General features: G+C 54.9%; 2 protein-coding genes and 1 long non-coding RNA gene across 7 annotated transcripts; all 3 read right to left on the minus strand.

Moving 5' to 3' along the window:
* Positions 1–10,528: 10,528 nt before the first annotated feature.
* LOC136298655 (uncharacterized) lies at positions 10,529–11,196 on the minus strand. The gene is made up of 3 exons (XR_010723344.1): positions 11,133–11,196; positions 10,873–10,964; positions 10,529–10,614 (listed from the first exon to the last, which is right to left on the minus strand). It is a non-coding gene; the product is annotated as an uncharacterized lncRNA (long non-coding RNA).
* Positions 11,197–13,966: 2,770 nt separating this feature from the next.
* Positions 13,967–104,921, minus strand: OSBP2 (oxysterol binding protein 2). Of its 5 annotated transcripts, none has more exons than XM_066200156.1 (15): positions 104,607–104,921; positions 97,042–97,119; positions 81,126–81,334; positions 42,474–42,724; positions 28,439–28,637; positions 26,780–26,897; positions 25,814–25,880; positions 25,307–25,474; positions 22,349–22,594; positions 20,146–20,266; positions 19,324–19,427; positions 18,950–19,045; positions 18,422–18,606; positions 17,312–17,532; positions 13,967–16,893 (listed from the first exon to the last, which is right to left on the minus strand). In XM_066200156.1, exons 1-15 carry the CDS (start codon positions 104,870–104,872, stop codon positions 16,751–16,753), a joined length of 2,472 nt encoding a protein of 823 aa, XP_066056253.1. In that variant the 5' UTR covers positions 104,873–104,921; the 3' UTR covers positions 13,967–16,750. The 5 variants fall into 5 exon arrangements, with proteins under 5 accessions (XP_066056253.1, XP_066056252.1, XP_066056256.1 ...); XM_066200155.1 differs by having other exon boundaries at positions 26,780–26,900; XM_066200159.1 differs by lacking the exon at positions 97,042–97,119.
* Positions 104,922–106,419: 1,498 nt separating this feature from the next.
* IQCD (IQ motif containing D) lies at positions 106,420–112,092 on the minus strand. Its single transcript, XM_066199692.1, has 4 exons — positions 111,439–112,092; positions 110,028–110,261; positions 108,208–108,279; positions 106,420–107,297 (listed from the first exon to the last, which is right to left on the minus strand). Exons 1-4 carry the CDS (start codon positions 112,090–112,092, stop codon positions 107,019–107,021), a joined length of 1,239 nt encoding a protein of 412 aa, XP_066055789.1. The 3' UTR covers positions 106,420–107,018.
* Between the last annotated feature and the right edge of the window lie 6,999 nt (positions 112,093–119,091).

A 119,091-nucleotide genomic window follows, 5' to 3' on the forward strand; every position in this document is an offset into this window, starting at 1 on the left:
TAGCTCAGCTATTTCATCCTTGAATTCCTTGGGAGCTCTGGAATGAGAACCAGCCGGCACCACCCAAGTGTTACCGTTTATTTTGTCAGGTTGTTTTATGATTTCCTCCACCGAGACATCGCTTTGAGACACATTTTCTGACTCGTCCCCCATCAAGGTTTCCAGACTGAGGGAGCTCCTTTTTCCTGGAAGCCTGCAGTTGGTTCTCTGCTTCAGTTTGATCCTCTTCATTCCTTGCTTTGGATTATTCCAGCTTCCTGCTCAGGTGTGTTTGGGAAAGGAATACCCCTGGAAGGCAATGCCTGAACTTCCAGTGGGCACCGGAGGGATGCAGGGTCCTATGGATAAAGTGGAGGATCCAGGACTTGGAATCGTGTTGATCCAGTCTTCCTTCCTCTGCTGCCTCCTTTTTCCCAGGATAAACACCAGGGTAACCCAGATTCTGCGGGTCCAGCAGCCAAATCTTCATGAAGGAGTAATTTTTACGTGGGCAGAGAATGGTAGATAAGTTTTAAACTGAAAGAGGAGAGAGTTAGATGGGATATTGGGAAGGAATTGTTCCCTGGCACAGGGTGCCCAGAGCAGCTGTGGCTGCCCCTGGATCCCTGGCAGTGTCCAAGGCCAGGCTGGACACTGGGGCTTGGAGCAGCCTGGGACAGTGGGAGGTGTCCCTGCCCATGGCAGGGGTGGCACTGGGTGGGTTTTAGGGTCCCTTCCCACCCAAACCATTCCATGTTTCTATGATTCCATGTGCTGCTCGCCAGGCAAGGCTGGAGGCAGGAGGCAAATGGCCAAATGACCCCTGGCCTTGGCCACTTCCAGGGATGAGGCAAACCCAGGCTCCACTTCCCCCCCATCCCCTTGCCCTCCCCCAGACAGATCCATATTCTCCTCCATCCTCTTCTCCTCCTTCCAGAGCCTCAGTTGTGCTCCCAAAATCTCCCTGCCCCTGTCCCAAGCTCACACTCCCCCCAGCCCCTCCCAGCTCAGAGCTGCTCCCTGTCTCCCACAGCTCCAATTCGGTTCCAGCCTTGTTGAGCATTTCACCGAGGCTTTGACTGCTTGGTGGAATTTGTACCCAGCAAAGATTGGATTTGCCGTGCTGTTAGCAGCCCTTCCTGGCTGGGAGAGGGAGCTGTGCCAGCATTAACATTCTGGTCACTGTGTCACCGTCACTGCAGGTGCCACTGCTCCTTCAGTGCTTCCCTCCCCCTGCTCTGGAGGACGGAGCAGCCTCGAGTTTCTCCTTGGGCTCCATGTGAGTGAGGATCAGGATTCATACCTGGAGCGTTTGACTCTTTTCCAGCCCCGTTTTTCCCTTTTTTCAGGTGCACAGGAGCCGGCAATGTCCTGTGCCTCTGGAAGAGGAAACACCCAGAAAAACACCTTCCATGTGTTGCAGGAATGAGGATCAAGGAGGGTCGGGTACAATTCCCTCTTCCTGCTGCTGCCCTTGACCTCAGGCAGGATTGAGCTGGGTCAAAGCAGCCTCTGTCCAGCAGGAGTGGTCCAAGAGGTGCCAACAGGGATGGGCACGAAGGACAGGAATGTGTCCTGCTCTAAAACTCCCGCTGAGGCTGGACATGGAAACCTCCTGGATTATGGAGGAGATTTTTCCTCACGTTGCTTCGGCTGTGTGAGGAAAATCCATGTGGAGTTTCCCTGGGATGGAGGATGAGTTCTGGGATAGATCTGCTCTGCTCAAACCCACCTGAGAGTGGGGCAAAGCTGCTCTGTTGGAAGTGGTGAATGGGGAGAGACCTGGAAAAACATCTGGAAAAAGGGAAAACTGTTCCTTATCCCTCCTTTGTGGGTCACGGATGTCCTGTGCTGGGCACTGCCCAGGCTCCCCAGGGAATGGGCACGGCCCCGAGGCTGCCAGAGCTCCAGGAGCCTTTGGACAGCGCTGCCAGGGATGGCCTGGGTGGGATTGTTGGGGGGCCTGGGCAGGGCCAGGGGCTGGGCTGGATGATCCCTGGGGGTCTTTTCCAACTCGGGATATTCCATCATTCTATGACAAGCCCAGGCCTAGGATTTGTCTTTAGGGTGTTTCATCCAAGGCCTGGATCTCAGACATGGAATGTGGGAAGGATCCTGTGGATCTGAGCCCTGGCCGGGGCCATTTCTTCCCTCCACTCTCTCGCAGAGCTCCCCTGGCTCAGGCTGGCACGGATCCCCGAGGCGGCGTTTGGGAAGAGCAGCTTCCACAGGGACAGCGGCGCTTTGGCAGGGAACGCTCCGTCCCTCCCTGCAGACCCAGCTGCGGCCCAAAGCCGTCCCGCGGCATCCAGCGGTGCCCCTGGGCCCTGCACATCTGGATGGCGCTGCTTTCGGAGGAGGAGCCCCCTCCAAGTCTCCGGGGAAGCGGGAGCTGCCGGGTTTGCCGTCCCGAGCGGAGCGCGATGCGCGGGGCGAAGTTGCCATCTAGTGGGACCGAGCATCCCTGCAGAGCTGCCCGGGCTGCTCCTGCTGCTCCCCGCGCCGGGATTCACCCCCAGCGGGGATTACCCGACAGGAAAAGCTTCCACTTAACCCTTGGGATGAACACGGAGCCTCCCACAGGGTGTCACCACCCTCCATCTGCAAACCGTGGGGAGATTAAATACCCAGCTTTAACCCCGACCTCGCTTTTAGCCCCAGACTTGCTTTTTATCCCACGAATTTTAGGCAGGATGAATCCTCTGTGTGTGGCCATGGGGAGGAAAAAGCCACAGGGTGCTGTTCTGGGAATTTTCGGCCTATTTGGGACTTGGTTTGGACTCTGAGGCTGCAGCTCCAGCGCGGCATTCAGTGACTGCAGGGCTGTTCTGACTCCTTCCCTAATTGCCACATTTTCCAGGGTTCTAATTAAAACAGGAGCTCTGCATAATTCCAACACCCATTGGATGCAGCTCCTGCAGGGAGCTGGATTTGGGGGGAGAAAAAAGAGAGAAAAAAAAAGTAATAAGCCATTTTCTCCTACAAACGGCAGCTCCTATCAATCCGCAGCACACAAAGGGCGCTGCCCTGGGCCTCAGGGTGGGACCCCTCCCCAAACACCCCCAAATTCTCCCAAATATCCCCAAATTCTCCCAAACATCCCCCAAGGTGCTCAGGCTACAATTCCTGATGGCAATTCCACAGCTCTGCCTTCTGTGAGCATCCCACGTTTTGAAAAGCTTTGGCAGATGCTACAATTTGCTGACCTTTGTCCAGTAAGCACCAGGAGTTCTCCAGGATTCCATGGAATCGTGGAATAGTTTTGGTGGGAAGGGACCATAAAGCTCATCCAGTTCCCCCCCTGCCATGGGCAGGGAAAATTTCCACTGTCCCAGGCTGCTCCAAGCCCCAGTGTCCAACCTGGCCTTGGGCACTGCCAGGGATCCAGGGGCAGCCACAGCTGCTCTGGGCACCCTGTGCCAGGGCCTGCCCACCCTCCCAGGGAACAATTCCTGCCCAATATCCCATCCAGCCCTGCCCTCTGGCAGTGGGAAGCCATTCCCTGTCTCCTGTCCCTCCATCCCTTGTCCCCAGTCCCTCTCCAGCTCTCCTGGAGCCCCTTTAGGCCCTGGAAGGGGCTCTGAGCTCTCCCTGGAGCCTTCTGTTCTCCACGTGAGCAAGAGGAGAAAGAAAATAAGGAAGAAATAGAAATAAATAAATCAGAAAATTAAAAATCACTCCTTGAGTAGAATTAATCCCTTTCCCCTCAGATCATTCCTTGTGTTTGGGACCAGCTCCATGTGCCAACATTCCCAGCTCAGGGGCTTGGGATGGGGAAACTGAGGCACAGGTAGAAGTTCCATTACCACAAAACAACTCAGGATCCTAGAGAATCCTGAATCCCTTTCCATGGAAGGGAGATAAACATGGATCAGCTCATTGTAAACCATGTAAGGCCCTGGTTTGGGAAGGGAAAGGCACCAGGATCTTCCAAAGTGCTCCATTCATTGGCTCCAAGCTCCTTCCATTCTCCCAGGCCCCCTCTGCCTGGCTTTTCCATTGCTAATTCCCAGATTTCTCCCAGTCCTGCTCAAACGCAGCCGTGTTTCCTGGTTCTGTGTCAATGTTGCTGTAAGGGAGATCTTGCTCTCCAAGTTCCATGAAATTATTTTTTTCTTATTTCCACAGTTTTTCTAATTGATTCTCCCCTTTTTTCCCCTCATCTTCTTCAGACTTTCTCCCTTTTTTCAGTCAAGTGTGGAAAAGTTTTTTTTCACCAGATTTTACCCTTTTTTTGCTTTACTTTTTCCTGTGGGAAAAGTGAAGGGAGTTTTCCCTTATTCCTTCCCTCTGGGATTGGGAAGTGGGGCAATTTCCCTGCTCTGCTGCTCCCTGGCTGTCAAAATCCTTAATCCCAGCAGGGCAGCAAAACTTTCATCTCCCTTCTTATCACTTCTCCCCTGACAAAATGGTGGCAGATATTGCTTTTCATTTTTCTCTTTTCTTTCCCATCATTTTCCATCTTTTTTTTTTTTCCGTGTGATTTCAGTGGTTTCATTTTGGTTTTATTCCCTTTTTCCATTCCATTTTCCATCCAGTTTCTCACATCACCCAAGTGGAAAAAGATTTTCTTTGCTCCCTCTTGGGTGGGTGGGTTTGGTTTGGGGTTTTTTTCTCTTATTCTCTTCCCACAAGGGACGAAAGAACAATCCTGAGGAGAGGCCCTAAATCCCATCCCACTGCACCCCCTGGGACACCTTCCACTGTCCCAGGTTGCTCCAAGCCAAATCCTTGAGCCCTTCCAGGGATTGGCAAATTTCCTCCTTTTCCACCCTCATTGCTCCAAGTTCCCCAGGAAAAGTGGGAATGCCTCACCATAATTAGCTGGGAGCATCCACAGGGGATGGGAATGAGAGGAAAACCCCAACAATTGGCTGCCAGAGCCATCAGTGATGACGGGGGTTGTTTGGCGTGAGTGCAAAATGCATCCAGTGAATTTAATTACAGCGAAATTACGGGGATTAATTGGCCCTGCTCAATGGGCAATAACGGACGAGGAGTGAACAGCGATCCCAGGCATTCCATGGAAAGGATGGGATTTCAACAAAGCACACCCCTGCTGGAGCAGTGCTCCCCGGGGACGGGCAGCCTGAGGAGGGGAATTCTCCTGGCTGCGTGGGAATTCTTGCTCTGGGACCACCAAAATCCCCTCCCAAGCAGAGCTGCCCTCGGGAGTAAAACGCTCATTGCCACTTGTGGCTTTTAGTTACAAAATGTCTTAAAATGGGAATAAATGCTCTGCTGGAGCAGCGTCCTACAGGAATTCCTGGAATTAGGAAAACAGCAAATGCACCTTCAGTTCAGCACTGCTGCACCCTCATTACTGCGGGTAATAATTAACCAGGAGAATAAAAACCTCTTTTCCGGGCTGATAGTGCCTCGGAATAGCAGGAATTAACCAGCAGGTGGTGAATGTCCCTCCCTCAACCCACCCTGTTCCCTGTGGCATGGCTGGAGCTCATCAGCACCATGCAAGGAACCGAGGTGATGAACCAGGACTGCCCAGGAATCCAGGGGATTGCCCAGGGAATTAGGGAGGTTCCTTGTCATTTGAGGCTGATGAGGCTGCTCCAAGCCCTGTCCAGCCTGGCCTTGGACACTACCAGGGATCCAGGGGCAGCCACAGCTGCTCTGGGCACCCTGTGCCAGGGCCTGCCCGCCCTCCCAGGGAACAATTCCTTCCCAATATCCCATCCAGCCCTGCCCTCTGGCAGTGGGAAGCCATTCCCTGTGTCCTGTCCCTCCAGCCCTTGTCCCCAGTCCCTCTCCAGCTCTCCTGGAGCCCCTTTAGGCCCTGGCAGGGGCTCTGAGCTCTCCCTGGAGCCTTCTGTTCTCCAGGTGAGCACCCCCAGCCTTCCCAGGCTGGCTCCAGAGCCGAGCATGAGGAATTCCCAGCTGTTTTGCACTTCAGATCCTTTTAACACCACCAGCAACATTTCCTTGGGCCAGGGAGCAAAGCAATCCCTGGGATCCTCTGGATGGCTCCAGAGCAGGGCAGTGGCTGCAGGTGTTTGTGCTGAGCACATTCCAGCTGCACCCCAGGATGCAAATAAAGGTCAAAAATGGGGGGAAAGGTGAATTCATGGATATTTTTAAAAGTCTGACTCCATCCGCTGCCTCACAGCTCCTTCAGAGGTTCCTCCCAGGAAAGTGTTCAATTGATTCTAAAATCCCAAGAGCACCACAGGGCTGTAAAACTCCATCCCAAGACCATTCCCAGCTCACTTCCCATTGGAAAGAACAAATCCCGTTCCAGAATCAAACCAAAGACCTCCATTAAATCACATTCTTTTATTCTTTTGGTTTTGTTTTGGTTTTGTTGTTTTGTTTTGTTTTTTTTTTTTTTCCTGGGGAATAATTTCAGCTTCTTGTGACAGGGGGAAGATTCCAAAGGATCCAGGACCCTGCACACTAAAATTGGGCACCCAACCCTATCTGGGACCCTGCACCCCAGCCCTGGAACCCTGTGTCCCTACACTGGGACCCAAACTGGATCCCTGCACCCCAACAGTGGGACCCTGCACCCCAGCCCTGGGTCACTGCCCCACCACCCCAGACTGAGCCCCCAGAGGTGCCCCCGGCATTCCCTGGATCTGTGACATCACAAGGGGAAACCTGGGACTCGGACAAGGCGGAAAATCCCCCGGGATGAAATCCTGGCTGTGACCATTTAGGGATTTGGGAGACATTTCTCCAGCAAACTTCTGCTGAAAGGTCAGTTTGGTGTCCCTTGGTGTCACCCACATGTCCAGGAACCCTGAGACTTCCACAGAGCCTTGCAAACGTTTGGAGTTTCATTAAAAACTCTGTATAAAATTGTGTTTGTGGCACAAAACTCTGGTCGTGAAACTTAAAAGGAAAATCATAAATCCTGAACTTCAGCCAGGGACTGGCCGAGCCTCCTGAGGGATTCCAGATTTTCCCTGATCCCACATTGCACAGAAACATAATAAAACCCACTTTTATTTTCATTGGAAAGAAAGCACAGAGATATTTCAATCCTCATCCCTTCCCTCCCCCTGGAACAAGGCACAGCAATAAAATCCTGCAAGAAGCTCCCATTTTCCCCTTTTTCACATGGAGAAACTTTCCTTGGATGTTCTCCTGCAAATTAAAACTGGCATTTCCCAAGGAGATGCGCCCAGAGTGAGGAATGGGTTTCTCCTTTTCCAAATTAAATTAAAGCATCCAAACAGAACCATTCCCTGGGGTTTTTCCATTAAACCTCTCTGTCCCGGGGTCAGGGATCCCAGCCCGGCTCCATGGGCAGATCCCACTTGTCCAAGGGCACTTGGCAGCTCCAAAATCTGTCACAACCTCGTGGCGCTTTTCAAGGAATTTGCAGGAGCTTTGTTCTGCCTGTCGTAATCCCATAACTGGGACCTCAGTGTCCAGGGAGAAAGCTCAGAATCGTGGAGTCATTAAGGTTGGAAAAGATCTCCAAGATCATCAAGTCCAACCTTTGACCAAATCCCACTAAACCCCGTCCCGAAATGCCACACGGACCCATTTTATGGACACTTCCAGGGATGGTGATTCCAGCACTGCCCCAGGCAGCCTGTGCCAGTGTTCAATCACCTTCTCAGCTTGGAATTTTTCCCAAAAATCCAACCGCTGTCCTCATGGTGGAGCAGAAAAGGAAATGTCACCTCCAACCTGCGCCCAGCTCCACCCCAGAGTGGGAGGTGGGAGACTGAACAGAGGAGGAGCTGCAGGGTGGGAAGAGGGTGTGGGAACCCTGTGCCTGATCCAGGCAGGCTCCGGGGAAGGCTCCTGCGATTCCGCGTCCGTCCCACCTGATTCCCTCAGGATCAAACAACGACCCGGGGTCACTGGAGCCGTGGATTGGTGGGACCTGCCTGGGGTCACAACCCCCACTGCAGGGCTGTTCCCAGCAGGAATTGTGCTCCGTGGTGGAGCTCTGTCCCCCTTCCTTGCCTTGGATCAGCGCCGGGGCTGTGGCAGAGGGGGAGTCCCCAGCCCGGGCTGTCCCCGGCGCCGCCCGCTGCCCCTGGTGCCCGGTTGTCCCCCCGGGGCACTGGGGCTCCCGGCGTTCGGCGTCCGCTCCAGCCGCAGCTCCTGGAGGTGGTGCCGGAGGTGCTGCAGCGGCGCCGCATTGGAGCTCAGGGACAGGGAGGAGGCGGGATGGGGATGTTCCCTCTGACTCCGCACGAGGGAGGGAAAGGTCAGGTCAGCCCCGCTTTGGAAGCCCCAGGAGGATCCTGCCCACGCATTCCTGGCTCCTCTTGGCTTGGAGATGGGCCGTGGACACGACACACGTCCTGCGTGTCACCTGGTGGCCATTTCACCTCACAGCGCTGGACGCGGAGCCTCCGGAGGTGACCTGGGGGTCCCCGAGGCTCTCTGAGAGCCCCCAACCCACCTGAACCCGGCCCAGCCCCGGAGCGGGACCTGGGGCACTCACCTGGCTCCGGGGCTCCCCGGGGGCTCCTGCGGCCGGCGGCTGCTCTGGCTGTGCTCACCCTCCTGCAGGGGACAAAACACGGCCGGTCCCACTCCCTGTCACCCACACGGGGCCGGAGAGGGGCTGACACCGCCCACCCCCAAGTGAAGGCTCCAAGGGTGAGGAGTGCGGGCTCCTCCAAGGGCTGACGCCGTCTGGGGCTCCTTGTCCTTCCTCCCGACCCCAAATCACCTCCGGGCTGTGTCCGGCGGCTCCCAGGGCTCCCTGCAGCCGCTGCCACTGCCCGAGGCGCCGCTGGATCTGCTGCCGGAGCCCCCGCAGGACGAGGAGAGCGCGGCTGGGGGAGGGCAGGGTTGAGCTGGAGGGGACACGGAGGGAGGGCCGGTCGCACAAGTGGGACACCCCTGTCCCCCCGGGCAGGTCCTGCCACCCACCCGAGCGCTGCCGGCGAGGGGCCCGGTCCCACGGCGCTGCCGGGGCGGGGGCCGTGTCCCCACGGGGCCGGCGGGGGGGTCCCCAGGCCCAGGGAGCCCCCAGCCCGCCCCGGCACCGCCGGGCCCCGCGGGCGGCTCGGGTGATGCTCCCGGCGGGCGCTCCTGCCGGCCCGGTCCTGGGGGAGCGGGGAGAGGGGGATCAGAGCTCTGCCCTCCGAGCCCACCCGGCCTCTCCTGGGAAAGCTTTGGAGCCAGGTCAGAGCCTCCAGGGAGCTTCCGGAGCCCCCGGGGCCGAGCAGGGGTTTGGCAGGAGCAGAACAAACACAGAAACACCCGGGGGCCCCTCCTCTGTCCCCCGAGCCACCTCCGGCGCCGTCCATGTCCCCACACCACTGTCCCCACCAGCCCCCTCCCGGCGGGGACAAAACCTCTGGGTGGCCTCAGAGGAGCAGCACATCTGGGCCGCTGTGCCCTGTGACTGATCCCCCTCCCCGCTCCTGCCGCACATCCCCGCCGCTCCCTCCGCCCTTCCCTGACCTGCTCCAGGGCCTCCTGGAGCTGCCGCAGGGTCTCCGCCTTGTCCCTCTGGAGCAGCCCGTGCAGCCGGTGCAGCACTTCCAGCCGCTGCTGCAGGAGGGAGCGGCTGCCCCGCTCCAGCTCCCGCAGCCTCTGCAGGAGAACCGGAGTCACCCTTCGGCTGCCCAGGGCCAGCCCCGACTTCGGGAGGGCTCTTCCCAAGGGCAGTGAGTGTCCCGGCGGGATGCCCGGCTCCCTCCCGGCCAGGGTGGCACCGCCTTGATGCCCATTGGAAAAGAGCTGAGGTTTGGTGGGTCAGTGCCCAGGAATTCTCACCCCGGCCTCAAACCCAGCCCTTCCCAAAATTCCAGCTCTCCCCGCCTCTGCCGGGGCTCTCCAGGGCTCTGCTGACCTGCAGAGAGTCACCCCAGTCTGTTTACAGCCACAGGGGTGGTTTTCCCAACAAATTCTTCTCCTAAAAGCCCCAAAGCCTCAATAAAACCTCCCTGCGGGTAAATCCAGTTTGGCTCTTTAGGGATTTGGGCGGCACAGAATGTTTCCCACGGGATGTGTGCGGCTGGGAAAGGGGCTGGGCTGCCGGCAGGGGTGTGATGTGTGTGCTCCTCCCCACGGCCCCTCTGGAACACTGGGAGTGCTCTGACCTCCAGCAGCTCCTGTTTCTCTTCTTGTGGAGTTGCTGTTTGCCTTTTGTCCTTGTCCAGCTGCTCCTGGCCCACGCAGGCTCCCTGGCCCTGCCAGGACTGGAAAAACGCCTCTTGTCCCATTCCCACACCTTTGCCTTTTCGGGGAGTGGGCTCTGGCCCTCCCTCACAGCCAGGAGCAGCACAGCAGAGCCGTGGCCGTGGCCAGCACGGTCCCCCCGGCCTGTCCCTGCCACCTGCAGCAGTGCCAGGCCAACCCCTGCTTGGCCATCTCGAGGTGACCTCACCATCCTTTGCAGGTCCGTGTGGCACCGGTGATGGTTGTCCCAGGTGTGTCCCAGCAGTGCCAGGCCAGTCCTGTGCCAGGGACACGTCACCCACGTCCCCAGTCACTGCACAGCCCGGCTCTGCCCTCAGGGAGCCCATCCCCTCCTGGGCTCCCAGTGGCACCTTCTGCTCCAGCCCCGGAGCAGGACCCGTCCCTGGAGCCCCCGTACCTGGCTCTGTCCCCTTGGCTCCAAGGCCTGGCACCAGATCCCAGCTCTCGTGTCCCCTCCTGGCTCCTCCGCAGGGACCAGCGCAGCTGCCCCACTGTCCCCTGGCACACAGGATTGGGGTCACAAACCCATTTGCCCCTTTTCCATTGCTCTTCCTCCTGCATTTCCGTGGCCACCATGTGGGACACAAGGACCAGGACCAAGCTTGATGTCCTGGCCACATCCCGCTGCTCCCCAGATCCCGGCAAGAAGCAGAGCCAGGGGAATCCCTGCATCCATCCCTGCCCCCACCAATGCATCCTGTCCCAGCCGGGGCAGTGCCCATGGCAGAGCCCAAACCCCAGAGCCCGGGGCTGTACCTTGCGGGGCAGGTTCCCTTTCTGGTCCCCACGCAGCCCTGGGGACACAGGTGACCCCCCGCGCCCGGGGACAGCCACGGCTGTGCCAGCACCTACGGGGAAAACGGCATTTGGGGAGGGGGCCCCACAGAAACCCCACAGGCAACCGGGACTGGTCCCTGCCACCGTGTCCCTGGCCCTGCCACGTCCCTTCCCCTGCTTGTCCCAGCCCTGCACACTCCTCCAGCTCCTCCCAGTGCCCCAGGCCAGCCCGGACTCACTCCTGCTGCTGTCTGCTCCTTCCCTGTCCATGTCATCCACAGCCAAGGGGACGTTCCCTCCACGTCCCCGGAGAGCTGGTGGCTCCTGTCGCCTCATGGCCAGGGCAGGATGTCTCCTGGTTCTGGCACTGCTGGCCCTGGGAAAACTGCTCCCAGGAGAGCCTGTCCTTGCCCCAGCCCTGCTGCCGCCAGCAGAGATCCCTGGAGTTCTCCAGGAATGCCCGGGCAAGGCCGTGGCCAACAGGTCCCCACGGGGAGGGTCCCTGAGGCCCAGGGCTGGCTGGGCAGAGGGGGATGCCCAGGGGACCCCCCAGGACACCCCCACACGGCTCTGGCTCAGGCGGGAGATCCTCGTTCCCAGAGACTCCAGGCTCTCCCTCCTGTTCCGGGATGGAGATCTGTCCTGCCCGGGGGCCCTGCCCAGCTCCATGGGCAGCTGTGGCCGCAGGTCCAGACTTCTCCCTGTGGGGAACAAGGACTCATCCTGCCCAGGACGGGCTCCTTCCCTCTGGACATCCCCAGCAGGCTCCTGCTGGCACAGCAGGGGCTCCACCATTCCCTCCCAAAAGCTGGCAGCAAAGTCCTCGGTGCAGATGGAGCTGGAGCTGCTGCAGTGGCCCGGGCTGGGCCGGGAGCCCAGGAGCTGAGCCCAGGAATGCTCCTCTTCCTGTGGGACAGGGCTGTCACCCCGGGCACACCCGGCACCACGTCCTGCCAGTGCTGTGGGGGACAGCAGAGTCATGAGCCCACCCCAGTGGGAAGGAGCCATCCCATCCTGCTGGATTTGAACCACCTTGGAGGGGCTGGGAATTCCTGTTCTTACCAGGGAGCACTTGGGGTGCACCAAAGCACCGACACTGAACACAGCCCACCCTCTCCTGCAAGACCCTCAACTTCTTCCAGTAGGAAAAGCCACAATATCATCCTTCTTTTCATTTTAAACCGGGGTCATTTCTGACCTTGATGCTCCCAGATCACAGCTTGGCAGGGGGCAGTGCCAGGGAGGGCTGGCAGCGCCCAGGACGGGGCAGGGATGCTGTCAGCTCTTCCCAGGAAGAAATTTTAATATCCAATCGAAACCTCCCCAGCACAACTTGAGGTCGTTTCCCCTCGTCCTGTCCCTGTTCCCTGGGAGCAGAGCCCGACCCCCCGGCTGTCCCCTCCTGTCAGGGAGTTGTGCAGAGCCACCAGGTCCCCCCTGAGGCTCCTTTTCTCCAGGCTCAGCCCCTTTCCCAGCTCCCTCAGCCTCTCCTGGGGCTCCATTCCCTTCCCCAGCTCCCTGAACCTCTGCTCCATCGTCATTCCCAGGCAGGCATTGCTCTGCAGAACTGGCAGAGGGGGCTGGGGGGGCAAGCAGAGCTGAGAAAGCCGCGAAGTGCCCCGTCCCCACTCACCGGCCATGCCAGGACACTGCTGGGGAGGATGTCACCGTCCCTGCTGCCACCAGTGCTCGGCACAGCCACACCTGAGTGCTGCAGGGAGCGGGACAGGGAATGGGGCACTGCCAGATGTGTTCACCGGGGGGGACAAGGCGGGAGCATCCCAGCGCTGGTGCTGCTCTGCACCCCACGAAGGAGCCCGCAAAGGAACCCCGCTTCCCACACCCACACCTGGATGTGCCGGGCATCAGCAGGGTCCAGACCCAGAAGCCTGAAAACCCAGCGCTGCAGAGAGGGGGAAAGAAGCGCTGAGGGTCTCAACGCACTTGGGGTCGGGCCAGAAATGCCCAGGGGGGTTCTCCGGTGGGGCCAGGCAGGGCAGGATCACCCTGGGAGGGGATGGGGCAAGTCGGTGCCGGAGCAAACGTGCGCTGGTCCAGATGCGCTGGTCCAGGTGGGCTGGTCCAGGTGTGCTGGTCCAGGTGTGCTGGTCCAGGTGCGCTGGTCCAGGTGCGCTGACCCGGCAGTGACGGAGCTGAGACCGACACGGCCCGGCCCGGCCCGGCCCAGCCGCCTCCGGAGCTGCCGGGCCAGCGGGTGATGGGGGCCGGGGGTTGTTTTTCCTTAAAACCAGGACATCGGCACGGGAGCTGCACTCGGGAGCCGCAGGTCCCCAGGGCCACGGCCGTGCCCAGCGCCCCGGAGCCCCCCGGGCTCGCAGGGAGGGTCACAGTGCCGGGGTCCCCCCACCGCAGCCCCGACTCACCTGGGGCCGGCAGAGGAGGCAGGAGCGGGACGGGCAGGGCTGTGTGTCCCTGTCTCCTGGCAACATCCCGCAGGGACCGGTCTCAGCCTGCCCGGAGCCTCCTCCAGCTCCCCCGGGCCAGCTCCTGCCCCGCACAGCGTCCCCTGGGGCAGCTCGTCCCCGCCATGCACAGGGATTCTCCGTGCCTGGGCTCCCCCGAGACCCGTTTGCTGTTCCTCGTTCCCAGTTCCTCCTCCTCCGGGCCACCGTCTTCCCCCTTGGCCGGACTCCCCTGGGATATCTCCACTCCCATCATCTCCTCTCCTTGCCCATCTCCCTCCCAGGGCAAACCCTGCCCTGGTTTTCCTTCTCCTTCAAGCTGTTGCTCCCAGATAATCTCCTTCCATGCTCCTGCTTCCCTGGACCTCCTGCCTTGGACAACTTCCCCTGGATCACCTCTCCTCCTGCCCCTCAAGCCACCCTCGCCGGACCACCCTGGCAATTTCCCCCCATATCCTTCTCCTTCCCCACACCTCCCTGTCCTCTGGGCAACCTCCTTTGAGCAACATTCCCTGGATCTTCTCCTTCCTGTGCCACCTTCCAGGATCCCTCCCCCATCCTCCACCCTGTGTCCATGTCCCCTCTCACAGCCAGAGCTCCTCCAGGCCCTGCAGCCCTGGGGGAGCCAGTGACATCTCAGCACCACGACGTTTAAAACTCCCGAATCCAAGTTTTATTTCCGTGTAGGAGAAGAGGGATCACTCACAATATATTATTGTTCAAAAAGAAAATACATTCAACAGCATTTACAGTGGAATGACATTAAAATCCTCGAGGAGGAACAGAAGGACCAGGAGATGGTGCTCTGGTTAAGTGCTGCTGATAAGATGATCTCTGGAAGATGGAGCAATTTTTTCCGTTAGCCTAAAATCCGGGGGATTTCTGGGTTGGGGTTCTCCTCGGGCTCCCCCACACTCCACGGAGCTGTGCAGGGTCTGTGATGGGGGTTCCCAGGCAGATGAGGCAATCGGGGCACAGCACAGGGGACCCCCTGGGGCCCCAGAGCCCAGCAGGACCCCCGGTGCCAGCACTTAGGGAGCAGCACCCCGCTCCCTGCTCTGCTCCGCCCGGGAACACCCCAATCCAGCTTGGGAACAGCCTGGGCTGGAGCTTCTCCCTGCTCCAAGCTCCCGGGTGACACTTGCATTGACACAGCGGAAAGGAAAATAAGGCATTCTGAAGAGCTCCACTGCAGCCCGTTTTACAGACCCGACTCAGCCCACCGCGGGACACTTTGGTGCTGCCACGACCCAAGGCAGCGGCACCGGGGATCAGCGGGGAGCATCCTCCCTCTCCCAGGCAGGACACCTGGGCCTGGGACACAGGCAGCGCTCCACAGGCTGAATCCCAGGCTGGATCATTTAAGATCAGCTTTCCCGAGCCAGGGCAAAGCTCCAGGAAGGAGTGAACATTCCGGAGCAGCTGCTGCCACTCTCGGGACACTGGGAAGCAGCTTGGAGCATCGCACTCCCAGGGATCCCTAGTGCCGCTCCTCCAACCCCAAACACATCATTTCCAGATGGGAATGTCTCTGGAACACCTTTGCCATGCTACAGGATCCAGCTTTGGAGCAAACCGTTGCTTCCCTGCAATGGGAATCATTCCATCACTATCACCCGAGCTCGGGGACGAGCCGAGGGGAATCGTACTCGTGCTGTAAAAACTCAGACAGACACTTCTGTCTTCATCATTTTTCACATCTATTGTGTACCATAGAAATTTAAGCAAAATAATTTTATATATATTTATATATATATATGTATAAATTAGAAGCAAATAAATAAGATTAAAGGGTGCTCTGAGAGCAGTGGGGGCTGCCCTGCACCACTGTGACGCCGTCCAGGGCCGTGGGGACTGTACACTGTGGGGATCACAGGGATGGAAGTGCTGGAAGCTGATCAGGAGGAGACTGGTGGATGAGGAACCTGATTGCATAAGTGTCCCGTGTGCAGCCTGGATATTCCAGTTACCATTGCCTCAAGGTTTGTTATTGCTAATTAACTTCCTAACTGTGGGTGTGACAGGCCCGGCTCGGGGCGGCCCCAGAGGCAGGGTCAGTGTGTGATATGATGGAGAGCCAGAGGAGGAGACGGCAAAAATGGATCCAGCAGGGCCAGCGCAGGTCTCCAGGTGTTCCTGCTATTCCCTGGCCCAGCAGATCCCATCTGTGGGATGCCGGCACGCCCTGCTTCCCCTCAGTACCCCTGCTGCTCACCTGTCACCAGCAGCGCTCGCTCCGCTTCTCCCGCTGCATCCAGGGCCAGGCAGGGTGATGACACCCAGGAGGGGTGACGGGGACAAGGGGGTCCCTGCCCTGACAAACTGGAGCTGCTGCAGGGAGAGCCCAGGATGAGGGAGGAGAGGGACGGGAGCTGGGAGCAGGTGCTGGGATGTAGGGACCCACCACCCTCAGCCTGTGGCCAGGCCTGTCTGACTGAACAGGGTGGGAGATGCAGGACCAAGGCTCCATCCCAGCAGCACCACTCCCCTCCTCTCCCCATGGCACCTCTTCCCTCCTCTCCCAGCCAGCACCAGGCACAGCTCAGCAGGGAGACACCGATGGAACAGCTGGCATCGAGACCCAGCCCCTCTGTGCAGGGATTTGGAGCAGGGACACGGAGCCAGGAGCATCACTGGGATAAAACTCTTCACTGCATGGGCCTGGCATTCCCAGCCTCGCTGAGGCCATCCCGGCCTTCGGATGTGGTTGCAGGAAAACCAAAGCAAACCTCACTCAAACCACTCCCACAAGATAAAGGCAGGCCCGAGCTTTGCCTGAACACATCAGACTGTGAGGAAGCACCTCCAACGCTCTTGAAAAAACCAAAATCCAGGTCAAATACCCCAAAGTCACCAGCTGAAATATCCTACTTGGTGTTACTGGGATGACTGGGCACTGTGGAACCACCAAGAGCCTCCGGGATCAAGCGCCACGGCTCCTGGGGACAGCTTTCCAGGCAGAGTTGTTCGTGTCCATCTTTGAAGGAAACCTGAACCAGGAGCAGGATTTGTTTTTTTAAAAAAATAATTCCACAAAGTCCACACAGAAATGGGGTCCCAAAAAAAACCAAAACAATGGCAAAGAGAAGAGCTCACACAAGCACGGCATTCCCACACCCCAGGCATCTTTGGAAGTCGACGTCTCGGCCGCCGGAGCCGAGGCGCCGGAGGATATAGGCAGCAACTCCTGACAGCCATGAACATCCTAAACCCAACCCAGCTCCACGTGTCCTCACTCCTAAGCAGTCGCTGGAAAAGCCATCTTTAAAAAAAAAAAAAAAAAAAGGATGCTATTTATTAGTGCATAAAAAAATAGGTTTGGAATCCCTGTTCGGATCTCTGCATGTATTGACTCTGTCGGCCCGGCGGGACGCTGCCGGCGTGTCCTGGCTGTCCCTCGGGCTGTGCCCGTGTCCCAGGGCTCACTGGGGGGCTCAGAAGATGTCGGGGCACACGCTCCAGTCCTGCTTGTCCTTGGCCTCCCAGTAGCCGCCCTTGTAGACGCAGATGAGCTCCCCGGTGACGGCGTCCACCTTGCGCTCGAACCACAGCGGGATGTACCCCTCGTATTCCTTCCCTGGCCGGGCAGAACGGGGGTCAGGGGGGCTTCTCCACCCGGAACCCCACAACCCCACAGCTCCCGCAGCTGCCCCAAGAGCCAGCACTGTCTGTCTGCTGGTGCTCCCAGAACGCAGACTGATTTGAGCCCAGCCCTGCTGTGGTCACGAGGGCCAAGGGAGGAGTGGTCTCTAGAGTGACAAAGTGACTGGTGGGACGATGGCCAGGGACACGATAACCAGCAAGGCAAAGCAACCGACAACCCTCCCTGCCAGAGCCCACAGCTCCAAAAACTCCACCAGCCCCCACAGGTGTCCCAAACCCACCCACAAGGGTCCCCCAGAGCTGCTCTCCCCTTGCAGGGTCAGTCCTCCACAACCAGCCCACAGCAGGGGCAGCGCAGTCCCTGCACCCTGAAGCATCCCCAAGCGTCTCACCTTCCTCCAGGGCCTCCACGGCCTCGGCCTCCCTGCGGCGGCGCACGGCTCGCTGCTTCTCCTCCAGCCTCTGCTTCTCCACGTTGGCCTCGTCCCAGCGGCCGCTCTCCATGAGCCGCTGGTCGGGGCGCAGCCGGCTGTCCGTGGGCGCCACGCGCTCCTCGGGCTCGTTCAGCGTCAGCGCCAGCTCCGAGAAGAAATACATGTTCTCTGCGTTCTCCCTGAATCCAGAGAGCCTGGTCAGGATGGGGGCTGGGGATACGTCAGGAACAGCTCCCCAGCCCCACTGATCCACTCCTGCTGTGCTGGCACTGCTGGGACACCTCCAGGGCTGGGGCAGCTCTGGGACCCTCCTGGCAACAGAGACCTGCAGGGGCTGGAGCGTGTCCAGGGCAGGGAACGAAGCTGGGGAAGGGAATGGAGCCCCAGGAGAGGCTGAGGGAGCTGGGAAAGGGGCTGAGCCTGGAGAAAAGGAGCCTCAGGGGGGACCTGGTGGCTCTGCACAACTCCCTGACAGGAGGGGACAGCCGGGGGGGGTCGGGCTCTGCTCCCAGGGAACAAGGGACGGGATAAGTGGAAATGGCCTCGTGTTGCACCACAGCAGTTTTGGATTGGATATCAGGGAAAATTCCTTCCTGGAAAGGGTGGTCAGGCATCAGAACAGGCTGCCCAGGGCAGTGGGGCAGTCCCCACGCCAAGAGAATATCCCCAAAGCAGGGACTGTCTGTTGGTGCTCCCAGAGCTCAGACTGGGCTCTCAGGAGCCCAGCCCTGCTGTGGTCGTGAGGGCCAAGGGAGGACTGGTGTCCAGAGGGACAAAGGGGGACACGGTGGCCAGGGACACGATAACCAGCAAGGCAAAGCGGCCAACAGCCCTCCCTACCAGAGCCCACAGCCCCAAAAACCCAACTAGCCCCATAAGTGCCCCAAACACACCCACGAGTCCCCAAAGCCACCCTCCCCTTGCAGGGACCTATTCTCCCACCTCAGAAAAAGCCACTCAGCCCCACAAGTCCCACACATCCTCAGGCCTGGGCATATGAGCCTCCCATTCCACAAGGCTCTGGGAAATGCCATCCCCATCCCAATCCTGCTGCACCAGGGGACTCACGGGAGCGGGTACTTCCTCCACAGGACCTTTGGGGACAGTGTCTGGTAGACAGTTTTCTGCTTGCCCTCGGTGCTGGTGCTGCCGTGGCTGCTGTGGACGATCTTGGAGCACTCCATCTTCTCATCCCACGTGCCCGACATGACGTAGTGGGCTTTGCCATCGGCGTCGCTCACCACTCCCGTCACCTGGCAGGGGGACACGGCTCTGGTGGCCTTTGGGAACGCCCAGAAGGACCCCACAGCCTCCAGGTGCCCAGCTCGATGTGGAGCTGCGTCTCCTGGGACATCCCTGACCTTGTAGGTGGGCATCCAAGCCACCAAACCCCTCCAAGGCCTCAGTGCCACAGCTCCAGCACATCAATGCCAAACCACAGGACACGGAGGTGCCACCCAGCCCTCCCTGGTGAGCCACGTTAGAGGTGCCTGACCAGCCCCTCAGCCCCGTGCTGGGGCTCATCCCAGTGGTACTGCAAGCCTGGAGGAGCCAGGTCTGACCCCAGAAGGAGCACAGTCCCTGCTGGACACTCACCTTGCGGGGGACATCCCTGGAGAAGTAGCTGTAGGGGGTAAATTTCAGCTGGCATTTATCTTTGGACTTATGGTTAACAATCTCTATTTCACCAGACTGGATAAAAGACACAGAACCACAGCAGGGAGAGACAGAGCAGGGTTAGTTGTAGCACAGGTACCAATCACCACTGGGCACAGCAGCACCAGTGGCTGCCCCCCAGCACCAGCCACCCCCACCACCTGCCGGCCTCGGGGAGAGCCAGGGAAGGCTCCAGGAAGCCTTTCCCACCCCTGCCGGAAAGCACAGCTTCCATCGTGGCAGGAGCATGTGCCCTAGGAGGGCAATGCTCCTCCAGACCCCCAGAGCCAGGCAGGACCTGGCCCTTCACCCACCTGGTCGATCCAGAGCTTGCCCACGATGATGTTGTGCACAGTGGAGGTGACTTTCCTCCAGACATAGTGATTCCCACTGGAATGGAACTCCAGGTGGATGGCGCCTGTGGAGAGAGGACTGATCTGAGCTCAGCAGGGACAGATGCTCCCCAGAGCCCACCACCAGCCCAGCACCATGCTCATCCTCAGGGCCATCCCTCTCCCTGTATCCCCCAACCAGGTCTGGCTCTGCATTCATCCCTCCCTTAGTCTGCTCCAGGAAGGGAGGCTACAGCTCCTGCCAGGCCCTCTGCCCAAAACAGTCATGTTTAAAGCAGGTCAGACATGTGCTGCCTGGTTGATTCAGGCACTGACACCACTCTGGGAATGCTGCCCAGCCCACGGACAGGCAAAAAGGAAAATAAAATGCTGGAAGGAGGCAGCTTATTGCACTTGACTGGCAGGGAGAGGGTTAAAACAGGCAGCAATTATCTTTAAATCTCATGGAAGGAGAAATCAATTCCTGGGCAAGCAGGATATTTCCAAAGCAAGGGAGCCTTTGCAGCTGGCATCATTTCCACTTCCAGAGCAGACATGTTACTGTTGGATCATTGGATCAGGAGCACAAATCTGTGCTCCTTAATTACTTGGGGTGGAATTCACTGAGCCCCAGGTGAGCCCAAGGAAATCCCAGAATTTCAGGTGAGCCCAGGGGATTCTCTGAGCCCCAGGTGTGCTCAAGGAATTCCTACAGGCTAAGGAAGCAGTTTCTTTAACTGCTGGGTTTTGCATGAGCAGTGCAAGGCCCATCAATCCCAGGTAATTCCAGGATCCAGCACCTACCCAGTGGCATGATGGAGAGGTATTTGCCCCTGAACTTGCTGGCGATGGTGATCTCCTGCCACAGCGTCCACCCTCGCCTGGAGTACACGTGGTGGGCGGCTGCCGGGGGGTGGTGGCTCACCTGGGGACAGGAGACACAGCCCGTGAGGACACGGCCACCAGGAGCCCAGCTGAGTGCAAGGAGAGGTGACAGCTCCGCACCAGCTTGGCACTAAGGACACTCCAGGCTCTGGACACCTGCGGTCTCCTCCTGGGCTTTGGGGGAACCCCCGTGCGGTGCCCTGGCAGCAAAGGGAGACACACCAGGATCCTGCCAAGATTAGCTAAGGCCCACTTCAAAGCATGATCCACAAAATCTTCGCTTCAACAACCATCACTGGGAGATCCTGTTGTTTTGTGATCCCAGGACATGGCCCTGCTTTTCTGGGATCCTGGCTGAGAACCACGGATGTGCTGGCACCCCAGTGAACCCTGTGGAACAGCACCTGGGAAATCCCAGAGGACACAGGCCCCCAAATTGTCCAAAACACACAGCAAGACTCTGGCTCTTCCCTCACTTACACACCAGGGTGGAAAAGCGGACACAGCACCCTGAGACTTGTTAGAGGATGGTGCTCACATCACCCAGCCCGGGAAAAAAAGCTGCCCAAAACAAAGGCAGGAGCAGGAATATCCCAGGCAGAGGGACCTGTCCTCAGGCAGGCTCTGGGCTGGTGGCACAGCCTGGCACAGGCACTCAGCACCAGCACCCATCGATCCCCGGAGCTCCAGGATGATTTCCCTGCTGTAATTACAGGCTGAGCGCCCTGAGCTCTGGATTACACACACAGGCAGGGCCAAGGCCTCACCATTAAATCCCAGTCACCAGCAGCAGGAAATCCTATTTGGATAACTGGATTTCAGGCACTGGATTATCACTGCTTGGCTGGGCGTGTTGGCAGGCTGAGCAGCACAGGCAGCATCCAAGGAAAATTCAGAGCAGTGGGAAAGGCATCTGGAATTGGTCAGGAATATCAAATCTGGGTACAAAGAGAGGAAAACTGGGACCAACCGGAGAAAGTCATTCCAGGCAGGTTATTTATTTGGGAGACAGCAGGGAAGGAAGAAGAGTGTGGAAAAAAGGGAGGTGAAAGAATGTGAACAGGGATGACAATGTTTGGGAATGATGCACTCAGGGGTGTCCAGCAGTACTGGACAGGCGGGACTGGGACAGGTTGTGGTCAGAAGCATCCAGGGGGGACAGGCAGCCCTGGGCTTGGCACCACAGCTGGGATGAGGCTGATAAACCCACCCAGGAGTTCCAACTGTACCCCAGGAAGGTGAAAGTGGCAGCTGGCTAAGGGACGGATCGCGGCCAGGAATCATCCACTTCCAGGCTAAACCAGGTGACAGACCAGGAATTGCCGCCAGGCAAGGGGAGGTGAAGGTGTGACACTGCTGAGGGGGGTTAACCTGAGCTCTGTGACAGCCACAGTGCTGGGTGGCTGAGGGATGAGGCCACCTCTGACCCTGGCAGGCAGGGCAGGCAGGAGGGCTGCACCAGGGCTCAGGCTCACTGTCCCACCTCGTTGCAGCCACGAGCACTGGGATGGCTCCCAGGCTGGGATGGACCATCTGGGGACACGCAGAGCTGGGTGACATCAGGCACACAGCATTGGGGGAGTGTGGAGGGACAGCAGAGCCAGGAATTTTGGGGATTATCTACTGCAGGACCTTCCTTGGGTCACACTTCCAGGAGACCCCACACAGCCTGTTCCCTGTCACTGCCCAGAGCAGCACGGCCTAGAGAGGTGGGATGGGGTGGGATGGGATTTGACAGGAGGTGCCGTCATGCCCCAAGCCAGCGCTCCACAGGTGTCTGACAGGTTTGGGCACCCACCGCCACGAAGGGCTTTGCCTACCCCTGGGTTCCTGCAAGGAGCTGGTGGCAGAGCCTGGCACCGCTGCAGCAACTGCTCCAAACCTGGGGACAAAGGGCCAAGCCAACCCAGTCGAACCTGCGACCCATCCCCACCTTGTGACCCAGCCCAGAGCACTGAGTGCCACGTCCAGTCCTTCCCTGGACACCTCCAGGGGTGGGGACTCCACCACCTCGTCCTCACACCATTTCTGGGAGAAGAATCCACATGAGGCTCAGGGAGGTGCTGGGCTGCCCCCCAGCAGGACAGGACAGGAGCCCCAGGATGAGCCCAGGGAGCCTCACCTGCTCGCAGAGGGATCGGAATCCCAGCTCCTCCAGGCGGTCCAGCTCGTAGGTCTCCCCCAGGAGGGGGTTGAATGGCTTTGCTGTGCGGTGGACGGTGGTGGAGTAGGAGGACACGGAGAAGGCGGCCACAAAGCACATCTGCTCCGTGGAGCTCTCGCACTTCACCGCCTTGTCCAGCAGCTCGTGGTACTCCAGGTCCTCCGTGAGCCGCTGCAGCATGGACAGGGGCTCGTTGAAGTTTACCTGCAGGGGGACAAGGCAGGGTTAAGAAAGCAGGAGAGATCCCCAAGAGGCACCACCAAGCCCAAAGGAAAAGGGAGTATGTGCTTTGCTCCCTGATCCGTGCCAGGCAGCACCAAGGTTTGGAATGTGGGGGAGCCAACGGCCTGTGGGATCATCAGGGATCACCCCAGGTCATCACCCTGACCCCAAAATGAGCCTCAACAACGAGATCAGCCCCCTGCTGCCTCCCAGCCAGCATCCCACCGGCCGCAGGACAGGGATGTGCTGCTCCCCCACCTGCCTTCATCACATCCTGGGAAAGCCATCCCTGTGCCAGGTGAGCCAGCTGCCCAGAACACCTGGAAAAGCCCCATGTTGGGGTCTCTCTGTCCCAGGACAACACCCCTATTTTTCGCTCTGAAAATACTGAAATTAAAAACTAACTGAAAGCGAGACAGAGCCACGAAAGGTCTTCTGCCTTTTTAGCTTCAGTTCAAAACAAAGAAATATATTTTAAGAGGAGCAGATGGCTGAAGAACCACTTCTGTAAGCCAAGTTAAATATTTCATAGTAGAAAAAACAAACTCCAGATTCCAGGATTTAGCTTTTTTTAGATTCTCCACTCAGGGATTTAGCCTGTAAAGTGGCAGGGATCTTACAGCATCAGAGAAAGAGAGAGCTGGGGAGGAAGAGCAGCATCAAATCCACATAAAGAGCAAATCACTTGGGATAATTCTCAGGAGAGATGCAGAGAACAAAGCCAGCAGCTGCATCCTCAGCACTGCTCAGGCAAGAGGGAGCAAAATGCTTTCATGGGGGAAGAAGATGAATCCACCCAAATTCCAGATTCCTACAACTCTTTTCCTCCTTTTTAGTGCTGCAGGTTGGTTCATTCAGAGGGAAAATCAAGCAGCTGTTTGCACGAGAGGCTGCTCAGCCCATCACATCCCCGGCAAGGGGATGGATCTCAGGAGACCTCAGAGAATCTCAGGAATGCTCTTATTTCATCAGGAATCTCCCAGAAAATGTCCCCATGCAGCTGAGCTTCTGGGGTGGATCCTGGGGCATCTCTGGCAGGATCTTCCTTCTCATTTCCTAGTGACTGTGGGATCCTTCAGGACTTCACAAAATCCCAGAATGATTTGGGCTGGAAGGGACATTAAAGCTCATCCAGTGCCACCCCTGCCATGGGCAGGGACACCTCCCACTGTCCCAGGCTGCTCCAAGCCCCAGTGTCCAGCCTGGCCTTGGACACTGCCAGGGATCCAGGGGCAGCCACAGCTGCTCTGGGCACCCTGTGCCAGGGCCTCAGACCTTCACGGGGAACAATTTCTTCTTACATTTAACCTAAATCTCCGCTCTTCCACACTGCCCTCAGGTCTGGACTTGAGCAGCTCCCAGGATGATTTGATTGATATGAGAAGTAGGAATTTCTCTCTCCAGGCACCAGCAGCTGCTGGGATTTCACATCCTGAGCTTATTCCTACGTCCATCACGCCCTGATCTGCTGCTGCTGCAGAACTGGATGGTGCTGGGCTGTCCATCCCAGCTGGAAATAGCACAAAGAAGCGACAGCTCATCACTATCAGCCAGAGCTCTGAGCTCTCGCTCAGGCTCTGTTTGCAGAGACAAAACACAGCCAATTCAGCATCCCAGCCTCTGGAATGTGCTCCTTGCTCTTTACCCATCAGAGGATGGACCATGAATAGAGCTCTGTGCAGCCCATGTGAGGGGCTGTTCCACACGGCCCCCCCAGCAAACCCTTCCTGGCCATCACAGGGAGCCTTTGCCCCCAGGGCTGAACCAGCAGCACCCCAAATCTGCCCCCAGCACCTCCTTCACCAAAAAACTGCTCTCCGTAAGGAAAATGAGGCTCTCTGAGCCCCTGGGGTGGAACCCAGCCCTGCCGTGGTTGGTACAGGTGGGGCTGAGCCCTGAGTGTCCTGTCCTGGATCACACTGGGGAAAACATCACCAGCAACAAGGTCCCTTCTTCATGAATCCTCAGGGATTCACCGTGTCCTGCTTCCCTCCATGCCTCTGCAACAGCTGGATTTGCAGAGGGCACTCAGGCAATGTCCCCTCTGCTCCAGCCTCCCCTGGAGCAAGGATGTGCTAGAGCAAGTCCAGAGGAGACCACAGAGATGCTCCCAGGGCTGCAGCCAGGCTGGGAGAGCTGGGGGTGCTCACGTGGAGAACAGAAGGCTCCAGGGAGAGCTCAGAGCCCCTGCCAGGGCCTAAAGGGGCTCCAGGAGAGCTGGAGAGGGACTGGGGACAAGGGATGGAGGGACAGGACACAGGGAATGGCTTCCCACTGCCGGAGGGCAGGGATGGATGGGATATTGGACAGGAATTGTTCCCTGGGAGGGCGGGCAGGCCCTGGCACAGGGTGCCCAGAGCAGCTGTGGCTGCCCCTGGATCCCTGGCAGTGTCCAAGGCCAGGCTGGACACTGGGGCTTGGAGCAGCCTGGGACAGTGGGAGGTGTCCCTGCCCACGGCAGGGGGTGGGACTGGATGGGATTTAAGGTCCCTTCAAACCCAAACCATTCCATGATAGGCACGCAGCAGTTGCAGAGGGCTCTGCCAGCACAAATTCCAGTCCCTGGAGACAATCTCCTGCCCCTGCTTGGGGCTGCTGTGCCACCACAACACCGGCAGGACCATCCAGAGCTGTGCCCCAAGCCCTCTGCAGAGCCCAGAGCCAGCCCTGGCTGCCGGGGACACTGGCACTCACGGGCATGGGGATCTTGGAGAGCTCTTTGCCAATGCAGTTCTTCATGATGCTCCAGAGGTTAAGGCTGTAGTTGGGCTTGTCAGGAATGCGAGACCGTCTCCTTTTCCTCGGCAGGAGATCTTTGCCCATGGACTCATTGTAGCTGCTTTGATTTGAGCTCTCAAAGACCTGTGGAAGCAACAGAAGGAACTCAGGTTTAAGCTGGACGCAACCAGACCCAGCAGCTCCCAGGAACAGCAACCACAACTCCGGAGACACCTGAGAAGCACTGCTGGAAGCCTGTTCTCCAGGGAAATACAGGTACAACTGTCTCCCAACACCTTCCTGCTTCCCTCAGGAGAATGTTCAGGATGCTGATGAGTGCTGACATCTGTCCCCCACCCGTCACTCACCGAGGAACCAGCACAGAGCATCTGGACCCAGATGGAGGCTCCCCCCCCAACCACCCCCTCTCCCCTGGTCTCACCCCACCAGGACCATCCCTCCCACTCTGACCAGCCAACTCACACTGTCCTCCAGGTTCCAGTCCTCAGGGTGGCCCTCGCTGGCCCCGCTCAGGTTGCTGCCCGAACGCCTGCAGGAAGGAAACAGCGGTTCAAGAGCTGACCTGTGTGAGCACAGCAGGGGAGAGAACACCCAGGGCTGGTGCAGCATCACCCGGAGCACCTCCCCGCACCACGCCAGGGGACTGCCAGGAAGGATGAGGGGTGACAGAGGCTGTGCACAGCTGTTAGGAGGGGATTCTAAGGACCGGATGCTCAAGAAGGGATTCTCAGCCCCAGCCCTGGGGGCACAGAGATTCTGCTTTTGTCACCAAGCCCAGTGATGTCACCATGGGTCAGACCACAGGCTCCTCCAGCCCAGATGTGCATGGAAGAGTAAGAGCAGGTGACAGCAGACAGAGGGCAGGGTTTGATGGGATATTGGGCAGGAATTGTTCCCTGGGAGGGTGGGCAGGCCCTGGCACAAGGTGCCCAGAGCAGCTGTGGCTGCCCCTGGATCCATGACAGTGCTCAAGACCAGGCTGGACAGGGCTGGGAGCAGCCTGGGATAGTGGAAGGTGTCCCTGCCCATGGCAGGGGGTGGAATGAGAGGAGCTTTAAGGCCCCTCCCAGCCCTACACATCCCCTGATTCCATGATTCCATGATTCTGTCAAGGCACGGTGCTCCCTACCTCTGCCCAACATTCCAAGGGATTTCCCTCCGAGTCCCTGCTCCCATCAGTGTGGGGCAGAGGACTCAGCCCTCCCGCAGCACCAGCTGACACCTGCCCTTCCTCACCTGCTTCACTACAACCGGGGGCCATCCTCAGCCTTGCTCCAGGAATGCAGGAGCAGCCGGATGGACCCCTGGACAGAGGCTGGGGAAGTTCTGGAGGACATGCCCACGGAGTGACACCGTGGGAGGGGCTGCTGCAGGAAAACCGGCCCTTCCCAGCCCTTCCCGAATTCCCAGGCAGGCCGGGGGTGGTACCTGTGGTGCTTGGGGTCTGCAGTTACAGTGATAAAAGCTGGTGCGTCCTCCATGGCATCGAAGTACTCCGTCTCCTCATCTTCATCACTGGCCTCTCCTTTGGCAGACTGCACACTCCCTGCTGGAACAGAGGCTGTGAGACATCCCGGGCTGCTGGTCCCCTCCAGAGCCCACCGCGCAGGATCTGCCCCCCACGGCGCCCACTGTGTGCCCTCCCCGCCGGCTCCCCGCACAGCCTGCCCCCTGCTCTGCATCCCGCTCCACACCCCGTGGATGCTCTACCGATTTCCACCTCCTAAAGGCAAGAATGTGCCCTGCTCCCCAACCCAGGCACACAAGGCGACCCAGCCATGCTCGGGAGCAGCCCCGACAATGCCCCCAGGCTGCCCGAGGGTGACACGGGCGTGCCCAGCCCGCGTCTGATGTGCCTCCGCTCCAGCGCCGCCCCGTCCGCCGGGAAATCCGGTTTGGATTAAAGCAGGAAAAAAAAAGTCACGTGTTTCAGGTGATGCTCGGAGAGGTTTCCCAGCCCCGCATTTCCAAACATTCCTCCGCTTCGGCGGAAGGGATCGATGGCTGTGACGCCTGGAGCAGGGGCTGCCTGCGGAGTCCCGGTGCGGCCTCCCTGCTCCTGCCCCATCCCGGACAATCCCATTCCCTGCCTCACTGCCACTCTCCGGAGGAGCAGGGTCACCACCTCAGGCGGATTTGTGCCTGTCCCTGCAGCGATTTCCACCCTGCCCTCCCCAGCTGCACCTCAGAATTGTTTAGGCTGGAAAAGCCCTCTGAGGACATCAAGCCCAGCCACTCCTCCAGCATTGCCCAGACCCCGAGTCCCCAGGTACCACCTCCACAGAGCCGTTAAATCCCTCCAGGGATGGGGACACGGCTGGACAACCCTTTCCATGAAGAAATATTCCCCAATATCCAAACTCAACTTCCCTCGAGGCCATAGAGGAACGAGGGCAGGGCCTGGCACCAACATCAGCCCCCCCACTGCTCTCTCCCTTGGGTCTGTTTTTCCTGTAAAAGTAAGACCCGGCACTATCAGCAGTTTTTGTGGCTGTAACTAATGCTTCCCTGGGGGAAGGACATTTGGCAGGAATCTGCAAAGCTGTTGGATCTTATTGCAAACGCGGCCTGGCTGCTCCACTGCCACCCCAAGCAGCGAACTCAGCAGTGCCAGGGGACCCTGAGCCTTTTCCCAGTGCCATGGCTGCCCTCCAGCACACAGAGATATGCCCACCAGTAAGGGTTAAAGCTCCCAAAATAGCCTGGAATAGCGTCAGCGAGCTAGGAACACTGCCCTCACTCGCGTCTGAATCTTGGGGACATCCACGTCCCTGAGCAAGACCAATTAGGAATAATTATGGCGTAATGGGATCCATTTAAAAAATACCGTGGGGATGCAGGGCATTGCCTTGGGCATCCTTCCCATTGCTGGCAGCTCACTGGGAGCAGCCAGGCAGAATGCCCTGATCCATCCCAGAGGTGCCAGAACAGCCCTGTGCCATCCCCCAAACAGCTGTGTCCCATCCTGGGGGTCCCTGAGTGAAATACCCCAGTTCATGCCGGGAGTCCCCGAGCAGCCCCATCCCATCCCATCCCATCCCATCCCATCCCATCGCAGGGATCCCGAGCAGCCCCAGGCTGGCTCACCCTTGGCGGTGCTGGAGATGCTGGCAGTGCCCGAGGCCAGGCCGGGCGCCCCGCGGCAGGCGCGCTCCAAGCTGTTGTGCTGCTTGGCTAACTGCTCGATGGTCTCCTCCAGCCGGATCCGCTGCTCCCGCTCATGCTGCAGCAGCCGCTGCCATTTCCGGCTGTGGCTCTCGGCTAAGTCCAGGAAATCGCGGCAGGCCTGTGGCAGGAAGGGACAGCTCAGCTGGGGGGTGTCACGGCACACGGTGACCCCGGGGCTGGTCCCCCATTGTCCCCTCCTGCTCCTCTCCCAGGAGCGTGGTTTTTCCAACTCCCAGAGCTTTGCTCATTCCCCACAACCAGAGCTCAGCTCCGGCCATCCAAAGCTGAAGTGGCAATCCAAGGAGGTGGCTACAACACGGACATCTGTCCACGATCCTGCCCACAGCCTGTCCCTGTCCCCACCCCTGACCCCGCTGCGGTCCTCAGGAGTCCAGGCTGGGCTCTCACAGCCCTCAGCCAAGCACAGAGGTCCTGAGTGGCACCTTCATTCCCAAATTCAGCAAATAAGGAGAAGCTGGATGGGACAGTGGCTCCTGGGGTGACAGCCATAGACAGGAGAGGATCATGGGATCGTAGAATCATGGAATGGTTTGGGCTGGAAGGGATCTAAAGATCATCCAGTTCCATGGGCAGGAACACCTTCCATTATCCCAGGTTGCTCCAAGCCCCACCCAACCTGGCTTTGGACACTTCCAGGGATCCAGGGGCAGCCACAGCTTCTCTGGGCTACTCAAGCCAGGAGCCAGCAATCCCTGTGCTCCAGGGAGGCAGAGAGGCAGGATGCCCAGCTCCTCCCTGGAGCTGCACAGCCCAGGACACAGCCCAGGGCCTGGCCTGGCCCCTGCCACACACCCACCATGGCCAGAACCCCCCATTCCCCTCCCCAGTGAGCCCAGGGACCCCCCAGCCATGGCGATCCCGCGGACGTGCTGGGCTCAGGGAAGGAAGGCTCAAGGAGTGCTCCAAGTGAAGCCTTGCAGTACACACAGCATCCCCAGCCTGCGCCACCAGGCAGGGGACAGCTGGGACAACACAATCCAGGCTGGCAGGAGAACCCCTTGGCACCAACCCCCCTCCCAAAGCCCCCCAGGACTGGCATCACCCAGCCCCAGCTGCGCCGGAGTCCCAGCGGGAGATTTCCGGGAGCAGGACATCCGCCCAGGGCCAGGACACCGGGACGCTGCCGGCTGTCCCACACTGCCTCATCCCAGACAATGGTCTCACAGGACAGCCCAGCCCTCACAGCTCTATTTTTAGGTTATTTTCCATCTTGGATGAAACCCTGAGTTCCGTGGCCTCGCCGCTTCCTTTGCCATCAGCCCCACGTGCAGCTGAGCACGGAGGCAGGGCTGCTCCTCCCACCCCAAATCTCTGCCAGATGGGACACACTGAACAACTTCTTATGTTTCAAAGTAGGAAAACGCGATTTTTATGGAAATTCTCCAGGAGCTGGCAGCGTGAAGGGAAATTAACTGTGCTTGTGCAATTCCTTGTCATACCAAGGAAGCCCAATGGACAAATGCTGGCTGAAAAACTCAAACCTATTTAAAAGTACTAAAACCAGAGTTTTGGATGCCTGACAGACTTCCAACATTCCCAGGACTTGGTTATTTTCTGTTTCCAGCTATTTGGAGTCCACAGATGATTCATCCAGCTCTTGGCTTGGTTAGTCAGCATTTGGGCTGCAGGTGGCACCTGAGGAACGAGGTAACTCTTGGTCAAGGAGAAGATTCAGGGTTTCAGCTTCCATGACTTGCTCTGATTTTACCAGGATTTGTCCAAGAAAAGCTCCAGTTCATCTGTTCTTCATCAAACCATTCCTTTGGACAGGAGCAGGAGTTGAGACTCATCCAGGGAAAGAAGTTTTCCCTTTAAGGTTTTGCTTCACATATACCTGGAGCATGGAGGGACCAGACCCTACATGTGGCCCCTCCATCACCCCTTCGATGCTTTTCCCACCAAAAGCAAGGAGGGCTCAGGGTCCTGTCCCCCCAGATTCCTGGCTGTGCTTCCATCTTACATGTGTTCAAAACCAGGATCAGCTCTGGGACCCTCCTGACAAGAGAGACCTGGAGGGGCTGGAGTGTGTCCAGGGCAGGGAACGGAGCTGGGGAAGGGAATGGAGCCCCAGGAGAGGCTGAGGGAGCTGGGAAAGGGGCTGAGCCTGGAGAAAAGGAGCCTCAGGGGGGACCTGGTGGCTCTGCACAACTCCCTGACAGGAGGGGACAGCCAGGGGGTCGGGCTCTGCTCCAGGGAACAGGGACAGGAGGAGAGGGAACGGCCTCAGGCTGGCCCAGGGGAGGATCAGGCTGGATACTGGGAAAGTTTCTTCATGGAAAGGGTGATCAGGGTGGCACAGCTGCCCATGGCAGAGGGGGAGTCCCCATCCCTGGAGAGATTTAACAGCCCTGTGGATGTGGCACCTGGGGACATGGGGCACTGGTGGCCTTGGCAGTGCTGGGGACCGAGTGGACTTGATGGTCTCAGAGGGCCAGACCAGACTCCACATTCTCAGGGCCGTGTTTACACCTCCTCCTCTGGAAACAATTCAGCTCCTCGCCATCCCAAAATCCTTCTGGGAGCCACCAGTGGCCCAAAGCCCACAGGGACCCTGCCTTGGCCCATCCCAGTGACACCATCCCAGGCCAAGCCGCTGGCTCCGTGTGTCCCACAGATGCACTGGGCTAAGAGGATGAAACCAGGGCAAGTAATGGGATATGGCCATGACCTTCCCGCCCCAGCAAAGCTCATTATCTGCTCCAAAGGTCCAGCTCCACAGGCAGCAAACAGAGAAATGCCCAGTTTGGCACCGAGGGTAGGAATTGCCGGCTGCTTCCAGCTCAGGGGCTGAGCACTTTAAAACGAGATCACCTGTAATTATCCTACTACAATTAACCATGGGCTGGAAGGTGTAACAGGGAATTAGGGGGAAAGGAGGTAATTACTGAGGAGCCACCGGGAGGCAGGGCTGGGAGCTGGGAGAACTTGCTCCAGCAGCTGATGGGAATCAAGAGCCTAATGAAAAACAGCAGGTAACACCTCGGAATCTCCCATCCCAAAGCTTCAAGAGGATTCCATGCTGTATCCCAAAAGGAAATCTGCACCACTGGGCTTCGTTTACAGCCACAGAAAAAAATCCAAGTGATGCAGAATGGTTCTCAGCATTGCAGAGCGTGGGGAGGTTTTGGAAAGATGAGCAGGACGGTCCCCACGAGGCCACAAATCCCACCACGAGCTGTGGAACTTCCATGGAGCAGGTCAGGACAATGCACAGTCCACACTGCATCCCACAATGGTGTCCATGCAGATGTAGGAGCTGGGATACAGAAAGGGATTACTCCCTAGTTTTGAAAGGCTGCAGGGATCCCTCTCTGCAGCCTCTTCCTCTGCAATTCAGACAATGATCCAAACCTGGATCAAAGGATCATGTTTGCTCCTGGGGAGAGAAGTGATGCCAGGAGTGGAGAGGGGAGAATATCCTGCAAGAGGGATCTGCCAAACTCAGCCCCCACTGCTGCCAGCAGCAGCCAAGTAAACTGAAGTGATTAATTTGGGTTTACACCCCCTACAGCCAGACAGTGCCAAGCTCCAGAGGGATGCTCACTGGACGTGGGAGCAGCACTAAACAGGGATCAGGGGATATTTTTTCACAGTCTCTGTCAATTGAGCTCAGTCCTGAGCAAGAACTCATCCCTGTATGGAACAAGGGCTGCAGGGCACTGGGGTGAGGAGCTCAGACACAAATATCCCAGCTCACCACTCATTCCCAGCATTAATCCCCTGCCTTGGTGTTCCCAAGGTACAAACAATCCCAGCCACTGAGCAGGAGCAACACCTCGAAATCCAGCTTAGAAAATTCTCATGGAGAGGTGGCTAAATTTAGTTCCAGCTCAACCTGCTCGGGGATGCAAGCAAGACTCAGCCACAAATCCACGGGAGGCTGGCACAGGGACACAGGACAGCAGGAAGAGGCTTCCTGAGGAATGCACCCAAACGAGAGCACAGAGCCCAGGCTGAAGGATGAAAGTGCATGAAAAAGTGATTCCCCAGTGAGCTGTAGGGCTGAGGAGTTGAGGCCATGAAGATACAGCCTTGGGAGCCACCACCCTCCTCAAAGTTCTCCCAGGATCCACCTTCTGGAGAGCGGAGAAGGGAAAAGGGCAGAGGATGCTGTGCCCATCCCCATGTGCTCCTCACCCCATCAGGAGACTGGGTTTACCCTTCACAGCATCCAAACTGCTGCCTCCCACTCACAGAGGGGCAGCAGGTACAGGAGGTGACAGAACATGACCTGGATTTTGCTCCAGGGACAGAGCTGGATCAAATCCTCAAGTTCCAAAGGCTGTCCTGCCTCAGCATCATCACAGCACAGACGGGGCTGGAGAGCAGCAGCCAGGCTGACAGGTCAACCAGTGACCAGAGGTAAAAGCAAGCCCCATCTCTGTGCAGTCCCTGATCTCAGGGAACCCCAGTGTTACCTGCAGCCATGTGGCAGAAGGGACAGAGGTGGTTTCTCCTCCTCTCATGGTGGGAAAAAGTTGTGGCAAGTCCTAATCCAGCGCTGGCCGATGAAACTGAAAATCCCAGCCAAGACAGGGAGGCACAGCCAAGGTGGCCAAAAGAAGTGGAAAAATACCACCGAGGCTCCTGCAACTTCCCGTGGAGGAAGAGGCAAAGTGCCTTCGAGATCCTGTCGGGGAGCAGGAGGCACGACTTGGTGCCATCAGCTCTGTGGTCCCTCCCGGTGCCCAGCTGCCGCCGCGCCAAGGGCACATTTAGCACCTTTCACACATTTGTCACGGCAAATATCCCGATTTCACAGCTTGTTGCTGGCTAATGGGAACGCCGTTAACAGCCCCGCGATTATTCATGCAGCAGGAAACAACCACCCGAGGTCACCCATGTCCTGCCAAGGTGGTGGTGTCACACACCCGCGGGGATCTCGGCTTCCTCAGTGGAGCAAACAGTCAAAATCAGATGGAAGGAACAAAGAGATGAGGTTAATTAGCTTGAAAGGGTAAATGATCACAGCAAGGCCTGCCAGACTTCATAGAATCAGGGAATGGCTTGGCTGGAAGGGACCTTAAAGCTCATTTTGTCTCATTCTCCTGCCCTGGGCTGGGACACCTTCCACTGCCCCAGGCTGCTCCAAGCCCCATCCAGCCTGGCCTTGGACACTTTCCAGGGATCCAGGGGCAGCCACAGCTGCTCTGGGCACCCTGTGCCAGGGCCTGCCCACCCTCCCAGGGAACAATTTCTGCCTGGGGTCATGACAGGGTGACAACCTCTGGGGCACCCTCAGCAGAGGTGAGCGTTCCCAGTCTCCAGCACAACGCTGACGGATGCCGAGGGAACGCGCTCACACCTGCAATGCCACCTGTCCCAGCATCCCAGAGGACCAGCCACACAAATCCAACCTTTGGGCGGGAAAAATCCAGCAAGGAAGTGCCTGCTGCTGTGGGACCAACACCTCCTGCTCCTCACGCAAGGGACAAGGACCACTCCATGGCCCAGGAGTGACATGAGAGGAGGCAAGTGCCAGATGCGTTCGATCATCTCTTTTTCTTGGGTGAATTAGAGAGCAGGAGCTGTCACTCCACTCAGCAGGGACAGAGCTCTGCCTTTCCGAGTGCCTGGGAGATAAGTGCTCCCTTCCTTCCTGGAGTCATCAAAACCCTGGGACACAGCTGGCTGCTGCTTGCTGCAGAACAGCTCCCCGAGGGAAGGGCGATTGCAGAGCCTCTGTTTGCCTGTGAACACAGCGAGACACAGCACCAAACCAGAGCATCACAGGATCACGGGCCGCGTGGGAAGGGACTTTGGAGTTTGTCTCGTTCCACTAGGTTGCTTTGTGACTTTCCACTAGGTTGCTCCGAGCCCTGTTCAACCTTGAACGCTTCCAGGGATGGGGCTGAAGCCATTTGGGTTTAGAGCGATGAGATACAGAGCCACAATCTGCCACTGCACCCAGAGAGGGTTAATTTGTCCTTCCTCCCCCTAAAAACAGTCAGAGAGCAGCAAGCAAAGGGGAAATATAAGGACAGAGCCAACCTGAATCCCAAATCATCCCACAGAGAGTCAGATGGCAACGAGAAGTGGTCTGGAGCGTGGTCATCTGCTCGACAGCGATGGCACCCGCCGCTGTGCCAGGGCCCAAGGCCAGGCTGCTGCTCAGCACCACATCAACACAGCCGGCTTAAATAACAGCAAATCTGTCCCAGATCCTTGGAGGGACCCGCAGCCAGCATCCCAGCTGTCTGAAGCAGGGTGTGGGAACACCAGGAACTGCTCCTCCCTGGGGCAGGGCTGGTGGGGAGAGCTGGGCTGAGCCTCTGCTCGTCATGACACCCTGAGAAACCAAGGTGACATTGCATAAAACCCTGTCAGTTCAACATGGAAAATCATCCCGCTCCCTCTGCATCCAGGAGGGGAAATAGGTGCTACAAAAAAAGCACAAACATGGAAAAGATCCTTAGTGACCCAACAGGAAGTGGGAAGACACTGGAGGAGACTCCAGCCCACCCCTTGATGCCACTGTCAGCAGCTCAGCCTGACTCCAGTGCTTGAACAAGGTGCTCCCAAAATCCTTGATGGTCCCATTCCATGTGGCACCTTGTGCCCCAGCAATGCCTGCTTCCCTCTGCGGTTCATGGATTCCCTGGGAGACAGAGATGTCCAAGACAGAGAAGTCCAAGACTGAGAAGTCTGGGATAGATTATGTCGAAGATGGAGACATCCACGCTGCAGTGGGGTCAGGTTTTGTCTCCTGGTTGTGAATCTGGGAATTTTTCCACCTTACCATGTTATTTTGGGCCACTTACTTAAAGGCCATGGACACACCAGTGTTCCAACCAGATCCATCCTGCCCAGGGGTTCCTCAGAGCCAAGCTCACCCCAAAGCTCATCCCGAGGCACCGGGGCTGGCACAGCATGCAGACCCCGCCTGCAGTGCCGCCGTCAGCGCCGTGGAGCCCACCCCAAGCAATAAAGAGAGGATTAGTGGGAAACGGTGGCAAATCCGCCGGGCCGGCTGTGCTAAGAGGCTCTAATCCCAACCCCACACAGCCTCCCTGGAGGAGGAACCATGGACCCATCCCGAATCACAGCACACGGCACGAGAGAAGGACGTGTTCAGTGTGGTTCTGGGAACAAGCCAGTGCTGCCCTGGGTTACAGATCAGGGCAATGCCAGCCTGGAGTTGTGCCACAGGAAGGATCTGGGTCCTGTTTCTGCTGGGAAAACAACGAAGGAATTGGCCGGATACTCCAGGGTGCCGAATCTTCCACCCCAAACCTCCCTGAGCAGCACCCAGCAGCCTCCACTGGCCACACCAGAGGGTGCCACAGGACCACCATAGAAGATATCCTGGGAGCTGAGACTGTGCTGGGACCTCCTGCTGCAGTGGCCACCCCAAAACTGTGTCCCTGCAGGGCTTCCCTGCTCTCCTCCAGCCATGAAAAGTCTCAGGTTTGTCCTGTGCTCTCACCTGCTTGCACAGCACTGGGGCCTCCCCAGTGCCACCTGTGCCAAAAATCCTCTCCCTGGGAAGCTCCAAGCACTGGCTCCTTCCCTGCAGGGAGGTACCTCCCTGAAGGAGCTGTGGCTGCTGCACAATTTTCATTCTCCTTCGCTCGCCCAAGCCCCAAGAGCCACCCCAGCAGTCGGGGACCCTCCCAGAGTCTGCAGGGGGAGCAGGAGGAGAGCAGCCGATCTCCACTTCAGGCCCCTGGGGCCCTGATCCCGGTGCTGGTGTGCCCGCAGAGCTCTGTCCTGCTCCCGGGATGACAGATTTCCTGAGGCTCTTGCTGGCTGCTTTCCTCACCCCCCGATGGAACAGATTCCAGGCTGGAGGAGCATCTGTCCAAGCACTCGGCGGCAGGAGCAGCTGGCACTGCCTGCAGGCAGCTCCGACCCCGGGATCTGCAGGAAGCTGCCTCGGATCATCCCTTGCATTCAGCCTCGTGCAAGCCTCCCCACGGTACGAGAGGGGCTGCAGGAGCAGCAGCAGCCCCCCACAATCCCCTCATCTCCCAGTGCTGTAACTTCTTCCTGGGTAAATCCACGGGAGAGCAGAGCTGCCATTCCAGTGCTTTTCCCTTCGACACACGCTGGAGGAAGGAGCCGGAGTGAAGCATCTCGGGGCAGCAGCCCAGGGAAGAGGCAAACACAACCCTTGTGACCCCGAGGGGATTCACCCAGCAATGCTTTGATATCTGCTCTCCCCACGGCCCCATCGGGCCCCAGCCTCCAGGCAGGGAGGAGGATCCCAGGAGGATCCCTGGGCACAGGTTAATGGCAGAGGTGATGCCTGGCTGGGCTGGCTCCCAGCTCAGCAGAGCTGCTGCTCAAGCCCAGGCACTGCTGACAGTGCAGGGCCGTGCTGGGCCCACCAACACAGCCCTGCTGACCCAGCAGCACGGCACAAATGCTCCCAGCTCTCCTCAGTGCAAAAGTCATCTCTCCCTGCCAAAAACATCCAGGAGGGAAGAGCTGCAAGAGGCACCCTCAGGTGCTGGGGATAGATTCGTCCTCTCTCTTCTTGCATGAGGTTCTGAGAGGAGCCCCAGGATAGTCTGAAACCCCCGGGGGGTCAGATGGACAAAAAGGAGGAGGAGGAGGAGGAGACAGAAGAGGGGGAAGAAAGGTGAAAACCCCTGCAGCAGGGTGAGCAGGGGCACCCACTGAAAGCTCCGGCCAGCATGGAGGCCCCACGGCCACACACGAGGGCTGAGTACCCACAAGCCTGATAAAATCCAGTTGGCAAGCACTCAGGGAATGATGATGAGGAGGGAGTGGGAGGAAGGCACTGCCTGTCGGAACAGATCTGATCAGAGGTACCCTCACACCTCTACGTTTAAAAGCATCACAGGATGCTCTGGAAAAGGCACAACAGCTCCGAGAGCAGGGGCCAAGCTCCGCATCTCCACATCTGCTCATTTCCACTCCCCCAGCCCCACTCAGGCAGGGACAGACCCCAGGGTGCCACTGTCACCCTCCCTCCCTCCCTCCAGTAAGAGCAAAGCACCCACCAGTTATTTCCTGGTCAGCGCAGCGCCTCCACAGCAGGAACACCCGGAGCCCTGGCTGCAGCCCTCTCATCCGAGGGGGATTAGGGCTGGGTTAGGGATTTAATCCCACTGCCGGGGCTTTTCTGGGTCGGTGACATGGTTTGCGAGGCGCTGATCAGTGCGCGTCGTTAGCGCAGCTCGGATAATTAACACAGCCTGTGCCACATGCCAGCGAGAGCTCCTGCGCCATCAGCCCGGCCCGGGCACCGGGGACAAGCCCTGGCCCCCCGTGGGGTTTGGCTGGGGCTCTGGGCAGCACAGCAGCTGCCTGGGGTCACAGAGGGAATCCCTGTCCTGAGGAAGCAAATCCAGGGGCTAGAGATGGAGTTTTCTCACTGCGGTGCTGGAATTAACCCCTGCATGCACGGGGAAAGCTCCTCCAGCCCACTGGCTGTACTGGGGTGAACTGGGAGCAGCCCAGCAGGCTGCTGGTCCCTCCCTGCTGCCCAGATGGAGGATGTCAGTTCCATCACCCTGCCTGTGCCACCATGGGTTTGGGGACCCCAAGGGACAGACCACATGTCCATCCACACCGGGAACCAGTTCAGCACAGGGACATGCCCAAGGTATGGACCAACAGCATCAGCCACCCCACGGTCACTCCAGGGAGGTGATCCCAGGGACTCTGTTGCCTCTCAGCTTTGAGCAGTTTTCCAAGCAAACACAGACACTCTCACAGGGTGTATCCATCATCTATCACTGGATAAACCCAGAACTCACACACGGGGCTGGAGACTGTGCTGGGCAACCTGAGGCTGCTCAGAGCAGGTGCTCAGCATCATCTGAGTTAATATGGAAACAGTTTGGGGAGTATGGATCAATCACAGCAGCATTCCCATGGGGCAGAGGGGGCTCGGTGCTCCACATGGAAGCTGGAGGCAGAAGAGCAGCTCTGGGGAAGCACATCTTGTCCCCAGGCAGCTCATTCCAGCACAGGCACCCAAAGGGCTCCAAATAAACCAAATCGACCAGGCAGATGCCATCCAGAGTCCCCAGGAGCCCAACGTGGCTGCAGGGAGAGGCCAGAGGTTCCTTGAGCCACTGGCACATGGCACAGGGTGACCCCAAAAGTGCTGCTGAGCCGGAGCACAGCCCTGGAGAGATCCACAGGGAGAAATCCTGCTGGGACTGGAGGATGCAGCCTCTAGGATGCTTAAATCCTTTAAGTCCTGGGGGGGCTTAAACTGACAGCCTGGGGGCCCTTTCCTGGAGGAGAGGCAGCACATGCTGTTGTCCACCTCACTCTAACTCCAGCTCCATGTTTCACGCTCTTGGAAGCCCTCCTGGCAGGCCTGAAGGATGGAGGGTGCTTTGTGCTGATGTTTCAGGTGCTGCTGCTCCAGGCAGGTTCATTCCCACTGGAAAGGAAAAGCTGGGTGGGAAATCAGCCTGCCTCAAAGCAGGTGCTGGCATCCCTGCAGGACAGGTTGGGGCAGCCAGCAGTGCCCCTCAAGGGCAGGTGAGTCCTTTGTTCCTGGGACTGCCTGCTCCGGGTGGGCCGTTCTCACCAAATCCTGATGGAGCAGCATCTCCCACCCAGCACCACACCCCTGGCTCCTCTCACCCTTCCCTGCCTGGGCTGCACTGGCCTGGCAGAGCCTTCCTGCACCCCTTCTCCTCCAAAATCTGCAGGGAAAACGCAAACTAACCCAGCAATGACACGGGCAAGCCCAAACCTTGCTGCCCTCCACGCTCCCGTTCCTTGAGGAAGCACAAAGCTCCACGGTAGCATCCCCATTCCCATTAAAAACCTATTTCCATCACCACCCACAGCCCTGTGAGCTCTTCCCGACGCCCAAACCGGCTTCCTCAGTGCATCCACACATCCCTCCTGCCTGCTGTCTCCTGCTGAATGATGAGATGGAGCTTTCCCCACTCTTGGATGAGTCTACACAACTCAGCGCACTGCTCCGGATCCTCCGGGCCTCTCATCCCGGTAATTTGTTGCTTCTTATTTCTACACACTTCCCACTCCTCCCCCGTGGCAGATTGTGCCTTGGCTTTCCACGTCTGCTGCCCAGCCCCGCTGACACCGGGCTCCTCCATCCCAGCGAGCCTGGACTCTGCCTGGTGAGATTCCAACAGGGAGCAGAGCCAACAGGAGGCCCACAGAGCTCTGGGCTTCAGTTTAAGCCCTGCAACAGCCAGTCTGAAATCCAGCACATCTGAAATCCTCACCTGCAACACAACAGCCCAGCACATCTCGCTCTGCCTCTGCCCAAACGCTTCCCCATCACTCCCAGCACCACCCGCCCAGGTGATGCTCCCGACCTCTGGAGAGGAGCACCCGATGCTGGCCGTGGCAGCACCCAGAGCACAGAGGGAAGGTCACCTTGGCAGCAAAGCTCTTGCATTTCCATCTCTGTTTATTTATTTCCCGTGCTTGCTGCGCTCCCCGCGGCTCCGGGGCCATTTACATAATCGGATCAGAGGCAGCTGCACAGGAACCGCACGCGCCGGCCCCACAGCTCCCAGCCCTTCCTCCCAGGAGCACCTTTCCCTTCCCTGGAACACCCATTCCCTCACCGGAGCACCCCTTCCTTCCCAGGAGCACCCTTTCCTTCCCTGGAGCACCCCTTCCTTCCCTGGAGGATCCATCCCTTCCCCAGAGCACCCATCCCTTCTTCCCAGGAGAACCCTAGAGCACCCATTCCTTCACTGGAGCACCCATCCTTTCTGTCCCTAGCACTCCTCCCTTCCCTGAAGCACTCATCCCTTCTTCCCTGGAACACTCAATCCTTCCCTGGAGCATCCACCCCTCCCCAGAGCACCCATCCCTTCTTCCCAGGAGCACCCACCCCTTCTGCTCACAGCCACAGCACCGAACCTCACAGATTTGGGCAGATCCATGAGGTTTGGTACCGCAGCCAGGGCAGAGCCCGACACAGAGCATCCACGTGCCAGCACCAGCCCAGTGCTGCCGGCTGGGATCACTCCAGGAAAAACCTGGCAAGCAAGGACACTTTAATTTCTCCTGCAAGGAACTCTTGGCCTGGCAGAAGCACCCTGTGCTGCCATGGGATACGTGCTTGGGGATGGAGGTGTGCATGAGCACGGTGTATTTTTATCAGGGAGCTCCACGTGCTTCCCTGGAGCAATGTCTCATGTTCTATACAGAAGATTTTGGGACCTTTGCACTGCACAGAGCTCCGCGATCCCCCCATGAGAGGCTCCTGGTAGCTCCAGAAGGCATCAGCCCATCTAAAAGGAGAAATCAAGGCACAGAAAGGGATCCATGCTGGAATAGGTGACATTGTGGCTGGGAGCCACCAGTCCTTTTGACAGGGGCATCAGGCTGGTCCCCTCCCTCGTGGTCCCCCTCTCACTGCTTGTCCCTCTCCTGCCTTTCTAACCCAGCCCCTCCAAGTGTCCCCGTGCCCACAGCTCCGTCACCTCCTCCCAAAACAACCGGCTCAGCAGGGACCTGGGAGAGCCACAACCTCCACCCGAGCTGCCACACTGCTCCCACCCTGCTCCTTCCAGTCCTGCCCTTTCCAGGGCACAGCCTTTCCCCTGGGCATCTCCTCAGGATGCCCATCCAGAGCCAAGGTACCAAAGGATGCTGTTGGAAACAGTTCCACAGCATCCACGTGAGAACATGCCCTGCCACCCCCCATCCCTCTTACCTGCTTGGGATTTTGGACAAGCCACGTTCCCACTGCTTTATCCCGGCACAATGGTTTTTGTGGAATTTCCCACCCTCCAGACAGCCCTGCTCAGGCTTTTATCACGTTGCAAACACCACAACCTCCTCCTCCCCCTCTCTGGGCTGGACACAGCAAATACTGCTCTGCTCATCCCTTCAAAGGCTGCTGGAGAATCCTCTCCCTGGCAATTCCCTGCCCACATCCCATTGCTGTTCCGCCTCCTGACAGCAAACTTGGGCAGCACCAAGGGTCTGCTGGCACCGCCCACCACGCTGCCAACCCCATTCCCAAAACTTGGACAAACTCTCCATGGGGAGAGAGCTGCACAAGCATCCCCAAAGTGCTCTGAAACACAAAAGAGAGACTCGGGAAGCCCTTTCCCCCCACGGCTACAGAATCCTGGGAGAGGGAATGGGGAGGATGCTGCGACCATGGGGCTCTGGGTACCCTCCAGCTCCTGCTGGGAATGATTGTTATTTTTTAAAGCCCACATCAAACACCACCCAACCTCCTTCTGCTCGGGGCTGGGACAGCACAGCGACAGCACTGTTCCATTCACAATTCCCTGAGCTCTGCCTTCATACATTATTCCAGCCCACTGAAGCTTTGGGATTGGTTTTTTTTTTTAATTTTCTTTAAATATTTTATTCAGTTTTGCTCTCTCTCTCAGAGCTCCCCGGGGTAAACCAGGCTCCCCAGGAAGGGCTGTCTCACTGCCATGGAGGCAGAGCCACACTCCAAACACGAGCTGTCTCCAAAAAACAACCGGAAAGCGCCGTCAGGCTGCACCGGGCAGGAGCAGCGGCGGTGCCGACACCGCTCCCTGACCCCCGACAACCCGGCTGGGAGAGCAGAGCCAGGGGATTAAACCCCACAGCCGTGTGGAACACCAGCAGCTTCAGGGAAGCAAAGAGGATGAGGGATGTGGGTCTCAACCTGCAGCGGGCTCTGAAGTGCTGTGCCAGGTCCCATTGAGCAGGAGAAAGCCCCTCAGCATTCCCAACACCCACATTTCCCAGCTTGACAAAAACGACCCATTACACAGAGCAGGCTGGAAGGATGGAGCAGACCTGGGGTTCAGTGGGGTCCACATCCATGCCCTCTTCCCAGCTGCATCTTCCCAACTTCCCATGCCCTCATCGCGGCGCCGAGCCCCGGCCGTGCCGAGCCCCGCGGTAACACGAGCCAAGCCACGGGGAGCGGACAGGGAGGGCAAGAGGATGGAGGAGGAAGGGGAGGAGGAGGAGGAGGAGGAGGGGCAGGAGAAGCAGCACTCACGTTGATCATAGCATTGGAGGTGATGCGGAAGAGCGTGGCGCGCTCGTTCACCGCCTTGATCTTCTCGCCGCTGTCGGCCGGCAGGCGCAGGCTCTCCAGCTCGCTGAGCGAGCGCTGCAGGGCCGCGCCGTGCTTGGCGATCAGCTCATTGCAGGTGCTCAGGTCCTCCAGCTTACTCGACAGGGTCTTCAGGGGGCCGTGCAGCTCGCTCTTGTCTGACTGCGAGGCGGGCTCCTCGTCACCCGAGTCATCTGCACGGGGAGGGATGGAGAGAACAGCGTTTCCATGGTTACCCCTGCGGGCAGGGACCGGGGACCTCCCGCCTCCCGCCGGTGCAGGGCTGGGGGTCGTGGCCACTGCGGCGCCCCGGAGCACGGCGTGGCGGGGGTGGCACCCAGAGCCCCGAGCAGCCGCTCCCGTGGCTGTCACCGAGATCTGAGCTGGGTGCTGGGTGGCACAGGGGGTGCCACACACCAAACCTGCCCTTCCCAGGCTCTCCGGGGTTGATCCACCCTGCACTGGGGGCTCTGCCAGCTCTGCTCAGAGCAGGGTGAATTGTGTCACCTGAGGGAAAGGTCACAGAGACACCAAGGAATGTGACACTTTACCCAAAACCACCACCACGTCTTCATAGGGCAGAAAACTCCACAATCAGCACCTCGGCTACAGCAATAATTCCTGCAACTCCAGAACACTTAAAACCAGGAAACTAACCCAAATGCACTCAGCGAGGTGTTGGAGAGGATGGAAGTTTAACAGGAAAGTTTTACAGAAATGAATGCTTAGCAGAAGGCTCCTTAGAAATGAAAGCCAGTTTTGATATAGAAATACAAAAGAAGCTTCAAGCTAGAAACTGCTGGAGTAACAGTTACTGGATAACCCAAGAAAGCAAAGGTTAGGTCAGACTGAAAGGAGGTTTTCCAGTTAGAGCAAAGGTATGTTTGACCACAAACAAAGAAAGATGTTTCTACCAAGTAAAGACAATTAGATCCCATAGGTAAACACACATGCTGATGTAGCAAGTAGAGAAAAGATTTAGGAATTTTCCACTGCAAGAAAACAGAGAAACAACTTTAAGCTTAAACTGTAACATACTAACTTTTGTAATTGGACAGTACTAACCACAATATGGTAACGAGAGTAGTCGTGACAGGCTATAGGTAAATGTAAAGGCATTGTGTATGATGCTGATTGGTTGTATGCATTAGGATGCTCTGTAAAGAACAATCTATAATGCATTGTAACGAGAACTAAAGGGGCTTCAGGTGTCGCCTACAAGCTGATGCTGACAGCTTTCAGGTTTGGCTCTGTTACCCAGGACTGCCGTGACTCCAATCGGTAAGCGTTAAACAGCACCTTTAAAGAGCCGCCTGGAGTCCCGTGTCTCTCGTTCAGGCTCCCACAGTGGGGTAACAGCATTTCTGATCACCCCACTGCTCCCCCAGGAGCAAATACAAAGAGAGAGCAGCAGGTCCTGGGCACGGGCTGTGCCGCATCCCTATGCTCCGAAGTTTAGCTGAGGGTTTTCCAGGTGCTGCCAAAACCCACTGAGGCAGCAGAGCAGGGACCTGCTCCTCTATCTCCTCTTCCTCAATCTTCTGTTTCTGGACTTCAGAGAGATGGGGACCAGCAAAACCCCGTTGCAGCTTCTCTGCCAAGTCTGGGGGAGTTGGGGGAGCGAGAACATTCTCCAAACAATCCAGGCCCGGAGCTCAGGGCTGGCTCTGCTGTAACGGGGGAGCAGCACACTCCCTCTCAGGGCGGCAAGGAAAGAAGGAAACCCGTGATTCCCTGGCAGGTGGGTGTTTGGCTGCTATTCTTGGCTCAATGAGAGAACTCTGGAAATGCTGTGGGTACTGGGAGAGGTGTTCAGGCACTGCTCACTCTGAATCCACAGGAAGGAAACCAGAGGAGGAGCACCCTTCAACTACTGTGATGCAAAGGCAAGGATCTAGATAAATGAGACAGGATCACCAACCCAGAGTGGAAGCAGGAGCAGAGTACAGCACAGTGTCACACCAGCACTCACGGTGAACCTCCCCAGAATGGATGTGATGGCACAGCTCAGGGACAGTGCTGATCCTCCACCGCACGACCAACCTCACTGCCCAAGAATAATGGGAGAAAACCCAAGGGAAACAGGGCATGGAGCAAACCCCAAGTGGCTCATGAAGCACCAGGACAGCATCTCCCACTGCCACCACTTGGTCCCTCTGCAACCCAGCTGACAAACACGAGCAGCAGCTGTTGGAGCCAGGAGAGGAAGCGGCCACCAAGGACAACCAGAGCACCCAGGGGAAATCATCTGAGACTTCCCAAGGAAGGGGAGCTGCCAGCTGAGGTGTTTGGGAGCTGGGCAGCTCCCACAGACAGGCTGGGGAGCTGCTGAGCCTGGACGGGGGACAGGAGGAGAGGTTTGAAAACACATTGATTTCCCAGGTTTGAAATCAGGGAAGTCTCCAGAACAGCTGGCAGGGGAAGGGGAATAGGAACAGGCAGGAGGTGCACAGAGGCACCACAGCAATGGCACAGGCTCGCACTGATGCCGTAAGTTTTAGCTTTCATATTTTCCAGATTCTGAACTGCATTAGTATATAACTCTGAGCTCCATATAAAGTGTTAGCATGTTCTCCTCACCCTGTAGTCAGACAAAACAATCCTTTTCCAGCCCCAGAACTAAGGGCACCGTTGCAGCTTCAGGCCCAAAAAAGTGCAAACAACAATGAACTGAGGAGAGCAATCTGGGAGGATGGGACTGCGTAACCTGGAGCTGTAATTGGACAATTAACCCCAACATGTAAATGGACCAAAACTTATAAAAGTGTGAAAACTCATGACCAGGTGTCCATCTTGGGTGGAGCCATGGCCGGGCTCTTGTACTGCCCAAGGTGTATCCTTCAAAGGCCTTTTTAATCAATACCTACTTTACTCCTTTAACACTGTCTAGCCTCTGTTCCAGGCAGCCTCTCAAGGCATCAACACCACAAGCCAACTCCAAAACTCCTGGCAAGAAAATTGAAGCCACTTTTTCTACCAGTACAGGAAATAACCAAAACCTCCTCAAAGTCCATTTTCTGATACAAAAGTTTCAAGTAGTCCCACAGTGCCCTCCCCAGTGGGGCACACAAAGGGTCTCCAGCAGTGTGGGCACATTCCCTGGCCTTGGACATTGTCTCTGCACGTGTCCTGAGCCGGTGCTTCCAAGGACACAGCATTCCATACCTCAGACACTCACTGGGAGAGGGACACCAGGCTGCTCCTGCTGCCCTGAGCTGTGTCCCTGGGGCTTTCCAGGAGTCTCTGGCCTCCTTCACCACCTCTCTCTCCAGGTGAGAAACTGTGCTCTCCCCACCAGCATCCCAGCAGCCTCCGCAGGCTGTGCCAGCCGCCTGCACTCCAGAAGGCAGAACCTCCTCTCCACAGCCCTGGGATCTGATCACTAACGAGGCCGGACTTTAATAGCCAATTTATAATAAAGTCCCATGCTTTATAAAGCTCCCAGGGGCAGAAGCCAAGCCTGCTGGCTCAGCTGTCATTGCCAACAAGAGCCTGAACATGGCAAAACCCACCTCTGAGGGACTCCAGGGGACAATCCGAATTTCCCAATTTGCTGTTTGAAGACATCAAAAATAATTCACAAACACAATTTTATCTGCTTGCAAGCGCTGCAAAAATTGTGCCAAGCAAGAGAAAGTGCCTCTCTGCCCATCCCCTGGCAGCATTTAACCCCCAAATCCCTCCCTTTAATTTTCCCCCCATCCTGCCTTCCACAAAATGCTGCCCCAAAGTCCGGGCTGCCGTAGGCTTGTCAGTGCTCTGGGATTTCCAGAGCAAAGGCTGCATCACCTTGCCCAGGTGCAACCCCAGATCACAGCCTGGGGATTTTTCACAGAATCACAGAATGCCCTGAGTTGGGAAGGACCCACAGGGATCACCCAGACCCCAACAATCCCACCCTGTCCAAAGGCTCCTGGAGCTCTGGCAGCCTCGGGGCCGTGCCCATTCCCTGGGGAGCCTGGGCAGTGCCAACACAGGGGTGGCAGAGCATGGAGAAGGACAGGCCCTGCACTTTGCCAGGACATTATTTCCTGCCCATTGATCGAGGCTGTGGGAACAATCCCTGCCCGAGTGCTCAGCTTGAGGCAGGAACACAGCATGGCCCAATTTTTTATCGCTGTGCAGGATTATATAAACGCCTCAAAGCTCAAGAAAAGAGGGAAGGAACCTGGGTCAGCCCAGTGATGCTGCTCATTCCAGCTGAGTTGAGCATCCCTCACCAGCTCCTGCTATCCCAAAGCTGCTGCTGTGGGATGCTGGCAGGGTAGGCAGCAGGATCCCACCTTCCTCCTCCTGCATGGCCAACTGCAATCATAGAATCATGGAATGGTTTGGGTTGGGACCTTAAAGCTCACCTCCTTCCATCTTCTTGATGTGGGCAGGGACATCTTCCACTAGAGCAGGAACTAATTAATAATTATACATATATATATATGATGAACTATATTATATATATATATATATATAAAAATATCTCAAGCAACATGATTTGTTGCAATTATATCAAAGCATGAGAAGAAGGAAATCCAGTGTCACAGCTACAGTCAAATAAATCAGAGTAGTTGAAAGCAGAAATGATCACACAGAGCACCCAAACCTCCTCGCTGCCATTCCCAATATGGAGCTCTGACAGTGGCTCTGAAGGTGCTTCCATCTTTCTCCTGGGGGCTCCCAGGAAAGCTGACCAAAGCCCAACCCCACAGAAACATGAATCCTTCTGTTTCCTGCAGCAGTCCCAGATCCCAGTGCAGGAGCCCTGCTCCCACCAGCTCTCCAGCTGCTCTTGGTCCCAGGAGGACAAACTGCCATGGGAATGCTGTGACACAGCACAGGACAGGGGCTCTGGCATCCCCTCAGGCCCCCATCAGGGCTGCTCTCAGGGAAGCCGCTTTGAATCACAGGATCATTTAAGCTGGAAAAGACCTCCAAGACCATCATGTCCAACCTCTGACCAATCTTTGCACAGGACACACCAATTTCTGTAGTTACAGCTGAAGATGATCATGAACGGCTGGAGGAGAGAGCTGCAGAAATATTTATCCTGTTGCTGAGGATGAAGGATTCACTCATCCAGAAAGGTGGAAGAGCAGCAAGCCTCTGCCTGGAGGTCTTTGCTTGGAGCCCAGCCAAACACCACAGCTTTGAGGATCCTGCCCTTTTTCCAGCTTTTGTAGAAGCTCAGACAGGGAAAAAAATGATTTGGCTTTGCTATGGCTGGGAAAACACCCTGAAGGTCAGGAAATACCCACAGAGAGAGTTTATCCAGGGTTTCTCCTTCAAGGATGGACCACAGGGGATTGGGAGAAGCCAAAGAGCAGCGGGCCCAGCAAGATCACAGCACTGAGACTTCAACCCAAATGGGGGGCTCCTGACTGCACCCACTCAGGGTCACAGAACCTCTTGGAAGCTGCAAGAACACAGATTCCTAAATACTCAGGAGGATTTAGGAGAGGGAAAACATGACTCTTATAGGGTGATGGTGAGGGACACCCAGCAGAATCCAACTGAAATATTTTCCAGCAAAGCCCAGAAAGGAGTTTCAGTGATGGCTTTGACGGGAATTCTGAACATGCAGGGAATGAGGAAGAATCAGAAGAGAGGAAGTGAGGACTGGCTGGGGTGGAGGATGCTCAGGGGCCAGAGCATGTCCAGGGAAGGGAATGGAGCCCCAGGAAAGGCTGAGGGAGCTGGGAAAGGGGCTGAGCCTGGAGAAAAGGAGCCTCAGGGGGGACCTTGTGGCTCTGCACAACTCCCTGACAGGAGGGGACAGCCGGGGGGGTCGAGCTCTGCTCCCAGGGAACAGGGACAGGAGGAGAGGGAACGGCCTCAGGCTGGGCCAGGGGAGGCTCAGGGTGGATATTGCGAAAATTCCTTCCTGGAAAGGGTGGTCAGGCACTGGCACAGCTGCTCAGGGCAGTGCTGGAGTCCCCATCCCTGGGGGGATTTAACAGCCGTGTGGATGTGGCACTTGGGGACATGGGGCAGTGGTAGCCTTGGCAGTGCTGGGCAATGGTTGGACTCGATGATCTCAGAGAACGTTTCCAACCTTAATGATTCTGGGATTCTATTCCAATGCTCTGTACTCCTTGCCTCTGGATGCTGCCCTCACTCCTTTCCCCCAGTTTGGCCCTTTTGGATCCTCAGCTCCCAGCAGCTCCTAAATCCCATTAAACCTCAAACCAACATCCATCCCTCAGCTGGGCAGGGCCAAAGTGGCCTGGGACCACGTTCAGGACCAGCAAAAAGCCTGGAGGGCCTGCGGGAGCCAGGAAGACCTCCCTGCTCCTCCACACAAGATCCTCCAAGGACACAAGAGAGTGCCTTAATCCATGATTTCCAGCCCCCAGCACAGCCTGCCCCTGCAGAGGGAAGGGCTCAGTGAGGGATCCTCTCTCGCCATGCAGGACGACAGTGGTGCTCCCACCCGACCCTCATCCTTCCTGATGCTCCAGCTCTGCTACCTGCTCCCATGGAATAAAGATCCTCCCTAGAGCAGCAAACCCTCAGGGGATGGCAGGGGGCTCCCAGTCCCGTGCTGGGATGCAGGTGGCCCTGGATCCCCTCGGGAAGCAGCACATCCCTAGCTCAGGAGCTTCACCCCGGCTCACCCTGCTCCTCCTTGTGCTCGGAATGAAAGGCAGACGTTCAGCAGGAATTGCTGTCGCTCTTCCCCAGGGAACAAAAGCTCCTCAAGAAAACAAACATGAAAGGCAGGCAGGAAAAAACTGACAACAAATTGCCATGTTCCTCTGGCTCCTCTGCTGTGGATGAGGCAGCCCAGCCTCCACAGCATCCTCCTAAGGATTCCTGCATTCCCAGTGTGCTCTGGAGATCTCCCTGTGCTTCCAGTGGCACAGAGAGACTATCCAGGATTTGAATTCACCCCCCTCTCCATCCTGCAGCCGAGCTTTGCCCTGGCCTTGCCGGGTGCCAACACCTCCAGGACCCTGGGCCGGAGCAGTGGATTTCGGCTGAGCGGAGTGTGAGCGGCCACTGCCACCCAAACCCAACCCCATCCCTCTCCCTGTGCCACGACACAAGCGTGGCACAGCAGGGCTGGCCCCAGGCACTGCAGTAACCCACATAACACCCACCTCCTCCTCCTCCTCCTTCCCCCCCTCGCTCCGGGAAGGCTCCACAAACGCAGCTGCTGCTTCCCGCTCTCCTCACGGTGCACTCGGGAACTCTGCAAGCACAGGCTCAAATCCCAGAGACACAAACCACAGCAGCTGCTCAGAAATCCCCTCTCCATGAATGCTCCAGGCTCGTATTTTGCACCTCCACCCCCAAATCCAAGTGCTCCCCAAGCCCAGCCCCTGATGTTTGTTTGGGCTGGGGACCAGCTCTGCTGACCCGGGCTGGGTTTGGTTTGTAGGGCACAGCTCGCAGTGTTGCTATAGGAACAGGCAGCCTCACCGTAAGCTGCGCAGATTATTTTGGGAGCCGTGATGCAATTTAATCTATGGAAAATGGATCGGCAGCCATCGGCCATAAGCCTCCTCGGGCTTGTTTCTCAGCCCGGAGAACACAAACCTCAGCGCCTGGAGCAGCATCCCAAGGCAGAGCTCCCTTGCCACCCCCTTTTTCCATCTTGAAATCTTCCCTCAGATAAATGTTTGCCATTGCCTGCAATTTCTCCAGAGCTGGTGGGAAAGCTGCTGGCTGGAGGCACAACACAGGAGTGTCCCCATGCTCTGGGGACACACTGGGGCTTTGCAGTGCAGTCCATGGGGATCCCAGGGACAGGGAGGCACTGCCAAGCTGAGCTCCCACCCCAAAACCATCAGGGAGCAATCCCAGGGAGCTGCTGCTCACAGCTGGGCTGTTCCAGTGCTGCCCATGGATGAGCAGAGCTGGGAAGAGCCTTTTCAGGGATAAAACAGGAGGAGGAGAAGGGATTGAAGGGTTTGGCATTAGACCTTTTATTCCAAAATTCCCCAACTCCATCCCGAGTCTGGCTGTGATGTCTCCAGCCCAAAGCAGCACAGTTCCTCAGCTCCACACCATGGCTGGGGCAGGCAGTTCATCCCGTGCTTATCTTCCTCTCCAAGCCCAGCACTGCTCTCCTCACCCTCCATCCCTCACCCTCCTTCCCCCTGTGAGTGGAAAACTCCCCTCCCAAGTATCCTCATTTTCAGCAACAGTCCTCGTCCTTCCTACATCACCTCGAATCTCTCTCCAGCCCTGAGCTGCTTTCCTACCACTCCATCAGAGCCTCCCAAAGACAGGACTGGCTCTGTGCTGGAAATTAAACCCAGCTTTCCCCTGGAGGCAGCTGGAATGAGCTCATGGGGGGAGTTGGAAGTGCGGGATCAACAGTGCAGGAGTGAAGTCGAGCCAGAGCAGAGATCCCTGGTGCTCTCCGCAGGGAAAGCTCTGATGGGATAGCAGGAACGCTGACTTTATTTCAAACAGCATTCCTGGGCGGCCCCAAAGCCACCAGAGACCACAGCAGTGACAATCTCAGCAGCTGATTTCCCTGTCGCCAGCAGGATCTGCAGATCTGCCAGGAGAAGCTGAGCTTGGAAGCACCAGAGTCCCAACCCTGGCTGTTCCCAATCCCTGGAACAAGCTGCCTCCAGGTGCCTGGCTGGTCCAACCACCAGCACAGCATGGATTATGCTCCATTCTCAGTTCCACCTCTTGTGCACTTTCTCCTGCCTTTCCCCACACTTGTCTGGGAGTTTTGGATCTAAAAGTATGAAAAGTATCCCACTGACTGGGAAAAGCCTTTTCTCTGCTCACAGAGTGGAGGATGTCCATGAGGATCAGCCAGCAGCAAATCCTGCAGCCATCCCAGCCGAAACTCCAAGCTCTTTCTCCTCCCAGTAAATCCACAGAAACCAATCCCACCTCCTTTCCAGACTCCCCGTTTATCCCCCCCAACACCAAGCAAGGGTATGATTCAGAATCACCAGCCCTTCCTGTGTGGAATTATCCGGATCTCAGGGATACACTGCTCACCCGTCACTCCCGAAGCAGAGCAATTTCCACCCTGGCTCTGGCAGACACAGCTGCTTTCATCACTTTTAATCGCTATGAATATTAAATGGAGCAGGGATCTATATTTAATAGCCTGGCCTGCCTGCCAGGGAGATGGATGAGGTTTATAGCAGCTGCAGATGCAGGAACAGGCGGAATTTTGGTGGTTAGAAAGAATTACACTGAGAATTAATCATCAAAATAGTAGGGAAAATAATCATTCATAAATCATTCCAAATCCGGGTGATCGCTCAGCAATTACCACCAACCTGGCAGGGCTTGTTGCTTCTCCCTGCTAATGCAAAGGGAAAGCTGCACAGGCAAATGGGAGCCTAAAAATAGGGAAAATTGCCTGCTCATGACAAGCTGGGACATATCCTGAAGTCACATTCAGAGGGAGTAGGTGGAGAGGGCCCTCCCTGTTGATGGGGCTCAACAGACCAAACCAGAGATCAAAGGCCACTGCTCCCAGAGGTGTTCACCTGAAGAAGGCTCCAGGGAGAGCTCAGAGCCCCTGCCAGGGCCTAAAAGGGCTCCAGGAGAGCTGGAGAGGGACTGGGGACAAGGGATGGAGGGACAGGACACAGGGAATGGCTTCCCACTGCCAGAGGGCAGGGATGGATGGGATATTGGGAAGGAATTGTTCCCTGGGAGGGTGGGCAGGCCCTGGCACAGGGTGCCCAGAGCAGCTGTGGCTGCCCCTGGATCCCTGGCAGTGTCCAAGGCCAGGCTGGACATTGGGGCTTGGAGCAGCCTGGGACAGTGGGAGGTGTCCCTGCCATGGCAGGGGTGGAAGGAGAGGCTTTAAGCCCACCCAGCCCAAACCTTTCCATGATTCTATGAAAATACGCAGAATACAAAAGTCAGGAGTGGGAAAGCACAGAGCATCTCCATTCCCATCACTGCAGCATTCCCAGCCTGGCTATTGAACATTTTATTGCTGCAATTACAAAATGATGATGTTCCTGGTCAATAATCCTGAGCAGCACAGGCTGCACTTTGTCTGAACTGCAGCCATGCACTTCCCGGCACAAAGGGCATTTTCACAACACCCAAACACCTCCAGTAAGTTGAAATTCAGGCTGCAGAGTCACACAGATTGAGTTCAAAACACACCAAAAGGCAGGGTTTAAACTACAAACTGGATGGAAACACTGAAGAATTGGAGATGAAATGCAGCATGTGATCAATGCAAGACTCCATGTGGAAGCAGTGGAGAGACCCAATCCAACAGGTAACCCTGGGAGCCACTGGTCATGGCTGCTTCTAAATCCATGCAAATTCCAATGGAACTTTTACAAGTAAGCTAAAAGAGCAGACAAATTCAGGGTAACACGACCAGAGAAGGCAAACTTGAGACATGAGGTGATTTCTGGCAAGTCCTCACCAGCCCATGGCCAGTTTGGGATCCTGCACTCCCAGAGTGTCCCAGGAAAGGACACCCCTGATGGCACGGGGGCTGGGAAACACATCCCAAAGGGACAGTGACTGGAAGGACAGGGTTGGGGTTGAGCAGAAGTGGGAGAAGTCAACTGGAGATATTTTGACAATCCACAAGGAACAACTCAAGATACTCGGGAAGCAAAACTGGAGAACAGAACAGCGACGGAGGGGCAGCTGTGACACACAGAGCCCTGTGTCCCTGTGTCCCTGTGTCCCTGTGTCCCTGAGTGCAGGAGAGACCTGGAGGGGCTGGAGCAATTTCAGGGGAAGGAACGGAGCTGGGGAAGGGAATGGAGCCCCAGGAAAGGCTGAGGGAGCTGGGAAAGGAGCTCAGCCTGGAGAAAAGGAGCCTCAGGGGGGACCTTGTGGCTCTGCACAACTCCCTGACAGGAGGGGACAGCCGGGGGGGTCGGGCTCTGCTCCCAGGGAACAGGGACAGGAGGAGAGGGAATGGCCTCAGGCTGGGCCAGGGGAGGCTCAGGGTGGATATTGGGAAAATTCCTTCCTGGAAAGGGTGGTCAGGCACTGGCAGTGCTGGAGTCCCCATCCCTGGAGGGATTTAACAGCCGTGTGGATGTGGCACTTGGGGACATGGGGCAGTGGTGGCCTTGGCAGTGCTGGGGAAACAGCTGGACTTGATGGTCTCAAGGGGCTTTTCCAACCTAAAAACTATTCTGTGATTCTATTAATACACATGCATATGTGTGTGTGTGTGTGTATGTGGGCTGAAACACAGGCAGGCATCAGGGCTGCTTTCACAAGTCTTTCTTTCCCTTGGATTTCTCCACAATCTTTCCAAAACTCTTCTCAGGAGGAGCCAAGGGAGACGCCACTTTGCCGGCTTTTGGAGGAGGTGGAGGACTGGTGGTGGTTTTTTTGCTCTGCCTTTTGACTACAATCCTCTGTTCCCACAGCAAAGTATGGATCCAACCCCTGAATCTCCTGAACAGGAATCTCAGAGACTGAGGGGCTGAGCTGGCAGGGAACACGAGAGGAGATGAAATGAGCCCAGCTGATGCTTTTGTGGGAGCGGTGGAGAGTCACAGTCAGTCCTGCTGGACACGGCCAAATGTCCCTCCTGTCCCTTGGAGCACTTGTGAATAGCAATGAGCGAAAACACGGAGGGGAAGGTGTGATTACAGGGAAATAACGGCTCATTAGCAGATAATTGGGGGCTCAGCAGCACAGCTCATTGCCAGGAAAAGACATCAATAAAGTTTAAAATAATGGCTTGATAAAAATAGAAACTTTTTCATTCTCCAGCTCGGAACATCAGCGACACAGGAAGTGCTGAACTCCAGGAGCAGTTTGGGTGCAGGGCTGGGGGCCAGCGACAGTGACTGCCCCTTGTCACACCTGGAGAATGCTTCCCTGCCAGGAATCCCTGCGGGAGAAGCCGGGACTGGCCCCAGTGGCAGGAGGCAAGCACACAGCCTCAGTGCCTGCAGCATCACCTGCAGCTCCTCATTTCCTCTGCAAGCCCAGGAAGTGTCCAGGGATCCCAGCAGGCCCTCCCAGGGCCCAAAGGGGCTCCAGGAGAGCTGGAGAGGGACTGGGGACAAGGGATGGAGGGACAGCACACAGGGAATGGCTTCCCACTGCCAGAGGGCAGGGATGGATGGGATATTGGGCAGAAATTGTTCCCTGGGAGGGAGGGTGGGCAGGCCCTGGCACAGGGTGCCCAGAGCAGCTGTGGCTGCCCCTGGATCTCTGGAAGTGTCCACGGCCAGGTTGGACACTGGGGTTTGGAGCAGCCTGGGACAGTGGGAGGTGTCCCTGCCCATGGCAGGGGTGGCACTGGATGAGCTTTAAGGTCCCTTCCCATCCAACCCATACCATGACCCTGGGAGCCATGCTGACCTTGCAGGAGGCCCCATCACTCCAAAACCCTGCAGTCAGCCTGGATATCCAGTTACCCCCCCCACCAGCCCCTCCCAAAGCTGCCTGTGCAAGCACTTCTCATCCCTGCATCGATCCCTATCAGCAGGACGGGCACAGACCCCTGTGTCCCTTTCTGAGCCTCTGAAAGACCCACATCCAGCTGGAGCATTTCCCATCTGCCCTTCACCAAGCCACCCCTGCTCTCATTTCTCTGTACCCTCTGAATTCACAGCCCACACCTGATCCAAGACATCCCAGCAGGGAGGACTTGCCCTGCCTGCAGCTCCAGGACCATCTCCAAGGCAGTACTTAGCCCATGGACACAAGCGGCATCATAAATAATTCAGTCACTCGTTCTTGTCCAAAGCACGTCAGAAAATGTACAAAACTTGTTAATTAGTTGTTTCTGTTCGTTTAGTCACTGAATCCTTCAGTATCCTGTGATTACTATGGATTTGCATCACTCCCCTACACTGAAATGGAGCAGCTGCCACAGTCTGGTGACACCATGAGCTTCGGCACAAGAAGTCCCTGAGTCCCTGAAGGGGTGACAGGCAGGAGCAGGACACCGAGCCAGGCACAAGGAGCTTCCTTAGCCAGGAACAATCCCAGAAAGGGGCAGAAATAACTAAAATTCAAACATTTTGGAGGAAATGAGGTTTTTTCAGTGCAGAAACTCACGGAACTGAGCACTGCCAGAGCTGGAGGGTGACCCCCTGTTCTTCCACAGACAACAGCAAACCCTGGCACGCTGCTACCAACACCATCGCAGGTCTTGGATGTCTCCTCCTGCATCACTGAACATCCATTTTTTATGATGCTTAAACATTTTCCAGCCCCAGGTCCATCTCCAATGTCAGCAGGGTGAGGAGGGGAGCTCACAGATGGGCTGGTCTCTCCCCCTGACATCCATCAGGGAAGGAGACTTGGGAAGCAGATGGCTGTGGAGAGCTCCCAGGAGCTCCCATCCCTGAGGATAACGTCACCCTTGGTGTACCCAGGACCATTCCCAGGGGTTCACCACAGTGAACCTGGCCCAGGATTTTTTTTTATTTTATGTTTTTTACCAGGAGCTTCTTTTTTTTTTCTGGAAGTCTCTCATCAGCAGGGAACACACACCCTGCCCCAGGCTTCCTCCCGCTCACAGAAAGCAGTGGGAGATGTGCAAAGGACACTCCTACACTCCTGTCAGCTCTCTCCTTGCTCACTAACCCTGTGAACAAGAAGGAGATGACAAGGGCCGCACTCCCAGGGAGGGGGAGCAGAGGGAGAGGGAGGCAGGAAAGGGACAGGGCTGTGATGGCCACGGCTGTGCAGGATCACAGGGGAACAGCCAAACCCAGCAGCACCAGGACAACAACGACGGTGTGCTGGGACACGGGCAGCCCAACCCAAACTGCTGCTGTGCCACCCAGAGCAGCTCAGACAGAGCACCTGAGCCTCCCTGCTCCCAAATCCAGCACCTATCGTGTCCCTTGCCTCGGGATCAGGGCTCAGCACATCCCTGATGGCCCCAAGCCTAGCCCATCCCAGGCTTTGGAGAAGCATCCAGGCTGAGCTGCAGTGCAGACACAAAGATGGAGACACGTCCCGATGGGCACTGAACCCCTCCTGAGCTGCCAGGGCTCAGCTTACCCGGGGTAAGAAGATCCAGGGGTGTCAGTTATCCACCGTCCTCCAATTCCCGAAGGTCAGGACACACCAAAGGCACAGCAGACACGTGCAGCAGCCGGGAGTGTCCCAGCCCCCCTGCTCTGCTGAGAGCCTCAGGCTCAGGGAGGATGCCAGTGGGGCAGCAGCAGCCCCAAAACAGCATCCAGCTTAGATCCCTTCTGCCTTTGGATTTCAACCCTGCTCCCTCAGAACCCAAAGGCAGGGAAAGCTTCCAAGCCCATGAAGTCCAAGCTGTGCCCGATGCCCACCTTGTCACCAGCCCAGGGCAGTGAGTGCCACATCCAGGCCTTGGACACCTCAGGGATGGGGACTCCAAACCTCCCTGGACAGCCCTTTTCAATGCCTGACTACCCTCTCCACGACGAAATTTTCCCAATATCCACCCTGAGCCTCCCCTGGCCCAGCCTGAGGCCGTTCCCTCTCCTCCTGTCCCTGTTCCCTGGGAGCAGAGCCCGACCCCCCCGGCTGTCCCCTCCTGTCAGGGAGTTGTGCAGAGCCACAAGGTCCCCCCTGAGGCTCCTTTTCTCCAGGCTCAGCCCCTTTCCCAGCTCCCTCAGCCTCTCCTGGGGCTCCATTCCCTTCCCCAGCTCCGTTCCCTGCCCTGGACACGCTCCAGCCCCTCCAGGTCTCTGTTGCCAGGAGGGTCCCAGAGCTGCCCCAGCCCTGGAGGTGTCCCCAGCACAGGGGACAGGCACTGCCCTGCTCCTGCTGCCACCCCGGGGCTGGCACAGCCCAGGTGCCCTTGGCCACCTGGGCACCCCTGGGCTCGTGTCCAGACACTGTCACCAGCACCACCAGGGCTTTTCCCACCAGTAGCTTTCCAGCCCCTGTCCCCAGGTCACCTCTCCTGCAAGGACTGGTGATTTTATGGGTGTCACAGGATAACAGACCTGTCCCCAAGGCCAGGGCACTGTCACATGTCCCAGGTTAGAGCACAGAGTCACAGTTCCACTGCCTGTGGTGAGCCATGGAGCATCCCACACGGGCCCCATGCCTGGCACCCAGCTCCTTTACAGCCAGGACAACCCCGAGCTCCCCCCGCCCCACGGGCAGGCTCAGTTCCTGCTGTGGGAGCACACGTAATTCCAGCTTTGATCCCTGCAGGAAGCACCAGCACAGCAGCACTGGTTGCACTGACAGCTGCTCCAGCAGCAGGACACAGAGCAGGGAGGGCTGAAGCCAGGCCATGCTCCGCTCCCTGCACAGCAGATCCTGTCAAAGACTTACTGCCAAAAGCTCCTCGGAACAACCAATGCGTCCCTGGAATCTCTCAGCAGCTTGGCACAGAGAGGGAGAGGGACACTCCACGCTGCACAGTCTCCCCAGGACGTGCTGCACTGGCTGTCAGTGCAGACAGATCAGGGAAAAAAAGAGAAAAGAAATAAAAAAATCCACTCCTGCTGCAGCCAGGGTCTCTATTTGCAAAGCCGTTTGATGGAGCTGGGAGTTCATCTCCCTTCCAATTCTGTAAGAGCGTTCCTGGTCTCTAATTAACACCATCAGGCTGTCAAGATGGCCACTTCCTCCCTAATTACTGTGCTTTGTAATTAAGATACAGCTAATAAACTCCTGTTATTAGTGATTGCTGCTGATCAGCTCGAGGTGCAAAGCAGCTCCTGCCTTGTGCCTGCACCCGGAGCTCCCAGGCAGTGCATCCATGTCTCAGAATCCCAGGATTATTTGGGTTGGAAAAGCTTTTTAAGGGCTCCAACCATTAACCTCCAACACCTCCAGGCCCAACCCTAAACCACGTCCCTGAACCATTTCCATGGCACCTGCACATCCTTGGGATGCATCCTCTTCCCAGCCAAGCCACATGTGCTCGTGGGCAGGAATCCACCTTCACAATTGCTAAAAATGAAAGGGAACAGGGCAGAGAGGGCACCATTGGGAAAGAAAATGAACATTTCCTGCCCCCAGCACGTGATCTGCTGCTTTGCTGAGTGCTGAGGGCTTCCTGCTGCGAAGGATGGGCTTGGCCAGCTCCGGGCACTGCGACATTCCCTGATGGCCCCGCTGACACTCGCTGCCCTACGAGCTCATCCCAGTGAGAATCATGGAATAGAATCACGGAATATCCTGAGCTGATCCACAAGGACCATTCAGTGCAGCCCCTGTCCCTGCCCAGACCCCCCAACAATCCCACCCAGGCCATCCCTGGCAGCGCTGTCCAAAGGCTCCTGGAGCTCTGGCAGCCTCGGGGCCGTGCCCATTCCCTGGGCAGCCTGGGCAGTGCCAGCACCCTCTGGGGGAAGAACCTTTCCTGATCTCCAGCCTGAGCTCCCCCTGGCACAGCCCAGTGCACATAAATACATCCACATCCACCTCCCCCAGCCCTGGGGGTCAAAGGCAGTCACGGGGGGAGGGTTTCCTTCCACTTCTGACCTGGACATCCCAGGTCACATTGTGCTCCCTGAGCTCCCACTTCCTGAAACAAAAGGATTCCACAACATGAATTATCTCCAAACATCTCCATGGATATTCCTACATCGTTATTTCACCTGGAAAAACCATCCACAGCAAAGGAAACCAGGCAGGGCCCCGTGTCAATGCACCCTGTATGACCCATGACTCAGCCTGGAGCATCCAGGCTGTATTTTAAACGAGGTGAATCCACCAGCCCCGATTAGAGATTTTAAGTGCTTTTCACAAATAAATCAGCAGCCACAACTGCTAAAGCTGCAACGAAACACCTCCACTTCCCCAGCAGCTCCAGCCAGGCACAGCCCAAACTCCAGACTCTTAACCCAGGAGCAGAACAACCAGGATGCAGCCAATGGATTCAGCACCTCCTCATGCCACAACTCTCAAGGGAAGAGCCCCCCACGTCAAGAAATTTCTAAATAAATCTGGAGAAAGGCTGAACATATCTGCTTTGGGAGTAGGATAGAGCCTATCCATCACCAGCACTCCAGCAGTCATATGTGCTTGGTCCTCCTGGAAACTTAATCCAGTTGATTCCTGAGCAGACTTTAAACACTAATATAAATGATTCCTACCTGGGCCATGAAATAAATACACTCTGCAAGTCTGCAGGGAGAGAAATGCATTTTTCCATCTCTTTTGAGGTCGCCTCTGCGTGCTGAAGCTGTGGGCCAGGTGCAGCCCAGGATGTGACATTGTTTTGAGGATAATGGTCCATGTCACCACCAAATATTAATGACAGACTGCATTTGGGTATGGTAAGAAACCCAGCACCAAACACACAGCATGGTGCTGGAGAGGGAGAGTCCTGATGGAAATGCCCTCTGAAAGCAGGAACAGCACTGCTTCTGCTGGCAAGAGCTTTGAGATCCTCAAAATTAACTAATGATAAGCTAATTATCTTAATCTGATAGCTACCCACGACCTTTCTGCGCACAGCAAGTGAAGTGTCTGCATTCCTCTTTCTCTAAAGACTTCAGCACCTCAGTCCTTCCTCCTGAATTTGGCCATAAAGCCAAAACCCAAGATCCCGTCAGCTCTGACTGAACAAGATCAGCTCCTTACACAAACACAGAACAAAGCATCTCCTTAAATCCATCTTCTCCTTCCTTTCTCTCTGTATAATCAAAAGAGCACTGGCACAATTTGTGCCATCCCCAGCCCTGGAGGTGTCCCAGGCCAGGCTGGACACTGGGGCTTGGAGCACCCTGGGACAGTGGGAGGTGTCCCTGCCCATGGCAGGGGTGACACTGGAGAAGCTTTAAGGATCCTTCCAACCCAATCATTCTGAAATATTGACTCATTCAACCCAAAGATTCAATAATTTGTTTTATCTCACAAGCACAAAAGGAACTCCTAAAGCCACCCAAAGCCTCCAGGCTGAGCTCTTCTGCTCCCAAGGAATCTCCTGCTGAGCAGAGTCAGGCCCAGCTTTTCCCTGGGCTGCTCATTAAAAGTCATCAGCATTTTAAACATACTTCAGACAGCTCCTTTCGAGCAGATAAGTGGATTTAAGGACAAAATTTTTGTAGGAAAAAGAAAAAAATCACAGCATGACGATTTCCAAATGAAAAGCGAAGCCTCCTTGGGATACATTTTCCCATCCAAAATATTGAATTTCCAATGGGGAATGTGCTTACCAGAGCGACACACTTTGCACATCACAGTTTTCACAGTAAATTGGTTTTAAAAGCCAACATTTTCCCAGCTTTGGGGTTCAGTTAGCTGTTAAAACATGACAAATATTTGTCTGTTATGTCCCAGGGACAAAGCCTCTGGGTTTGTCAAATTTGTTCCACATGTGTGAAAGGGATGTTCCCCCACCAGACAGGGAAAATTTTTCCAAGTCACTGCAAGGCTTTCCCAAAATACCACCATAAAAAGGGGGAAAGACATTTTTGGGGGCAGAAAAAGACCAGGCCAGCCACAGAAATACCCCAGTCTCACCTGAGACACCCTCGGAAGTATCTCCCCAGGTTCTTCCCTGCAGTTCCCAAGCCCACTCCCCATTTCTCCAGTGCTCACCACTCACCTTCCCCCAAATTTTCACACAAGGCTGGTTTCAGCTTTTGATGAGAATAATTCTGGTTTGGGGCATTTTATTCTCCACTGAAGCCTCGTTATGTAAAGCTCTGTGCAGAACTCCTGGAACACGCATGTCCTTACGTCACCCAGCTGGAAAAACAGCTCGAGAAGGAAAGCAAAGGGAAGGGGACAATCTGGATTTGATAAAAAAGATTTTTTTTTTTTTGGTCATCTGAAGCCAGCTGTAAATCCTCAATTGCTTGAATTTTGATTTGACCTATTTGCATTCCTCCTTTCCTCCCCCTTTTCTGGGGGAAGGAAATTGCATTTAGATAAAATAATTTATTGTGAGGTGATGCTTGAGAGCAGGACGGGACCACAGGTTGGAGCAGAGTGACGCAGAACCGTAGGATCATGGAATGGGTTGGGTGGGAAGGGACCTTAAATCCCATCCATTTCCACTCTCTGCCATGGACAGGGACACCTCCCACTGTCCCAGGCTGCTCCAAGCCCCAGTGTCCAGCCTGGCCTTGGACACTGCCAGGGATCCAGGGGCAGCCACAGCTGCTCTGGGCACCCTGTGCCAGGGCCTGCCCACCCTCCCAGGGAACAATTCCTTCCCAATACCCCATCCAGCCCTGTCCTCTGGCAGTGGGAAGCCATTCCCTGTGTCCTGTAATTATCCCAAACTACATCGAAGAAGCAACATTTGGATTTGATCATCACAAGGGCAGGTGTGAATCACCAGGTGTTCCCAGGTCCCTGCAGGCAGACCCTTGGAACACAGCAGGGATAGAAATAAAACACAAGATGTGAAGAGCTGCCAGTGCCCAGGATCAGGGGGCCTGTCTCTGGTCTGCAAGGAAAGCAAAGAACATCCTGCAAATCCTCATTTCTCACCATCAATCCCCAGCCCCTCCACTGATGAATGATGGAATGGGTTGGGTTGGGAATGACCTTAAAGCTCCTCCAGTCCCACCCCCGGCCATGAGGAGAGACACCTTCCATTACCCCAGGGTGCTCCAAGCCCGGTCCAACCTGGCCTTGGACAATCCCATGAACTGTTGCGCTGCCATGAAGCAACACAAAAGCTGAACTGAAAGGCAGGACCCACCCCCAGCCTTTTCCTGCTTCATCCCACTCAGGAAAAAACACCAAAATGGGGATTTCTGCCCCAAAGCAGTGTAGATTTGGGCAGAGCATCCTTTATCCCATAAAGGACAGTGCTCCTGCACACCCAGCACTGAGCTCTACTGGGAAACACCTGGAATAACACAGAGGGCAGTAAGGGATGGCACATTTTAGTGCACACCTCAAATCACAGCTCAGTGTTCCTGAAGAACATCTCTGCCTCTCACCACAGCGTGGGCAGGGAGCAGCACAGGACCGGTACAGCAATGCTCTCATTCCATCTCAACTCCAAAGGAATTTGGCTCAGAACTAGAAAAACACACCCTGACACCACCACAGGGACTGATTTACCCATGACAAACAGACCGATACCCTGTGCAATTAAAGGCGCCCAAAAAGAACAAATTATCAGCAAAATTCTGTATTTTGGGGTTTTGTATTAAAACTGAGTCGATCTGGATTTTTTTAAACACCTGAGAAAGGAGGAACCCCACACTTTGTCCTTCTCCAAGCAAACCCAGCAAGGGCTGTCGCACATGAATGCCTGCAGGAGAAATTCCACACGTGCTGCGGGGGGACAAACGCCCCCTCCCCACCCCGGGCAAACACCGCTGTAGAGCAGCCCCTCCATCGCTCCCCAGCACAGCAGGGAAGCCCCAGGGATCCATCCAGAACGTCGGGAAGGCCACTAACCCTTGTGGAATTTATTCAGACAGCCGGCGTTGCAGAAGGAGCGGAGGGATCCCGTCTCCCAGCAGCCCCTACCCTTCATCCCCTCCGCGGGATCGCTCTCGCCGAGGCTGCCTCCTACATGGCTGGGAGCTTTAGGATGGAGGAAAACCCACAGGAATGGAGAGAGAACGGCCAAGGGGAATGTCCTTATTCCAGTGCCACGCTTCCCATCATCCATTCCCGGCACATGCCGGTAGCAGGGCACTACGGCTCCATCACCAAACCGGCCTCGTACCAGCATGCACCACGGAGCAGCCCTTAACTCCATCCCTGCCGGGAAACGGCCTCACCCTGCCCAAAAAAACCAGGACAGAGAACGCCACCAGCAGCCCCAGCCCGGGGAGGTTCGGCCGGGGCCGGCTCACGAGCGGGGCTCTTAAATACCCAGCCCCAAACTCAGAGGGATGCGGTGTTTTGGGGAGGGAGGGGGAGATTTGGAAGCTTGTCCCTTTAAATGCTGCTGGAGGTTATTTTTAGGACGTTGGCTTAAAATAAAGATCAGAATTCCTTTCTTTTTTATCGGAAAGTCCGTTACCCATTTTAGTCGCTCAGCCACATTTCACATCCCAACAGCTCTGCGACAAATCCTCGGGGGCTCCTCCAGCCCTGTCCTGCCTCGGATCCATTTTCTTGCCCCTCCATTCCGAAACCAGTGGATTTTCCCAGCTTTAATTTTCCCAGTCTCGAGGGAATGAGTAATTCCTGAGGAAAAATGCGGCATAAATCCCAATTCAGAGCCCAGCAGCTGCAGCCGGGATCTGCCGCGGGTGTGCAGGGGGATCCAGAGCGTGGAGCAGGAATTGGGAATCTCCAGGACCCGCACGGATTAATAGTTTGCATTTGATCATTTTTTTCCCCACTCCAGCTGGATTACAAGGATTTCACAGCAAGAAGGAAACGTCTGTATTCCAGCTTTTAAGTTGGAACCACTTTCCGTGGACACATTTAAATACAGAGGCAGGGACTGTGCAAGAATTCTGGGTGGAAAAAAAGAGAAATTCAGCCAGATCACACTATCTTTACTCTGTGCATTCCGGCCAGGGAAACTAATGCTGCCAGTGCACATACACACAGAGATCTTATTAAATTACTGGCATATTTATGGCTGGTTTAGGTAAGAATCAGCAGTTCTCGAGGGGAAAATGACCACAACAAGAGACTGGATTTTCAATTGGAGAGGAGAGGGAGATCTTGATGGGATTTAGCTCAAAACAAGCATTTCCAGTTCTGATATGAGATCCAAGGACCAGCTGGAGGCAGGATCTGCATTTTGACATTGAGACCAGAGTTAATACCTACAGAGGGCCATACATACACAGACACACACACATTTATATTCCGTATCACATCCTCATTCCCAACCCCTGATCAGCATGGATGGAGGAGACACAGCTCCACTCCTGCTGCAGGAAATCAAGGCAGGATCATGGAAAAAAACCCTACGATCCTCTCCGTAAGGATCACATTCCCAAACTGCCACAGCTCCGCATCTCTCTTGCCAGCTGCCCCCAGCCTCCTCCTGCCAATGTTACAGGCACACCCCCAGTCACTCAACTGAACATTAGGAAACCAGACCTCGAGTTCCCTGTTTATGAAAAGACTGCAGGTGTATCCCTGGATTTAGCTCATTCTGCTGCGAATCAAGAGTTACCTGGGTCCCAGGAAAAGCAGAAGGTGCCTGGGAAAGGCTCCCTGCCCCGCTGCTCTGTGTCAGGATGAGCTTGCTCCTTTCTTTCCATGGGAAATGCTGGAATCATGATGTTACTTCTTGCTGAGCAACTAATACTCAGGAGGTGACTCAGGTGGGAACAGAAGTGAGGCCGTGGAACACCCAGGGCTGGATGAGGGGCCAGGGAAAGGCTGGGATAAACACAGTGAATGAGGGGAACCAGGAGGAGACCATCCATCTCCCCATGGCACACAGAGCATCCCACAACACACCCCCAGACCATGGATCTCCCGGCAACATCAGATCATTCCCCTTCCAGAAACTGTATCAAATTTACAAAGCCGTTTAAAAATGCAATTTCTACCTTCCAAACATTTTATGTGGAAGAAAACAAGGCGGGCAGGTCAGAGGGTGGCTCTAGTCTGGGTTTAGTCTGACTACTTTTTCAAGTTTGATGAAATTCCAAAACAAACTGGAGAACTTCAAGAATTCTGTTTTCCCATTCCCAAGCATTCCCAGCAACACTCCCAGCTGCAGTCGCTGCACTCTTCAGCCTGACACCTCCTTTATCATTATCCAGTTAATCCAGAAAGCATCCATAATCCCTAATTTTCTAGTATCTTCACAGCTCTGCCACATCCACCTCCCAAACTAACTGATAAAAACATCAGGTGATCGTTACAAAGCCCTGCCAGGAGCAGTGGGACCAAACCACCTCAAACTCCAGCTCATCCATGAAAACCGATTGGAAATGCTTTCTTCGGAGCAGTTACAGTAACTTCCCCCTGGTTCAGAGGTTCCTTGCACTAGACAGAATCATGGAATGGGTTGGGTGGGAAGGGACCTTAAATCCCATCTCGTTCCAGCTCCATGGGGTTGCTCTGAGCCCCGTCCAGCCTGAGCTGGGGCAGGGTGGGAGGAAGGGCCACCCCACACAAGGACCCTCTGGAGACCCCTCACATATGGGAACATCCGTCACTTTATCCATTTACAACCAGTTCAAGTGTCTGACCAACTCCAGGGGCTCTCCCACACACTTCCAAACCCACTGCACACCCCAAAGGCGCCCGGCCCCACACTCTGCTTCCAGCGAGCTCAGCCCCCCTCCTGCCTCCCCCAGGCTGGATTTAGGGAATTACATACTGCGTTTCCCACAGCACCTCTTCCTCATCCAGCGCTCCGGAGGGGAGGCAGGGACGGGGGCTGCGGGATCAGCGGCGGACGGCTCCGGCCCCGGGCCAGCCTTCCCCCGGGACGCTCTCCGCAGGCTCCATATCCTCATCGCTTCCCTTCCCTGCCCCTCTCCGCAGCTCAGGGCTGGGAGTGCCTCCTCCTCCTTCTCTTCCTCTCCCTCCTCCTCCTCCCTCTCCTGCACCTCACTCACAGCAGCTGCGCTGCCCCAGCACATGGAAAACGGGCTCAGAAAAAAAAAAAAACAGGAACTTGGGAAATTCCACCTTTTACAAGTTTCCAGTGGAAAAGCCCCAAACCAGCCCCTTTTTGGGGGTCTCTTCTGGAGCACATCAGCGGAGAGCTGCACATCAAGAGAGACAGACATTCCTCGCCCAATTTCAAGTCCTTGCTTCAAATCTTAGGGTGATAAAATGTAACACCTAAAAATAATTCTGGAGACTTGTGCCTGCACTGAAATACCTTTTAATACACTAAATATAAGATATTAAATAGTGTTATTTACTGTATATAACCTAATATACCTTGAAATACTCTTTCCAAGATTGCCTTGAAATACTCTTTCCAGAAATGCCCCAAAATAAAACAGCTGCGCTCATTTCAGGTGTTCCTGCTTTAGGATTGTTGTGTTTTGTAGGCAGAGTTATTCCCAACCCTCAAATTATCTCTCTGCTCCAACTGCAGGGATTGTCTCTGCCCCCTGCAGACACAAAGGAGAAGTGGCCACTTCCCTCTGCAAACCCTTCATTGTGTTGGAAAGCACTCAACACACCTTCATCCTCTGCTGCTCTTGGAGCTTTTAATAAAATTTGATTCTTTGAAGTGTTTCCTAGAGGGGTGGGTGTCCCTCAACTCCCCAGATTCCTTCTGTCTGTTTGAAGTATTATGCCCAAAACCACCCCACATAAATTCACACACACAGGAGTGAAGTGTGCGTGTCTTAAATATCACAGAACCATGGAATGGGTTGGGTTGGAAGGGACAGTAAAGCTCATCCCACTCTCCCAGGCTGCTCCAAGCCCCGTCCAGCCTGGCCTTGGACACTTCCAGGGTTCCAGAGGAATCCACAGACCCCCCGGGCAACTTGTGCCAGGGCCTCTTCTCCAATCCTTCCTGGTCCTCTCCTCCCTGATAGGAAAAGCCAGTCTCCCCGCACCTACATTGTCAGAAAACTTTCAGGACTTCCAAAAGGAAACACATTCAGCACTTTAAACCTTCTCCGGGCAAGGAGATAACACTGGATCTTCTCTCTTGCTCTGTGTGAATCAAAGAATTATTTACATAGTAAAAGGCAAAGAAAAAAACCTACCAGTTGTACTGGGAGGGGATTTTCTTTCCTGACTGAGAAGAACTCCAGCACCTGGGTATCACCAGGAAACACCACTGCAGGTCCTGAGAAGTTTAAGCCCCATCTCCAGGCTGCAAATGTCAACCCAGGGATGCCCAGAATCCAGAGTGGTCCAAGGCCAACCACAAAGGTTGTCTCCAGAGGAACAGCTCCCTGAAGGCTCTACAACAGCTTTGCCCAACAACAGGCTTTTTTTTTTAACAGTTTGCTCCCAACTCCATTTATTTTATTCCTCTCTGCTGCTGAACTGCAAGAAACTCCCACCTGCCCCACCTTGGTGACACTGAATTCCATGGTGGGTTTGTGTGCTATGGAAATGTCGGATTCTTCAGTTCCACAATCAACCCTCGAGAAGGGAATCAATGGAATAACCAAAACATCCTTGTTTTAGTGTAAACAGGCAGTTAGAAGAGCACACATGTGAGTTTTCCATCACACTCCAAGAGCTCTGCTTCCAGAGTGCTGGAGAAATTTGGTTCATCCAGGAGCTCCACCCTGCAGCCAGGGGCTGGAGAGCAGAGGCAGAACCTGGAGGGAATTTGAGGTTTTTTTACTCCTTTCCTTGTTTAAAGCCAGACATTCACCCTCCAGCACATTTCCTCTGCACTGCTTACTGACAAGATGCCAAGGAGGGAAAGGGAGCAGAAGAATGCACCTCTGGGTCAGGCTCCCCAGGACAGAGAGGGAAGGGAGGGGCCACTTGAGCTGCCTTAAAACTGGCCACAGAAGGAGAAAGAGAAGTGGTTTAGCCGGGAATTCCAGAGTCAGTCACACAGACAGAGACAAAAATGCACGGAGTCCATCATTCCCTGCAGTCTGCAGCAATGACATTCAGGCAGGAGCCCTCTCCCAACACTCCCCATGCAGCATCCAGGTGAGTGAGTGCCCTGGGATGGCAGCAGCTCTCCACAGGAATGAGCTGTGCTCCTCCAGCAGGGAATCCTGCCAGGAACAAGCACACCCTGCACCATTTCTGGGAAGAGGGAACAGTCTGGCTGTGCTCACGGGCTGGCTGCAGGTCACAACTCCGACCCTGGCAGCACTGGGAGCACCAACCTCCTCACCACCACACAACCCCAGGATCTCTGAGGCTGGAAAAGCCCTCCCAGGCCATCGAGCCCAGGCTGTGCCCAATGCCCACCTTGTCACCAGCCCAGAGCACTGAGTGCCACCTCCAGTGCCTCCTTGGACACTCCAGGGATGGGGACTCCAAACCTCCCTGGGCTGACCTTTCCAGTGTTTAACAACACTTTCAATGAAGGAAAATTTTCCTCATGTTCAGCCAGAACTTCGTCTTTATAAACCAACCTCCATGGCTGGAAAACCTTCACCTGCAGCACCTGGAACCCTGTTTAAAAAGGGTTAACAGCTTCTGTACCCCTCCGTCCTCTCCCAAGTCATTGTCAGCACCTTACACCATCAGATCCTTCTTGCTGCTGCTGTCTGCACACGAGGGTTCAGCCCTTCCTCCCTCCATGCGGTGCCACTGTCACCACTGCGTTCCTAAATCCAACACCCACCACACCCCTCAGCAAGGCTCTGGCAGCAGTTTAAGCTCCTACCAGCACACTTCAGGGAGAATCCCAAATTGGGTGTTTATCATCCTGTCATGCTTTCAGTCCTCTTTGTTTTCCCTTCCCTTGCCCAGCTTTAACTGTAAATGAATATTTGAGTTCCTCGTGAATGAGTTACTGCCAGAGGGAGTGCTGCTCCCTGAGGAAACTCATTTGAAATTGGAAACACTCCTTAGAGCTAAATTTTTAGTTGAAGCTACAAATCTAATAACTGAGGTCAAATCTCCCTGGTTTATCCCTCTCTAGGAGCAGCATCCCTGCCAACATGATGCTATTAGAGCACCACAAGAAGCTATTTTCCATAGGAAAAGGCGGGCTCTGGTGCTGCATCCATCCTTGGAGCAGTGGCTCTGCACTCCACGCTAGGTTTGTGTTTCAGCTCCAGCACGGCCTCCCGGGGGAAGCTGGAGCTGGATCCCTGCTCACACTTGTCCCAGGACAGGGCTCCTGCAGGAGAGGCTGCTGAGCCCACCCAGGGCACCAAACGTCCTCAGCTCAGCAGGGCCAAGACCCCCAGCAGAAGCAGCATTCCATGAATCCCATCCCACCCCTCGCCAATGGAGGAGGCTCCAACTCACTACACAAGAGAGATTTTCCTCAAATAAAATAAAAAGCTGAGCAGGATAAAAGTGGCCTTATATCCTCTGCAAGTTGATCTTCACTCCCTAAAGTGACAATTTTTAGCTGAAAGACTCCTGAAACTGCACAAGAATTCTCCGTTTCCCAGGTGGATCAGGGGAAAGAGCCCAAAGGAGCCTGCGCTGGCATCAGATTCCAGGAGGAGGAGCCGAGGCGCTGCAGGAGCACAGGCACCACGAGGGGCCAGCACAGCCCAGCTGGCTGAGCCTCGTCCAGCCCGGAGGGTGGGTGCGGGGGGAATTTGGGGGTTCCCATATGCTGTGAGCAGCCTGGGGGCTCTGTCTGGGGCTGGGAAAAGGGGCTGGAATGCTGGGAGAGGAGGAGCAGCTCCTCCCCAAGGAAAAGCCGACTCTCCTGCCCTACTGAAGCGTCTAAGCAAGGGCTGGCCGGCAAATCCCTCTTTTCCAAGACATCCATCAAAGGCCAGTTGCAAAGTGAAGCACAGGCAGCAAATAATCTCGGCGCCTCCAAGGCCGGGCTCCCGGCAGGGACAGGGCTCACGCAAGAGCTGGGAAAGCTCGGAGCGCACGGAGCTCCGCGGGCAGCCAGGAATCCATGGAAGCCGCGAGCCAGGAGAGGGCAACCTGCTCCTGCTGCATCGCCTGCGACGGGAGCAGGGAGCAAACAACACGGCGGGAGAGCGCCCAGCAGGACAGGCCCTGGGGGTGCTGTGACAGTGTCCGGACACGAGCCCAGCGGTGCCCAGGTGGCCAAGGGCACCTGAGCTGTGCCAGCCCCGGGGCGGCAGCAGGAGCAGGGCAGTGCCTGTCCCCTGTGCTGGGGACACCTCCAGGGCTGGGGCAGCTCTGGGACCCTCCTGGCAACAGAGACCTGGAGGGGCTGGAGCGTGTCCAGGGCAGGGAACGGAGCTGGGGAAGGGAATGGAGCCCCAGGAGAGGCTGAGGGAGCTGGGAAAGGGGCTGAGCCTGGAGAAAAGGAGCCTCAGGGGGGACCTGGTGGCTCTGCACAACTCCCTGACAGGAGGGGACAGCCGGGGGGGTCGGGCTCTGCTCCCAGGGAACAGGGACAGGAGGAGAGGGAACGGCCTCAGGCTGGGCCAGGGGAGGCTCAGGCTGGATAATAGGGAAGTTTCTTCACTAAAAGGGTGGTCAGGGTGGCACAGCTGCCCAGGGCAGTGGGGGAGTCCCCATCCCTGGAGGGATTTAACAGCCCTGTGGATGTGGCACCTGGGGACATGGGGCACTGGTGGCCTTGGCAGTGCCGGGGAATGGAGGGATTTGGGTGATCTTTGAGGGCTTTCCCAACCTAAACAACTCTCTGAGTCTGTGACTGCAGTATGCTCAGCTATCCCATGTACCTTGCCCAGAGGGATGTCAGAAATCCCACGGGCATGGAAGCCACACACGGCTCTGCAGGTGCTGTTCCCTCAAGCTGTGAGTCCCAGCATTTCCCTGATACCAGAGTAACAAATGAATATCCAACTCAAACTCCTTTGTGTGCAGGGAGCGCCCTGAGGGACTCCCTGTGCCCTGCCAGGGTTGCACAGAGCTGTTGTATCCCACCACCAATCCAAACCCCATTTTCCCTTCTGTGCCCAGGAGCAGGAGCTGTTGGGCTTCATTACACACCAACACCAAAAGGTTTCCTGCCAGTCCCTCATTCCTCAGTGTCCAACAGCTCTGCCACCTCCCCCTGTGCCCCAGCCCAACCCTCCAGAGATGCCTTCAGACCCACTAAAGGCTCAGTTTTCACTCAGTGACTCATTTCGAATTAGCAGGGACTGTTATTGTTCCCAGAGCTCAAACCTGATTTACTTCCAACAGCCTTTTTCTGTGCCAGGTAAAGAAAAAATCCCGTGGGAATTCTGAATGACTGACAGTAACAGTGAGATACTGAACTGGTTCCCTAAGCCGGGAATCTCCCCCTTGGTGCTCCCAGTTGTATGAAAATACCTGTTGTGCTGCTGAACACGGCATTAAAAACCACTCACAGGTGAAATTTGCCTCAAAAATCAGTAAGCAGAGTCTGTGCCCAGCACTGAGAGCTCAGGGCACCAGAGCCACGGTGAGCAAGGACTTTGTCCCCTCCCTGCAGCCCCACCTCGATGAGGACACCACATCCCTCACCACACCGGGAACCTTCTCAGCTGGAATTGTTCATCCCACGGGCAGGGACACCTCCCACTGTCCCAGGCTGCTCCAAGCCCCAATGTCCAACCCGGCCTTGGACACTGCCAGGGATCCAGGGGCAGCCACAGCTGCTCTGGGCACCCTGTGCCAGGGCCTGCCCACCCTGCCAGGGAACAATTCCTGCCCAATATCCCATCCATCCCTGCCCTCTGGCAGTGGGAAGCCATTCCCTGTGTCCTGTCCCTCCATCCCTTGTCCCCAGTCCCTCTCCATCTTTCTTGTAAGCTACCTTCAGGTACTCTCACCCTTCGGTTCTCCCAGTGGATAAAGTTTTGCTTTATCTGTGTGTTCAGTCCCCTTTCATGTGTCGCTTTTCCAGAAACCTGTGAATCTTAGTTTGGGAATAAGGTTTTCCAGCACATAAATACAATGCATGCTCCCATTTTAGACAGTACTAGAAGTGCTTGAAAGTTTTGATATTATTTTTAGCACAAATATTTTTGAAAGCCTTCCCTAGCTAAACCTGGTATGTCACTGGTACTTAGGGAAACCACTTTTTTTTTCGCCTGTTGTGAAAAATAACAAGTTTGTAGTATATGAAAGTGTTTTCTTGCTCAAACACCAAAGCCTTGTCACCAAGGGTGAGTCTCTCCTGGTTCCCTGCCAAGCAAGCACTGTGTATTCCCTGGGATCTTAAAAATCCCCCTTCCTGCGTGGGTGCAGAAGTGGGAAGGATGATCCCTGTTGTTCCTTCCCTGCTGCACTCACTAATATTGACTGAGTTTGTCATTTTGGGAACTTTTCACTTGAGCTGGGATGAGCTCAGCACAGATGATCCCTCCTCGCTGGGCCCCAGCCGGGCACTGGGAACGATGGGAACGGGACAAGATGAGCTTTAAGGTCCCTTCAACCCAAACCATTTCATGATTCTGTGACCCTGCAAAGGCCGTTCCAACCCTTTTGGCTGGAAGTCACGAAGTGCCACTTGCAATTCCCCAAGGGAAACGATTAGCCCTGAGTTAAGGTGAAAAGTGGGCACAGCTGCCCAGGGGTCACTGGTTTGGGTTTTGCAGCCTTGCCAAGTGACCTTGGGAAGTTCTTCTGTCAAAAAGATGTGTGGAAGGGAGGAGATTGTGTGGAAGCAACAAAAAAAGAGGTGCTGAGAATGAGAGAAAGCAAGCACTGACTTATAAAGAGCTGGAAAACATGGAATGATGGAAATCCCCTCACTCAGGCCACACACTCACAGTGTCTGTCCAGGGCACAGGGGGAAAGAGCCATAAATAACGAAATGAGGGGAAAAAACAGATTCAAAGAAACACAGGAGATGGGCATGGGAGAAACACAAACCTATAACAAAATCCACAGCATTTCTGGAAATAATAATAATTTGTGGTACCTACAAACCTGGCACAGCAGAGACCCTTCTGCCCTGGTATTTATCACTTTATCAATTTATAACCACTTTTTCCCTGCTATTTATCAATTCCAGGAGTAGCACAATCCTCACCATAGGAATTTATCCCTCTCCCTCCCATTTTTGCTGGAGAAGAATCTTGCTCTCCAACTTGCCATGGAGTGAACTGAGCCTTATGTGTACAACAGGATACTTTGGCCCCTGGGTTCTGCCCACCCTCCCAGCTCCCACAGGCACCAGGCAGGACTGAGCAAGGACCCAGAAGCATTTCTCTTCCCAGTGTTCGTGCACCAAACTCCTTCTGCATCAGCTCAGCCAACAAGGGCCCTTTCCTTCACCACAGCTGTCCCAGGCCACCCTGGTGAGGAGAGAAGGGGCCAGGCGTGCCAGCAGAGCTCAGAGAATCGTGGAATCACTCAGGTTGGAAAAGCCCTCTGAGATCATGGAGTCCAACTGTTCCCAGCACTGCCAAGGCCACCCACACGTGGGTACCCAAGTGCCACATCCACACGGCTGTTAAATCCCCCCAGCAACAGGGACTCCACCATCTGGGCAGCCCGTTCCAAAGCCTGACCAGCCTTTTCATAAAGGAATTTTCTCCAGTATCCAATGTAAACCTCCCCCAGAATCCTCGTGCTGCACATCCCACCCCCTCCTCCGGCAGGAGCGTTTTCCCGAGCTCCGGCGTGGGCACGGAGCCTCCTGCCCACCCCTGCCCTGCTCCTGCTGTGCCAGCCCTTCCCAGAGCCTCACCCCCGGCACTCCTCTGCTCTGTCACGTTCCTGTGTTTATTTCCAGGGGGTGATTGCTGCAGCCTCACCTGGAATGCTGAAAACACAGGAGCTCAAAAAGCTCCACGGAGAAACTGCCACAGGGCTTGGCTCACCACACACAGCTGAATGCCAACCATGCTGAAGGATTTCGGGAGCCCTGAAACATTCCAAGAAGCTGCCAAGAGGGGGAAAGGACAGGGTGACAGCCCAGGGAACGGAGCACGAGGATTCCCTGGGCAGTGGCACAGGGCAGGGGTAAGAGCAGCACTGGACAGCAGCAGGAGCTGTGACATCAATTCCCATCCCACTTCTGAAACACAGAATCCCAGAATGGTCTGGGTGGGAAGGGAACTTGAAGCTCATCCAGTCCCCCTGCCATGGGCAGGGACACCTCCCACTGTCCCAGGCTGCTCCAAGGCTCAATGTCCAGCCTGGCCTTGGACACTGCCACGGATCCACGGGCAGCCACAGCTGCTCTGAGCACCCTGTGCCAGGGCCTGCCCGCCCTCCCAGGGAACAATTTCTTCCCAATATCCCATCCATCCCTGCCCTCTGGCAGTGGGAAGCCATTCCCTGTGTCCTATCATAGAATCATGGAATAGTTTAGGTTGAAAACGAACTTAAAGCTCATCTTGTTCCAACCAATGCCATGGGCAGGGACAGCTTCCCCTGGACCACGGACACCATCCAGTGCTGAGGAGCAGCCACGGCTCCTTTGCTCACTCCAAAGGATGAGGCAGGAGCAGCAGGAATGGCCTAAATACTGCTGGCTGCTCTGAGCTCCTGCTGGAATGTTTAATTCGTGCTGTTATGTAAGTACTGTTTTCTGGGTTCCTTCGCTGGGAACGATTATCACGGATTACATCTGCAAAACAACAGCAGCAAACGTGGTGTGCTACCTGGGAGTCACAGGAAGAGCGGCACCACAGCGAGGAGGGAAGCTCAGCCCAGGGGTACTCCATCCCCACACGCAAGTGGAGTGGGAAACAGCAGTAAGGGAATTAAAAACAGATTAGAAAAATAACAAGGCGGGGGAGGGAGGGGAGGGAAGTGGTTCCTGGCTTGTGAAATAGAAAAATGCAAAGATTGCTCCCATCCTCCTCGTGTTTGCACCACCAGGCAGCAGCCAGGAGAAGGGTTAAGAGAACCCTACACTGGTTTGAGGTAGCAAGGGCCCTTAAAGCCCAACCAGTCCCACCCCTGCCATGGGCAGGGATACCTTCCACTATCCCAGGCTGCTCCAGGTCCTGTCCGACCTTCCTTGGACATTCCAGGGATCCAGGGACAGCTGCTCTGGGCACCCTGTGCCAGGGCCTCAGCACACTTACAGAGAACAATTCCTTCCCAGTATCCCATCTAACCTGTCATTCCAGGCCTTTGTCCAAAGTCCCCCTCCCTGGCACAGGTTCCAGACCCTTTGGAAACCCTTCCTGCCCTCCAGCATCCCTGTGGCTGTGGCAGGAGGAGCTGAAGTGTTGGCTGCAGCTCACGGGGGGCAGCTGAGATGCACCAACCCACCCCAATCCAGCAGGAAACTGGGGAGCCAGAGCATCCTGCCAGCTGCAGGAGGGAACACAAGTGAGAGCAGAAGGCACTTAGAGGAGACAGGAATCATGAGGAATGGGAAATCCAACCAAACAACTCCATCAGCAGCACTGTCAACTCAATTTCCCACGGCAGCAGCTCCTGGCACAGTTAACAACAGCTGGCTATCCTGTGAAAATCAAGACTCCGGGGATAAAAAGACAATTAGAAGAGCAAGGTGACAGCGCTGGCAGCCAGTGCCTCCAGGCACGAGCCCTCCAGCACAGGGAAAACATCTCACAGTGATGGGGAAACTCACAGGGAGGAGGGGAAAAGGGAATGCTGTTGTAGAAAGAGCTGGGAATAGCTGGGCTGTTACAGCCAGAGATGAGCTGGGACAACAATGACAGGGATTGTCCTGTCCTGCCACAAGCCCAGCACAGCCACAAGCCAAGGCCACCTGGCCAGGAGCTTCTGTGAGGGTGGAGGGAGCAACAAGGGGATAATTCATGGGATGGGACAGGGAAGGTGCCAGATGCTTTGCAGTGTCACAGGCCCAACTCAGAATGGCTTTTGCAAACAAACCCCTGCCTTGGAAAAAGGACAAAAACCAGACAAAATTAGTACAGCAAGAGAAGTGACATTATCAGTGGAGCGACTAAAGGGAAAGCTGAGGAATAATTAACTATGGCTATTTTTTAATGCTGCCATAAAGGCTGGATCTGGGACTCTGAAGGGGAACTCCTCACTGGCTTGAGCAGCCCCTTGGCTCCCACCCACCCAAATGCCCCCTAACTCTGCAGTGAGATCCCTACGGCTCCAGTGTCCCTCTCCAGAGCTGGATTTCCCCTTTACACTCTACAGGAATTCACCCCAGGACCAGAGCAGAGGGCATCACCAGCACAACCAACCCTCTTCCTCCCCTCTGCAGTCCACAGAAAGTCCCCAAGAGCAATCCCTCTCTGTTCTTCAGGAAGAAAACAATGGATTAAGGCAGGAGGAATAACCAGGTAACCCAAATAATCAACCCCAATTATCCCAGATCACTGACCCACACCACAGGGTGCTGGTTCCAGAGTGACTCCTCCCCAGGATGGCCCCACAAGGTGAGCCTAAAAGCCCAGGAAGTTCCATCTCCTCCCCAGCAAGCAAACTGCAACTGGTATTTTGGAAACAGGCTACTGGGACAGGGCACAGGCAGTGGTTCCTCTGGGCACTGATCCTTCACTGTCAGAGCTGTGCCGCACAAGGAGCCCCCAGGTCACATTCCACACACAGCCAGTTACAGCTTGTACCCAAGGGATGAAATTGTGCCCAGATCTGCTGAGTCTCCCTGGATTTTTCTGGCTCCTGGCAGCAAGTGCCACCATTTAACTGGATGTTGTACAAAATATTAATTATTCCTGTTCCATTTATGACCTGATAATTCCCTCCTTTCTATTGTTACAAGCACTTGTCCCCAGCTTTCCCTAGACTCAGACAGTCACAGAATTGTTGAGGTTGGAAAAGACCTTTAAGATCAAGTCCAACCATTAACTCAGCACTGCCAAGGCCACCACTGACCCATGACCCCACGTGCCACATCCACATGGCTCTTAAATCCCTCCAGGGATGGAGACTCCCCCACTGCCCCAAGCAGCTGTGCCAGTGCTGGAAAACCCTTTCCAGGAAGAAATGTTCCAAATATCCTCCCCTGGCCCAGTCTGAGGCCGTTCCCTCTCCTCCTGTCCCTGTTCCCTGGGAGCAGAGCCCGACCCCCCCGGCTGTCCCCTCCTGTCAGGGAGTTGTGCGGAGCCACAAGGTCCCCCCTGAGGCTCCTTTTCTCCAGGCTCAGCCCCTTTCCCAGCTCCCTCAGCCTCTCCTGGGGCTCCAGCACACTTCCTGCACCATTGAGCATCATCCATGTAGCACCTTCAGCTGTCCTTCTCCCAGATGAAAAATTTACTCTCCATCATCCTCCTTCCCTTGTCAGAGGAGATTTTATTTCTCTGGTTAATCTTGTGCCTGTTTGGGTTTTCTTTTCAAATTCTGCTGAAAACCCTGTAAGTCATTGTGGGGAGAGACAGGGCTTCCCCAGGGAAGAGATCACAGCAGCACACAGAGCAAACCTGCATTCCTTCTTTTCCACTCTGATTATCAATTCCAGTTTTTCTGCTGCACCGACTCCAGCCTCAGCCAAAGGAACCAGATGCCTCTGAGACTGGCTGGTAGGTGAGCTGTTCTTGGCACAGACACCAGCACTGCCCTGTCCAGTGAACTCCTGGATTTCAGCACCATGAACACCAAAATCACTTTCTGTCAGCCTGGAATCTGCTCCGTAGCAGGCGAGCACCGGAATCACAACACAGCTTTCACCCTCTCTCCTGCCGGGGATCCCCAAACAGGGGACCAAAAGGAGTCACCAACTCCCTCTCCAAGCAGCCCAAGTCCATTTGGGGGAGCTTTCCTAGTATTTAAAATACCAGAACAGATTTCTACCCTTCCCTTGCACACTATTCCAAAGATCTCCCTCATTAGAGAGCCAAGAAAACAATCCTCATATATTCAGCCCTCATACAATTCCTGGATGTCATGATACTGCTCTAAAAAGAAAGGATAGTTTTGTATCTATTTTTCTATTTGTTTAAAGAAAATCCAGCACCCACAGTCACCAAATACAGAGGGTGAATACAGAAATCTCATTTTCAGGCCAGGTAACAGCACAGAGCCACAGCCAGTACTGATAAAACCAGGTCATGGAGCTGGATGAGGACAAATTGAGTTTACTACAACTTTACCAACAGTTTGTAATCCCACCTAGAAACAGGAATGCCAGGTTCGGCGGAGCAGAGCTTGATCTGGGACTGCCCTGTCCTCCTGTCACACTCTCCATGTGTTTTAGAGGAATTAAGCACACGTGGTAATTGAGGAGAGAGCTCAGCCAGGCTCAGCTCTGCTCTCACTTTCTGCCGCTAATCCGCCCGGAATCCCTGGGCAGGTTTCTCCCTGGGAAGCAGGATGAGGACAGGGAGCTCAGCTCACGTCTCCCAGAACCAATGTCCCAGCTCACAGCTTGTGAACAAAATACTCCTGACTCCACAGTGGGCAGAGGGGAAACCAGAGCTCCCCCAGGCACAGAACATCAGAATCTCCCATCCCATTCTTGCTTTGGGGACAGGTTTTGCTGTTAAAAGCAGACATGAAAAGCAGTCCTCTGAAATGGCTCCTTGTGGGTGCACAGCTCCAGCCAGCACAGCAGCCACGTTAAAACACTTTCACAGCTGTTCAATTCAGGAGAGCTCCTGGGGGAAAGACCCTCTTCATCCACCCCAAAAGGGTGACCCAGCAGTGAAGATATGGGCAGCAATTTGCCAGTCCTTCTACCCACCAAACTTCCCATCAAATCTCAAACGCCCTGACAGCACTAAGGGATCACTGATTCCTGCAGAAACAGTGAATGGAATCGCAGCTCAGGCTCCAGCAGGTTTGTGGGTGATTCAAGGCTGAGCAGTGCAGTCGACACAACAGAAGGATGGGGACATCCAGGGGGGTGGAAAGCTGGAGAGGGCCCAGGAGAACCTCACATGGTTCAACAAATCCAAGTGCCAGGTTCTGCATCCAGGTCAGGGCAACCCCAGCTGTGAGCACAGACTGGGAGAGGAACTCCTTGAGAGCAGCCCTGGGGACAAGGACTTTGGGGTACTGCTGGGTGAGGACTGGCCATGCCAGGGCTGAGCCCCCTGTGTGGGCAGCAGGGGAGGGGGGATTCTACCCCTCTGCCCTGCCCAGGTGAGACCCCACCTGCAGAGCTGCCCCAGCCCTGGGGCACAGCACAGGAGGGACCTGGAGCTGCTGGAGAGAGTCCAGAGGAGGACATGGAGATGCTCCCAGGGCTGGAGCCCCTCTGCTCTGGGGCCAGGCTGGAAGAGCTGGGGGTGCTCACCTGGAGAACAGAAGGCTCCAGGGAGAGCTCAGAGCCCCTTCCAGGGCCTAAAGGGGCTCCAGGAGAGCTGGAGAGGGACTGGGGACAAGGGCTGGAGGGACAGGACACAGGGAATGGCTTCCCAGTGCCAGAGGGCAGGGATGGGTGGGATAGTGGGAAGAAACTCTTCCCAGTGAGGGTGGGGAAGCCATGGCCTCTGAAGCAGGCAGGGCAGCAGGCAGTGCCCATGGGCACAGATGGCCACAAGAACACTCTTTGTGTCCTTTCCCAGAAGGACAGATAGCATCAGACACAAACCTGCTCCTCTGCCCACCTTACCTGCCCCCTCTGCACCCTCTCCCCACCTTCTGGCCTCCCAGAGCCATGGATGCTCCTCCTTGAGGGCACAAATCCCTTCAGCTGCTCATCACCCTCTGCACTCATTGCAGCCCACCTGGGCTCTGCAGAGCAGCCCTTGGGAACACACAGTTTTGGGATCCCTCAGGATAAGAGGAGGCAACTCAGACAGTTCTGCACATGAGCAGACTTGAAGGACTGGAGACTTCTACAGCAAATCCAGAACCTCTTCCCTTTACTTGTAAACATCCACCCCAGTGCTCTTAGGGGCACAACATCAGGAATTCTATTTTGATTCAAGCCAAACACACAGTCACTCTTCACTATAATTAAAATCTCTAATTGGGACAAATCATCAGCCAGGTGAACATGAAGTCATAAAGCAATTCACTGATGTGCTCAGCTCTACCTCCACAGCACAAGCACTCAGCACTCATTTACAGAGTGTCTTATCCCCTCTGATCAGATCAGGAAAGCTTGGAAAAGCAGGAATCTGGGGTGGATTTTCTCTCCCATCAGCTCCATGGCCTGGATCAGAGCTGAGTCAGCAGAGCCTCGGGGCAGCACAGCCACATCCAGAGCACTGCCCTCAGCCCGGAGCCAGAGCTCAGCACAGCCAGAGCTCAGCACAGCCACAGCTTAGCACAGCCAGCCTCTGCATTTGCTATTTTTATGGGCAGACACAAACCAAAATAGCTGTGCCTGGCTCGGGAAGGCAGCGTGGCTGACAGCCTGACCCAGCACTGCCACAGCCCCACGGGCCCAAAGGGAAGGTAAAGCCACACATGACCTCTCCAGGACATCCTTTCCTGCCCAGGAGATCCTTTCCCACACACCCATCCAGCTGAAGGACTCGACAGCCCCCTCAGTGCAGCCAGAACCAGCACAGTGTCCCACCCTGCCCAGCTAAACAAGTGTGCCCAGAAACCTCCCCCTTCTCCTGGGTCAGCTGGGCTCTCTGTCAGTATTTGCATATTCCAGAGCTGGAATTTTAAGGGACAGAAAGTTCACAGCACTTAAAATCACAGAATGGTTTGGGTTAGGAGTTTAAATATCAAGCAGTCCAACCCCCTGCCATGGGCAGGGACACCTCCCACCATCCCAGGCTGCTCCAAGCCCCAATGTCCAGCCTGGCCTTGGGCACTGCCAGGGATCCAGGGGCAGCCACAGCTGCTCTGGGCACTCTGTGCCAGGGCCTGCACACCCTCCCAGGGAACAATTCCTTCCCAATATCCCATCTAACCCTGTCCTCTGGCACTGGGAAGCCATTCCCTGTCCTGGCACTCCTGTCCCAAGTCCCTCTCCATCTCTTTTGGAGCTCCTTTGGGCACTGGAAGGTGCTCTAAGGTCTCCCTGGAGCCTTCTCTTTTCCGTTTCTGAAGTTTGTTTACTGCAGCTTGAAGCTATGCTTGCTTGTAGAAGAAAACCCAATGTTAATCCCAGAAAAGTTATAAACATTGAAATACCAACTCAGAGAATCATTGAAGTATTTCTGAAATACTCTGTTTGTCAAGCCTGACTGACCCATTACAGAGCAGAACAACGTCACCCTGGGGAGGAGCTGGGGACCAGGCACAGGGCTCTGACAGCTTTACAAAGTGTAGCTGTCCCAAACCTACTCCAATAAACACCACAACAACGGGGCAGAGGGAGAGATGCACACAGAAACAGCTCAATCGACGTCTGTGTTCAACCCCTTGTGACCCTGGGAGACCATCAGAAACTCCCAGCTCTGGGTGTGTTCTGCACCTTTACCAAGCACAGAGAGCTGGGTGACCAGGAGGAGCTGCAAGGCTCTGGCCCCCGGGGGTGCCCCGTACCTGACTGGTTGTTCCGCATGCGGATGGCCTTGGCCTTGGCCAGCTCCAGGGCCGTGACCCAGCGCTGCCTCTCCACCTCCGAGTTGGCCTTCAGGTGGTAGGTCCTGCCCCCGTTGGACAGCACGATGTTGCACGAGTCCTCCGTGTCGATGTGGGCCGTGGACAGGTTGATGGTGCCCCGGCACGTGTGGGCCATCTCCGCCTGCGTCCTGCACGGGAACAGAGGGACAAGGACGTGTCAGTGCCCCTCCACCTGCCCCCAAAACATCTCCAAGGCATCCTCCTGCACAGCACAGAGCTGTGGAGACAACCCGAGCTGGCAGCATTTGCACCCAGTCCACTAAAGCTGGGAAAGGTCCTCAAACAGAGAAACAAGGACAGGCTGAGGTGTTTAGATGGAGCTGGTTCCCTTGGAGGAGCAACACCACATCATTCCTTACACGTGCATGTCCCACTGTGTCCACTGTGTCCACTGCGTCCACTGCTTCTGGCTGCAAAGTTACCAGCTACATAACACTGGCTTTCTCATCTCATTTCCACTGCTGCTTTTCTCCCTTCTCCCAGTGGTCCGACCTCCAGAATCCAGCATTTTGTGGCTCTTTATACCCTCTCCCTTCCACCACTGTTTTTGTCCAAGTGTGCTTAGACCTCCTATGTGCCAGCCCCGGGGTGGCAGCAGGAGCAGGGCAGTGCCTGTCCCCTGTGCTGGGGACACCTCCAGGGCTGGGGCAGCTCTGGGACCCTCCTGGCAACAGAGACCTGGAGGGGCTGGAGCGTGTCCAGGGCAGGGAACGGAGCTGGGGAAGGGAATGGAGCCCCAGGAGAGGCTGAGGGAGCTGGGAAAGGGGCTGAGCCTGGAGAAAAGGAGCCTCAGGGGGGACCTTGTGGCTCTGCACAACTCCCTGACAGGAGGGGACAGCCGGGGGGGTCGGGCTCTGCTCCCAGGAAACAGGGACAGGAGGAGAGGGAACGGCCTCAGGCTGGGCCAGGGGAGGCTCAGGCTGGATACTGGGAAAGTTTCTTCACAGAAATAGTGGTCAGGGTGGCACAGCTGCCCAGGGCAGTGCTGGAGTCCCCATCCCTGGAAGGGTTTAGCAGCCATGTGATGTGGCACTTGGGGACATGGATTAATGGTGGCCCTGCCAGTGGCAGTTAACAGTTGACCTCAATGATCTCAGAGGGTTTTCCCAACCTCAATCACTCTGTAATTCCACAAGAACAGCAAGAGCCAGGAGGTTTTACAGGCACAGCCTAGAGCTGCTCTCAGAAAGTGCTGGCGATGAAGTTCACTATGGGATGGAGATACAGTCCCTCGCAGGGAAGGACAGGCAGCAATCCAGGGATACCCACTGACAACCTGATTCCTGAGGTTGCTTGTTACACAGAAGGAAGCCACTCTGCCTTACCAGGAACTCAAATCCCCAAACCCCCCAAACATCTCAAGGACATCTCTCACCTGCTCAGCCCCAACACTGCGTTTATCCCAGAGCCATATCCAAGCTTGACATGAGGACATGGAATTCTCCTGGTGCCTCCTACAGACTTACAGTTCATGTCTCTCAGCACCACAGGGTAAGTTCAGACCCAGTGCACAGTGGGGTTACACCTCTTGAAGGGGGTGAGTTGACCCCTAAGGAATCAAGCCCCAATTTCATTCCCAAGTCATCCCTTCACGCTGCAGCATGTACAGTGTTCCCAGGAGGGATTCCTTCCCACCTTCAGAGAGCTGCTAAAATCATTTTCTCTTCTCCCCAAAGCAAAGGTCTCCAAGGTGACTGCACTAAAACAACTGCAGACGTTCAAACAGCCTCACTCTCCCACCCAAGGAAACCGGGATGTTGCTCTCCTAGCTCCCTTCCCGTGCCAATTTGCACGGGAAATCAATTCCCGTCAATCAGCACCCATACACGAGGCAGGCACCTGACCCAGCCTGGAGCCAACAGCAATCTCCAGTGTCCACACACGGGGAAAGAGGCAGAGGTGCCCTTCAGAGCCCTCGTGGTCAGCTGGATGTGCTTATTCACCGCTCGCACTCGGCTCTTGCATAACGTGACCCGGCAGATTTCCCGCTTCTCCCTCCCCGCAGCAGTCGGAGTGCTGCATCTGGAGAGCACCTGGCTGAGGGAGGTTAAATGTGGACATGGAGCCCACAGGGGTGGAGGCAGCTGAGCCTCTGGGATTTTTTAGCTCTGCGAGGGAGCAAAACCCGCCAGGATTCGCCCTCGGAGAGCCAGAATTAGAGCTGTGCATGGGAGGCTGGGGGGGAACGACTGCCTTGGAGAGAGTCTTGGCCAGGACACACCAGAGAGAAAAAATACCCCAAAATACCACGGGGAGGACTAAAGCACCCACCCACCCAGCCAGGGGACAGCAAACATCATCATATCAACATCAACATGTCCCTTTTCCCAGCAGCAAGATCCCAAAGCACCAGGACAGAGTCCAAGGAAGCCCTGTTGCCCAAGGCAACACTGCCCAGCCCAGGCACGCAGCTCCAGACAGAAGGGCAGGAACCACGGACAGATGCCATGGCTTATCCCCAAAATCAGGCCTGTGGCAAGACCAGTGCTGTTATGGATGTGCTAAGATCATCAGAGAGGAGATTCCTTACTCTGAAACCATTGATATCTTTTACCAGGATGCCAGCAAGACCCTATTTCAGCTGTCCAACCTCCTCTGGATGCACAGGTCCCAAATCCCACATGGATTTTTTCCAAGCCAGCAGATGTTGCTGCTCTGAATATATATTTTCCTTCTTTATTTCAACAGAACCATAAAAATTTCAGGCTGGTGAAAATTCTGGCATCTCCATCACCCACCCCTACCCACCAGCCCAGCACAGCTCTTGCATCCCAGCCACTCACAATGACAGGTTTTGCAAAAATCTTGAAAGATTTTCTTTTTAAAATATTATTTATAGCATTTTCCCTTTTTTTGACTGAAAAAGCTGCTACAGCTCCTTAACACCACAAATCTAAACACCAAGAGCTTGACAAGACAATTAACAGCATCAGTTCCTTAAAAGGGCTTCAGACTAAAACTCCTGGAGTCTGATTTTCAGTGACTCGGATTCTACAGCCTGACAGAGCAGCTACACACTGCAGTGCCATAAAACAGCAGCAAATTATAATTTAAAGACCTGCTTCCTACTTCTGAGGGGACACTTGAGCTCCAGGAGACTGCTCAGCATGCCACTGCTGTGCAAGAGAAAGATGCTCCCAATTTTTAACAACTGTACCAAATCTTCCTGGATATAAACAACAAATCTCCCTGTAAGGGCTCACAGGACAGGTTTATCTACAGAGCAAAGAGAACAAGTGAAAAAGGAGATAATAAAATGGTTTTTGCCTGCCAGCTCCACAGCTGTGGTTTTGGTGATATCCCAACAGCCAAAGATTGAGTTCTGGATATTGGGGAAGATGCTGCTTACACAGGATCTGTAATTATAACTGTGTGGCTCTGCTGGAAGTTAACAGGACACAGCAAGGAATGAACAAGCCCAGCTTACACTCTGCTCCCAACACTTAACAAGCACAAGGGATGCCCGTGGAATTTCTCTTAGAATTTTCTTTCCACCCGCAAGGCTCTGCACCATTCTGGGCAGCCCTGACCCTCCTAAAACTCACCTCCTTGTATGACAGCTCCGACAGCATCAGGCAGAGGAACCCAAGCAGGGAACCAAGACTGCCCCCACGTCCCAGGCACTGCAGAATTCCAGCCTGAGCATCCACACGAGGTCCGGGAGCTCCCAGCAGCCCAACCCTGGGACCAGAGCATTCCTGCAATCCCGGCAGCTCAACAGCTGCCCCAGTTCAGCCAAGCAGGGCAGGAGTGACACCTGGAGGGACCCTGTGACATTCTGTCCTGGCTGGGAGCATCTGGCATCATGAGGGGGCCAGAAACACTCAGGGTAGTGAGGGACAGGTCTCCAAACTGGATCACCCACCTGAAACCCAGCAGGGAGATACACAGTGAGCTGAGGGGCCCCTTCAGAGCTGGCAAGGCCAGTCTCCAGTATCACCCATGTTCTGAGGCACCTCCACGGGGAAATCCAAATATAGTTACCCAAGTTACATCCTGAAATACATTCACACTCTCATCCTACAGATTTCCCTGAAATCCCTACCACATAAACCAAACAGCCTCATAAAACAGACAGAGAGGGGCTTTGGACAAGGGCCCAGAGGGACAAAGGGGAATGGCTTCCCATGGACAAGATTAGATGGGACACTGGAAAGAAATTCTCTCCTGTGAGGCTGGGCAGGCCCTGGCACAGGGTGCCCAGAGCAGCTGTGGCTGCCCCTGGATCCCTGGCAGTGTCCAAGGCCAGGCTGGATGGGGCTTGGAGCAGCCTGGGACAGTGGAAGGTGTCCCTGCCCACGGCAAGGGTTGGAACAAGATGATATTTGAAGTCCCATCCACCCCAATCTGTTCCATGATTCTGTGACACTCTCGCTGCTTCTTGCCCCACTGACCTCTCCAGACTCAGAGATTCAAATCTGGTTTTTCTTTTGTTTCTTATATGGATTAAGTAGAAACCAGTTTACAAAATTCATTTCTTCATCATACTGGAAAATATTGTAACATTAAGGACTCTGCAACCATACAGGAATATTTATACCCGTGGCCAACTGGGAAATGTCCTTTGGAGTCAGGTGCAAGGACTGCTGCAGGCAGGGGGAAGGAGAGAAAACAAGGACAGGGAACAAACCAGGCAGAATTGGACAATTCAATAGCTGGGGACAGTGTTTTATTTTCTTCCCAAGAGTGGGAGGCAGCACAGGAGATGCCACAGCCCTGAGTCCCTGCTGTGCCTGAGCAGCACAGCTCGCTCTTCCCACAGGATGCAGCACAAGGATTTCCACACAGAATTCAGAGTCTACCACAGCTACCTGGGCTAGGTTGAGCTCTCCCAGCCCTCACAGCATTCCCAGAGGGCGCAGGGAGAGGAGCTGCACTCCCCATTGCTCACTGCCAACAAAAGGCTGTTGTGCCACCACCCCCTCCCGGCGTCACCCGTGCCAGACAACAGCTCCCTCATGGCTCAGCTCCCGCTTCCAGAGCATCCATGCCCACATCTGCTGTTGGAATTCCCTGTCACCCCCACCCCACACCTGAAATGTTAGACACAACGAGCCCACCCGCACAAGTGCTCCAAGGCACGTTTCCCAATAAAATGAGATTTCCCATGTGTTCAGTTTTTGGGGGTATAAAACCAGTGAAAACTCTGCTTCCCTTTTAGGTATGAGAAACGCCAAAAAGCACTTGAGTTTGAGCTCACACGCCTGAAGTCAGGGCGTTGAGCACTGAAACCAACCCTCTTGGGGTTATTACTCTCCCCGGGTTCAAGGAACAAGGGAGTTTATGACAACTCAATCCCAGAACTCAAATACCCAAGGGAATGCAGAAGCGAGGCTCCAGATGTATTTTCCCAGTGAGTTCAGCACACCACAGCCGGTTCAGCAGGGCTCTCACAAACCACAAGCTCCACGTGACAAACAGCTCAGATTTTCCCTTTGCTTCCTCTTTTTGCCTTCCCCAAAACCAAAGAAGCACAAACCGACCCCAAACATGCACATGGCAAGTGTTGGGCTGAGACTGCTGTAAAAACACTCAATTTACATCTATTTAAAGGCCAACTAATCTGCAACTGGCTGCGGTCAGGATGGGCACGGATTGGGAATGATCAGGGTTAAGGGAAAGCCTGCAATCCAGGCTGCAACCCTCACCAGCCAGAGGGATGCAATCCAGGCTGCAATCCTCACCAGCCAGAGGGATGCAATTCCGGCTGCAATCCTCACCAGCCAGAGGGATGCAATCCCGGCTGCAATCCTCACCAGCCAGAGGGATGCAATCCTGGCTGCAATCCTCACCAGCCAGAGGGATGTCTGCAGCTCGGGTACTCACCACCTCCACAGACCACAGGAATATTCCCCTACAACCTCTCCAGCAGCTCCCCAAGCCATTTTCTGAGACAAACGCCCACCCACACTGGGACTGAACACCAAAGAGCCTCAGCAACACCACCCAAGCATGGATTTAAGGAAGATTTGGCCATACAGCTCTTCTGTAAGCAAACAATAAGCACGGCAATGTGGAATTCACACTCCTTTCTCCAGTGCTTTTCCACTTTAATTTGGCTGCAATACCCATCCCAGTGAAGGGACAAGGAAAAACCTGGAAGATGCCTTCAGCCCCAGATCATTCACAGACAGTCCTTGACTCTCTGTGCTTCAGAGAGGGAAAAAACTTCCAGAGGAGCACAGGACAGGCAATTTGTCAGACAAATTCCCTCAGTCACAGTGCAGGACCTGACACTGCCTGCCAGGAAGGTTCCACACAACATCCCAGGAGGATGGGACATCGTGCCAATGCCAGCACTTCCTGCTCGGAAGCGTCTCCGATGTGAGAGAGCTGCATCAGAACACTCCCTGCTGGGGAAGTGCACGGGTGTAAGATGTGCTCAGGACAGGTAAACCAACACTGCCAAGCTGAAAGGGCTCTGAAAACAACACCCAGGCCATTCCTCACCTCTTCTCTTAAATGAAATCGAGGTTGTGCTGCTGGGTGGCTGAGGAGCACAGAGCAAGCCCCTCTCAATATACAAGATATCTGAGCTGGGTGCCAAGTACAGCTCGTTTCCGGAAAACCTGTGTAAAACCTGCAAAAATGCACTCACACCTCAAAATGCCTTCCCTGCCAAAATCAGAATCACAGCAAAAGGCACGGTTCCCTTCCCCTCGTTCCTCAGTGTTGTTTCTGCAGTGCTCCCACTGACAAGACTCTCACCCCCAATACAAAGACACTCTGAAGTCAGCCCATCCTGCTGCACACCTGGGGCGTTGCCTTTTATACCACATTTCTCCCTCTCTCACGTGCACGGTGCAGGTTTTCTGCCAGGACACCTCAGCAGGGGCCAGGAGACAAACTAAGCCAAAGAGCAGATATCAGCTGATATGGTTGGCAAAGAGACTTTGTGTTGGAGTTTTTATTAATTAAAAAAAAAACCAACATAGTGTTAAAAAAAAATTACTAGCAAGCACTCCCACTCCTCCCAGCATGTCGTGCTATCTCCTCTGCACCTCTGGAGAGGCCGGTGTGTCCCTGCCTGATAAGGATATCAGCCCTGCAAACACGGGCACCCAAGAAGCTGCTGGAGGCACTGGTTTGGGGCTTCACCTGCTCCACCACCCCCAGCTCTGCAGGGCACGGGCAGCTCCCTGAGCAGGTGTGAAACAGAACAACCCCAGCCTCACTCCCACCCAACATCACCGCAGCTCCCCAGAAACGGCTTTCACTCCTTCCCTTCCTCCAAGAGCAGAATTAAAGGAACTCGGTGTGGGGAAGGTATCTCAGATGTGACCAGAAGGAAACATTCTAAAAGCGTGTCCCTGGTGGAGCTGGCCTGCAGATGACCCAGCACAGGGACACTGACGTCCCTCACAGGCCAGAAACCAAACCACCAGCTCAGCAGCTCCAGCAAAGCCACTGAGCAGGGCTGAGGGAGCCAGGCTCTGGGCATGGAGCTTCCAAAATGCCTCCCCAGTCACCCCAATCTGTTGTTTTCTTTAGTTTCCGAACTAAAATGCCAAAGATCCAGATACAGAAAATCCCACCAAGACTCGAGCACAAAAGCCCACCAAAGACTTCAGCTGCTGCTGAGTTTATCACATCAGCGATCTCCCATCAGTCATGGAAGGTCTGTCCGGATCCCACCACCTCCACAGCCAGTAGGATAATCCATGACCTGAACCAGACCTGACTCACAAGCTCGGTGGCTCATTTCTAAGCAAGAACGAACAAGGAGTGACCACACACAAGGTTCATTTGACAAATGCTCTTTACTACACAAGAAATAAACGCACTGCAGCAGATGAGAGCCTCAAGCAATCATTTTTTCTCATTACAGCCTCTGCTTTCAAGTTTCTACTGGTGCTTCAGCTCCCGCGAATTGTGTTAAATGAGCAGCATAAAGATCAGCCGCAGTCAACTCGTGTTTATCTTTTCTCACCACCACAGCCAAGGACATAACAGCACACAGGGCACACACAGTCAACATTAAAACCCCGGTTTTATTCCTATCCCATCTACAATATTCAGCCTGTTTAAAAAATCCCGTTTTTCCAGACTTACAGACTTTCGGGATGTGTTTGCTTCAAGCACAAGACTTATCCCATCTTTCCGGGACTGACCGTGGGTAGAAGAGCTCACTTCCAAGAATTTTTCCATGCTGCAAGCATCTCTCCTTTCTGCAAGTTACCGTCAATGTTAATGTTTTCAGTACCCAATAAGTTTCCCTCAGAGACAGCACATGAATTACAGCCTGTGACCTCAAACACCACTCTAAAATCATCACACTCCTGACTTCTTGCCAGCTTTCAAACAACGCTCAATTATAGCCCAGGACCTCTGTGTGGACGAGATATTTCTTAGGGATAGATATTTAGATTCTGGATGAAATACTCCTTAAGGATAGATATCCGGATGCAAAGCCCACACGGTTGCATAAATATATTTTTTCCTCTATTTTAAGGCATGAGAAGAATGATAAAACTTCATATTTAAAAGCTGAACTGTTGTTTCTCAGCCCTTGACTGTGAACTCCTCAGTTCAACAACCACTTTCCTACACGTTTTATGTGGAGACAGGTTTCAGGTGTGTGTCCAGTGCCGATGTGGAAAGAGGTTCCTTCAGTTTCATCTTCTCCCTGAACAGGACACGCAGCTGCCTCTGCTCAAGGCAAACACCCAACATCAGCCAACAGCAGCAACTTCTGCAGCCTCCTGTGACCACCCAGAACTTTATTCTGTGACAAATGCCTGCTCAGCTCTACTATCAGCATATCCTACTTCTGGGAGCAGCCACCGCTGGGGCAGTGGCGGCAGCTGCCTGCTTCCAGAACAGATTCCAGCGGGCAGGAAATCACTACTTGAGAGCAGAAGGAGGGAGCATGACCTTGAGTATTGCATACAAGGTGCCTCGATGACCTCCACCACTCAGGAAACAATCAGCTGATCCTTGCAGGACCCACTCCTGTGGAGTGTGGAGGTCAGCAGTCCTGGGAAGGGCAGGTTTCCCGTAACAAGTGAGGAAACGAGGGAAATGCAAGCAGAGCAGCAAACCATGTCAGCAGTGTGAGTGCAAGGGGCAGTGTGCCACAGTGCAAGACCTTTCCCATCTCTTACAACACCATCCATAACAGGAAAAAATGTTGGCAGCTGGTATTCCAGACACTGAAGATACCAAGAGTTTTATTTTAAACAGAAATCAAGTTAACCACTTACAGAGCTATGGCTGGGACTGAGGGTGCTTTTGGATCAAATCCTGCAGGTGCCCAAGTGACCTCAGCCAACAATTTGGGGACAGGCCTGGCACATCCCAGCTGCTTCACTGTGAGACACAACATCCTTCTGTACTGAGTCTCAGTGCCAGCACAAAGTGGAACGGCTTCCCACTGCCAGAGGGCAGGGATAGATAGACAGACAGACAGATGGATGGGATATTGGGAAAGAATTGTTCCCTGGGAGGGTGGGGAGGCTCAGAGAAGCTATGGCTGCCCCTGGATCCCTGGAAATGTCCAAGGCCAGGCTGCAGACTGGGGCTTGGAGCAGCCTGGGACAGTGGGAGGTGTCCCTGCCCATGGCAGGGGTGGACAAGACACTATTTCAATTCCCTTCCAGTCTAAACCATTCCATAAATTTGTAATCCAAGACATGCTCTGGGATCAGTGCTCAGGACTGCAAATTTTCTGCAAAAAACCCTAGATATTGACTGTGGGTTACCAGGAACAGCCAAGAGGGAAGGCAAAGTCATTGACCTCCAAAAGGGACGGCTCTCACGCATAGACAAGGATGAATTGCAGCTTTCAGCCAATTTCCCAACTGCTCAGACCAGACTCTCTGTGTTATTTCAGTGCACGGTGTTGCAAGACAACTTGTGTGGTGCAATAAACGCTCAGAGGTTTTAATGCAGAAACGTTTCAGTTGTTTCAGCACAATCCGAGTCCTGCCCTTCACTCTCACCCCTTCGTGCTCCCTCGGCTGCAGCCAAGCCTGGCTGCCACCTCCCTGCACAGGACACCTGCACACCTCCCAGAACACCCAGCTCCCATCCCAGCTCCTGCTCTGCAGGAAAGGTTCACATCCACAAAAGCAGCACCAGCACTTTATCCAAACTCCTTCCCATTCCAGCAGCCACCCCGGGAAGCCAAGGGGCTCCCACAGCAGCCTGCTGTACACACAAAGGCAAACAAGCAACCCACAGAATCCCAGTGGAATGGGTTGGAAGGGATCTTAAAGCTCATCCAGTTCCACGCCCTGCCATGGACAGGGTCATCTTTCACTATCTCAGGCTGCTCCAAGCCCCAGTGTCCAACCTGGCCTGGAACACTTCCAGGGATCCAGGGGCAGCCACAGGTTCCCTGGGCACCCTGTGCCAGGGCCTCACCACCCTCCCAGGGAGCAATTTCCTTTTAATATCCAATCTAGATCTACCCTCTTTCAGCTTTAAGCCATTCCCCCTTGTCCTGTCACTCCAGGCCCTTGTCCGAACTCCCTCATCAGCTCTTTTAGATCCCCCTTAGCTGTTGGTTTTTCATGAGAAAAACGCCAGTTTTACATGTTGCTTGGCCAAACAACTCCACAACCCCCTCAGCTGCCCAGGCTCCTGGGGAGCAGCAGGATTGTGCCAGGAGGTCCCAAAACCCCACTGCAGCCCAGGCCCTGGTGCTTCACAGAGGACATTAAAAGCCTCCATCCCCAAGAGCTCGTGTCCAGCAGTTCCCATCACAGGGACAGGGCTGGGAATGGTTTATTTTTAGCCCTCAGCATCTTTCCTTTCTGTAGGAGCTACACCAATGCTCCCTTCCACAGAACACCTCCTCCCCTTCCTCTCCGACAACTGCAAAAGCAGACTGCTGGGACAGAATGCAGGGCTCTGGCTGCTGCTCAGGACAAACCCCACCCAAGGAAGGAAGGAAGGAAGCAGAGAGGTACCACACACAGGCTGGGTGCTTTGCCAGTGCAGGAAAACAGGGAAAACGGGAGAAGCAGAGAGACATTTGCCACGTGCCCCAGCAGGATCCGTGCAGGCATCCACACTCCCAGTGAGGTGTGAGACAACAAACAAACACCACAAGCGCAGCCAGCACCACAAGCAATCCAGCTCTCCAGAGCTTTTCCAGAGCTTTTCATCTCCTCCAGCCAACAGCAGGGAGATGAATGTTGCCCTCCAGTTTTAAACTCCCATGTGGTGAAGAGCACCTCTTTATACAAATTTTTGGACAGACAAAAGGCCAAGCTTAGCCTAGAAGCCTCCCTCTGCATCCACGTGCTCCTTGAACGGCTCCAGGAAGTGGCTCGTGGCCCATCTCTCCAGCGGGACCCTCAGCCCTGGGGGTCTCACTCTGGCAGGTTCAGCAGCTGGAAGGATTCCAGCAAAGGAGCCCAAAGCACACGAGGGAGGACACAGGAAGCGTCCCAAGAGAGAAGGAAGAGGCCAGCTGAGCTGCAGAGGAACACAGCCCAGTGCACAGCCGGTTTTCCAAGCAGGACTTTATGCAGGGGACAAATAAAGCTGTGACCATCCTCTTCTTTTCTTCCAAGGATCTACCAAACTGCTTGAAAACCCTTTTTTCACCCTCTCTACCCATTTTTATTTCTTTAATCTTCTGCAGGAAGAAAAGCAGGTTTAAACCTTCAATTTCGTATCTATTTCTATGCTATCAGAGATTTTAAAAAATGGTGTAAGAGGGAACAGAAGTCAGGCCACTGTAGGGAATTCTCTCATAGGAACATATTCCAGGAGTTGGACTTCGATGATCCCCATGGGTCCCTTCCAACTCAGGATATTGCATGACTATGAAATTTAGGAGCACAGAGCAGTGAAAAGCAGCACAATGCCCTTTTCCCAAGTGAGGGAGCAGGATCACATCGCATCCAGGCTCACTTAAGCTAAGCTGTTCCGACTCCAACGCTTGCACATGGGAGCAGATTCTTTTTATAGAGACCTGGCACAGCACAAGCACTTCTCATGAGGTTGTGTTAAGGGACAAAGGTGCAGCAGCAGGATGTGTCCCCACAAACTGCCATCACAGGACCGCACTGATCCCACACACAAGCACCTCTGCTGGCTTTACATCAAACCAGCAGTCCCATAAATAAACCAGTTTGTAAATTAAGACTACACCCAATGGTATAATGGTCCATTATACGCTAGAATGGCAATGATGTATTTTGAACTTGGAAATTAAAGCTACACCTAATGCTAATAGTGGAGTTTCTGTACCTGCCCCATGGGACAAAGGGCTCACTACTTATTTCCTTTACAAGACAAATGGAAAACTGCAGAAATGTTTGGAGGATGTCAAACAAAACTCTAATTCCCTCTGTACCCATGAGGATGCCTCACTTCAGGCCTGACTTAATATTGGTGTTTCAGCTACTTTAAAAATTCATCCTTCCTAAAACTACAGAAATTGTAAATCCTCATGGAAACACCTTGGACCAAATTGCCAACATTAACCTCACTACATAAAAGCTGAAAGAATTAGGATTGTTCAGCCTGGAGGAGAGAAGGTTCCAGGGAGAGCTCAGAGCCCCTTCCAGGGCCTAAAGGGACTTCAAGAGAGCTGCAGAGGAACTTGCGACACAGGCCTGGAGGGACAGGACACAGGGAATAGCTTCCCACTGCCAGAGGGCAGGGTTGGATGGGATAGTGGGAAGAAATTCCACCCTGTGAGGGTGGGCACAGGGTGCCCAGAGAAGCTGTGGCTGCCCTTGCATCCCTGGGAATGTCCAAGGCCAGGCTGGACGGGGCTTGAAGCAGCCTGGGACAGTGGGAGGCGTCCCTGCCCAGGGCAGGGGCGGGGACTGGATGGATTTTAAGGCGCCTTCCCCCCCAGAATTCCATGATTCTATGATGAAGATTTTATTCTCCCCCAGCCTGACTCTGTGACACCCCAAGCCTGGCACCGCAGCCTCGTGACAGAGAGAAGCTCCTTGCCATGATCCCAGATTCCTCCAAATGCGTCACTGCCTCCCTGCAGCATCCACAGGGATTCCTCCACAGAGCTCTCCGTCTCCACTGCCTGCACAACGTGATTCTCACAACCATTAATCCTGTTCAGCTATTGTGCACTTGGAAATCAACTGTACCAATCCTGATGGGATCAATCCTGCTCTCAGAGCATGTGCTTTGTGGTTAGATTAACCTACAACATTCCAAAAATGGGGAATATCAGCTGCCTGCAGCCAGAGGTTTCATTCCTGCACTGCAACGGCACCTTAGGGCTGCAGTTGTGCAGCAGAACTCAATCCAATCCAGTAATTACAGACCTTATCTGTGCTGGGATACAGAGCTGCAGCCTCTCAAGGTACTTACAAGTGACAATTCTGGGCTGGATGTCTGCCACTGTAAGGAGGGGAAAATGGGCTTGCTACAGAGCAACAAAGCAGAAATTTCCAGACTTCTACAAGTCAACTTTCAAATCTAAAATTAAATTTCCAAGGAGCTAGCATCCATAGGTTTTTCCACTTCGAAGCAGAAATTTTTACTTCTTTGTGGTGAAAAGGAAGGGGGCAGAGAGGGAGAGGCAGATGCCTCACCCAGCACATACTCAATGTTTACCCACAAAAAAATGCAGGTTCCTGGGAAAACAGTTCCAGGGCAGCACCCAGCTGGGACATCCCAGAGACGGCACAGGCAAAAAAATAGGAAAATTGCCGTCCATCAGCTCCTAAGCCAATCCTACTCCTAAAAGGATCGGAAACATCACTGGGTCTTTGCCTCCCCAAGTGTTCCAGCAAAACACTTTTCTTATAATAAGCTTTAACAGATAAAAGCCTGATAAGAGGAGTAAAGCACAACCTAATTCCATAAATTTGCCTGGACAATCCTCAGGCTGTCCCAGTGTCAGGCAGCTCCTCTCTCAATTCAGAGTGCCATGGAAGTGGAGGATTGTCTGAGAAACAACCTCAAGGGTTCAGACACAGAAATCACCAGGGCTCCCCTGGCATCAAGAGGACAAGCCATAGACAGGACAAGGCTTTTCCTCATCCCCCATCAGCATCCAGAGAGCTGAAGGCAAACTCACCAAAAGTGTCAGAAATAATCATAGAACAGTCCATGAGATGTGTCTGGAAGGCACCCCAGGAGGCCTCAGGTCCATCCTCCTCCTGCGAGCATCTGCATCCAGACAAGGTCGCTCAGGATCCTGCCAATCCACAGCTGGAACAGCCATGAATTCCCTGCACCTCTCCAGAACCCTAACCCAGTATTCAGCCCTCACTCCCAAGTCACCATGCTTCCATGTGTCCATGCAGGATTTCCCACGTGCTCTCGCAGCCCCGTGCCTCACCCTGCCACGAGCAGAACCAGGCTCTGTCGTTTCTCTCACACCCTCCACCATGGAGCTCCGGGTCTCCCTGTCTTCTCTGCTCCAGCCTCGTCCTGGCAGGCCCCAAACCAGACTGATGGCTCAGACAGTGCACCCCAGGGCACCCCTCTGCTCCTCAACACTTCTGCTAACACAGCCAAAGCCACCACTGGCCTCTGGTCACTCCTGGTCACTTTCTTGTCCCCAGGGGCTCCTCTACAAAGCTGCTTCAAACGGCGACCCCAGGGCAGGGCTGGCGCTTGCCTCTGCTGAACATCACAGGGTTCCCATCACCCTGTTGCTCCAGCCTGTCACGGCCCCTCTGAAATCCAGACCTGTGACCTCTCTGCTCCACTTGGCATCACCCACAGCCCGGCTGCGAGGGCACTCACCCATTAATAACCACATTACACAGCAAATACTGCAACTAATGAACTGTGATCTTATCACAGCTACCCAAAACCAATCAAATGATGTGTGCTCCTAATCAATGTCGGAGAGGATACAGCTAACCAGAGCACCACCACCACCACAGCTCCCAAAGGGAGTCCTGCATGTTGTGTACAATTCCAAGTGGGAGCTGAGAGTGTGCCATGTGTGCTAAATGTAAATTATGCAGTATTAAGACGGTTGTCACCTTTGTACCATCACAAAATGACTTTTAGTTTGAGCACTCTCTTCCTCCTGCTTATAAAAATTCCATCCCAGCAGAGATGCAAAGCCAGGGAGCCTCAAGCAGGCTCTCCCCAGCACAGACCACAGAGACCCAGCTGACAAGGAACAGAAAACTCTGCTGGGATAAAATAAAGCCATGGAAGAGTTCCACCTGACCACACACTATAAACCTGCACTGCCTTCTGCTCCACAAACCCTGCTGGGAAACACAGCACTGGCAACTTGGGAATAATAAACAGCGGATAAACAGCATCCAGCATCAGTCACAGGAACACGCATGCTTGGAAACAGAAAAGATGGAAGGTCTCAGTGTTCCAAGAACAAATTCTCCAGGCTGGAGAACACAGCCCTGATACCAGGCACCACCCAAGCACTCCCAGACCGAGCCCTCCAAAAACGGCTTCAAACCAAAGGCGGAAATTTACCACAGAATCACGGAATCTCCTGAGCTGGAAGGGACCCACAGGGATCATCCAGCCCAGCCCCTGGCTCTGCACAGACCCCCCAACAATCCCACCCAGGCCATCCCTGGCAGCGCTGTCCAAAGGCTCCTGGAGCTCTGGCAGCCTCGGGGCCGTGCCCATTCCCTGGGGAGCCTGGGCAGTGCCCAACACCCTCTGGGGGAAGAAGCTTTTCCTAAAATCCAACCTAAACCTCCCTGATGCAACTTCATTGACTCCTCACAAGCTGTGCCGCCACCCCCACATGCTGCGCAGCATCTCCACATCTCGAAGAAAAAAGTCTGCTGCTTTAATCTTGTGGCGTCCACTCCTGGATAGTCCTGGAGAGGAGGGGCATGTTTGCTGTATCCCAGTGCACATCCCAGTCTCCCATATCCATGCTCCAGCCAAATCTACCCAAACTCACCCCATCTTCCGAACCGGGACCGGTGTATTTTTCAAGCGCTTCCAAGAAGAGCGACCACTCCTGACAGTTGCAGAAGACCTGAAAAAAAAAGTTTGTGGAACCACCCCTGTGCATTTCACAGGAAAAGAGAAACTTCAAAAATCCTGAAGATTTCCAGAGCTAGGGAATTAGTTGCCATGGATATTTGCTGCTGTGACAAATACTCTAATTCTGTGCTGGGGTGAGTGACAGGCACAAAGCACCAAGTCAGCTGGGAACAGCAACACGGCGCGGCTGGAACACAGCACACACAACCCCACGTCTGTGGGAGCATCCCTGAGGGAACTAAGCCAGGGACCCGAACACCACCAGCCGCAGGAGGCCAAGTGACCCCCCAAAGGAGCTGTGTTCCCATCCAGGCTGCCCAGCCCTGCTGTCACATCCATGGCGGTGCCACAGGAAGGAGAGTTCACTGCTCTCTGAGAGCCCACCCAGCCACAGAGTTTAGGTGTCTATGCCAACCAACCAGCCTGAAGTGAGATCTTACTCACAACAGCAATACACAACCAGCAGGCCCCAAGGACATTTTCCTGCTCTGTTTCTTATAATGTTCCTAGAAGAAACCTGCTCGAGCTATTAATAACAGATTAAGAACCACTGCTTTGTGTTAAAGAACAGAAAGAGAAAGGCACTGACTCCCATTTCACCATATTTTCCCCTAAATGCATTGCAGAAGCTGCTTTAAACAGCCATGCGTGCCCAGACAGTGCTCTCATCCAGAAAGATTTGGAGAATTAAGACTATTTTTAGGGAGTGAAGCACCTCCCCCTGAGTCACTGCAGGGACATATATCTATCCGGTCGTGATTCAAAGCAGAAATAGCCTTGAAGAGTTAGACATAAATAAATAAAAAAAAAAAAAAACAGGAAAGTGGATACTAACACAGCTTGGTGTGAAAGGAAGGGCAGGGAAAACAGAGGTGACAATGGGTTTGGCCACTGTCGACAGTGCTGACACAGCACCAGCTCCATCAGTGCCCGTGTCACAACGTGTAACCTGCGAGCAGCTCCAACCCCACCGCGATGCTCACAGCGAGGAGCAGCATCACCTGAGGACAGCACAGGCCAGGTACAAAACAGCCCTGCCAGGAGCCCTGGCTTGCAGAGGGGGAAGCGAATCCCAAGTGCCTGGAAGGGGACCAAAGAGGAGATTTGCTCCCATTTGTTCTGCTTTCATCGCAGAGCTCCACTAACACGCAGTCCCACGCTTCCCATCTGCATGTTTAATTCCAATGGTTGATCCGTTTGCAGCCCAAGGCTCTGCACACACGGCTGTGAGTCAGCAGCCACTGCCCCAGCACCACACACACATCCAGCTCTGTTTTCCTCCAGCTTCAGCTCTGCCTGCCCAGCCCGCAGCCGGCACAGAATATTATGTCATTAATTATTAAACAAGCTTTTTGATCGGAACCAAACAAAGCCTGATGCAAAGTGTAGAAAGATCCCTGACACGGTGCTGTAGGAACTGCTACAGTAATTGAACAGTATAATGAAGACCTGAAGGGATATTTAACACCTCCAGTCAGCTCAGGTTTGGAAGCACTATCTTATTTAGGGATAAATCTCCAGGATGCTGCCTGTCCTCCTAACAGCAGGCTGGGACAACTCACATTTCAGGGTGACAACCTGAGCTGCTGGCCACCAGCTGAACAGACCTGCAGGGAGAAGAGGGCTCTGATATCACTGATAACACTTCAGGGACCTAAAATTACCAGGCTGAGTTACCCAGCTACAACAATCGATACACGAGCACGAAATACAGAGAAGCTCAGTGGTCTGACCTGCTGCAGCATCACTCAACCTACAGATAATGAATGCCATCATCGTTCAGAGGTGAGTTCAGAGCACACTGCACTGATTGGAAACTCCTTTTCAGGGGAAAAAAGGCAGGATACAAGGGACGCTGCATGGAAAAGCACAGCAGGTTCCTCACAATACCCCTGACAAGAAGGATCAGCTCCTTCCCCAGTGACTCACTGTGGGTCACAGAGGATGACAGGCCATACAAGCACCAACTTAAACCTGTAATTGGAGCAAGCCAAGCCAGAGCTGAATACATATTTCCCTGGAAAAAGACAGGCAAGGGAGCTGCAGGAAGAGGCAGGCGATGCCAGTCACCTCTGCAGGCAAAGGACAGCCATCCTGCTCCTGGAGCAAGATGACAGCAGACGGACCAAGGGCCGGCAAGGGCTTTCCAGGGGTGAGCACAGCCATGGATGCCCTGGAGCAGGAGCCAGTCCACACCAACCTCTGCTCCTAAAGGCCAGTACAGCCCCTACTGTCCCATTCCAGCAGAGCTGAGGGAGCCCCAGCAACGTGTGGGAGGGATGCAGGGCTAGACAGTGATCCCCGGCCCTTGCCTGGGACAGCAAAGCAGAACGACACCAGTGTGTGTTCCAGCAGTGGAAGCTGGACCAGGGGACACCAGAAAGGGGTAACAGGCACCTCACTCAGGTAAGGACCCAGGCAGCTGAGCCCATAAACAACTCTTCATACCTGCAAACAGCTCCAGGAGTGAAAACTGCCATGGGAGCCAAGCTACCTGAGGGATGCCTGTGTGACCAGTATCGAGACAGCAGCACAGGCTGCTGTGCTTCCACACAAATCCAGAGAGCTCTGCCCCCTCCTAGTTCAGCTCTGCACAAGACAAACCAGTTATTTCTTCTACAATTACATCAAGTTGAGTATTTGGCCAGTATAGAATCATGGAATGGTTTGGGTGGGAAGGGATCTTAAAGGTTCCACTCCCCTGCCATGGACAGGGACACCTCCCACAAGACCAGGCTGCTCCAAGCCCTGTCCATCTCGGCCTGGAACACTTGCAGGGATGGCATGAGGGATGACATCAATCCCATTTAGCCAAATGAAGATGATATGGATAGAAATAAAGCAGAAAGATGGTTCATGGCTCTTGTCACAGTTTGCAACCAGCAAACAGAACGGGGCAACAGCAGTAAATCCCCTCACCCAGCACTAATAACCAAGCCATGATGGAACCATCCTTAAGGATAAGATCTGTGTCTCACGCCCTCCTGCAGAGTCAGCAGCAGTTGTTGTTTGGACTCAAGCGAGCCCAACCTCCTCCACAGCACTAAACTGGGAGCAGAGCAATCCAGCCTGAGCCAGCAGCCTAAAGAGCACCACTCCCCCCACCCCACGGCACCCCTCAAATGTCGCGTGGACATGCAGTGTCCCCACGGGGCTGTGGCAGCACCGCGTCCCCAGGGACAAATCCCAGCCAGGAGCTGCCTCCAGAATGGGCAAATAACAAGGAGGAACAGCAAAGCACCATATGGATCCAGAGAGCGCCATGGGAAAACAAGCTGACTGGGAACACCAATTATTCATCACTGTTTAAAAACAAGAAGCTCAAAGTCACCAGGAGCTGCAGAACTGCCCTGGAAACCTGCGTACTCCAGCAACCAAAGAGAGACAAACACTCCAGGATTTGTCTGCAGAGAGACAGGGTGCCACAAAAATCATTCCAGGAGAGCATGTTGCTTCATTCTATCAGGTACAAGCCAAGTGTAAGGAAAAGATTTCCCCTCCAAGGGTGGTCCAACACTGGAAGAGAGGCCTGGAGAGGCTCTGCAAGCTCACACCTTGGAGATTTCAGGGGCTGGAGCACAACTGTGATGAGGAGCAGCTGAAGGAGCTGGAGGGGCTCAACAGAGAACTTCTGGGTCTGGACAACTCCCTGACAGGAGGGGACAGCCAGGGGGGTTGGGCTCTGCTCCCAGGGAACAGGGGCAGAATGAGAGGAAACAGCCTCAAATTGTGCCAGGGGAGGTTGAGGTTGGATATTGGGAAAATTTCTTCACTGAAAGGGTGGACAGGCCCTGGCACAGCTGCCCAGGGCAGTGGGAGTCCCCATCCCTGGAGGGATTTAACAGCCATGTGGATGTGGCACTTGGGGACATGGGGCAGTGGTGGCCCTGGCAGTGCTGGGGGAACACTTAGATCAGAGGCTCCCAGAGGTCCCTCCCAGGCTCCATCAATCCCCCCACATCTCTACCACCAGCAGTGGTTCTCAAGCTCCTTCCTGAACTCCCCTCCTCAGCTTTCAGTGGAGTCCCAGTAGAAGAAACGGGAAAAAAACCTCTGGGTTTGCTCAAGCCCTTATGATGCCAACCAAGAGTTAACTGCTGGGTAACAGCTGGTGAAGGACGCTGCTGGTGAAACAAGGCTTTTCCAGGGAAATGAGCTGCAGGATGACCCAGACAAGATAGCTGAAGTGCCCCAGGCACTCATCACCGCTCTAAGAGAGGAGTTAATGCTGCTTGATGGAGAAGCCTTTCCCTTCCCAACAATGACATGGTTTTCCTCTGTGCACGCGTCATTGCTTTCATCATTACACCCCGTGCCCACAAAAAGCACGGCTGAAGGTTCTCCAGACACCCAACCCACAGGTAACCAGCTCCAGCCCACCCCACAGAGGAGACAACACATCCCAGAGCTCTCAGAAAGGTCAAGGAGCTGCTTGGAGAACACAACACTCTTGGAGCATCCATGGTCACACGAGCCAACGCCAGTCTTCGATGAATTAATACTCACCTGAAGATCCTCTCTAATCTCCTTGAAAACACTTATCTGTTCAAGGTGATTAGATTCTCCCATACAGAGCCGCTAATTATAGATTATGATAAATCTGAGTGGCAGCTTGCAAGAGGAGTTCAGAGAGAGAGTTTGGATCATTAGCAAGTCAAGCAGACTAGTCCTGCATCCCCAAACTGCCTTCCCACGCTGGCATCACTGAATCAGCCAAAAAAACTTGGTCAAAAACAACCTAGGAGGAAGCATCAAGGGCAAGTCAAACGGTCCAAGCATATTGCTGTGGATTTAGGAACTTCCTAAACCCACACACCTCACTCCAGAGGACGGAACTGCACAGGAACTCCTCAAGAATTCCTCAGCAGTTGTTATTTTTCACAGGTTCAGAGCAGGGAATACAAAGCAAAGGCACATGAATTTTCCCTGGCAGCAAGACTTGATGTCTTCATCAATCTAGCAAAGCTACAGGAGGCTTTAAATGCTCCATTTGGGAAAAAAAATGCTGTAATTAGAAGCTTTAATTCAGCAAACCGTCCCTGTGAAACCAACTGGGCAGCAAACAAGCGCCGCACTTGGCTGCTGGAGCAAAGCCCTCCGAACAGCTCCCAAGGATGGCACAGCACCCACCCACGCACCAGCACCACCAGGGACACCAAGGGGACACCCGGGATTTCAGCAGCTCAGCTCTGCAAACCAAAATCCTCCCAGGCAACGTGACAGGCTGGGGTTTAAAGATAAAGAGCGAATGGCAGGAAATCCAAATGGAACAAAAAGCTTCAACCTGGAACGAAATCAATCCACGCAAGGAGGCGGCTTGGGCACCACGGGGCAGCTTTCCCAGTTTAGATGATTTTAGCAGACAAGCAAAATGAAGTTTCTACAAAGCTACCCCTGAGCAGCCACAGCTAAATCAGGTGGGCTGTGCAGCTACAAAGGTGACAACAGAACGAGAGCGCAGCAGTTCACTCACAAGGGCAGGGAAGGAGACTTCTGGCGTGGACCTGCTGAGCTGGGATGAGCACAAAGAGCCAGCAGAAAGCAAGACCCGTGACTCTCAGAATGCCAGAGACCTCTATAGAATATATAGAGATAGACAAATATAGATATGTGCTCTTTATCAGTGAACAGGCAGCAGCCTGACACCTGCCTGGCTCCAGTCATGGAGCTAGAATTCATACCAAAACAGAAGTGCCAGTTTTTACCCCAGACTGTCTCCCAGGAGCGCTCCCAGATGAGCAATTCAAGCCGACACAGCCACTAACTCAGAGCGCTGGTTTGGAGAGTATCATGGAGGTTTTTCTCCACTTAAGAAAGCCTTCGCCACGTGTTCTGCACTGTGTTTTTGTCCTCCTGACTCACAACCAAATTAACTCAGTTGTCATCAAGCCCAGTGATGAAAAGAAGCACAAAACCCTCCAGCATCCCTTTTCCCAAGCAGCTGCTGAAGGTCTGCACCGCCTGAAAGCTTCACTAAGTTTCAACTCCTTCAAATGCTGCTCGGAATAAATTTTTTGGGTGTTTCTGTTTGTTGTTTCAGCCTAAAACAGATCAAATGGTCTTAAAATAAACCTAGTGTTCCCATCTAAAATAATTGTTGAAGAAAACTACTTGTTCGCTCATGACAGACTTGGCATCAACATGTAAAAATAATATTCTGACACGGTTACAAGTGGGGTGTTAAACTCCAACAGCCTTTTTGAGCAGAGTTAAGGCATTCCAGAAAGGATTACAGTAAATTAGCTGAATTACTGAGAGGAAATTACATTTTTTGGGGGGTAGGTAGTTTGGCTTAAGTTCTTCGAGAGTTTTCAACAACTCCAAGTAGATAAACACATCATTTACCTTCTGCACTGTTACCTGCAGTGGTCCAACCCCAGGACCCAGGTCTCTCTTAGAGCTGGAAGAGTTTATATTCACATCTGACAGGGAGCTGGAACTCTGCAATCTGCTTCAGGCTATGTGTCAGCAGCTGGAGCTGAGAGGAAATCAGCTGATGAACTTTATGTCGGGAGGAAAAACAACTTTGGCATAACCTTTACGGAGAATTCCTGTCTCAGGCAGTTTGGCACTTTCAAGACTTACTATTTTATAAAGCCCAACCACCTCTAATATCCAGGATTGTTCCTGTGTCCTGAAGTACAGCCAACACGGGCTGCACAACACTGAGGGAGACAGAACGCTTGTGTTCCAAGTGACAAGAATAACCATGATACAAATCAAAGAATCTCTGAATGGTCTGGGTGAGAAGGGATATAAAGCTCCTCTCGTTCCATCCCCCTGCCACAGACAGGGTCACCTTCCTGGAGGATAAAAACACCAACATCCAGGTTTGTATTTCCACCACTCCAGTGAGACAAGCAGCACAAGAGAAGCTACAGAGATGACACCGCTTTGGATTCAGCCTCGGGGTGTCTGACACGCTCCTCGCTGAGCCCACAGCCCGTCTGCACAAACCCACCGCGCCAGACAGCGCAGGGAGCCAGGCACGGCTCGCAATCGCTGCCGGAGCTTCCTTCCGTCCCCCAGCCTGGGCTGACTTCCCAAGCCCAACATTCCCAGCACAACATCCCCGGCCACCCTTCCACCGCCACCGCAGCGCCCGCTGGCACTGCTGGGGGCAGGATTCCCAGGATTCTGGCAGGGTACAGCAGGAGCAGGTTACACGGCTGAGGGAGGAGGGTTTGGGGTGTTTGCCTGGAAGGTTCTGATTTAGGCAGCCGGAGCTGCGGCAGCGGGAGCGGAGGGATGAAGGGAGCGAAGGATGGGAGATCCAGGGCGTTCCATCATCCCGGGGCCCCGCTGCCCCGCACCGGACCCCGCCGCGGCTCTGCAGGATCAAAACCCGACTTTGGCTTTAAAGGAGGATAAAAAGCCCAAACTAAGCAAGACGAGGCGATTTTCGCTGTGCAACAGCGCAGCCCCCGCGGTCCGTCCCCCGCTCCCGGCGTCCCCTGCCCGGCCCCCCGGCCCCGGTACCTGTAGTAGCTGAGCAGCCCATTGCTGAGCACGAACCAGCGACGCTGGTAGCCCTTCAGGTAGTTGGTCCACTTGAAGAGCCAGCCCTTGTAGGTGTCGGAGCCCGGGGGGGCAGCGGGAGGCCCCCCCGCCGGGCCCCCGCCGCCGCGGCCGCCCGGCTCGGCGCTCATGGCCGGCAGCTCGTGGCAGGCCAGGCAGGGGACGGCGCTGAGGAGCGAGACCAGCCCGCGGGTGCCGCCGCCGCAGAGCGCGGCCGCCTTCCCCATAGACCCCGCGGGGCCCGGCCAAGGCTCCGCCGCTCCCGGGGCGGCCCCGGCCCGTCCGCACCGACCGGGGGCGGCGCCGCCGCCACGTGACCGCCACGGGGAGGGGAGGGGAGGGGAGAGAGGGGAGGGGAGGGGAGGGGAGGGGAGGGGAGGGGAGGGGAGGGGAGGGGAGGGGAGGGGAGGGGAGGGGAGGGGAGGCGGGCGCCCCCTGGCGGCGGGGCGGGAACAGCGCGCACCGCCCTCACCCCTCCCCCGCCATTTTGGCCCCCCCGCCGCCATTTCGTGCCGGGGGGCTGGGGCAGGTTGAAAATTGTTCCGTGTAAATCTTCCCGCAAGAAAATCCTCCAGGGTGCTGCTTGCCCTGCTGGGAGGAGAAGCCCCACCCTACTGTCCCGCTTACCTGCTCCCTCCAGCAGCACACGAGCCTGGATTTTGTGCCTGAGGAGGTACCTGTCCACAGGGCACAGCAGAGGCCTGTGGCAGGTGCTGTCTGGCCAGGTATCCCCATGTCTGCCGGGGGTTCTTCCCTTTCCCCATTCCCCTTTCTCTTCCCAGCCTTTTTTTTTTTTTCCTTCTTTGTTCCCTCTTCCCTTTCCTTTCCCCTTCCTTCCCCCTTTATCCTCTCCCCTTCATTCCCACCCCCCTCCTCACAGATCACATCTCACTCATCTGCCTGATCCACTCTGATCCCCCTGATCCCATTATCCTCACCCATCACCTTCACGTACTGTCCCAGCTGTGCCAGGGGCTCCCCCAGCCCTGGGAATTCTCCAGAGGAGGCACCGGGCTCCAAGCCTCAGGATCCGAGCTGGGCAGCTCCGAGGGTGAAGGACACTCCGTGCGCTGCTCCGGGCTGAGCTCCTGCCCCTCTGGAGCTGGGTGAGCGATTCCTCCCTGGAGAGTCCTTCAGCCAGGAGCAATAGGGACACTGAGGCAGCCTGGGGGGCTGCGATAGCCTGGGTGTGCTTTGGACTCCAAAGGCTGCTGTTCAGAGAGCCATGGAATGGGTTGAGGTGGAAAGGGAACTTTAATCCCATCCAGTCCCACCCCTGCCATGGGCAGGGACACCGTCCCAGGTTGCTCCAAGCCCAGTCCTTGGACACTGCCAGGGATCCAGGGACAGCCACAGCTGCTCTGGGCACCCTGTGCCAGGGCCTGCCCACCCTCCCAGGGAGCAATTCCTTCCCAATATCCCATCTATACCTGCCCTCTGGCAGTGGGAAGCCATTCCCCCTTGTCCTAAGTCCCTCTCCAGCTCTCCTGGAGCCCCTTTAGGCCCTGGAAGGGGCTTTAAGATCTCCCTGGAGGCTGTTGGTGATTGTGAACTGAACCCTATCTGGACAGGGAATGTCCTTCTTGATGTAACTACACCCCAAAGTATCCACATGGGTACCAACTTCTCAAAGTCTCACGGATCCCAGTATCTCTTGTGACTGCCAAGAAGGGAACACACCTTCCTTGGCTATGTCTGAGGAGAGAGGAGCCTCATCAGTACCACTGCTCTCTCCTGAAAGGAGAGAAGGGAGGCTGCAAGGAAGGGCCCTAAAGTCAGGAGTGGGCTGTCAAATCCACACAAACAGGACGTGACAGGATTTTAAAACTGGCTGAAACAGACAAAATTCTGCAGTGGTAGCAGAAAATGTTAAGTGGCTTAACCAGGAATATTTCAGTTTGTAAACTGTATTATTTGAGTCTTTCTGTGAACACACTTTTGCTTTTGAATAGTGCTTTCTTCATTCCATAATAATAATGATTTAGACTAAATATGGTTCCTTGCATTCTGTTAAATGACATAAGAAATATAGATCATGACATTACCACAGGTATTATGAGGTAAATGAGGGGAACTGGCCTCAAGTTGTGTCAGGGGATGTTTCTATTAAATATTAACAGAACTTTTTTTCATGGAAAGGGTCCTAAAGCCCTGGGACAGACTGCCAAGGGAAGTGGTAGAGTCACCATCCCGGGAAGTGTTCATAAAACATGTGGATGTGGCACTTGAGGACATGGGTTACTGGTGAACATGGTGGTACTGGCTTGACTCGATGATCTTAAAATTCTTTGCCAACCTTAACAATTCAATGCTTTTATCTGGAAGAGCTCAGACGCAGCAGCTTTGCCAGGGAGGAAAATGGGATCTGGGCCTTTATTTCTTGCCCTTGCCCTTGCCCTTGCCTTTGCCCTTCTTCAGTTTTGACTTGTAGATGGACCGCACCAAGTAGCCTTTCCAGAAGGCCTGGATGCAGGTGGCAGCATCGTTCCTCCTGGCCTCTATCCGTGCAGCTTCCTCCTCCTTCTCCTTAAGCATCCTGCGCTCCTCCTCAATCTCGGTATACTCCTGGAGCAGCAGCGCGTGTTTCTCCATCAGCAGGGACAACTGTTCCTTCTCATCATTGTAGGCAGCCTGGAGCTCGTCATATGTGGCCTGGCAGGACAGCAGGGATCAGGGACAGCTGGTCAGCAGCTCCTCCCCACATCCCCAGCTGAGGGTCCTCAAACCCACCCCAAAGCCATGGGACCTCAACTGGTTGAAGCCTTTCCAAAGAGATTCAGAAGGAAGGCATGTGCCCGGTACCCAGGGAGTTTCATGAGACGTTGGGTCCCTTGATGCTCCCATGAAAAATGCTCCCACAATGGAAGATTTGGAGAACCACCAGTGTGGGGGTGGGTCTGCCTTGACAAATTCTGCCCCAAACATGGGGCTCCTGCCTCTCCACGGAGAGGAAACCAAAATAATCCCATTTTTAAACATCTGACAGGGGGATCATTCCTTACAATTAGCAGCAGCTTTCAGGTCCCTCCCTGCATTTTGCTCTGTAAGGAATCCAGCAGCTTTTATCCAACCCCATAAATACTGCAAGAACAGGAAAGCCCCCAGGGCCTTCCCAGAGGCAAGTTTTGGGGGCGCTGATGTGGCCCTCAGCCTGTTGTGGCTCAACTGGGGGCAGGCTGTTTGGTTTCTTAACACCCAGCACATGCCTCAAGGTTTCAGCAGGAGCAGGAGCAGGATTTGGACACCAGGTAAGGCCATGAGGATTGAGGGTTGGAGCTAAACTGAAAAACTTGTTTTCTGGCATCGGGTGGAATCAACAGACAGACCCATTTGCCCCCAGACACTGTGGGATTTAGCAGTGGATGTAACTTTTCCTAAAGCCAAAGCAGCAGAGGACTCCCGGACACACAGGCAGGACAAAGATCCCATTCCTGTAGTTTGCCTGGATGCAGAACTGCCTCTCACTTCACTGGCCTCCTGGGTAAGAGCCAGGTGCCCCTTTGGACAGGAATCTACCTGAGCAAATCACTTCATGGCAGAGCAAAGCACTTAAAGCCAATACCTGTTTTTCTGTCATGTCTATGTCGTATTTCTGGACCCATTTCTGAATTTCCCTTTCTGCTTTGCACTTTTCCTGAAACAAAAAAGATCAGATCCTTGCAGACATCTGAGGCCTGGTAAGAAGTATCCTGAGTGAGAAAACAGAAATTTTGAGCCACAGCATCATTATATCTGAATATGTCACCTCCTCCCTGTGACAGGCTTCCCTCAGCTGACACATATGTGGTTTGCCCTGGTTTGAGGATTCTCCTGGGACCTTCCCAAAGGGCTTTTATTTGGTTTCCAGCATGGACCTGGGGAGTTGAACAGCACCTGGAAGTTGCTTTCTGCAGGAGGAAATGAACGTGTCTGTTGGAATGTGGCAAATCATCGACAAACTGAGGCAACCAGCCTGAAACTGAAGCAAGAGAGAACTGCAAAATATGAATGTGGGACATTTGACATGTGGGACAAAGTGCTCAGAAGCTGGTGCCTTTTAAAATAAAGAGATCTTTCTGGCTGTAAAACAGTTTAGCAGTGGCTGTATTGCTGTACAACCCGGGGCAGTTTACCTCCAGCTCTGGATGTGTGCTCTGTGCAATCATTCCTGCTCCATTTCCTGTGTGGCACTGCCCCAGGATGTCCCAAGGGCTCCCAGGCCGTCACGAGGTACCACCTGAGCTATTTAGACCACAAGTACAACTTGTACTTGCTGAGGAAAGGAGGCCTCTGCGGTCAGTAAATGCATCTGCCGGGATGCTGGAATAAGCTGAGCTCTCCACAGGCAGCCCTACTGTGGCAGGAACTGCAGCAGGAACTGCCTGGCACAGCCACTCGGCCAAAGATTTTGGGGGTTGTAGGGTAGCTCTAACTTGAATTTGATGTTTTGTCGGTGCCCAGCCCTTCATGGTGCACTAGCCAATGCAAGAGTGACAGATGCCCCATCACCAGGTGAGCTTCCTGCCCATGGGAGGCTGTGCTGGTTTGGAGAGAATAGCCAGGATAAGCAAAATGAGAAGGAAAATCCCTTTTTTCCAGTTCTTGACTCTGTGTCTCCAGTGTGTTCTGCTCAGGGCAGAGCTGTTGCTACAGGGGCCTGAGCCCGCCCGCTGGTCCCATTCCTCCTCTTGTATCTGCTCAGCCCTGGGGACAAGGACTTTGGGGTGCTGCTGGGTGAGGACTGGACTTGCAGTGTCCAAGGCCAGGTTGGATGGGGCTGGGAGCAGCCTGGGACAGTGGAAGGTGTCCCTGGCCATGGCAGGGGTGGGACTGATGGGCTTTAAGGTCCCTTCCCACCCAAACCATTCTGGGATGATTCTATGAAATTACATTTCCCTCTCATTCAGCCCAGCCTGACTCCTTGGCTTGTCTGTTCTGCCAAGATGGACAGAGCAGGACCTTCTGAGCCCTCGGCATCAGCCCTATTCCACCCTGAACACTAAATCAGCTCTAAAAAATGCCTTCTACCAAGGCAATATTGTTTGCTCTGTTCCGCTGACAGCAGACTCCTGGTTTCTCACTCATCCCACACCTGTCCTGCTCCAGCCTTGCTGCCCTGAGCTCTGCCCAGAGTCACAGCACAGTGTAAAGGTGTTCCCAGAGCCGAGGCAGCCGGCAGGAGCAGGACCTGTGACAGGCTCTGTCCCTGCTGTCGCTGCAGGGCTGCTTTCCACTGGAATCAGCAGAGCATGAGGACAGGGCGGGTGTGCTCTGACAAGCACCATGTGCATCCTGCCAGGAACGAGCAGGGACCAAGGAACTCCTTGCAGCAGGCAGCAGCCAGAGCTGACAGCTCTGCAAACAGGCTTAAACCTCCTGTCCCAGAGCTCTCCTCCCCTTTACCTTCCTGAGAACCAGCTCTGAGGCTCGATGCTCCAGCACCAGTGCACTGAACCGTGCTCCCAGGAGCTGAATGTCCTGTTTCAGCCTGGCACACCTGTACTTGGAGGCTTTCTCATCCTCTTTTTGCTGATTTTCCCCTTCCTCCATGATGTGCTGGATTTCAGCCTTGCAGTCCTTGGCCAGATCTTCCATGCTGGTTTTGAGGTTTTCGATCATTTTGTCCTTCCTGTTAAGCTATAGCAGAAAACAAGAGGAATGCCTTTAGGAAATGCCTCTGAGGCATAAGGTGGGCAGGAGAAGAAAAAACATTGCAAAGGTGGAGGAGATCCAAGAAGGGACTCTCAGGAGCTGGCTCAGGTAGCACCAGGGACCTGCTACTGCCAGCTGAGGGAAGAGTTAGATTTACACAGGAGCTTTGGAAACTTTCCCCTGGCTCCACTGGGAATGTGTTAGTAAAGGCACAAAGCAAGCAAATCATCCCAAGCCCTACTGGCACTGCCACCTGAGGAGCAGCCAAAACAGATTCCCTGGAGTAGCCCCGTGGCTCCCTCAAGGGCTGGATCAGGCTCTGAGTGACTGTCTGGGGGACACAGCTCAGGGAGGGAAATCCCCAGCTGGGATCAGTGAAACAGATTTATTCACCATGTCCCATACAAGCTGCCAAATTGCACATAAAAGTCTCAATTCCCAGAACTCCACGGAGCAGAGGGAAAGGGGAAAGCAGGCCCTTGCCTCTGCCAGCAGTGAGCACCTTCACAGCCGACCCCTCTTGCAGGGAGGAGAAAGAGAAGCACAGGTAGAAAACAAAGGATTGTTGTCAGGAGCTCTGGGCTTGGCACACAGACTGGGAAAGTGCCTGGGAAGTGCCTGGTCAATTATCTGCACCTCAGCTGCAGATAAAATTAAAGATTCATGTAATTTGTATAATCACGGATTAATCACAAATGCTCCAAGGCAGCTGTTAGAGTTGAGAGTCACACAAATGTTGGTTTTAAGCAAGAGTGAAGACAGAGCAGATATTAAAAATGGATTTTAATCAGAGCAATCTCTCCCTGTAATGATTTTTCATTCTTTCAGCAGCAGGGAATTAAGCAGCTGGCACTGTCACCCTGCCAGGATACCACCACAGCAGTTTGTGCCTGTTCTGCCATTCCTCTGCAACTCAGGGACTTATGTTCTTCAAATTGGCTGGTGACAACAGGTTCAAAACATGCCAAATTCGAGTTTAAAAAAAAAAATCAAGCATGCAATAAGCATTTTTCATTATGTTCTACAATAAAAATACTATTTTTAAGTTTTAGATCTGGTTTAGAAAGGATTTCTGGAACTTGCTCTTTAGGAACTGCGAGAAAGAGATTGTTTTATAGTTCCCAAGGTTTTCTTCCCGTAACGCATTCACACAAGATCATACCTCCTCATCTCGAGCCTGGATGACTGCTGCCAGCTCTTCCTGCAGAGCTGAGATCGTTTCCATGTTTTTCTCAACCCGGAGGGAAGTGTCTTTCATGAATTGAATCTTTTCCTTCTCTTCGTCAGCACTGGTCAGGAGCCTCTCGAGCATGAAATCCCGGAACTCCATGAAGGCTTTAACAAACACATCAGCTGGTGACTCTCTCACCCGAACTTTGTATTTCAGCCCATGGTAAAGCAAGGGGTTGGCCAGGAAGAGCCTCAGGATGTTTCTCAGGGAACATTTCAGGCGTTGCTCCACATCTCTCTTGCTCTCCTCATCTCCAGGGCTGGCAAGCAGGTGCTGTATTTCCACTGAAAGCTTCTGATGCTCCAGAAGACGACTTGTGATCTCAGGTCCCAGCATCCTAGCATACCTCTCCAGGGAGGCAATAACCCGTGGGATCAACCTGGTGATCTCCAGCTTGACAACGGTCTCATCCAAGACAGTTAGGATTCTTTCTGTCTCCGTGATACCAGGCTTTAACTGGCGTGGATCTAACACCTTCATGACTCCTAATGGGATCCCTGCCCTCCCTGGAGTTGCCATGCCCTTCACCAAGGTTCTTTGCTCCAACGAGGATGCTTGGAGTGCAGCTGGATCCCCTGTTGCCATGGATTCAGTTAAACACCAATGGCCTGGGTGGTTTCAGGTCTAGAAAGGACACGGCAGCTCGTATACAAGGTGAGTCTCTGGAAGAAAATCAAGGACCATGTGCTGCTCCTGTCACAAAATCTCCCTTCTTGGATTTTCTCTCTAAAAGGAAAGCACGGCAACAGCTTTAGAGAAACAGTGTAATTTGGGAAAACATGGAGAGTCCGAGATTACCCCGGAGTTCTCTCTGAGTCTGGCCAGGGGGCCAGGACATGGGGTTGTGGATTAGAGCTGGTCTCCGTCCCAGAGCAGCTGTCAAACACCCATAGGAAGGGGGTGATGGACTCCTGGCTTTGAAGGGTGGTGGGGAGGAAGCTCCCATCGGCTTCTGAGTAGCAGCTGAGGTAGAGCAGCTCTGCAGTCCCCAGAGGGGTGTGGAGAGGAACTTGGAGACCCCTGGGGCCACCCTGGAGGTAAGGGTAGCATTCCCGATGGGAAACCTCTATGGGAAACCTCTACCCTTCCAGGCCTGTCCCTGTCAGAGGGAGGAGGTGGGAGAGGGGGTCTGGCAGGACTGGCAGGGACAGGGGCAGGAGGAGGAGAGAGGGAGAGGATGGGGACAGCGGTAGCGGGGGGCCGACAGGGAGTGAGGGTTTGGGACAGCAGGAGGACCCAGGGACTGGGTCAGAGGTCCGGGCGGTGATTCTCGTTGGGGAGGACCCCCGTGGGAGGGCGGGTGGCTCGGGGGCCGGTGCGGGAGGATCCAGGCGGGTCTGGGGGACCAGCGGCCCTGGGGCATCCCGGGGGTAGGGCAGGGTGTTTCAGGAGTCAGTTACTGGGGGCTGCCAGCCCCAGGCAGCCTCCACCCCCTGCAGCGCACTTAGTTCCAATCCCGGTCCCGGTGCCGGTCCCGATCCCGATCCCGATCCCGATCCCGATCCCGGTCCCGATCCCGGTCCCGCCGTCAGCGCCTCCCGTTGCCAGGCGACCCGAGGGGGCGGGGCCTTTCCAGCCGTGCACGGCGGGCGGTGCTGTCCTCGCCCCACCGGTTGATTGGCAGCGCTGCTGTCCAATGAGAAGTCCCGCGGCGGCCCCTGCCGGGGGCCGGGTTCCATTATGGCGCCTGCGGGGGAGGTGCGGGATGCGTCTCGTTCCCTCCGGGCTGCTGAGATCTGTATTCCTGCAGCACGACGAGTAGCCCGAAGAATAAACTTTATCCCCCCGAGGTCACATCCGCCCGGCGCGGGTGAGCCCAGTGGGTGTCCAGGAGCCCCGAGAGGGCTGTTTGAAACAGCAGAACACGAGAGAGTTCCCCTAAGCCGCTCTGTTAACCCAGCTGGTTTTACGGGCTATAAAATGATAATGAACCTCAGCTGATGAAGATGCTGATGTTGCACAGGCTGAGTTAATTGATTACCGGCGAGTTGATGACAGCTGCAAAGAACATGACGGCCCTTGAACACTACAGTGCAACCGTGCCCTCACCCTGTGCCCGGGCAGTGACATGGATGTCCTCGGGACAGGAGGATTTGCTTTCCAGCAGGAAACATGGCAAAATGCTGAATTCCAGGCCATGCCCAGTGATGCTCTGTCCCTCACAGGAGCTGGCACAGCACAGGGGTGGAGCGGCCGTGCCCTCATGGGCAGCCTTGTCCTGGGTCCCAGCCTTACCTGGCCTGAGCAGCTTCTTTATTTCTGTGCAGGGAGTGTCCAAGTCCATGAATAAATCGGGAGTGTCTACGTCCATGAATAAATCTGCAGTGCCTACTGCTCACCCATTCCCGACTGCTTCCCTACACAAAGCAAATGAGGGGCTGGTGGTGGGAGATGTAGTGGGACCACCAGGTTGAGCTGGACTTTCTGGTGTGGCACTGGTGAGGATGGATGAGGGGACACTTGGCCCTCCTTCCTGCCTGGGCATATCTGGTGCCATCTCCAGCACCCCCACGTCATTTTCCTCCAGGCTTATTCCCTGGAGCAGTGACCTCCCTGTGGGTCCCCTCCTGCCCTGAGTGGCTCAGCCAAAGGACTGATTCAAATCAAGAATGGGATTAAGTGTGTCTGGGTTTGGGTCCACCCCAAGCTGGGACTTGTCCAGCCTGCTATGGGAAGAAGGGGCAGCTGGAATTGCAAGTCTGGGCCAGGCTGTCCTGTAGCCTCCAGGGAGAGCACTGACCTGCCCAGGAACACCTTCTCAGGCTCTGATTTGGCAACTGGGATCACACTGGATCTCAGTCCAGAAGATCTGTGATTTCCTGGCTGCACTATAATCAGGAGCACAGCAGAGCTGTGATTTGAGGCTGCAGAGGGATGTGCTGTCAGTTGGATGTGTCCTCACTGAGCTCATCACATAACAGAGAACAGCCCTTGAGATGTGGAGAGCTGCTGCTTTTCTTGACAAGGACTCCAGAAGGGATCCCTGACCCCCTGAAATGCTGCCACATGCCCTGCAGATATTTTAGAATGAAATCCAGCATGAAAAGAATGTCTTTCCAAAGTTGAGGAGTGTCCCGATTGCTTTGTTTGAAATGTGCCACTGCTCTCCAAGAAATGCAGACTTGGACTTCCTGACAGCCATGACCTGGAGATGGCATCAACTGGCCAGTGACTGTCACCAGAGTCCCCTGTGTCCTGTGGTGCACAACCTGCTCGAAGGGACAGCAAGTCCTTGTGACATCCAGGGAAAGAGAAAGGAAAGGGGCGGAGCCGTGGGTCGAATCCAAACCTCCTCTAAAGAAGGGAAGACTGTGGATCACTGCTGCTCCCTCCTGGACCTGGATAATTACAGACATTCCCATCTTGCCGGAGGAGATGGGGGTGATGACACATGTCCAGAGCAGCCCTGACTCGTCCTGCAGCTCCACACACTGCTCCAAGCCAGCAGCAGCTCTTCAGCCAGGAGGAAAACCTGGTCAGTTTGGGAGGTGGATGAAACATCACCGAACCTGCGTCAATCCCACCTCATCCAGGATGTAGAAAAGTCTCAGATACATCCTCAAACAATTTTCTGCACCCAAACCCACCAGACTGCATCACTGCCTGAGCCACAGGTGCACAAGAATCCAAAGTATGTGGGGCATGTCCGAGCAGGGAAGGAAGAGCCGGGAGCTCCTGGGCACACCGTCCCCCACAGCAGGACTCTTGTGTTGTGTTCCAACAGCAGGACTCTGTCACTGATACCTGAAGGTCAGAGATTTTCTGGCCCAGCTGGCTTCACCCACCACCCAAATCCCTCTCCAGGTGCTGAATCCTGCTCCTCTGCAGCAAAGGGAAGCACAGCTCAGAGCGTGGGAGCTGGCTGGCCGATCTACTTGGAAAACCATGATCTGCCCCAGCCTGGTCTGCCCAAATAATTTCCCTGTTCCTGCTACCACCCACCCCTGCGTGGGACCTGGAAGGGGACATCAAAGAGGGGGATGATTTGAACTGATCGTGAAGTGATGGTGAAAGAGCAGAAGCACACAATGAAGCCTTGCTGCAGGCAACAGCACCCCAGCCTGTCACTGCAGGGACAGTCCCCTCCTGCCACGGTCCTTTGGCTGCAGCCTTACACTGTGCTCTGCTGGGAACATGGAGCTCCGGCACCAAGCCCTGGAGAACTCCACAGGGCCAACTGATCCCTGACCACATCCCTCCTGCAGCTTTGGCTGCTGTTCTCTCATACTCATGTCATGCTGCCAGTGGGATGACAGCATCCATATCCTCAACAAGTGGGAAGGAGTTTGCACCTCCCCGGGTCTCAGAGCCTGTTAGGAAGGCCCAGACAGGGCACGGAGAAACCAGGGAGTCCCTGCAGAGTTTGCTGAAGGAATGAGTGTACTGGGGTTGGTGAAAGCTCTGAGCTAAAGGACACGACAGGGAAAACAGGAGAGCTGGAGGTGCTGGGTTGGCTCTGAGAGCACAAGGCTGGAGCTGGCTGGCAGGAGCAGGAGTGCAGAGGGACACAGCTGTGGGCAGCTGTGAGACAGGAAAATGCTCCTGGAGCTGTCAGGGCACTAAGACCAGAGTGTGTGAATTTGGTCTTAATCTGTCTGCTGAGGCCAAACCTCAAATCCTGTGTCCAGTTCTGGGCCCTTTATGACAAGAGAGACCTGGAGGGGCTGGAGCGTGTCCAGGAAAAGGAACGGAGCTGGGGAAGGGAATGGAGCCCCAGGAGAGGCTGAGGGAGCTGGGAAAGGGGCTGAGCCTGGAGAAAAGGAGCCTCAGGGGGGACCTGGTGGCTCTGCACAACTCCCTGACAGGAGGGGACAGCCGGGGGGGTCGGGCTCTGCTCCCAGGGAACAGGGACAGGAGGAGAGGGAACGGCCTCAGGCTGGGCCAGGGGAGGCTCAGGCTGGATAATGGGAAAATTCCTTCCTGGAAAGGGTGGTCAGGCACTGGCAGTGCTGGAGTCCCCATCCCTGGGGGGATTTAACAGCCCTGTGGATGTGGCACTTGGGGACATTGGTCAGTGCTGGCCTTGGCAGTGCTGGGAGAATGGTTGGACTCAATACTCTCAGAGGGCTTTTCCAACTTCAATAATTCTGTCACTCCATAAGTCTGCAGCAAGTCACAACTTCCACCTTCCAGGCAAAAGCCAACTGCTTCCTGTCTCTGCTGATTGGGAACACGCAGGGCTCGATCAGCACGGACACCCAGCCCCGCAGAGCCAGGCCCAGGGGGTGCCAACACCCAGGGGTGCCCAGACTGCCCGGGGGGACGGTCCAGCTCCAGCAGCTCCAGAGGCTTCAAGGCCACGGGGCTGGGGACAGGGCAAGGAGAGGGCAAAGGGGGACAGGCATCACCCAGGCTTGGGACTGTTCATCCCGGGGGTGCTGCTGTGTGCCAGGGCTGGCTGCCATGGGAATGGGGGCACGAAGGACAGCGCCGAGCTGGGCCACCGGAGAAACGGGTGACAGGCTCCTCCCCGCACGGGAAGGACGGGGAGGAGGGGCTCAGAGGGGCTGAGCTCTCTAAGTTCCACACAGAGGAGCTCTGTTAGAGCCCTGCAGCCCCTCTGCCTCCACGGCACGGAGGGGGACACATCCCCCGCTCCCCCTGGGTGCTGCTGCGTGCCAGGAACCACTTGGGAACCACCCCTCTCAGTGTGCAGGGTGGGTGCTGTTTGGTTCTAAACCACTCCTTTTCCCACAGCATCCTCCCACAAGGAAAACCCCAGGGGTGGCCAGCATGGGTCACCCCTAGGTGACAACCTCCAGGCACCTCTCTAAAAACTTCTGACATTGTTTGCTTTTTGGCATTTTTTATTCATCTCAATACATCTCTTCTCTTGGTTTCAGTCACCAAGCCTGCTGGTGTAGGTGGACACCAGCCTGGCACTGGTGCCTGTATGACCAGATGTGGTTCATACCTGTGTTCCCTGTCTGTCCTGTCTAGCAGCTGTCACAGTGAATTCTGGAATGGTTTGGGTTGGAAGGGACCTCAAAGATCATTCAGTTCATCTGGTGAACAGCAAATCCTCATTTTCCCGGACAAACCCAGCAGGCAAAAACTGAGATCAAGAAGGAAGGGTCTGTCCATGAAGAGGAAAGGATGCAGGGCAGATTTAGCGCAGGTGGGAGGAGGAAAGACAAGAATGTTCCTTATATACTCTGGAAAAGCAAGACTTGATAGATCTGTGGTTTGAAGCAAATTCAGCTGCCAAACCCTGATGTTCCATGCAGCGTTTCTAGTGTTTCTTGTCTATGGAGAGGTATGGGGAAAGTTTTGTGCTTCTTTAAATAACAGTTTTTAAAGTAAATAATAATTTTAAAAAATTATTGCCAAGGCCTGATGGCTCCTGATTTTTGAGCACCGAGGTGTGACTTGCCTGTGCTGTCCTGGTGTCTGAGCTATGTCTCTCCCATCAGTCTTGACAATTCCCTTCAGAAATCCCAGCTGAGGGGCACAGCTTTGAAGGTACTGAGCATTTTTCAATCCAGTGAAGGAAACACTTGATTGAGGATGTGACATGATTGAGGACGTGGAAGCAATCTTCCAAGGTTCAATTATTCCCTCAGGGTCACTGGGAAGCATAAAAAATAAGCAGCTTCATTTCAAGCAGAAAAGGTTTACATTATGAAATCCAAACACTGCGATGGTGACTGGAAAACCAGGACACAGAGTCATGGAATCTCCTGAGTTAGAAGGGACCCACAGGGGTCATTGATCCAGCCCCTGTCCCTGCCCAGACCCCCCAACAATCCCACCCAGGCCATCCCTGGCAGCGCTGTCCAAAGGCTCCTGGAGCTCTGGCAGCCTCGGGGCCGTGCCCATTCCCTGGGGAGCCTGGGCAGTTCCCGGCCACCCCCAAGGCATGGGCCAAGGAAAAACTCCATCCCTTTCACATCACTCTCCCACTCCCTCACAGGAAAGCAGTCCCTTGAAGAGGCGTTTCCCTCCTGCAGCTGCCTCACTGCTCTCTCCCAGCCCAGGCCCTCCAACGACCCCATTCCCATCGATTTAAAAGGCCAGCAACACCAGATGGATTGCACTGGTTTATTGCTGTAAAAGAAGCGTTGACTTCCTAAAATTTCTGTGTGCTGGAAGCCGTGGCCGGAGCCGGGGCACGGCCTGCAGGAGGAGCTCTCTGGACGTGTCTCTCGGTTGCTTTTTGGTCGGCAGCTGCTGCCTGTTCCGAGGGCTTCGCTTCATCCGCAGGCAAACGGGAGGAGGGACCTGGCACCTTCCCACTCCTGCGATCGAACACTTCCAGGGATTTTTTAAACTGTTCGGCTGTCTTCTTCCTCCATGCCATCTTTCTCTCCTGTTCTTTCAGAAACTGATGCCGTAATTGTTTGTGGAGATGATGAGTTCTCTTTTTTGCCTTGTCAAATCTTTTTACCTTTGTGAGAGCAAACATAAGACGTTATTGCCGCTCTCCTACCATGAAATAAAGAATTCCAAAGTGGTGCTTGTCTTCTGGAAGAGACAGATCCCGCCACATCCCTCACTATGGCCAAGGTGATTTCCAAGCAAAAAGCTCCAATATGCAGAATCACAGAATCACAGAATGGTTTGGGCTGGAAGGGTCCTTAAAGC

Source organism: Chamaea fasciata, unplaced genomic scaffold (assembly GCF_029207755.1).
Source record: "Chamaea fasciata isolate MVZ Bird 193981 ecotype frontalis unplaced genomic scaffold, bChaFas1.0.hap1 SCAF_18, whole genome shotgun sequence".
Lineage (NCBI taxonomy): Eukaryota > Metazoa > Chordata > Aves > Passeriformes > Sylviidae > Chamaea > Chamaea fasciata.

Bases quoted from the DNA above. Each gene is read 5' to 3' on its own strand.
- OSBP2 (XM_066200155.1), bottom strand. From the start codon at position 104,872: ATGGGGAAGGCGGCCGCGCTCTGCGGCGGCGGCACCCGCGGGCTGGTC. The intron at 25,881-26,779 runs GTACCACCCCCG...TCCTTCCTGCAG, and splicing joins GCAGACCCCAAGCACCACAG to GCGTTCGGGCAGCAACCTGA. The intron at 17,533-18,421 runs GTGAGTCCCCTG...CTCTGGATTCAG, and splicing joins TGGAGGAAGTACCCGCTCCC to GGAGAACGCAGAGAACATGT.
- IQCD (XM_066199692.1), bottom strand. From the start codon at position 112,092: ATGGCAACAGGGGATCCAGCTGCACTCCAAGCATCCTCGTTGGAGCAA. The intron at 110,262-111,438 runs GTATGATCTTGT...TTTCTGCTATAG, and splicing joins TCCAGGCTCGAGATGAGGAG to CTTAACAGGAAGGACAAAAT. The intron at 107,298-108,207 runs GTATTGGCTTTA...CTGTCCTGCCAG, and splicing joins TAGACATGACAGAAAAACAG to GCCACATATGACGAGCTCCA.